The 144,179-nt window shown below is 38.2% G+C and overlaps 2 protein-coding genes across 4 annotated transcripts in view; one reads left to right on the top strand and one right to left on the bottom strand.

Moving 5' to 3' along the window:
• Positions 1-22,115: 22,115 nt before the first annotated feature.
• On the bottom strand, positions 22,116-111,612 carry zbtb40 (zinc finger and BTB domain containing 40). 2 transcript variants are annotated; one of them, XM_028807717.2, is made up of 18 exons: positions 111,439-111,596; positions 99,428-100,222; positions 92,712-92,904; positions 92,371-92,472; positions 89,450-89,601; positions 78,752-78,944; positions 74,805-74,941; positions 74,120-74,312; positions 73,609-73,745; positions 73,004-73,172; positions 71,698-71,733; positions 54,647-55,069; positions 52,615-52,821; positions 45,623-45,787; positions 42,034-42,248; positions 41,727-41,889; positions 26,626-26,846; positions 22,116-22,974 (listed from the first exon to the last, which is right to left on the bottom strand). In XM_028807717.2, exons 2-18 carry the CDS (start codon positions 100,211-100,213, stop codon positions 22,792-22,794), a joined length of 3,675 nt encoding a protein of 1,224 aa, XP_028663550.1. In that variant the 5' UTR covers positions 100,214-100,222; positions 111,439-111,596; the 3' UTR covers positions 22,116-22,791. The 2 variants fall into 2 exon arrangements, 1 of the variants encoding a protein (XP_028663550.1); XR_007935489.1 differs by lacking the exons at positions 22,116-22,974; positions 42,034-42,248 and having other exon boundaries at positions 26,705-26,846; positions 111,439-111,612.
• A 22,598-nt stretch (positions 111,613-134,210) lies between these two features.
• b3galt6 (UDP-Gal:betaGal beta 1,3-galactosyltransferase polypeptide 6) overlaps positions 134,211-144,179 on the top strand; it is a 10,861-nt gene continuing 892 nt past the window's right edge. Inside the window, exons 1-3 of one of the 2 annotated variants that reach the window (XM_051930385.1) lie at positions 134,211-134,481; positions 137,281-137,515; positions 142,523-144,179. The exon at positions 142,523-144,179 is cut by the window's right edge and continues 892 nt beyond it. In XM_051930385.1, the coding sequence (XP_051786345.1) occupies positions 142,532-143,551 (1,020 nt within the window). In that variant the 5' untranslated portion in view covers positions 134,211-134,481; positions 137,281-137,515; positions 142,523-142,531 and the 3' untranslated portion in view covers positions 143,552-144,179. The remainder of the gene's footprint in view (positions 134,482-137,280; positions 137,516-142,522) is intronic. The other variant, XM_028807718.2, reaches the window with a different exon arrangement.

Raw genomic sequence — 144,179 nt, forward strand, 5'->3', positions numbered from 1 at the left:
ATGCTGCTCTCCTTTAACTTTACTGTCTCCTTTGATGCAGATGCAGTTTTCTACCTTACACCATAATTTGCTTTGTTAAGTGATGATGTTTACCATTAAACATGCTGTATAATTTTTTTATCTCATTGTACATGTGTATAGTGACAATAAAAGGCATTCTATTCTAATTTCAAACCAGATTCATTGAAATGGTGACTGGTGCTGCCTCTGATTACTCCAGTTACACAAAATCACTTTCTTGGGACCCATGAGGTCCCAGTCCTGAAGACAACAACGAAAAACCACACAGTAGCTGTCCGCAGGCCCCCGGAAAGAAGTGCTTCAAAGCTCCATCTGCTTCGTTGCGTTCAAAAGACATCCCCTGGCATCAGTTCCTCGGAAAAAGAATCAGTTAAAAGGAACGGCACAGGGGACGGCTGTAAAAAGAAGAGATACTAAAGAGAGATATCTTTAATTACAGATGTGATTCGAATTCAGCTGCCATATGGGCACCGTCTCCAGCTGCCCACCTTCTGCATAAATGCATGGATTTCTATTTTTTCAATAATTCATAATCAGCAAGTCAAAAGTTCAGCTGCACTCACTTGACAATTCCTGGAGTGAAATCAAGGCGAAAAGCCTTCTCATGGGTTTTATTTTTTTTTCTACGTCACACCAGGAAGAGTTGAAAATGTCGACAGCATCCCACATATTTATCAAATTTAGAGAAGTTATTTGTACTTGAAGGCTCACATCACAGAGGGTGGCCACACCCTGTCACATCTGGTCATTCTGCTGCTTATTCCATGCTCTCGTAACCCAAAAAGAGGTGAATATTGGCACCACCAAAGCCACATGTTAATCAGTAAGGGCACAGAGCACTGCATTAACAGATGAAAAATGTTGTAGCAGATCAGACAAAGATTATTTTCAGAATAAAATTTTCACACACTTTCGTATTTCTAAAATGGCAGATTATTTATCTGGCCACATGGTGGCACAGAGTTCAACGCTGTTGCCTCTCAGTTCCAAGGTCCTTGATTGGACTCATAACTTCTGAGTGGAGTTTGTTTGAGAATCCGTGCGTCAAAATGTCAGTACTCTGAGTGAGTGTACCATAGGAGTCAGCAGGGAATGGAGCCTCACTTCTAATAGACAAAGCACAATTACAGAAAAGCCTACTTTGAATTTTGACAAGTTAAAATATAAGTGTCTGAAATGCAATGGCAGAGGACATTAAGTGTTAAAACTGCCTATGGCCGGTCTGCAAAAATCTTCAGAGTGAGGATTTGATGGAGACTTCATCCTCATGTCTGCAATTTACCCTTGGGACCCCCAATCAGCATCTGCTGCAGTGCAACATTAACCAGGTGTATGTGATATACAGAATAATTTAAAATGCACTTTGACCTAGGGTCACATGACCTAGACATACTTTATTACCCTACTGAAAAGCTGGCATCAAGGGACTGTGCCCTACCCAATCCCACCTCTGTGAGCGCATCTAGTTATTGAGTGCCTAACACATAGTTTCCTCCAGTTTTTTTTTATTATTTTTCTCACAAATGTCACTTTAACATTATTTCAAGACTTCTAACTAACCCTATTAGAGTGGAGTCCCTAGAGATGTTCCAGCCAAATGGCCCTAAGCTGGATTAACCCGGGTAAATCTCCGATGGAGAAATCTATGGAAGCATTTTAATTCATCAAGTTCCTCTTCCTTTAATGAATATGCTCATTGAAGGTCTGGGCTGTTGGAAGGCTTGCACCTATTCTGTGTTGAGAACTGGAGTTTCAAACATGGCAAAAGAAGGTGTGAGGCCTCCAAAATACTTCACAAAGCATGCCAGTAGCTTTGCTGGCCTGTCTTGACATGGCTTCACCTCTAGGCAGCCAGTTCGCAACTACTACCCACAGGCTTTGGCCTATACAAGCCTAAAAATAGGCAGTTGGTTTTAAAATTTCAAAGACCCTAAATAAATCAAAATGTCTTGCAAGGGTTTTCCTTATCAGCACTCTGTCAGTGATACATAGTTGTATCTATCATTCCTTTCAGAGGACCACAAAGGTCTCAGCTGGAATCTCTGCATGTCAAACTGACCGGCTGAAGGAACATCATCTCCAGCTCAACCTTGTTAGCCCATGTTGCCCGTCTATTCAACACCTCATCTTTGTTCAGCTTGGCTCGCTCTTATTAACACCCACCAAGTCAGTATGCAACCATGGGGTGGTGATCGATAACCAGCTGTCCTTCAGGGACCATATCACTATGGTCTTTCAGTCTTGCAGATTTACTCTTTACAACATCCACAAGATCGGAGCTTATCTGACAGAGTATGCAGCACAACGCCTGGTCCAGACTTTGGGCTTGTCACGTCTTGACTACTGCAACTCTTTGCTGGCCAGAGTATAGGCATGTGTCACTAAGACGCTGCAGAATGATTCAAAATGCAGTGGCACGTTTAGTGTTTAATCCATTGTGGTGGAAACTTGTCACTCCTCTATTCAGATCACTAAACCGGCTTCCTGTAGCAGCACATTTAAGTTCAAATCCTTGCCTACAGAGTAGTCAATGGATCAGCACCAACATATATGGAGACACTTGTGTGGTCCTCTGCTCCTTCTCAACCACTCAGGTCTGCTGTTGAATGACATCTGAATTTCCCCTTGGGATTAATAAAGTATCTATCTATCTATCTATCTATCTAGCGATGGCATTTCTGTTATCAAATCTCTGTCCAGACTCTTTTCTTATGTAAGTTCTGGCTGGTGAAATGTGCTGCCCTCCACCATTTGAAATGCTGAATCCCACAGTATGTTTAAGAAGCATTTGGAGAGTCTCTTGTTTGGTGAATTTCTTTCTAATTGATGTATCGGGTTTTGTAATCAAGGGATTGTAATTTGCTTGCATTTTTTTCTCAGCTCTTCATTTGTGATGAACAATTTTGTCACCTTGTACTGTCATGTTTGTTCTCAAACAGTCCCCCAGCCTGATGTTTATCACATTAAATTAGGACGCGAGATGCTATTGTTAAAGATAACGCATTTACCCTGAATTGTCACTGTTTGATTTACTGTCCTTAAAGTTTAAGAGGACGATAAAATGCTGGAAGCACAATGGAGTATGTAGTCAGCCGATGACAATAGCATTAACGTTCTATCCTACCACTCCATAAGTTGATTGTTCCAGAACAACTATAAAAAAGGTCATCTTCAAAGACGTGTCTCAGTTGGAAACCTTCCAGCAGGTGGCTCCTGTAGTGGATTTTCGGCACTAACACACTGTTGCTCCTTGCTTCACCTCTCGATGTCTCTCTCTCTTCCTTCCATTCTAGGTTAAATCCTCTTTAGATCATCGTCCTGTGTCTTCCCCTTACAATACAATACAATACAGTTTATTTTTGTATAGCCCAAAATCACACAGGAAGTGCCGCAATGGGCTTTAACAGGCCCTGCCTCTTGACAGCCCCCCAGCCTTGACTCTCTAAGAAGACAAGGAAAAACTCCCAAAAAAACCTTGTAGGGAAAAAATGGAAGAAACCTTAAAGGTGTAGTTCCCCATTTTGGGCTGAACCCACAGCAACCCGTTTCCACAGTTACACACTCCACAAATGCCTGCGGAGAGTGGTAAAGACTGCTGAGAAGATCACCAATACCCCACTGCCCTCTCTGCAGAACATCTACAACTGCAGAGTCCACAGGAGAACTGCCTCGAGCCTCAGGGACAGGGACCCCAAACACCCCCCACACAAACTGTTCACACTGCTACCCTCAGGCAGGAGGTATAGAAGTATGAATAGCAGGACTTCCAGGCTAAAGAACTCTTTCTTTCCCAAGGCCATTAGACTCCTAAATAACTGACTGGAGTTTATAACCATGGTTCACCTCATTCTATCTACCTCACACAACTGTAACTGTATTTGACTTGTCATCACACACCTACCTGCATATTACACTTTATATTTCTATTCTGTTTTTATACTTTATGCTGCCTCTGTTACTTATTATGTATCTGCTACTTATTATTTATATTTATCTTTATACGTTGGTTTTGTCATTTGGTATGGACAGTGAAGAAAGAATTTCATTGTACAGGGAAACATGTTTCCTTACTGTGTACATGTCAATAAACTTTGAACTTGAACACACTAAGGAGACTCAAACCAACAAATGGCCAATAGTACATGTGGCACCCGCTTCTTTCTTTCTTTCATTCTTTCTTTCTTACTAATGTATAAATAAGTTAGAAAGGTATATATGGAGTAACACTTAGGTGCTTTCATGGAATTGATTAAGTACTTTTAAAGTTTTCTTAATTGTGTTTAGTTATCAAAGGGTTAACACCATACACCCTTCTGGTCCCCTAAATTTCTCAGAAAAGGGACTAGATGAAAATAAACAGGCTGTTGCTGTCTCCCCTTATTTTTGTCTATTCATAAATTTGTGATGATTGCCCGAAGTGCAGATTTCTGCACCCTTAAGGGAGGAGATGAACTTTGGAGTGGCCAACTGCAAGGGCAGAAAGAAATTTAAAAGGGACAGGAAGTCCCGAGCAGAGGAGAGATTTTCAAACTCAGACGACTTCAGCAACTGCAGGGAGAGATAAACTTTTTCTGGCCAGAAGAAATACAACCAACCAGAAGGCAGGCCTATTCTGCACCATCCAGAGGTGGGTTGTTTGTGTGTCGTGGTGAGACAAGTTAGGAAGGTTTATCCTGGTGGAGTCGTCAGTTTGCAGGTTGTGGAAGGGTCAGTAGGAATAAACTGTGTTTTTATCTGGGAACCTTCTCTGTCTTCCTTATGGCATTTAATGGAGTGTTTTCTGATTAGGGATGGGACTTTCCTATTGTTGGAGTTAATATGTGTTGAACTGTTAACTGTCATTTGCATTGTTTACATTGTTTCTTGCTCGTTTTGTGCTTGTGAATTGTGCACGCACATATCGATCTTGAATTTTGTGTCTTGGTTTGATTTCAATAAAATCACAGCATTTACCAGGCATATTATAAGAGTGGGTGTGACAAGTATGGAGTAGATTAGAAACGAGTACATTAGAGGATCAGCTCAGGTTGGATAGTTGGGAGACAAAGTCAGAGAGGCAAGATTGCGCTGGTTTGGACATGTGCAGAGGAGAGGTGCTGGGTATTTTGGGAAAAGGATGCTAAGGATAGAGCTGCCAGGGAAGAGAAAAAAAGAGGAAGGCATAAGAAGGTTCTTCATGGATGTGGTGATAGAGGACATGCAAGTGATGGGTGTAACAGAGCAAAATGCAGAGGACAGAAAGATATGGAAGAAGATGATCCGCTGTGACAACCCCTAATGGGAGCAGCCGAAAGAAGAAGAAGAAAAAGATTATAAGAGTGGTATCTTGTTAATGTCGAGGAAATAGAAGCCAGGGTAGTGGTTAAGATTCTATTATCTTAAGAAATAGCAGTGAGTAGCTGCCAACCTAATCTGACTGATCTCAAAGCATTGTGGGGGGGATCGGTATGAGGCAAAACTGTCTTTTACAAATTCAACATTGCTAAACACTTCCCACCATGAGACATAATGACATAATTTTAGAACAAAGACTGTAATCCATGGCAAAAAAATAAACTTAATTTTATATTAAGCCATTAAAACTTGCTTTTCTTATTGTAAGATTTATTGACTTATCGAGAAACTTGCATGTCAGATTATTTAACTTATTTTAAGGAATCTTGTCGTGTAAATTTATCATACCCCATTGGCATATTTTTGGATAAATAAAAGCAAAACAACTCCAGTTTCAATTTTTTTTTTGGTTTTTGCATATGTATTTTTTGCAATTCAGTGAGACAATTAAATAGTAGATAAGATAAGATAATAGATAAGATCTCGTACTGGTGGGTACAAAACTTTGTACATGCTCACTCTCCTGCTGCCTGATGGGTATTGCAGTCCTATAGTTCAATGCTGGTTTTTGGGTCCCATCTTCCATTGCAAATCCTCTCCCACATCCATTCAGTCTATATATAAGTCAGACAAATTAAACAACAATTTTTTTTTTGTAAAGCCCAAAAATCACACAATGACTGCTTCAATAGGTTTTAACAGGCCCTGTTTTTTTTGACATCCTTCCAGCCTTGACTCCCTAAGAAGACAAAAAAAAAAAAAAAACTTCCAAAAAACATTTTAGGGAAAAAATGGAAGAAATCTTAGGACAGGTAGTTCAGAGAGAAACCCCCTTCCAGGTAGGCTGGGCATTAATGGGTGTCAAAAATACAACACACAACACAGAACACAGGTAATCCTCTTCACAGAACTAGATGGCCAATCTATCATTGCCACCTCAGAAATACAATACAACAGTAGAAATTTGTTTGATCATGTTGGGTCTTACGGTGACTCTATTTTCTCTATATTGTGTAGACCTTAATAAAATGTCTAAAATCCCATACACTTACCACTCTGTGATCAGGTAGTTTAGCACTTCCATTCCTTTTCCCTTTTACATCTGTAACATCAGGCAATTAGACAAAGTAAAGAAACAGGCAGGAGTTAAGCTACAGATGTAATTATGTATTATTGATAGAAATGCCCAAAATACTAAGGAAGCAGAATACTGTATGAATATTGGCAAACATTATCCTTACAGCTTACATCGGCTTATCTTCAGTCTGGCTTGCTTTACTACCACAAGGCCTTTGAATGGAGTATTTAAACAAGCCACACGTCTGTCTCGCTATGGCTACCAAGATACAGTTGTCCTCATCATGGTCTCCTCTTCATGGCCAGATAGTGAGAGAAAGGTAAAGTCAAGGTGATCAACTTCTAACCACAAAACACAAACCAAAGGGGCATCGTAGTACAGAATGGCTTAAGATTCAAAAGCAATCATAAACAGCCATACTTTAGCCCAACAGAATTAGTTTATCTGTGCCTTTCTAGGCCAGTTACCAGTGAAAGTGCTCGTGTACAACTCATCCCCTTGTTTAGTCAGTTTATGGCCTTCCTGCGGTGAATGGCTTATTGGCTCATGTACTGTAAGTCCAAACACAGCAGCCTTTGCCAAGCTGATCTGATGCTCCATCCCCTCACCATAAATTTCTCATCCTAAGTGTTGTGATGTGAAATTTTGCATACAAGTTGATAAATATTTTGTATGTCTTTATTTGTAATTTAGACAAAGCAATGTAATATTAGTGTTACATTAGTGAGAAGCATTCATGTTTACTCCCCGCTTTTAGGAATGAGTGTCTTTGAATTTTACGACAGAGTTGGGGAGTGCCTCAAACCAGTTTGGCAAGTGTTTCTCTGCTAAAGTCTCTTTCTCATCCTCCACACAAAGCCATGCTGCCTAACTGCCAAGCTTTACCTTAACATATGGTTTGGGGGATGGCAGGTGTGAAGGTGTTCTATCCCCCCATTGGTCTGAAGTATGGCTGTTTGAAACTGGCTTGTATCAGAAGCCTTTAAGTACCATGATGCCCTATTGGCTCTAGGGGTTGGACAGAAAATCTATAAATCTGCTCACTCTCTCACTCTCTCTCTCTTACCAAACTGATGCATGAACTGAAAAGGACAACACAATGAAGAGCACAGCTCGGCAGCCATATTGAGACAGGCATGGGGCCTGTTCGGAAGAAAGCTGACCACAAATGAACTAAGTAACTAACAAGTCTGTGTGCTGCCTGAAGCTACACAACACCATTTATCAGGTTGTATGGTTGCCAATATTCAAATGTACTTTGCATACCAATAATACATTGTTTAAATTGTAACTTAACTCCTGCTTGTCTTTTACTAAACCTAATTGCCTGAGGTTATAAATGTAGAAGGGAAGGTGGGGAGAAGTTATATACTATAATACCTTATAAACAGTGGTAAGTCTGAGAGATTTGAGGCATTCTGACAAAGGCTACATATTAATAATACAAAAGTGGAAAGTAGAGTAAAATATTACTCTATCAAGACAAAACACTGAGTAAATCCTAAAGACTCAGGGTGTGTTGGTTAGATAAACATCAAAGCACCGCTGTTCTTGTCAAGGAAATAAAACATGCCTCCTGAAACACTGGGTGGTGCAGGGAAATGGGAAATTTTCAATTGACGTTCGATGCATGAATAAACATATTACAAAATACAATTAATGATGGTAATCAATATTTATTCAATATTCATTTTTTATTTTTAAGAAAACATCATGAAGGTGTGGTCCATTTCTCCTTACACATTCTGACAGACTGTTGTGGAAATTCTGCATTGCTCGATGTAACACGTCAAGAGGAATGCTAGCAATTTCCTCTTCAGTCCTCCTTTTTAGTTCAGCAATGGTTGCAGGATGTGTGCGGTACACTTGGCTTTTAAGATGTCCCCACAGAAAAAAAATCACAAACAGTGAGATCTGGGGATCTCGGAGGCCATGGAATGTCACATTGCATGAAATGACGCGCCTTCCAAGCAATCAGCGAATAGCTGCCACCGATTGTTGGGCATTATGTGAAGTGGCTCCACTTGGGGACTTCTTTTTTAAGGTTGAACCCGTTTCTTCAAAATTTGCACCCATGTTGTAATCGCATGAGCAGGCAGGACATGATCGTGACGTCCTCTGGTAATGACACTGAAATTCCCATTTGTGCAGCAGTCACACTATCATCATTGTTATAAAAGGCTTTCACAGTGAACACTCATTGCGCACCACTCCACTGCTCCATTGTAACTAATGGCAAGGTTCTAAACGAAGTTACACTGGGCCCAAATAACTGCCGATGCCACAGAGTCGCCAACACCTAGTTCAAAAATTTCCTGTTTCTCTGTGCCACCCTGTATTACATCTGCTTTGTCAAGACATACAAAATATTTATCAACTTATATGCTAGAAATCAGTCCATCTCAAAACTAATTTGCTCTTGCACAGTGCTCCACACCACTAGCAACTCACATGAAAACATTTCGTGAAAATTGGTAAAGTCATATTTGCGTATTGGCAAATGAACAAACAGACAAATAAGTTACTATTTTATATATGTACAGTTTATATACCCAACATCTGGCACCAGATCTCTTTGGAGCCTCCCAAACGGATTATTTAGGGTTTGTAGAGACAGCATCTGCTAGGTGTGTACCCTTTGCAGGACCCTCCTTCTTACCGGTGCAGTTTAATAGATGTTACCTTCTTCTTTTGCTGGTATTTGCAATATCTCCTTCACCTGGGTCAAATGACACACTCCATTTTGATGGGTAGCTTATCCACTTGGACTCACAATGGCATACAAAGTGGTAACCACCTCAGCTAATTTGGGTCAAATAAAATAATAAAGTACCTATCCGGCATGGTATTGGGTAGATACAGAGGATAAGCAAAAGCTTTATTTGCTCAAGCAGGCTCCGCTGTTGACTTACTGAATGAGAGAATTAATTCACAGTACGATGAAAGACACAATTAGCAAAGAGAGCTCCTGCAGAGTTGAGGGTGAGCTTCTCTCCTCTATTGGCTCTTAAGGGAAACTCAACCTCCCCTCCTCTTCCTCAAACACTCTCCTCAGGGCCTGATTAACCGCCTCATGGCACCGGCAGCAGACTCCGCGTCCTCGATTTCAACCCGTAAAACTCCACGACAGCATCTCCCATCTCCTCCTCCTTCTACACTTTTTTTTCCCTCTTTAGGCAAAGCTTGAACAACATGAAAGGCTCTCAAGTATAAGAGGAGTTTATCTGATGCCTGAAACTCGCCCACCCCCACTCTGCCAACAGTAGTGTGAATCCGAGGGCAGCGTTCTAATTTTGTGCACACTGAGACTTATTCAATGAACAGAAAGGGGAAAATGAGGCCATTTTGAAAAGGAAGTTTTATAAAGAAAAACAGTGGGGATGCACAGTAAGGAAGAATTGTGCTGTAAGCTACTATGAGTTATCTTGGGAAATGTCAGTACAAGCCGAGTGCCAGTACTGCTGAGCAGTCAAGTGGGCTGAAAGGACAAGGGGGTGGAACAGGAACTTAACTAAGGAAAATCAGGTCCAGTGCCAGGCCAGGCCAATGCCCCACAAACCTTGCTCACTGAACCACCCTGTTTTGTAGCGTAGATTTTTTTATTATTATTATTTACTTTCCTCTTTTTTTAAATAATAAATGAGGATTAGCCTGTATGTGGTGGCCGAACACATCTTTTGAACTGGGGGGAAGCACAAGAATTTAGCATTTGATCTATAAGAGCTGTTATGACATCGGGGTGAGTGTCTGATTTTAGAACCTGTACGGATCAATGGGGTGCTAAGCTGACATTGTCAGCATTGGTAAACTGTGATGGAACACAGGCACTGAGTAAGTTTACATGCTGTGAGCGCAATTGCAAGATAGCCAGCAAAATAGCTGGGGCACCAACCGGGCAACCCTTAGTATTTGAAAGAAAAAAATAAACAGAAAACATGTTTAAGCGCTTCTGTGCTCACAAGCCCTATCAAGTTCATGGCCAAATTAGCCAGAAAATACATAATATAGTGTGTTAAAGGGAGCTCCGTCTCTTTTGTCATGTGGTTCCAGAATGAGCCACCATTCTCTGGGGGTGGTTTGTTTTTACAGAGTCCAGACCAGAAGGGGGCGGGGCCATCTCTAGCAGAAGGCGGGCATTAGGCATTCGTCCTGGGGCTGCCTGTTGGAACTACGGAAGGGAAAGAAGACAGTGTTAGTGACAGCACCCCCTCGCTTTGAGAGGTGGATGACCCCTACCAGGTGCACATGTGTGACAACTGAGATAAGGTGAGTAACTTGGAGAAGGCAGAAAACTGGTTCCTTCTTCTTCTTCTTTCGACTGCTCCCATTAGGGGTTGCCATAGCAGATCATCTTCTTCCATATCTTTCTGTCCTCTGCATCTTGTTCTGTTACACACATCACCTGCATGTCCTCTCTCACCACATCCATAAACCTTCGCTTAGGCCTTCCTCTTTTTGTCTTGCCTGGCAGCTCTATCCTTAGCATCCTTCTCCCAATATACCCAGCATCTCTCCTCTGCACATGTCCAAACCAACACAATCTCACCTCTCTGACTTTGTCTCCCAAACCGTCCAACCTGAGCTGACCCTCTAATGTCCTCATTTCTAATCCTATCCATCCATGTCACACCCAATGCAAATCTTAGCATCTTTAACTCTGCTGCCTCCAGCTCTGTCTCCTGCTTTAAAGGTCAGTGCCACCGTCTCCAACCCATATAAAATAGCTTGTCTCACTACCGTCCTGTAGACCTTCCCTTTCACTCTTGCTGATACCCGTCTGTCACAAATTACTCCTGACACTCTTCTCCACCCATTCCACCCTGCCTGCACTCTCTTTTTCACTTCTCTTCCACAATCCCCATTACTCTGTACTGTTGATCCCAAGTATTTAAACGCATCCACCTTTGCCAACTCTACTCCCTGCATCCTCACCATTCCACTGACCTCCCTCTCATTCACACACATGTATTCTGTTTTGGTCCTACTGACCTTCATTCCTCTCCTCTCTAGAGCATATCTCCACCTCTCCAGGGTCTCCTCAACCTGCTCCCTACTATCGCTACAGATCACAATGTCATCAGCAAACATCATAGTCCACGGGGACTCCAGTCTAATCTCATTCCGTTATTTACATGCACAAATCTACTTATGGAGTTCTCCTTTGGCAAAGCCCTCCAATGTCACTAAATTATGCAAAAAAAAGAGTTAAAACGTCAGCATCAGCCACCATGAATCCAAAGATAAGCATGGAGCCTGTGATCATTTTCTTGTTTTGTAAATACATTTAGCTATTCAAATGCTATGAAGTAAAGAACATCCATCCCCTTTTCACTTCCATCATCGGAGCCTCCAAAGATTCACGGTATGAACAATGGCTGCTAGGCCACCAGATCGCACCGTTTCAACATTTCTATAGCAAATACAGTGGTGCCTTGGTTTGCGAGTACGGAAATGGCTTGTTATCCAAAGCACACATATATCAAAGCGAATTTCCCCATAGGAAATAATGGAAACTCATATGATTCGCTTTACAACCCAAAAATATTCACATAAAAATGATTAATATGAAATATAAAGTAAAAATACATCAAACAAATTAACCTGCACTTTACCTTTGAAAAGAATTGTGGCTGGTTTGAGGGAGACGAGAGAGAAGTGGAGGAGGAGGAGGACGGTTATTGTGTAGGACGACTTTCACTCTAACTAATGGAACCACTGCTATCTGTTGGCTCACTGGAATCTTTTTCTTTTTTTGCAACTTTAACAAGGAAACCTATCCAATGACAGTTGCTTTTGCCTGAAGAGTCACTTCACTTGGACACAAAATAAAAAATGCTTTACGCACTGTACGTTTTCTAAACTCTTATGGGATTCTCCCAAAACGGGACGACATGCGGAAGAGCATCCCGAAGCAACCACAGCCACCTAGCGCTGTAGTAGTTCGCCACAAAAGCGAATCCGAAAAGATCCCAGTCATGCTATAAGCGCCTACCGTCAATGGGTGATGCAAGGAACATTATAAATGCAAGGGCACAGTATTATTTGGCCATCAATCTGGCCATGAAAATGTCTGACTGCTGTGTCTGTGTATAGGAGAGTGGCAGATCCCGCTACAATAAATAACTGTGCTGTTCCTCTTTCACGCTGAATAAAGCTGGTTTTGCTAAAGTACTGAGACTCAGCTTCGTGTTTTGGGGTGCAAGACAGGGACTCACATGTTACAGCACACACACACACACACACACACACACACGTGGTCACAATGCTCTAGTAAACAGTATACACTTGTACGGATGTTGACTATATGAGTGAGGCACACCGACTGAGCCCGAGAATGGGAGGCAATTACCCACAATCCCGCAGTGAGAGAGAGAAGAACCATTGGCTCAGTTGTGATCACATCACGCTTGGCAGACAAAGCTTATGCGGACTACTCGTATTGCAAGACATCACTTGTTTATCAAGTTAAAATTTATTAAAACTTTTAGCTTGTCTTGTAAAACACTCACAGACTAAGTTATTCGCAATCCAAGGTTTTACTGTAGCTCCAATACAACTAGACACACACTTTATTTATTTATAGATTTCCTGATTGCACGCAGCACACTATTCTCTATTTGGTTGTGTGGTTGAGACTGGTATGTGTGCTTCTTGCCTTACACTCAGTGTTGCTGGCATAATAAATAAAGCAGGTCTTTTTACTTCGTTAGGTTACTTGTTATTTTAAAAAGTAAGCGGACTACTTAACGCACCTTACTTTTAACATGTTAACCCCAACACAGTTTCTGAGATTGTGCTGCTGTGCTTAGAACTCTACATTCAGAGCATCAACATAAATGTATCAATTTCTGGAATATCGAGACAGATTATTTCAGGCAGTAAAGGGAATAATGGCATCACCAAAGCATTTGCCTCACTGTTACCATTTTCTACCTGCACAAGCAAAGACAGGTGGCCACGGAAAACAGCAGACTTCAAAATCCTTAACTGTAACACAGTCAAAAGTTTAAATGGCCACATAACTGGCTTCCTCATGAGGAAATCTATGTGTGTTAACCCAGTTTCTCAGAGACTAATGTCCCAGTTTCTCTAACCAGAATACGGGTTTAAATGGCATTTTAGAAAGTGGGTTTCTGCAAATAACCGGGTTAATAAGGCCCAGGTAAACAGGTCACGGACGTTTTCATCACTCGCTGCATAATCGTCTCTCTCACTATTACAGATTTCATCCGACTCTGTGTTATTTGCGTGTTCACTTTCTTCACTTGATAACCCTTTTCTTCGCTCTTCATGGCTCACTTTGTCATTAAGGACTTGAGCAGGAGTAGTTGTTGGTTGGCTTGAAGCAAAGTGTGTGTGTGTGTGTATGGAATTAAACATAGTGCTTATGCTCAGCTGTGTTGACGTCCTTCTGTTTTTGTGGTAAACATACATCTGCCCGGTAACTACTAAAGGAGATTCGTAATAAAGCCAGGGGTCACACCATGGTTGCTAACCAATCATACTGTTTAATATTATAATGCTACCTTATATCCATTAAGTATGAAGTGCTTCCCTTCAGCAGAGTTAAAGAACTGACTGACCTGACATGAGCTCCTGTCTCATTCTTTACTCACACCTCCACAACGGGATGCTAACATCACCTAATGAACAGAAGGCTGACATGACATGACGGAGGTGAAGTGTCACAGTGCCAGGCTCGTCTACTAGCAGGAGCCAGCCAAACTATACTGTAGATGATATGAATGTTTATTGAATGTTGATGTTTCCTGGTCTAACATAGTAAGCGTGTTCAGTCACTGAAGGCGCTTCTGTGACAACTTGCCTGCAAACTTTCGCACCAGTGACATTTGGGAATTCCATCTTCTCCTCAGATCTCCTCTGAAACAGGCCTTGAGCTCTTTCATAATAAACAAAACTGATGAGTTGTGGAGAAATGAGATACATCCCTACCCCTCTGCTGCACAGTTTAAAATGACATATTAAACAATTCAGATGCCATTAAAGTGCACATTGAAGATTTCCATTTAAGGGTATTTGAATACATATTTGTCCCACCATTTAGAAATGACAAACACTTTTTATATATGGTCCCCTATTTCTGGGCACAGTAATGTTTGGGACAATTGGCTTCTCAGGAGTTTGTTATTCCTCAGGTGGGTTTCATTGCTTCATAAGATACCCTTTGAAGTCTGTAGTTGCCATTGTTGAACATGAGGACAAGAGCTTGTGGCAGACGGCCACGGTCCAACCCGGCCAGGATTCTCCTCTGATGGAAGGACCAGTGGAGACAGCATTTGAAAGGCACTACCTCCCCTGGGACGTTAGAGGGCAGCCCTCCTGGGTGGCTGTGGCACCACAGATTCCCACAGCGCATGCTGGCAGTTGGAGTTTGTTGCAGCCCTGTTGGGTTCCATGGGGGCCACCAGAGGGAGCTGCAGAGCCCTTTTTTGAACTTCCATCACACTTGGGAGTGATTCCTGGTAACTCTAATAATCCACCTGGAGCACTCCAAGGAGCAACATAAAAGGGGACGCCTCGCTCCATTTGGGGAGTCAGAGTCGGGAGGAGGAACACGAAGCTTGCTGGGAGTGGAGGAGGAAGAGGAAGGGGGGGAGAGAGAGAGAGAGAGAAGAAAGGACTGTAACTGTGCTTTGTGGTACAGAGCCAAAGTAAAGCGCTGCCCCACTTAAAAATAAAGGTTAGTACTGGACTTGAAATGTGTCTGCCCGTCTGTGTCGGTTAGGATGGCTGGTACGCTCCCTGGTGTTCTGCAAGTTGTACCAATTAAAGTCAAAGAAGCCATTATGAACCTGAAAAACAGTAAAACCTTAGGATTACCTAAGTCAACTGCTCGGAAAATCATTAAGAAGAAAGAACGCACCGGTGAGCTCAGTAATCCCAAAGGTACTGGTAGGCCAAGGAAGACCTCCACTGCTGATTATTGAAGAATCCACACTATGGTAAAGAAAAAGCCCCAACACCTGAACATCAGATCATGCTCAGGCTTCAGGGTACAGATGTGAATGTGTGTCAGAGACGACTATTAGCAGAAGACTTCATGAACAGAAACAGAGGCCACTCTGCAAGATGCAGACCACTAGTTAGCCACAAAAACAGGATGGTCAGATTACAGTTTGTGAAAAAGAACTTAAGAGTCTTCAGAATTCTGGGAACAGGTCTTGTGTGCAAATGAAACAAAGATGAACCTGATCAGAGTGATGGCAAGAGCAAAGTGTGGAGACGAAAAGGAACTGCCCAAGATCCAAAGCAGACCTCATCTGTTAAACACGGTGCTATGGGGTGTTATGACTTGGGCACGTATGGTTGCCACAGGTGCTGGCACACTTCTCTTCACTGATGATGGAACTGCTGACGGCAGTGGCACAGTGAATTCTGAAGAGTATAGAAACATCTGATCTGCTCAAGTTCCATTAGATACTTCCAAACTCATTGGACGACACTTCATCCTTCAACAAGTTAATGACGTAACACATTGCTAAGGCAACAAAGGGGTTTTTCAAAGCTAAAAAATGGAAAATTCATAAATGGCTAAGCAAGACACCCGATTTAAATCCAATTGAGCATGTCTTCTATATGTTAACGAGAAAACTGAAGGGAACAAGCTCCCAAAACAAGCAGGAGCTGAAGCTGGCTGCATTAGAGGCTTAGCAGAGCACCAGCAGAGAAGATCCTCAGTACCTGGTGATGTCAGTGAATTGCAAACTTCAGACCGTAATTGCATACAAAGGGATATGCGACAAAGTCCTGACTAGGACGGCTTTCATAGACCTGCCATTGTTGTGTCCCAAACATTATGGTGCCCTGAAATGGGAGGTCCAGGCAGAAAAACGGTTGTGACTTCTTACATCGTGTGACCAAAACATACGCCAATACCATTAAATGAAAGTCTGTAATGTGCTCTCTGAATTGCCCGATTTGCAATTTTAAACTGTGGAGCAGAGGGGTAAATCAAGAGAAAATGTGTCTATGTCCCAAACATTATAGAGGGCACTGTATTTAGTCGTTTTAGGGGACTGTAACATCGATGACAGATTGTGACAGACTTTACGAGTCCAATCTGTATTTTTTTCAGACACCAATGCCTGCCCTGCGATTGAAAGGACAACACAAACACAACACTTTAAATGAGTCTTCTATTACTTAACTAGTGATGAGTGAATCCTGTTCAATTTTTAAAAAGCGCTAATGTTTGGGAATTTTAACAAACTCAGAGAAATGCAATCAAGTTAACTAGGAAAGAGAAACTGCGCTAGTTTGGAATGGATTATAATAATGCAAAGGCCTATAAAGTGGGGGATAGGGAAAAAACTGTGACTTGAGCTGTGCGGCCGCAATGCCAACCACTGAACCACCATGCTTCCCTGAGATGAAATTCTACTTTAAATCCTTTATTTCTCCGCATCTCATGAGCTCCTATTACCCCAACTGAAGGATATGTCACATTACATGACTTTTCCAGTGATTTCAGTGGTAGCCTTCATTTTCTTAATCTTAGCAACAAAGCCCCTTCTCCCCCCAGCCCCTGGCTTTTCAAAAACTATCTCTATACCAGAAGGCAAGATAACAAGAGAGGGCAACTGCAGGAAAAGGTTCAAGTCTGCTGGGTATAGTCCAGGACTAGAAGATGAAGGTCGATCTGGACCAGAAGCTCACCATCCCACAGGAGATCATTATAACCAGGATTAGGCCGGATCTGATCCTGTGGTCAGCCTTCATTATAGCACTAACGGTGCCATGGGAGGATGCTGTTGGTGAAGTGCACTGGGACCGTGGCCCAGCTTCAGGCACCTCAGTTCCAGTGCTAAAGAAACAAACCCTCAAGACTGCCAAACTCTAAATTTAGACATTAGTCCAATGCTAAAGAAGCACTCTCTCAGGATGGCACTTGTCAGTTCTGCAGCTGCTTTACTGCTTAAAGCACTCATGATGTGTTCTTTGAAGCCTTGAATGACAAAATACTGATAACATCAATTAACTAGTAGTAGTGTATATAACAAACATCCGGATGCTGGCTGCAATCAAAAATTCTGTTCATTTTAAAGACAATTTAATTGATGTAGTAGATCAGCCATTGGAAAATAATCACCAGGTTGGACCCTACATAAACAGTCGAGGAGCCAGCTGGACACCCGTTTATTGTAGCAGCAGCTGGTTGATTCAGAAAAGGCGGGCGAGTACTCATGAGTTTCCTTCTCTCACTCCTAGGTTAGTCTGCTCTTAAAACATCATGGCTCACCAAACTGAGACTGGGGCTTCACAAACAGCTGAGTCCCAGGTAGAGGAGTGCCAGCTTCTCTTTTTCAGACACATTCGATTTATACAGTTAGGTCCATAAATATTTGGACAGAGACAACTTTTTTTCTAATTTTGGTTCTGTACATTACCACAATGAATTTTAAATGAAACAACTCAGATGCAGTTGAAGTGCAGACTTTCAGCTTTAATTCAGTGGGGTGAACAAAACGATTGCATAAAAATGTGAGGCAACTCAAGCATTTTTTTAACACAATCCCTTCATTTCAGGGGCTCAAAAGTAATTGGACAAATTAAATAACTGGAAATCAAATGTTTACTTTTAATACTTGGTTGAAAACCCTTTGCTGGCAATGACAGCTTGAAGTCTTGAAGTCATGGACATCACCAGATGCTGGGTTTCCTTCTTTTAAATGCTCTGCCAGGCCTTTACTGCAGCGGCTTTCAGTTGCTGTTTGTTTGTGGGCCTTTCTGTCTGAAGTTTAGTCTTCAACAAGTGAAATGCATGCTCAGTTGGGTTAAGATCAGGTGACTGAATTGGCCATTCAAGAATTTTCCACTTCTCAGCTTTAATAAACTCCTGGGTTGCTTTGGCTGTATGTTTTGGGTCATTGTCCATCTGTATCATGAAATGCCACCCAATCAATTTGACTGCATTTAGCTGGATTTGAGCAGACAGTATGTCTCTGAACACCTCAGAATTCATTCGGCTGCTTCTGTCCTGTGTCACATCATCAATAAACACTAGTGTCCTAGTGCCACTGGCAGCCATGCACGCCCAAGCCATCACACTGCCTCCACCGTAGTTTACAGATGATAACCCTTCTCCAAACTTTTTTCTTGCCATCATTCTGGTAGAGGTTGATCTTGGTTTCATCTGTCCAAAGAATGTTTTTCCAAAACTGTGCTGGCTTTTTCAGATGTTCTTTAGCAAAGTCCGATCTGGCCTTTCTATTCTTGAGGTTTATGAGTGGCTTGCACCTTGCAGTGCACCCTCTGTATTTACTTTCATGCAGTCTTCTCTTTATGGTAGACTTGGATATCGATACGCCTACCCCCCGGAGAGTGTTGTTCACTTGGCTGGCTGTTGTGAAGGGGTTTCTCTTCACCATGGAGATGATTCTGCAATCATCCACCACTGTTGTCTTCCGTGGACGTCAAGGTCTCTTTGCGTTGCTGAGTTCACCAGTGCTTGCTTTCTTTCTCAGGATGTACCAAACTGTAGATTTTGCCACTCATAATATTGTAGCAATTTCTCGGATGGGTTTTTTCTGTTTTCACAGCTTAAGGATGGCTTCTTTCACCTGCATGGAGAGCTCCTTTGAACGCATGTTGTCTGTTCACAGCAAAATCTTCCACATGCAAGCCCCACACCTCAAATCAACTCCAGTCCTTTTATCTGCCTAATTGATAATGACATAACGACGGACCTGCCCACACCTGCCCATGAAATAGCCTTTGAGTCAACTGTCCAATTACTTCTGAGCCCATGAAATGAAGGGATTGTGTTCAAAAAATGCTTTAGTTGCCTCACAGTTTTATTCAATCGTTTTGTTCACTCCACTAAATTAAAGCTGAAAGTCTGCATTTCAACTGCATCTGAGTTGTTTCATTTAAAATTCATTGTGGTAATGTACAGAACCAAAATTAGAAAAAAGTTGTCTCTGTCCAAATATTTATGGACCTAACTATATGTGCCCTTTTATTTCGATCCTTGGAAACCTTCCCCATAACAGAAAATTTAAGGTCTTACCCTGATACTATTCAGATTTTCAGAAGTGCCAATGGAAGAAGATTAGAAGATTCTCTTTTGGAACTGCCACATCAGACACCCACAAAGAAGGTCTCAGGTGGTATCTAATGCTTTGCCAGTTTCAGAGTTAGATGGGTGCAGACTTCTCGTTAAATTCTTTCTAACATTCGAGGACCAAAAAAAAAAAATCATTGGCTAAAACATACCGAATAATTCACTGGCCTTCAAAATTCAAATCAATTGTCTTCAATATTTCAATTGTTCCTTATGTTTTCTAGGGAGCTGAATATAAAAATAACCTTCATTTTTTTCCCCAGCATGTAATGTCTTCCCACAAAACGCAAGGAAAAAAATCTAGAAAAAAAAATACTCAATACAAAAAGACTCCTTGAGACCGCAGTCCCTGCCGCTTGGATTGAATAGCAGACTTCACATTGGTCTCCAGCAAGTCACAGTAACTTGCACTAGTGACTGTAGTACCCCTCAGCATGTAGTGTTCAACAGTAACTCGGGTGCATGAGTGGTGGCGAGGACAAGACAAAACTTTTTATTCTGCTGGAATCCAGGCACTTCCAGGCATTGAGAACGGTGGAGACTACATTGAGAAATGACATGATCAGTTTTGTTAAGGTTCGTTCCATTTTCTAATATTAGCTTGACTCCCCCTCGTACATATTAGAATTACTGGTAAATTTATATCTTAAACAATAGATGAAGTTATTCCCAAGAGTACTGGTTACTGTAGATAAACAACGCTGACAAGATAAAGTGTTTTACACATAATTTCTTGATCAAAATTTTTGGAACAGACTGTCCATCACCAGCATCGTCAACCAATTATCCGTGTGTAACATCACAGGGTCCGTCCAGAACCCCACATGGGCCATTTAGCATAAAGGATTGTCTGTCTGAGAGTGAGAAACAGAGACTACATCCATGCATCACCTCAACTTGCAAATCAAGATAAGCCACCATCAAGACAAGTCTTCTCCCTCACTTCTCTTCTGACACTGTTGCTTTGGTGCTACGCTTCACCTTTCATCTCCTAACATAAAGTGCTGTTTAAGCTTTGTGACTTTGAAAGAAGATTGTTTTTGGAATAGAATTTCAAATACGGACATTAATACATTCTGTCATTTATTTTCACTTACATTTTTTTCTGCTACTGTTATTCTATTTTAATAAATATTTCTTTGCTTTAAATTTTGATACCTTGTACATCTCTAGTGATTGAAATAATGAAGTAGATACAGGGTACCTGGTGTGGGGAGATCGCCACTTCTTTCTCACACGGTTACCAGGTCTCAGGAGGATGCATCTAATAGCAAGCACTACACCATTTGGGTAAATGGTCTAACCCAAAGGTGTTACACCCTCCAGTGTCTAGGGGACCAAGGTGTGCCAGCCTTTAGTGTCTAGGTTATATTGAGGGCCACCTGTCTGATCTCCTCAAGCCAAAGCTAATGAGTCCCTTTGTAGTGTACTGAGGAGTGATAGGCTGTGAAGGCATCACTCATCATCAGTGCTTAAGTGCACAGGGTCAGTGAGTGAGACTAGGCATATCCATAACAAACTTGGCAAGTCCAACTTGCCACAAGACAATACACCATAATTGACTGCTGCCAGTGCCAAAGCAAATATTGACTGGTTATGTGCACCAGACTACAACCTCAACATCATTAAAAAAACTGCACTGAAGATCTCATCAGCACTAGCTTGGACCTTGAACTGCTTTAGTGTTGAAGAATAACCATGCTTCCATTGTTTTGATTCTTGTTCGGAGTATATTCACAGTGATGTATCCAAATTTCATCCCCAGCTACGAAACACTTCTTAAATTTCTTCCACTTCAAGTAAAATAGCTTGTGATTCTACTTTACAGCAATGAATTCTGTGCTACTTTCAGGAGTCAGTGTTTTGGGCACTCAATGTCCACAGAGCTTGTTCATTCTAAATTAGGACTGCATTTATCTGACCCTTGGCTAATCCCTGTACTGTATGGTTTTTATGCAATATCCTTTTTAATTTTCCCATACAATTCATTCCATAGTAGCAACACTTTTCTTCTGTTGCAGATGTTAAGGCAAATCTTGGGCATTCTTTGAAATACATCCTGCCATGATAGAACTCTGTAGTCCATTTCTTGACTGTGGTACATTAGAAAACGTTTGCCAAGAATGGGCCATCGAGTCCAACAAAGCTCACCAATCCTAGCCACCTAATTTCTCCAAAAGACCATCAAGCTGAGTTTTAAAGGTCCCTAAAGTATGACTCTCCACTACATTACTAGTTCTGTGGTTCTCTGTGTGACATTAAAATACTGTAACACTTCCTGAAACATTTTGACTTTAGGTGTATTGATAAACAAATCTGTATTGTTCTCTAGTGTCACAAATCCAATAACATGATACTCGATTTTGTAGTTTTCGGCATTCATGTTTACTTGGCTGTGACACAAGAACCATACAAGTCTCTAGCATTTTTGGTTTACATTATAATTCATATATTTGTATACAGAGTAGCCAATTACAGAACCAACATAGTAAAATGCTCTTCCCAGAAACTTTTAATCACCTCCATATCTACATGACCGGAAAACAGATAAAGGTATTATGCTGAAAAATGAAAAAGACAGAGCCATAATGTTTCAGCTGTTTAAAAAGAACGAGGTGATATGCATTTCTGTTTAATTCTGTTGAACCTTCATCTGCAATACTGCAGCGTGGAAATAACCTTTACATATTTTAACTAAATTTACAAGCAACATGTACACAGATGAGGGAAAGAAGATATTTACACGTATCCGCACAACCAATCTCTTTTTGAGCTAGTCGCTCTGTCAGCTTCATCATTGTGTTTGACAATGTGACATGTCTAGAAAGAATATTTTTTTCTAGAATTATGTCTGCAGAAAGCTGTGAATGCCTCCATTCTGCACTTGCAAGCTCCATCAATGAAGTGACATTTCTGACGGTTGTGAAGATTCAATATCAGTAGTTCATGAAGCAGCTCTCTGAAGCTACAGGGTTGTTCACAGGGCTAGCAGGCAGATTGTCCAACAGTCTGAAAAGCAGCAGTCAGTCAAAAATAGCTACAAACTCCATTAAAAAAGGAGCACCCATGTTTCTCATGTATATCATTTTTCACCCCCACGTAAGGAACAAGACTCTCAGATAATATTTCACAATTGATTGGAGTCATTTATTTATACATTACTTGAATTTATTGGAGTGAATTTTCCCTAAAATCTAAACGACTATTGGCGGTGAAGATGCATGGCTGCAGGTCTATTTTACACTTGCCAGAGTCCACTTGCCTTTAACTGGTATCATTGAGTGTCACTGCATATTAGGGTGACTGTTCCTTCCAGAAGATCCTCCATCGCCACGGCCACAATCTCAGATCTGGGCGAATGGCCCTGTGTGTCTGCCAGTGCAACGTAGACTTGTGAGGCCGCCACCTGAGACTTATCAACTGCGATGACCTGCTCCGATGATTCAGTTTGAATCACCTTAAAGAAAGTACAAAAATATTTGAAAGCAGATAATTGTGCTGACACTGTCTGCATACATTAAAGCAATATCCAGCTGCATTGGCAGCAACAGCAAATTTATTTAAATGATAAATAAAAAATAGACGCTACTTGGGCTTACACATTAGGATCATTAAATTCATCAGTGCAGATCTCTGTGCTGTTTTGGCAAGAATGGGCCAGATGTATCTGACAGAAATTGCATCAAGTGAGAATCCTAGGTATGGAGCAGGGACCATCACAGATTTACAATTAGCACACTGGGATTAACAGTGCCTATAAAAATTATTCACCCCTTTGGAAATTTTCACATTTTATTCTTATGCAACACTCAATCACAGTAGATTTAAATGGTCTTTTTTGATATTAATCAACAGAAAAGACTCTTTCCGAATGTCAAAGTGAAAACAGGTCTCTGCAAAGAACACTAAACTATTAAAATACAAAACAAAAAATAATTGATGGCATAAGTATTACCCCCCCCCCTTAAAGTCAGTATTTAGTAAATTCACCTTTTGCAGCCATGACAGCCTTGAGTCTGTGTGTACAGGTCTCTCTCAGCTTTGCACATATTGTCACTGCAATACCCCCCCACCTCCCATTCTTCTTTGCAAAACTGCTCAGACTCTGTCAGATTACATGGATATCGTGAGTGAACAGCATTTTCCAAGTCCAGACACACATTCTGAAATGAACTGAGATCTGGCGTTGACTTGACAACTCCAGGACACTAACATTGTTGTTTTTAAGCTATTCCTGTGTAGTTTTGGCTTTATGCTTAAGGTCGTTGTCTTGTTAAAAAATAAACCTTCTCCTAAGCTCCGTGTTTGTTGCAGACTGCATCAGGTTTTTCTCCAGGATTTCCCTTGTTTTGCTGCATTCATTTTCTCCCCTACACTCATAAGCCTCATAAGCCTTCTAGGGCCTAGTGCAAAAAAACAACCCCAAGAGCTTAATGCTGCCACAACCACGTTTCACGGTGGGGATGATGTGTTTTTGATAATGTGCAGTGTACAGTAATATCTCATTTAGTCTGATAACCAAAAAGCAGTTTTTTTGGTCTCAACAGACCACACAACCTTCTTTCATCTGACTTCAGTCTCCCATAAGCCTTCTGGCAAACCTGTGTGTGTGTTGTTTTTTTCAACAGTGGCTTTCTCTTTGTCACTGTCCCATAAAGCTGTGACTCATGAAGCATCCAGGCAACAGTTGTTGCCTGCTCAATCTCTCTTAACTCACCCACTGTAGTTTGTAACTCCTTCCAAGTTCGCACAAGTCTCCTGAAGGTCTCCCTCAATAGTCTTCCTCTTCTTGCACAATAACTGGACGGCATTGTCTAGGCAGATTTCCGATGTGTCATGCTCTTTCTATGTCTTAATGACTGATTTAATTGGACTCCAAATCATATTTAGTAACTGGGATATCTAATTGTCCCCATTTCTTGACTTGTGTTTTTCAATCACCTTTTCACAGAGTTGTTTGGTGTGTTCTTTTGTCTTCCTTGTGTAGATTAGACCACCATACTGTCTCACCACAAGTTGGACCTTCAAGATACAGAAGTATTCATACTGCAAGCAACTGAAACTTCCATTTAACAGATTATGTGACTTCTAAAACCAACTGGCCGCAGTAATGATGATTTAGGTGTGTCAAATTGTTTTGTGTTTTGTATTTGTAATTTATTTAGACCATTTAGCAGAGATCTGTTTTCACTTTGACATTAAAGAGTGTTTTTCTGTTATCAGTAACAAAAAATCCAAATAAAATCCACTGAGATTGAGTGTTGTATAATAATAAAGTGTTAAACCTTCCAAGTGCAGAACATTTTTATAGGAACTGTAGAATTGGAAGTGAGCTTTATAAATATAAACTCAAATTTGATCAGTTTAAATTAGCATTCACAAACACAATTAGACCATTTCATGTTTGCAGAGAGTCAGAGCCTGTCACAACAGAATTGGGCACAAGGTAGGAAGCAACTATGGACAAGGTGCCGCATCATTGCAGGGCCTACTCACCGACACTCATACTAGTAAAGTTTAGAATTACCAGTTAACCTAACAAGCACATCCTGGGCATGCTGGATGGAAAACCAAAGTACCTAGAAGAATATCTACCCAGACATACAGAAAATGTCCAAACTCCACACTGACAGCTACTAGGTGCAGAATTCAAACTCAATGAATATAGATTAATGAGGCAATAGGCCAACCTCTGCACCACCATGCCTTACTCTTACAAGAATATAATAATTTTGTCCATAACTTGCCATACAGCCTAATATAGCTCATTAGTCTGTGTTACAAAACTTTAAATCTCAGTTTGACGTTATCATGCTAAAGATCCAACAAGTACCACCATCTGTGTGAAGAAAAACTTTATAATGACTGTATAAAATTTTCTTTAAATAAGCTTCTATCTGTGCCACTGGATTCTAGTAACAGCTGGCATCCATCCTACTAACTAACTTCTCAGGTTTAAACACTTCACTCATGTCACCTCTTGATTTCTGTTTGCATAAACTAAATCTTTAATGACGCAAAGTAAAAAGTTAGAAGAAGGAGGGAAATAGCAAAATAATACTTGAGAAGAACATCACAGCAGTGAAGTGCACTGGAATGATTTGTTCATCCTGTTCAGGTGTTTATATGGACACTTCCCACATGCCATGCCAAAATCCCATTTAAGAGTTGGTCTGAATTATTATGTAGATAGAATGACGAGGGGTTAGTGGAGGCCAGAAAGGGCATTGAAGGCTGTCTGAGGAAGTCACAAAGCCAAGGGTTAGTCCACTGGAAGCAACAGAAAGATACAGCTGTGCTCCAGACACATTTATGGTCACCTAGCATTTAACTGGACAGCTACAGGCCTCCCATAACAATGCAGAAGTACTACAAGGGGCAGTCAAATAGTTCCCGGGATTGTGATATAGTAGAGGAGAGTGAGAGATCAGATTACGCACACATTGTTGTGGAGGGAAGCGCAGCACGTCTGGAAACCAGTTACAACAGGTCTGGATTGGTTTTGGCATGTGCTATTGTTTTGATTACTGTTTGAGTTAGATGTGTGAATAGTCACTCGGCGCAATGTCGCAGTTCAAACAATGCGCAAACATGAAGTTCATGTGCAAACTGGGAAAATCAGCTTCAGATATGCTAGTGAAAACCAATCCAGACCTGTTGTAACTGGTCTACAGATATGCATTGTGTGCGAAATCAGATCTCTCTCTCTCCTGCTTTATCACAATTCCAGGATCTTTTTGACTTCAAAGGGTGAAAATTTAAAAGGATCTCTGATTCCTCAGTCTGGGTGAGAGATGAGCAGACAAGAGCTCACCTGCCAGAGAGGAGAAAGGACAGGCCAGACGTCTGGAATGAGGCAGAGGAAGGAAAGCAACTCTCTGTATAGGTAGGCTCAAGAGGGGTATGGTTTTTGCTGTTTTTGGTTGTGTATTACTCTGTACCCTATCTTTCTGTTAAATAACATCTCTTTGGAACCCTCATCTCATGTCAATAAGCCCCTATTCTGGTTGAAAGCCGACATATATGGACATCATTCTGAGTTTTCACAACTATTACCATAAAAATGTACTCTAATTAAACATATGCCTGATCATGAAAGCAGACTTACCATTTCTGGAGTATGTGCTGAAGTTTCAGGCTGTGCTGCCCCCACGTGTTGACTTTGGTAGTGTTCCTCCAGTGCTTGCTGGGTAGGGTACAGCATATCACAGTGACAACAAGCAAAGGCTGTCCCATCTTGGCTGCAGTGCTGCGTGCTGACATGCTGCTGCAGGGCAACAGGGTATAAGAATGTGTCTCCACAGTAAAGGCATTTAATTGGTTTTAAACCTGCAAAAAAGAGAAAAAAACCTCAGCATAAACCTGGAAAAGACTCGCTCAACACCTTTGTCTTCCCACTGTCATCAGAAACTATGCTACCTGATTTTTTTTTCCTTTATTCAAGATACTGAGCTGCTTATGTGTGACATTGTGTGAGAGCTACTTTTTTGAACCTACAGAGAACAGTGACTACAAATACTACTTACTTTATCAGTTAATATTTGCAACATAACTAAGAATGATATCCGGATGAAAAATTAAACCTTCAGATTTAGCAAAAGGAGTTCAGTCTCCCCCAAAAAACAAAAAAACATGCACCCTCAGGCTGCAAGATGTCTGCTCTATTAAAAACTCACATGTGGCAAACATGCCCAGTAGGTTACATTTGTTTCACAAGAGGCAGGTTTTCTCTTTACTATATAATGCAATGGGAGTGCAATGGATTTTTTGGACTGTATGTCTGACCTTGTGTTGCTGCTCAGACAGGCTTTGGGTCCCTATATGCTCCCTCAGGAAATGGTGTTAAGAAAAAAAAAAATTAAAAATGGATGAATAGTGAAATGGTTGTGAAAGTTTGGTATCCATCCATCCATCCATTTCCCAACCCGCTGAATCCGAACACAGGGTCACGGGGGTCTGCTGGAGCCAATCCCAGCCAACACAGGGCACAAGGGAGGAACCAATCCCGGGCAGGGTGCCAACCCACCGCAGGTGAAAGTTTGGTATCCCAGTTTTAAAGATTTTACTTAATTTGAATTGAAACCCTTAATCTGGGCCTGTAACAATAGGGCTCAAGTCAAAAGGGCTCCTTAATATTATCAACTGGCAAGCAGTTACTATTGGATTTGTTTTTATTGTAAAAGACTCTGTAACCTTTTTTCCAGTTAACATTTTACTTCATTAAGGTCTAAAGGGGCCATAAACATATAAATGATTTTCTTTTTAACTTATGTACAGTTTAAGCCTGTAAGTGTAACATGTATTTGATATCACTTGTACTACCAGTTCGTTTGAAAATTTATCCTTGTAAAGTGCCCTCTGATCATGAATTCTATGGATAGGGTTATATAAAATAAAGATTGATTGGCTGAATTAAATTTGATATTATATTGTTCTTTGACATCACTGTAGGCTACCAGGGGTCTCATTTATAAAGCATTGCATGGATTTGAGCGTGAAAATAAGCATACAACAGAAAACATGAAATTGAATAAACCCAAAAATAATCTGATTTATAAAACCTGGCATACACACATTTCTAGGCAATTTACCTTTAAAAATAACAATTGTCTTGTAAATGTGCGTACATGAATATGTCTTGAACCCTGACCAATGGCCACTATGAAACAACCATATATGGACTATGCTAATCAGTCACATAAATATGCAATGATGATGCAGTAGACTTTTATTGGCTGTTTGAGCAGCCTTCCATTAGATGCATCCAACCATCACCAATTGTGTTTGAAGAGTCCTATGGTGCCCTTCACGTGGAATTGAAGCGCCTGTCCTGTGTCCTCTGGAGTCAGAGAAAGGAGTGAGGTGACAGAGTCTGAGCAGGCAGCCACCATCACCTGGCTCATGTAATGACATGACTGCTGTTATAATGAATAGTATATGCTATAAGATAAACTATGAACTAAGCCAGTTACTTTACCAACAAGCCAGCCATCATATACAGCACCTTCAGCATGTCGCCTAATCAATGCTACTTTGCCTCAAAATAAATGGATCATGGGTTGACCCAAGCCACCATGCCACAAAGTTACAAATTACTAAGTTTATATCTAAGTTGGATCATAAGACAGTCATCATCATATGCAAAAAATCCAAACAGTCCCTAAAAACTTGTTCTCTTCATTTATGACCATTTACATAATCTTCAGGCAGTGTCAAACAAGACATGTTGCGCCAAGCATTAGACCAGGGGTCCTCAATCACGGTCCTGGAGAGTCACAATGGCTACAGGTTTTAATTCCAGCCAGTTTCCTAACTAGAAATCAACCCTTGCTGATAATGAAACACATTATTAAAGACACGTTTTAGTTACATTGTAGACCAGAGGTCCTCAATTACAGTCCCAGAGGTCCACACTGGCTGCAGGTTTTTATTTCAGCCAATTTCTTAATTAGAACCCATTTATTTATTACTAAAGCAATATGTTTTTTGGGCTTAATTTTAGTTATCTTCCCTGTTACAATTCAGAATCTTTAATTGCCTGTTTTACTTTTTTTGCAGCTGCATTTAAGCTTTAATTTTTGCCTGTTTTCTTAACCAGACATTAAATAATAATGAAATGCAGATAACCAGTTAACCAACAGCTCTCCAGCTAATGTGCTTCCTTTTAATCCTGGGGAATGTTGATGGACCGTTAAGTTTAAATATGTTCTGGTTCACAATACGCATGGATAATGTTTTCAGAGAAGAAGCTCTACAGTACAATTAAAATTCCTCTTGGATAAACAAAAGCACTAACAAGACAAATAATTAAATACCAAGTTTCATTATCAGCAAGGACTGTCTTCAAATTAGGAAACTAGATGGAAGGAAAATCTGTAGCTGCTGTGGCCCTCCAGGACCGTGATTGAGGACCCCTACTTTAAACTATAAATAGGCTAAACAGCATGAGATTAAGAGCTTTCTGTATACAGGTAGTACATCACATTTGTGTTTTTACTGCACATTGTTTATAATCCTTAGAAGTGACAACAGGTAGCTGATATAAACTGGTAAAAATGTGTAAATATGCAATAGGGAACTCAAATAGTCACTTTTAAGTTTAACAAGTTTTTTTATGTCAATGCACATTTCTAATAACAACTCAGTGATATGAATTATTATACTGTATGTGTGAGGCATAATTTAGTTGGTTTGGCTGCCATCCATTTCCCAGTTACCCCAAAATACTGCATACAGATGGGTCACTTTGCCATACATATATGAAAATTCTCCCACCAGGTTTTCTTTTATAAATCTTGACTTTTGCATGGATAGCTGCGTACACACATTTCAAGACTCTTTTTGTGTATGCACAAGTTTTACAAATCCGACCCCAAGTGATTATGCATGCTATTAATAGTGCTATAGAAACTAATAATTGACTGGCTGACTGATTGAAATGCTGCTCATTTGTATTATCTGTCAAGCAGAATATCATATTTCAGTCCATTATGCCTCAGCCTTTATACTGCTTAACACAGACTTGATAAGAATACTCTCTCCTCTATTGCTGATAATTCTGACAAACCTAACATGTCAAGTTTTGCTTCTGCTCACTTTTCAAATTACAGTCTCCCCAGAGATAGCGATGTATAATTAAGTAAAACTATGAAAAAGCTAACAGAAAAGCATACAGGGAAAACATTAGTTCAATAAATAATCTACTTATCCAGTTCAACTTCTTCCTATAGATGCAAACGAGACAACCATATATCTGCCTTAATTTATATCACTAGAGAGTGAAGCAAAAGTGTTCCTGTGCACAATTCCTACTGAATATAGCAATGAAATATGAGTCAAGTGTCCATCGGAGAAGGGAGATGACTATTACAAAGACTAAAATGTTTGTAAGCCACAACATATAAACCTAAACTGCATTTTCATGGAAAGTTAAACCCAAATTCTACAAAAATGCCATACTGGATTCTCTTCTTGTATATTCAGTAGCATGACATTTAGTGTTTCTACCTCAGGCTTCTGCTACCTAGGTTGTAGGACGGCAATGATTCAAAGTGAAATTTTGCCAGGTTTCCAACAATTTCCAAAGATGATGACTAGCATCCCTCAATCACACAGGATAACCAACTACACCACATTGCTTGCCTGTGCTTTCAGCTTTAATAGTTTTGCGATGGTGAGATATTTGCATTTCAGCAACTACAAAAGGCAGCATGCACAACATTTATAAAATGTGACATTACATTTAGATGTGTATCTTGTAAAGATAATGTAACCAATTTGTTAGAGAGACAGCCTCTGCAAATAAGAACAATACCTACAGAAATCTCAGTAAGTTGTAAATTAAATGTATACTTATCTGCAAATTGAAGTCTTAGGTTTAACATTTATTTATTTAGCCAATGCAGGGGGCACAGTCCTGCAATGCCTTATGTACCTTGTATCTTTGTAGGTTCTCCTCCCATATCTCAAAGATATGCATATAAATGCATTGCTAACTCTAAATTGGAGTGTGTAAGAGTAGGTGTGTGTCTGGGTAGACCCTGCTGCACACTGGCAATGCATTCAAGGTTGGTTCCTGCCTTGTGCCCAGTTCTGCCAGGATTGTCTTCAATGCCTTGAAACCCTGAATTGTATTAAAGGAATATGACACTTTTGTAATATGTCACTTGCTCTATGTAGCTTGTACTGATGGCTAAGAAAAACATTGAATCTCATGTTTTCATTTATGGTGACCAGCGCTTGACAACAGAAAACAATATCCAAACATCCATGAGAAATCTCTCATTACTCATGTTGCATAATGCACATGTTAAGCTATCAACTCATATGCTCACAAAGTGCACATTTCACACGCTTTTAGGAACATACTTTTGAATTGAATGTCCACCTCTCCCCTTATTCATTGGTCAAGAGTTCTGTCACACTACTGATCACAGATAGAAAAATGTTAACATTGAACATTTAAAGTCATTAACTACAGAAGAAATGTAACTAAACCAGTAAGATGACAATAGAATTAACTTTGTACAACAAAAGCACAGGTTCATGCGCCTTTACTTTCTTGACTTTGTTATGCTCAATTTATAACACCCTCACATTCCCCGCTTCTTGTCCATTTTGTACTTTTATAAATTGCTTTACTGGAGTGCTTCACTTGGGATGGGGTCAAGGAATTGACAGGTCTGAAATTGCTTCAAAGCACTGCACTGCTTACAGCTTTATGACAATGTGTTAAAGCTGACAAGTCCAGATTAATAACAGAGCAAATTTAGCCTGCATGGATACACACATATAACCAGAGGACAGAAGACCAGGAACACCACCGCATGTAACAAAGTTAGCTCAGAAAATGTAATAAGAAATATTTTGATATTGTATTTCAGCATCTCTAATTTTCCTTTTAAAAATGACTCATCAATTGTTTATTATAGTAGCAGGAAACACACTTGGGGCATCATGAAAAAGCTAAATATTTTTGCTGTCTTTTCTTTTCTTTGCTGTTTTCGCATTTCCTGTCTATAGTGATATAAATGTACAATATATCTAAATATTTCCCTTTTTCAGTGGCAATCTGAACAATTCAATTGGTTCTAGGAGAAACTCTTACTTGCACTTGAGGAATAGTCCTGGTTATGTGTGTCCAAATCCAGGAAATAAGACAATATAGTATACCTCTTTATAACAGGTTATTTGAATTTGTGAGGATGCAGAGGTCTTCTGAATGCAGTCTTTTCATAACTATAAAGCTGGCCATGCTCCACTCACTGCATGCATTTAGCTTTGTTGCACTTAAAGTATTTTAACTCCACACAGTATGCCTATTCATCAGCCTCCCGTTTTAAATTCAAGCTGTAGAACCTCCTGTTACATTGATATGCAGCTTTATTATGCTTTATTATTCAGCTCTTGGTTTTGTGTTACTTCTTTCTATTATCTTCCAATTCCACCTCAAAAAGATGTTGTATTACATTTATTGCAATTTATTTTTTCATTCTATATTGCAGTAAATTGTGTAAATAATTTTTTTTTTTTTACCAAAAACTGTTGCTATTTTCATAGATGATCAGTCTAACATTATCTTATGCAGAATTGTAACATTCACTGAGCACATCATTACAAAGCAATTCACAAAACACACAAGAATATTTTACATAGCATATTAAACACATACTTGTAATAATTATTCAAGTAAGAATATGACAAGAACAAGTTTGTAATTTTCAACCCCCATAGGTCAAATACATAGAAATATGACAAGAACAGTCTAAAATAAGGTCTTCAACAATTACCAAAGTAAAAACTGCAAACTTATAAATAAGTGACAACAGAATTGGAAAGGTTATGTGTTGTGAACTGTACAATCTTATCAATACAACGATCGCACAATAAGATATTTGGTGAATGGCAGAGAAAGAAAAGCATGTGGCCCAAGTTCAGAGTCACACATAAAGGCACAGTTAGTACATGGATATTTTCAATCAGAAATGTTTTAACTTCTAAAGCTATGCAAGCATGTAATTACTATCAGACACAGGAGCTTCTCTTTAAGATTTAATTGATCACATTTTTTTCCCTCCAAATGAGTTTATTGGGAACAAAGTGCTCACTCTTAAATAATCATGATGTCATACATTGACACACTCACCTGGAGACAACATACCATAAGAACTGTTCATGTCATCGCCACACAACCATCAAAAAATAAGACGGCGATAAAAACACATTTCTTAATGACACTCTGTATTCATAACAGATCTTCTGAAATAAATTATAATGTAAAGACTACCTAAATATTGTCTAGATTCTGAATAGAAAGGCCTATCACCATAGATATGTAAAAAATAATAATTATAAAATAAATGCCGACTATAGGCATGCATATGAGTATGCCTTGAGATGTGTTGTTTTCTGCCTTGGTCTTTATACTGATGGAACAGACTCCAGGATCTCTGCAATTTGGCAGCATTATACAATTGTTGTAGTAGGTATCCTCTAAGAAAGGAAATTGCGATATTTTCATATTTTGGGTTTAAAAAAAACAGAAGAAAAACTACATTTCTCAAAATTTCCAAAATGCCTGGACAGATTTGATTAAAGTTTGGTGACATTATAGAAAAAAGAAAATTATTAGATACATATAGGCTCTGTGCAGAGAATGGGCTTAATGCAAACACAATGACATACAATCATGATGTAAAATGGAAAGAGAAAGTTCAGCGAAGCTCAAGGGAAAAATGCTGTACTTGAGTGACTGCCGTAAACAAATGAAAATTGTAAACATCAAATAATAATAATAATAGTTAAATCTGCACTGGAGGAGAGGCAATGTTGATAGAGATGATCTGGTAGACATGAAATATGCAAATATTGGCATCCAGAAACTTCCTGGGGTGGAAACCTTCAGGGAAGACCGCACAGAAAAGGGGTAAGTAGCACAGAGCAGGCAGTCACTGGGAAGAAAGATGTGAAGCTTTGTTGAATGCACCGTTAGAGGAGGATCGTTGTGCAGTAGGATTCTCAGGCAGAACTTTCTCTGGTAAGCAGGCACGCTCCAAGACCAGAACATTGAAACAGACTTAAGGGATTAATGATATTGTGCCTAAAGGTTGGAAACAGCAGAGTGAGGTGCACAGACATTTATGGCGTGCTCTAAGCCTGAAACATCGGAGCTTCTAAGTGGTAACCTTCTTCTCCCTAAGGGAAGGTAACAATTTGATGTAAATAGTTCTCACCTTATTACAGTTTTTTCCATTGTTTTGATTTATAATGAATGGGCTATTGACTCAAACTCCAATAAATCTTTAAGCTTTGTTCATTTCCTTCACCCAAATACAGTGATTCATTACATTATACACACAAATTTCACATTATCACTAATGATTACCTGTGTCAACTGAAAAGAATATACTTTCCTCTAAAACTGCAATAATCAACAACAAACACCAAGTCACTAAGAAAAGCAGAAAAAAGCAGGAATTTGTCTAATGCAGGTCATTTTTCCTCATGAACAGCTGTTTATAGCATGTTCAAGACTAAGCAACTGCAGTGACCTAATAATATTATTATTACTTATTATCTGCTTGACACCTTTATCCAAGGTGACTTACAACATTTCAGATACAACTGGTAAGATTTCTTTTGTTTTTGCATTTGGAGCAGAGGCAGATGAAATGACTTGCTTATGGTCAAACAGTGCTAGTAGCAGTAGTGACAGTGGGACAATAGTAATGAGAGATCTTATGGCATACACTGTTATCACACACAGCAGTATGTGCCATCCTCTATGACAGTGGTTCTCAAATATGGGCTGCCACAACTGAGTCGCAAGTTTCTATTCTTTATAAAGTCAGATGGTCGCGAAGTGAGTCGCCACTCCAAAGAACTTGCTCGTTAAACCTCTCTGATGATCCTTCTCAACTATAACATCCCCTCCCACCGCTCTGACAATCAAACTCAGGTCTTCAGTGGGGAACACCCCCAGCTCTGACAATTGTGTTAAATTCATTAAGAGGGCCCAAAGACACTTACCTGGGATAAAGCGAGTCACATCATCAAAAAGGTTCAGAAACACTGCTCTAGGACGCACCATTATGAGCGCTGTGTGGAGCTGCCAATAGTGTGGAAAGCTAGCAAAACAATTAAAGGTTCACGACTTAAGTCTATACTCTATAGCCAACTACTCACTAATTCATGCTTAAATCCTCCTTTTGATTATTTGTCTCACTTATTGTAATCTGCCATTCTTTAAGTTTTATAAAAGATACTGAAATGCACTCATAAAACTTTTAAGATATTCATTATTAAAAATGTAATATAAAACAAAGTTTAACTGAAAATTGCTGCAATGGAAGAAGGTACAGCTGGGAATGAAGAAGACAGCTACACAGTTGGAAGTTGTCAAGTATGGGCACGGCATGTAATCATATTAAAGACTCAGTAATGACAACACTGAAGTAGAAATGAACACCTATATTTCATGGATCATTTATTTTGAAAAGGAGAACTTTTTTGTTTAATAAGAAAAGTATTGTGTGTACTCTTTTGTGTGACTTCTGTAGTTTTGACTTTTTTTCCCCATTTAGAATTCTTCATTTTCCAAAAACATACTGTTTTGCTTTGAATTGCCAAATATAGTTTTAATAATGTGTGACAGCAATGGACTGACAACCCTTCTAAAGTTGGTTCCTGACTTGCACCCATTGCTGCGGGGATAGGCTCCAACCCCCATGAACCTAAAGCTAGACTAAATAGGTTTGAGAATGTTAAGCTGTCTTTGATAATGCGTCTTGACAGTTGTCTGATATTCCAGTATCAATTAATGGATTATATCACAGGTAATGACAGCCTAAAAAATATAATTACAAAATCTTTTCAAACCTAACATCTCATTTAAAGCCTCATCCACTACTATTGTACCTGCTTACAGGATAGCTTTCTGCACCACAAGCTAGTTTAGTGTAAGTTAAGACAATGGAATAATGACTATCAGTGCTAATTTCTGTTACCAATATCTGAAATTAGTTTGATAAATGAGGAGGGTAATTTTGAAAATAAAAAAAAAATGCTGCAAACACAAATTGTTTTAAATAAAGTTACTTTTCAGAATAGACTGTAAATTATAAAGTTTCACACTGTAATTTTATTTATCCATTTTCTATTAATTTTTAGGAAAGGATTGTGGGAAACTGGAGCCCCATCCAGCATTCATTCCTGCATTGTTCCTCATACAGTTAGGATAAGATCTGGTTCTCTCAACCCTGAAATAGATTAGGCAGTTAACAAATACATTGCAGAGTTGTGTGGAGGCAGAGCCTATAATAATACAAATGGGTAAATGAGCAAAAACCTAACCTGGATATGGCTCATTTCTATCACAGGCCTTACTCAAGCATACAGCAAAATCTAATCACACCAGGACTATTTACCATTATTAAGCACTTTAACAGCATGTCCCTTGGCTGAGAGAAGAGACTGGAGTCACATCAACACTGGGAAAACAAACAAAGCAAACTAGACTGAATCAAACCAGGTTCTAAGTACAGCAAGATGATGGTGTTGCTCACTGCCATCTGCCAAGCTCCCTGCTACAAGCACACGCATTTTAGAGTTTAATATTAAACCTCCCACACCTTATCACAAAAGCCATTAAGTAAGACAATAATTTTCCTAAAATAATTGACAACACCTGCGGTGGGTTGGCACCCTGCCCGGGATTGGTTCCTGCCTTGTGCCCTGTGTTGGCTGGGATTGGCTCCAGCAGACCCCCGTGACCCTGTGTTCGGATTCAGCGGGTTGGAAAATGGATGGATGGAATTGACAACACAACATCTAAAAACTAAATATTGAGAAATTTTAACACAAGGGAAGGACATTCAACTTTTGTAAGCTAGCCAACATTTGTTGTAAGGAAATCCTCATTATTACACACAGCTCTAATGCTCAACCATTACACCATGCAATCAGTGGGAGCCACCTGGACCAATAGTCGGCCTATTTTTAGCCTATACTGATGTTCGGCCAATTCCAGTGAAAATGATTGACTGACTGTGAGAAAACATACTATTTTGCTTTACAAAAGAAATCTGTTAACTATGCCATTTCTTGACCAATAAAATTCATGTGGCTGATCCAGCAACATATGTATTTCATCTGTATAACCCCTCCCTGGCCCCCATATATCCATCACTTTTCCAACCTTGTGGCAATCCTGATGGTAACACTACAATACACGTCATGCTCTGCAGCGGATGATTTCATCAACACACACACAGTTTCAATACAAGCACTGACAAAATCATCAGGTGTTCAGAGACAGCAGCTTCTACAATTTTTCATTTGTCACCCACCTTGTAATAACAATTTCATTCCCTGGCTGAATTAAAGCTTTTATCTTACGCAAAGTCTTTTGCTCTAAATGATGGTTGTGTTTAGCCAATAGACACTTGCCCCCACATTTTTCCCCATCTACACCATTTTCGGAGAAATACAGGAGTCTAAAACAGGCTTGTGCAGTGTTGCCAATCACTACCTATTATGATATTATATTTGCCATCATCTATGCAGTGACATGTCCCACTGTCACACATTTGCTCAAGCATGCATTTCATTTTACTTTGCACTCAGGATCGGATTAATGATGGTGGGAAACCCGGGGCTAGAGGCATTTTTGGGGCACTACCTACACAAAATACTATTTTACATGTGTTTTGCACATCACTTCCATAACCAGCATTTTTATCATTTTTAATTGTCAGTTTGTATCGTCATTTATAAAACAAATTTTTCTACAACACTGCTCTGCTTTTTGGTTAACTGGTGTACTATCAATAGATTTTAAACATGTCTCCAGCACCCAAAAAATAGATTTTGCACCAATCCAGTTCTGTTTCACTCTTGAACCAATATCTCAGATTTGCTGCTGTTTTATATTAAAAAACTGTTAAGAATTCATTGTAGCAAACAAAAACTGGTTTCCTTTCTCATTCAACATAATTGGACTTAACTACCATATTTCTAATTTTCCTTTTATTATCATTCATTCATTCATTTTCCACTGCTTATCCAAAGCTGGGTCATGGGCTGAAAAGTCTCAGCAGTGAGGCCCATACATCCTTTTCCCATCCACACCTGCCTATTCATACTGTGGGATCCCAAGGCATTCCCAGGCCATCTAGGAGATATAATCCTGGCGAGCCCAGTGGCTCTACTCCAAGCCTCTTGTCTGTGTTTCTCACCCTGTCTCTAAGGAAGAGCCCAGCCACCCTGCGGAGAAAGCTCATTTCAGCTGCATGCACCCACAATCTCATTTTTTAGGTCATTAACTTAACCTAATGACCAAAGGTGAAGATTTTTATCATAACAGCTTTAAAATCGACACTTAACAAGCATTTTCAGTGTCAAAACAGCTACCTCAACCAATACCGCACTCATATTGCAATAAGAGCACCAAGTGAGAATTAACCTGCTTTTGTTAACTGTGAGCAGTGACATTCTATTAATCCATCCATCCATTTTCCAACCCGCTGAATCCGAACACAGGGTCATGGCGGTCTGCTGGAGCCAATCCCAGCCAACACAGGGCACAAGGCAGGAACCAATCCTGGGCAGGGTGGCAGCCCACCGCAGCATTCTATTAATGGACAAGTCATCTGTGATGCCATGACGAGAGTGACAAATGTCTCATTTATTTTGAGGCAAAGTAGCTTTGACAGATGTGACGGTAGTTAACATGGTGGCTGGCTTTTTGGTAAGGTACCCTGTGAACCCTGTTTTTCATATAGCCTGTACTATTCATTGTAACAGCAACCATGTTATTATATGTGCCAGGTAATAACAGCAACCGGCTCAGACGTTGGCACCTACTCTTTTCCCTGATTCCCCCTAAATGCAAAGGAGAGGTACTTTAATACCACACGTGATTGGGGAACATAGCCAGATGTGCGTGAATACAGGTGATGCTGTCTCGATGCGTCAAATGTGAGGCTGCTCTACCAGCAAATGAAGTTCTGCAGCATAGTGATTGCATATGTACGAGGGTGATTAGCATGCTCCATTATATGGATGTTTCAGGGTGTTGTTCAAGGAGGTTCACATGCGCACATTTACAAGGTGATTGTGATTTACAAAGGCTAAATTGCATAGCAATGTGTGCACTCCAGGTTTTATAAACCTGTTTTCTTTTTGGAAAATATGGTTTCCTGTTTTTTTTGGCATGTGATTAATTTTCATGCTCAAATCCACAACAAGTTTTATAAATAAGGTCCCTGGTCTGAAAGGTGACCCTGCCTGCAGACGTAATGCACTTGCAGCTGGAACTGTGGATCAGCTTCGCCCAGGATTGACTGCTACTGTGCTACACTTCACCTATTAAAGAACATCTCCTCTTTCTCTATACCCCTGGTAGCAAGACAGTGACACACTCATATTTTTGGCATTTGTGTTTCTTAAGGTCAAATTTCTGCATGGTTGTGTTCTTTCTGCTTCTCCTCATTCCTGGTTCTTCTTTTTAATTCAATAGACATTAAAAAGATAGAAACTTTCACTTTAAGCTGTGAGGGGCCAAGGTAAAACACAATCCTGTTTTGAGAGATTATATCAGCACATGTTCACAAGGTGTACATGCATGAAGATAACCACTGGTATGAGACCTTTACTTTTATGCATATGGGAAGTACAGAAAACTAGCAGTTTACCACAGCAAGTTCATCTTGCTAGACTGCCCTTTTAACACTAGTGAGCTTAATTTTTGCTAGTTTAGCCTTCTGTCTGCTGTCTCAGCTAGCAATTCTGCTTTCAAGTCAATGAAAACACAGAGTTAAAGAATGCAGTTATAATTGTCCTTTAAACAAATTAAAGAATGTGAAATATTAAAATCATCTTCCTATACATATACACATATTGTAGGTGCATCTTTTTCAGGTTTCCAAAATCGAGCAAGTACTGACTTGGCAAGGTAGCATCCAGCATGAGTCAAACAGGTGGCACAGTGGTAGTGCTGCTGCTTTGCAGTAAGGAGACTGTGGAAGATTGTGGGTTCACTTCCCGGTTCCTCCCTGTGTGGATAGCGCTTTGAGTACTGAGAAAAGCGCTATATAAATGTAATGAATTATTATTATTATTAATTATTAAACGTGTAACAAATAAAGTTTGTCTTAAAAGTGTTTAATGAAATCTCTCTATATATAAAAGAAAATCCTGGAATGGAAAGCAAATGCAAGGCTACGATACGTGATCATCTCAAAAGACATTTTAAAGACCTGCGAGACCAAGGAGACTTGCCACTGTGCATCTCGCGGGGACCGTAAACATGAGACTTGGTGCCAAGAGATTGTCCCAGGGCCGTAGCAAAAAGGACAGTGGCTGTACAGGCTTTAAAAAGATCGAAGGGCAGCGCGACAGCAGCTAAACAACAACAACCCCCCCACCCCGAACGCGAGCAGCGTTCTTCATCCTGCAAGAAAGAATTCAACCACGCCTGGGCCCAGAAATAAAAGACAGATATTGCTTTTACAACGTCATGCGAGACCAGGCAGTTAGCCATCATTTCAAACAAGTCAACAGACCTCTAAGCTAGCAGTTGTTGGATTGCTTTTGGCAGGCAAGCATCATGTGCTCCGAGCTCTTAAAACAACGACATGCGACAGGCAAGAAGAGGCAGCTAGCAAGCAGCAAAAAGACAGCAAATGATCCAAAGACATATCCTTAGCATACGTTCAGCCGCAACACCCTTCACAACACGAGCAGCATTATACATCTGGGAAGAAAGAGATGTAACCACGCGCGGGGCAGGAAATAAAGAAACAAGGATTGTTTTTACAAAAGTTTTTAAAGTAAAAGTGAAAATAATGCATATGTAACAATTCACAAGAAAATAACAATCTCTTTAAATTGTAGATTGCCTGCTTAAGGTAAAGTCATCCCTGATGAATGGAGACGTGGGAATGAGGGGTCCTTTCATCGGATTAACGCTATTTCAGATGTGGAATGGCAAAATGGGGGAGGCAGCTTGATGAATGAGGTCTCCAGGACTTAAAACAAATCCAAATCATATTATGTGATATCATCTAATGTGAAATTCTACTCCGTACTTCTAGAATTTTTATTTTTATACTGTATTGAGGATTTATTCTGTTCTAAGTATTGTACTGTATTGTATTGACCCCCTTCTTTTTGACACCCACTGCACGCCCAACCTACCTGGAAAGGGTTCTCTCTTTGAACTGCCTCTCCCAAGGTTTCTTCCATTTTTTCTCTACAAGGGTTTTTTTTGGGAGTTTTTTCTGGTCTTCTTAGAGGGTCAAGGCTGGGGGGCTGTCAAGAGGCAGGGCCTGTTAAAGCCCATTGCGGCACTTCTTGTGTGATTTTGGGCTATACAAAAAATAAATTGTATTGTATATCCGGTAAACCAAACACGGGGGTTGGCAAGTGAAGCGAGCAGGGGGCGAAGCCCCCTAGTTTTAAAAAAAGAATAAACTGTAAATTTTGAGAAAAAAAAGTTATCACACATGCAGAATAAAAGGCAAAAAAGAAAAAAAAGGTTTCTTCTCCATTTCATAAAAGGCAAAAATAGTTAAACTTTAGATACTTTCTATACTTAAAAGTTGTGATACTTTTTCTAAAGAATTTCACTGTACTTGATAAACATAATACTAACAACCACTACCAGTAGTATTACTACTTAAAATAGAAAGGTAAGGATTATGGACTAACCTGTGTGACTTGTCTTCATGTGCTTATTGAGAACAGTTATGCTGGGAAATGATTTGTCACAGGAGTTACACTGAACAGACGGGAACTTCAAAGAGCGATGGTTTTGAGCTGCAAATATGGCAGGGTGATGGGTGCGGTTGTGGTACCAGAGTCCTGACAGTTGCTGTTAAAAAAAAAAAAAAATCAAAAATTTCACTGTTTCAAAATGTGAAAACAACAAATAAGACATAAAAGACACATACAGATTTATACTGATTCTTTTTACTTTATACATAATTGTAGCTGAAAAGCAATCAGCATTTGGTACCTGGTAAGCTTTGTTGCAGATCTCACAGTTGTATGGTTTCCCTCCAACATGAATGACCATGTGCCTTTCTAACAAAAAAGCAGCACTGAAGATCTTGCCACACAGTTCACATGGATGATACTCCCGAGGATGGACCTCCTGAATGTGTATTTTGTGCTCTTCCAAGGTTGGGAAACTCATGCGGCATTTCTGGCAGTCATAAGGATCCTCGATATCTAGCCGAAGAAATATAAGCATTGCATAATTAAAATGTTATACGCAGAAGACTAGGAATCACAAAATTGCATACAAGTGCATTTTACTGTAGCGCACAAAGATCCAACTCCATCAGTCCATGATATTCTCAATAAGACTGCATTGATGCAAATACTTTACAGTGAAGAAAACCGACACCTTTGAATTATTGCGTTGGCAAATAATTTTGTGTAAAACTGTGGGTTACCTGAAAAAGAAATGCATTAGTATAAGAGGAGATCAAACTCAAGCTATGGGGGAGGTCAATGAACAAGGTTTCAGCTTTCATACTTCAAACATATCTTGAGAGAAGAAAGAGGAAGACATCAGGCTTGACAAAGTCTAAGGTCAAAGCAAGAGAGGAAGATCTGCAATGCGATGAACTGATACAATAACTGCAGCTATGGATGCCTCTCTATCCAAGATTAGCTAGTTGGGTTAAGTTTGAATAAAATCCATGGCAAGCAGCAGGCTATATTGACTAGATGGCACTTAATTAACTATACCTGACTTTGGTTGTGAACAAAGTCATGGATATGATTAGTTTATGTAACTATTTTGTGTATGGCAGGCACACATTTTAAACTAAATTGTGCATTTTTCAAAAATGAGAATGGTGCAGGGGTTAGCACCTCTGTTTCACAGTTCCAGAAGACTGGGTTGGAATTCTAGACCGGTCACTGTCTATGTAGAGGTTGTATGTACCACCCTAATTATTATGTGTGTTTGTGTGTGTATTGAGGGTTTCCTTAAGATACTGTGGTCTTCCACTGTAGAGTACAGCAAATATAATCAATAACGTGTATGCCATCATAATTTATACTTGAAATATTCACACAGGTATGAATGTCATTTTTGCTATATGTAAATATTGATAAATAGACTTAGCCTCATATGCAAAAGTATTTTAATGTGTATCAGGCATAAAACACAGTGTATGTTAGACAAGGCTCTTAAGAAACAATCTACAAAACGAGACACAGCTGGAGGTCAAGCATAAAATCTTTCATAAACCTAAAAAACTGTACATATACACTGGCTATAGAGTAAAAGAGAAAGCAGGAGAGTCATATACAGAACTGTATCACTGCCTGGAACAAGGTGTATAAATACTATTTGAATATGGGTTCCTGTATAGATGGCAACATCAAAAGTAGTGGAGGGGAATGAGAAAGAAGGAGCACAGGTTTATCATCCATCAACTCCATTACATGAACACATCCAAATGACATTCATCAGCCAGTTCTGCCAGGGCAATATCACAATTACAGCTAAAAGCATCTAATTATGCCTGTGATGAAATTGATATGCAGAGAATCTGCAGGAAGTATGTTCTTAAAATACTTTGCTTTTCAAATTTAGAATGTTTTAATTACTGTTTGAGCGCTACACCCTGTGGCTACATTCTTGCCTGTTTTATTTTGTAATACGTATAATTAATAATCTACAGTGGAAATCAAAATTCTACACACCCTTATTGAGGCTTCAGGTTTTTTTTTTCTTAAGAGAACAAATCACAAACTCTTCTCAAAGATACAATCAATGAGTATTACAGACATTATGTTCCAAAGTTAATTCCATCAAAGTGAACACTCCACGCTCCATTCTCAAAGAGCTGCTTGAAAAGACAGTCCAGCATAGGTGCCACCAATGGGGAGGCATACAGGCAACTGCCCCTGTTCTTAAAGCTGGGGGATGCCAGAACAAAGCTAGAGAAAAGTCACAAATGGTAATAATTGATTTGAAATATTTTACATCAACTACATTTGAGTCTATATGTTATGACTGGCTACTAAGGCTACAGTCAGACTCCAGTTAAAAGTGAAATTATATCTAATTTTGATTTAGTAAACAAACTGCTTAAGTAGAAGGTGTAGTTTTGAGTCCCATGAGAAAATGACCTTGAGCTGGTGATAATGATTTACTAACATTTTTGTGTGTTTTGAGAAACTGTAAAGTGTCACAGCACACTCTACCAATGGAGATGAAAGCCATGTGTTTTGTGTGTGTGTGTATGTGTGTTGATTTTTTGGCAAGAAGAAAGGGAGGGAGGCTGCCTTTTGTTAGACTTTTTATTCAAAAAGAGCTTTCTTTCTCAGTTGCTGCTTGTTGCAAAATTGGGAGTTTTCTCTCATTTTAGTTGCTGCCTTTCTGAGACTTCTATAAAGAGTTCAAACCCGAAGTTGTCTGATAAAAAAATGGGAATTTACAAAGAGCATTTCTCTAACGGAAACGGACACTTAAAAGGAGTTTTCTATCCACTGCTGCTTAGCTAGACATTTTCATGGAGCTCTTTCTGTGGCAAGCAATCTTTTTCTTTTCATTTTCACTTAAGAGTATATAATTTGCAACTAAAGTAAAGAAGGCCATCTGTGAATTGTCATACGAATGAATGAAGAGTGAAATGACCCCACAAGGGTTATACAATTCTTTGTATTGCTTATTATTATTATTATTATTATGGAAAAAGATGATCCATTGTGGCAACCCCTAACGGGAGCAGCCGAAAGAAGGAGTATTGCATATATTTGCTACTATTGGTTTTGATGCAAAAACATACAATATAATTTTTAAATGAAGGCTTAAATCAATATCTTTTACTGATTCTTATGCCTATTCCTTGTCTAGCTGCAGTCCCTTAAGGGCAAAAGAGGATGTTCCTGTGAAGTCCTCTACTGATGGTAAACTGGGCTAACGCAAAAGTTTGGAAGTAAAGACAGTCCCAGTCAGTTAGCAGACTGCTATTAAGAGATCCCTTGGGTTGAATACATAGAGTACATAATCTATGTTACCTTACTCAAAAGGCATACATAACTGTTCAATGTTATACTGATTTGCTTTACATAATCAATATGGGAAAAATGGCAAGGAAAGCTGTCAACCCTTTACAGCAATGCTCCCGCTCACATTGCGCAGGTTGGAATGCTGCTCTGCAAAAATCTGGATTCAAAGAAGTGTAACACTCCAGATCTTGCATTGCACAATTGCCACTTTCCCAATCTGAAGGGCTACCTACACTGAGAGTTGTGCCAATGATGAAGACATCAAATCAGCCACAAAAAAGAGCGGTTGTACAAACCACTAAATGCTCTTTTGAGTGGTCTAGAAAAGTTTAATGAACATTCATAATACAAAATGAAATTTAGCATCAATAGGGATTAATTTGAAAAATAACTTTTTGTTGGTTTTTTGGATGTTTCTCTTAATAGGTTGTGATCAAAACATTTTGACTATACCTTGCCAGTATCTGCTTATATAAAGATGAGTAAGTTGATACAACAAAACAGCATTTGGTAATAATTTGTTTTAGGTGAAATGAATTATAAAAGACTCATAGCTCCTTTAAATTACTCACTGTGGAATGTGCGTAGATGGACAGAGAGGCCATTTGCTTGGCTGAATCCTTTGCCACACTCCCTGCAAACATAAGGCTTGTCTCCAGTGTGCGTCCTGACATGGCGAGTAAGTTCGATAGACTGGGCAAACACAGCATCACAGTACTGGCATGCATACATTTTGCCTAAGGAATGAAAACAGAGGAGTTAAAACTTGTACTCCTCACTTCTTTGCTTTGCCCCCAAAACCAAATCATGTATTGTCATGGAGAAAACTTCTTCAAAAAAAAAAAACAAACACGCAGAGTTTTTGAATAGGCAGTCAGAATAGACTTTATTGCAAAGTATATGAAACCGTTGTAGAGCATACTGTATAAAGCCGTCTCAGTTCAGTGAAGTGAGCCCCTTGCTCTGGGTGAGCCTCATATTTATTACAATTCTTATCTCAAAACATCCCTGCTGCACATATTTTACCATCACCTGCTTTACACATTTTGTCATGACAATGAACTCACTCAATGCCTTTTCTCATAACAATCAGCTGGTCTTGTAGACTTTCTCAAAACAATCTCCTTCCCAGTAGACCTTCTCATAACAATCTCCTTCCCAATAGATCTTCTCATAACAATCACTTTGGCTCAAATGACGTACTTGCCACCTGGAGGTGACCATCACCCAATCACCTCTCCATTAATTCTCACGTTCCTAATCTTGAGCTGTTAAAGAAGTGGTGGCTTTCAGTTAATCAGTTCTCACCATTAAGTTGGAATCAGGAGGACCCACATGTGAAAACTGCACTACTCAATTAATAATTATTTGTTGTGCACCAGCATCCTTAACGCTAAAGTCATAGGCAGCTGCAAGGTTAGGCAATAGCATGCAGACTCACACTATCTCTGACTTGCCAGCACAGAAACTGAGCTGCTAGGAATGGAAGCAAGTGGACATGTGCTAACAGGCATCTGCTCAAAAGATGGAAAAAGACAAGCCTTTAATAACCAACTCTTAAACTCTTATATAACTCAATCTAGCTAGTATAATGCATGTTGCTTTAACTTGATTGCCTAAGGTATTGGTAAGCCTTGATATATAAATTTAAATGCATTCTAAAATGTTTATATGTATAAGTGCTAACATGAAAGCTTGCTTAGTTTTCTTAAAATTAAATGCCTGTGAAAGCTTTTTTAGTCTTCTTTCAGTAAGAAGCCTTAGCATCTGTGTTTCCTACAGAGAGCACAACGTCCTTGACTGACTAAAGTATAAAACATAACAATTGAAGGGACAGGTAGGCCGCAAATAGTGGCCCTTATGCTGATAAATAGTGACCTACAAGCATAAGCTTTTAATAGGTAATAGTTCTAAAACTAACTACAAAGCACATTGATCCTTAATCTAAATTCTCAATAGTATCTCCAACTTAAACAATCAGGGCAAAAGCACTTCAGAGAAAAAAGCATATCAAAGTGTGTTTTAGTGCAATATCACTAAAAATACACAAATACAAATAAAAAACACTCCACAATTCTAGATTCAAAGGTGATCCAGTTCAGTTTCCAGACTGAAGTTTACCATTAAAGTCGCAAACAGCATTTAGTAAAATAAGCAGCTTATTATGTGGCATACTCTATGTTGTGTCAGCATGAAGCAGTGGCTAGTGCTGCTGCCTCACAGTTCCAGTATCCTTGGTGCAGATCTCACACCTAGTCATTGTCCATGTAGAACTTGTCAATTGAATGGAAAAACACATTAAGTTGGTTTATACTGTGAAAGTAACAATAAAAAACATTAGGGTGGCATGATGGCAGAGTGATTTGTACTGTGGCTTCAGCGTTCACGGTTGCAATCGTATACCTTTATCTGTGTGGACAATGCATGTTTCCCCCCTTGTCCACATGAAGTTTTCACTAGGTACATCATTTATTTCCACACATCTCAGACAACAGGCTTGCTAGGGTAACTGGTGGTTCTAAATTAACCCACTATTGGGCTGCACAAGTTCATGACTAGGTCCTGCGTTAGACTGGCCTCCTTTTCCCAACTGGTTTCTGCCTTGTGCTAAATGCTATTAGGATAGACAGTAACTCCATATCACTAAACCAAGAATGGTTTTGTTATTACATTTAATCAAAAACAGCTTCCATAACACAACCTCACATTAAACACCTTTATTGTTTGGGAAACAGCTTAACAAGAATTAAATGGTTAAGCACAAACAAAAAGTGCAAAATTAAATCATAAACTAAATGAATCACTTAAAAATGTTTTTTCAAATGTACTTATCTTTTTTTCTAATTTCCTGCTCTTCATGCAATTCTCAACAGTTACAATAAGATTTAAAGTGTCCTGAGCACAATTATAATTGCTATAATTGCAACCTACTTTATTTACTGTATTTCATGGTGGGCAGTGCAGTGACACAGTGGTTAGCATTGCTGTATCACAGCTCCATGAATATTTCTGTGTGAAGTTTCAATATTCTCATCATGTCTGATTGGAATTTTCTCCAGGTATACCGTTTTTTTCTCCTATAACTCACAGATCTATGATATTTATTTTATTGGTGACTTTAAACTGTCCCAGTGTCGGTATGCAAAGGTGCATAGTGTGACTGTACCCTGTAATGGACTGGTACCTCACACCCAGTGTTGATTCCTGTTATGGACCCAGTGCTCATATTTCTTGAGGACACCAAGCTGGTAATCCAAATCCAAACATACTATAGGTGAATGGATATTTATTACTTCTCATACTTATATATATACTAAAAAAAAAACATTAAATTTGACAATTATGGAGCAGAATACAAGCATAAACTTAACATTTTTATTTTATCTCTTATTTCTGCCTTTATTAATATGAGGCTTTGCAAGTCAATATTAAATGCCACTAAATTTCAGTTCTTCTATAGTGCCTAAGGAATTGAAAGCATTAGTGCAAATGGTAGCAGCACTAACTTACACAAGAAGAAGCTAAACCAAAACTGGATTTAACTTTCTTAGAAATCTGAAAATACGTATAAGTGTAAAGAAAATAAAAAATAAAAATAAAAAAAAAGATACAAAATAAATATATCTGGTAACGTAATTATTTATTAAATGCTATCTGCAAACTTTAAGCTACTGTCCGGCAGTTCTTTGGAGTTTGATTAATATTATATGTCTGATGGCATAAACTTTTTATTAATTTAGGAGACTGATAACAGCAATGAGATCTGATTCTGGGGTAAACATATTAAAATATCTTTTGTTTTTTGTTCAGCCATGCAACTTTTTATATTCCTGAAGCAAGAGCTCGAAGACTCACTATGCAGTTGACTAAGTCCTTAAATGTCACATTCAATTTTGCTTTTGAGCTGGGCTGCCAAACAGATAATTATTTTGTTTTGGCTTTTTTTTTCCCATTTCATGTCATTTTTCAAGCTTTCCATTTTTGTAAACTTTGATACAGAAAGATACAGAGATTCAGAGTTAATTTATACAATTGACTCTGTATTATCCAAGAGCTTAAAAATCAGATGAAAATTTATTGTGAGAGACATTATTCATAATTTTAAAAATACAGGCATACTTGATAGGATTTAAACCCAAGAATCTGGATCTGCACTGTGTCTGGTCACTCTGACAAATAAGCACATTCATTTGATGATATAATCTTATTAAGTCAAGGCCTTTATTTCAAATTTGTATATTTTAGAAGAGATACATATGTCATTGAACCAGAAAAAAAATTAACTAAAGCATGGAACTGTGAAGCACTTTTAATGCCAACAGGCTCCACTCCATGTAATGTGGGCTTCGCTAACCTGATACATGATAGTCAGGCTGTCAAATTAATTATAACCCAAAGTGCCTTGAAAATCTGCACAATACCAGTATCACTAAAAAAATGACAGAGTGTCAAACAAAAACCCCATAGTCATTTAAAACTGTGAAAAGAAGTTAAAAAAACAACCCACACAGTGAAGTCATATTAGGACATCTTCAGTTTTTCTTTTTTTTTTTTACTTTGCATTGACTTGAGAAAAGTGTAGATACCCTTTTTTAATATACTTTTTCTATGAAAGATATGTTAGATTATACAAATGTAATCTAAATTGATTTATAAAATAAAGTGGTTCACCCATGTTCATTTTTTCCATAAAACACTCATACGTTTTCAAACCCATCAAACCACTTCAAGGCCATGGGGGACTGAAACCTATTCCAGCTGCACCAAAGAACAGCCCAAAAAACTTACAGTTCCATTTTCAACATTTTTTTGCGAAAAAGATATTATTTTGTGATGTTATGGAGAAGCCTTCCCAAAATATTAACAACCAAGAATTCTTTTAAGAAAATTGACTTATTTTAAATAAGTCAGACATAATGTTAAACAAATAACACAATTGCACACTGAAAAACAACTGGAAAAACAAATTCTCTTGAAGCAGGCATAAACAGTAAACCAAACATACTCTTCCACACAGAATGTGTTCAGAACTATCATAATTCGGCAGGAGAAACATCTACAGCCAACAGATCCGTCTTGGATCTTAACAATAAGGGGGCAGTCTCTTACTCTCTCTCTTCCATCAGGCTGCCTGCCTGCACTCCTTAACTGGGTGATAGATCTTAAATATGGAAGGACCTACATGTTCAAGACAACAATGGGACAGCACCCCAGTCTGCAGCCACCAAAAAATTTCAATTTAGAGGAGGCGGTGTGGTTCGGCACCTGCTGTTCAGGGCTTAGAGCCAGTAGACAATGCCAAGGAACAAATTAGTTAATTAAAAAAAGTATACTTTAATTGCTAAACCTTTCTAAAGTAGGCCAACTACAAATACAGCATTAACATAAATATAAACAAGAAAAATTATCAAATGCATTATGCAAAAAAGAATAATTTCATCGAGATAACACAATAAAAATTTCTAGTTTTGGCAGTTAAGCAGTGTTCATCATGTGTCAGGTATTACTCGATTTAAACCTGAAAAAAATGTATTCTTTCATATTAAAATAAAAGAAAATGTGGGTGGGAAATAAAGTTTTAGATTATGTGAAAACTGTGTTTATGCGCGTTTCACAGAATACTCAGATTTTCCTGTTCATATCCCAGATTAGGTTAACTGGTTATTCTAATTTGACTTGGTGTGAGCGAGTGATTTAGTGTGCCGTGATAGACTTGTGTTTCCTGTTTAGCGACCACTGCTACCAGAATAAGCTGAAGTTTGGAAGACCCAAGATTGGATAAAGCAGATTAGTACATTAAGGTAAGGACTGATTAAAACAAAAAGGGTCATTATTTAACTTGATGACAACGGTGTAGTTATTTTTGTTATTCAATGCTGCTCATCCTCTCTCTACAACACTATCATTTAGTACTGTTACGCAATGAATTCTTCAGCCTTTACAAAGTCTCACCTTGACAGTGACCGACCTTTAGACAAGTCAGACATTTTCTTCCCTTTTTAATTCTTTTGTGAATTTGAGGGAGTTGTTCTTGTTATTGTTGTTTTTTTTGGACACACACACACTAATTTTACACATGAATGCAAACTTGTAATGCAGCACCACAATTTAGCAGAGTGACCACAGCACAAAAATCACCCAAATATGGCAAGTTAAAATCTGAACGTGTATTAGCTAGTCACTAATGGTACATATTTTTTTACTCGCTTATCATAAAACTCTGTTACATGTGCGAGTTTTTTAATTGCTAGTGCATTGTAGAGGTTTGGAACTATGACTCTAATTATTCCTCATTTCAAACAGAAAGACATATCATTATGCCTAGCCTAGCGAACATTGCGTTCACATACCTGTATCACATAACGCTGATGTGACATTCATATTACTGGGATGACAGCAAGACTTACTCCTTCACAGAGCCTGTAACAGTAGGTTTCCTGTTCAAATGTTTATGCATCTCTGATGTCCTGTCATGCCATACGAAATCAGACCTACACATTTTGCAGCTCAACCTTTTTTTTTTTCCTGCATTCAGAGTAAAGTGTTCCCAATCCTTGAAAGTCTTAGGTCGCACAGTCTTTTCTGCCACTTGCTTACCGTTTCCCTTTCACAAATGGGTTTACAGTTGAGAGAAGTAGTGACGCAATCACGTGCCACAATTTATTAAGCCTAATGATGTAATCAACTAATTGATAAAAGTGAACCTTGCCAACATTTTTAATAATCGATTATTATCAATAATGTCGATTAGTTGGTGAAGCTCTACTGTGTACATAATGATACAGTTTATTGTTGTAGATACCAGACTTGACAAATAATCCCTGTTGGGGTATATCATCTGCAAACTCTGAGCATGTAATGGAGGAACACTATGTTGACCCAGTGATTTAAACGCATCTTACTTACACACAAGCACTCAGTTAAAGAATGACAGTAAAAATGGCATTTGTTGTCATAACACCCAAAGAAGAAGGCATTTTGTGCAACCATTTCCTTTTTCATAAACTACTAATTTCTGCTGTATAAAGCACATTTCAAAGTTGAATTTTGAAACTGCAGTGTCAGCATCTGATATGACATTTTCTTATGACATTTTATCCTTGACCTTCTAATGTACTTACTCAACTCAGTTTACTGTTCCATCTATAATTACTGTTATACATGTGCAGTGAATTATTATTTATTACTGAAAGCATATTTTTTCATTTGCAAAGCATCTTTTGATATTATTCACTAAAACAAGCACTGTACAATATAAATGTCTACTCATTGATTTTTTTAATGAAATAGCTTTTAACTCTGCATATCAAGAGTAACAGCTGAGTTATTTCAACAATAAACCACCAGACTCAGATCCCCACTTTAAAAAATGTAAAAATAGGCACAAACCTTGGTACAATAGACAGACTAACATTGGTGTTCATTCCTTCCATTATGCTATGCTCAGTTGAATTTTTATAGATAGCAGCACACATTACATCAGGTTAACCTTTAGTGTAATTTACAGCCATATCATGGATCTTTTTTAATTAACATATCTTTCCATAATTTCCTGTCTGCATACCTTCAGAATGTTTCTTCTTAGTGTGATACGCCAAGGCAGCAGCCTGTGTGAATGACATATCACAGTGTTTGCACAGGAACGGCCTTTCCCCAGTATGAAGCCTCTTATGGTTCTTAAGTGTGGAGTTGGCAGCAAACTTTGCTCCACATTCTTCACAGGAGAAAGGCTTTTCGTCATAGTGGTCAGAACGTTTGTGGTATAGCATACCTGCCAAAAGAAATAAACAAAACAAAATTTAGGCAACAGAAATTTAGCTCATTTCTACCAGTAAACATTTCTAGCCCTGCCCTTGCTGCCATTAAAAAAACAAAGCATGAAAGCTAGGATTTATGCTCTAATAATGAAAATATTTATATCTGCATTAATGTACAACAAGCCTAAAGCTTAAAATAAATTAAAACATGCCACGGTTCATTACTTCAGTTTTTAAGTATGCCATCTTTAATAACTAGACAATGCCAAACTAAGGGAAATGCAGTGGGAAGTGACCCCCATTCCTTAAAATATAGTTTAGGATCATTATACAAACAATTAAACAACACACATTTAAAACATACACTTGGAAAAAAAAATCAGTAAAGAAGAGTAAGATTTATCTTGAATCATAGAAGCAGGGAAATGAGTTCTACAAGTGTCCTTTAAGGCAGCGTTTCTTAAAACTGTACTCTGTGAAACTTTACACATATAGTGTGACGGACAGCCGGGGGCTCTTACCCGGCTGGGATGCCCTTGTGATGGAAAGACCGGAGGAGAGAGCTTGCACAACAGAGTCACAGGCTTACAGCTTGGAAGCTCAGCTCTGTTGGGGTCCGTGGTCACCGCCAGGGGGCCCAAGGAGTGCAGAGCTCTACTTTGTGGGGCTTTCATCACACCTGGGAGTGTTTCCAAACCTCGATAACAAGGCACGAAGTACACCTAGGTGCAGCATAAAATGAGACGCCCGACTTCATTCAGGGAGCCAGAGCTGTAAGGAGGAGGACGAAGCTAGCCGAAGGCGGAGTGGAGACGAATGAAGACAGAGAGAGGGAGAGAAAGAAGACAAAGTGCTATTTTATTTGACTGTGATTGCTGTACTCTGCTTTGGTGTTGTGCGTGGAACAAAGAGAAAAAAGTTTCCCCAGTAGAAGAATAAAGCCTTATGTGTTGCTGAACTTGTGCCTGTATCTGTTGTGTTGGGTGTTTGGGGAGCTGGAGCACCCCCTTGTGGCCACAATATATATGGATGATAATGCCTTATATCAGCTATAGCTACTGGAACAAAATCAATGGCGATAAACAAATATCCTGAATTTGACACAACACAGATTGCATCTGTTGCTGCACTGATCTGAGCTCACCCAAACCAGAAAGCAGAGGTTCCTTTCTATGTCATTATGTCTGTGTTGTTCGATGCATGAAGTGTTGCATTTGTCACTGTGCATCTGGCTGTGCACGTTAACGAAGCTGTACATATTAATATTACTGTGTTTATCATATTTATTATTTAACTTACTGAATTGTATTATCAACTGAATATTATTTTCAAAATCTGGTCTGAGCATCCTCACACAGGGCTAAGAATCAGAAAATTTTATGAATAAAGATCCACATAAAAAGGAGGAATAAATTGTAGTTCAAGGATTGAATTTCATGTTTACATAAAAATGAATAAAAAACTGTTTTATGTCAAAAATGGCATATGAATTGGGTCAGATTCAATTTTAGGTTAGGTATATTAAGCAAGCATTGTTACATTGTACTTGCAATAGTATAGGTTTTGTACGTACAGAACTTATTATATACTTTTTATTACCAATATTCACAGCACAGACACATTTAGAAAATCTCGGAGGACACTTTGAAGCATATACTTCATATATGATTCTATCACATTTTCCTGCAATTAAACTGAAATAAAGAAGAAACTTTAAAGAGCAGGCAAATCATAACTAAAAAAACAATATGTAGTGCAACCTTGGCTTTTAAGAATCATCAAGCATTTAAAACAAAATGGTAATAACATTTGATAATCATTTTAATGCACTTTTTTTACCTGACTGATGTGCAAAGGTCTTTCCACAGATATCACAGGCCACTGAAGAATGCTTCTTCTTTTTAGGCATATCTGTGTGGAATTTTGTAGTGTGCACCTGGAGGGCTTTGGCAGAGGCCACTACTTCCCCACACTCTGGGCACTCTGCTGGCGTTAAATTAGCCAAGCGGCAGCGTTTCTGATGTACCTCCATACGACATTTGAACTCAAAGTTTTTTTTACACCATTTGCAGGAAAAATTTGCTTTGACAGATGTATCTCCATGCTTCACAATGACATTCTTCTCAGTCTCACTGCTGACCCTTTCTGCTTCTTCATTTACAACAGAGGTGCTGCTATCATCATCCATTACTATCATATTTACTGTCGATTTGGCCCTCCAATTTGAAACCTCCTCATTCGTACTTTCTTTGGCTTCACATTCTAAAAAAAATGAAATAGAACATTTTTAAAAAATGACTCTGCAAACTCAGAATAGTTCTATAGTGCTGTTATAATTAAGAAAACATTCCAACTATAGATTTGAGGGTGTCATAGCCTCTCACAAGCATTGGGCCAAAGTCAAGAACCACTGAAGGAACAACTCACACATACACAGACCCATAAAGGAACTACAGTGGAACCTCGGTTTGCGAGAAAAATTCACTCCGGAAACGTGCTTGTAATCCAAAGGACTAATATATCAAAAGTGAATTTCCCCATGAGAAATAATGGAAACTCAGATAATTCATTTCACCACCCACAAACATTTATATAAAAATGATTAATACAAAATCTAAAGTAAAATTGCGTAAAACAAATTAACCTGCACTTAAATTTTGAAAACAATCGTGGCTGGTGTGAGGGAGACGAGAGAGAGGAGAGGAGGAGGAGGAGGAGAGTTATTGTGCAGGATGACTTTCACTCTAACTAACAGAATCACTGCTATCTGTTGGCTCACTGGAATCTTTTTTCTTTTTTTGCGACTTTAACAAGGAAACCTATTAAATGACCATGGACAAAAAATTAAAAAAATGCTTTATGCACTGTAAGGTTTCTAAACTCTTTTGGGATTCCCCTCCAATGTGACAACATGCTGAAGAGCGTCCTGAAGCAGACTCCCAACACTGTAGCAGCTCACCATAAAAGTGAATCAGAAAAGATCGCGGTCAAGCTATAAGCGCCTGCCGTCAATGGGTGATGCAAGGAACATTGTAAATGCAAGAGCAGAGTATTACTTAGCCACTAACCTGGTCACGACCCTGACTGATTGCTGTGTCTCTGTATAGGAGTGCGGTAGATCCTACTACAATAAATAACCATGCTATTCCTGTTTCATGCTTAATAATTCTGGTTTTGCTAAAGTACTGAGACTCAGCCTTGTTTTGGGGTGCATGACAGGGACTCACACATTACAGCACACACACACACACACGTGGTCTCCATGCTATAGTCAACAGTATACGCTCATACGGATGTTGACTATATGAGTGAGGCACGCCGACTGAGAACAAGTATGGGAGACGATTACCCACAATCCCCACAAGACAAAGAGTATACGTAGTACTCGTATTGCAAGACCTCGTTTATCAGGTTAAAATTTATTAAAAATTTTAGCTCGTCTTGCAAAACACTCGCAGACCAAGATACTCGCAATCCAATGTTTTACTGTATTACTATCACAAGTTATCATGTGTTTTTAGGCTGTGGGAGAAGAAAAATGCATGCAGACCAGGCAAAATCTATACAAAAAGTGACCAACTGCCCATATATCAACTGTAGCCTGGGTGTTTCAACAGTCACAGTTTTATGGAAGCATTACAAAGAGAAAGCCACCCTAAAATAAAAGAAAGAGAGAGAGAGAGAGAGGCCAGCTGGAGGTAGGATCTGTTATCTGATGAGACCGATATTCAGTTTCCTGACTTTCACTTAAACCAAATACGTTTAGTTTGAAGCACTGCACATTATCCAAAACACACCATCCCAAACACAAAGCATGATGGTGGAAATATCATGCTGTGCAAGGCTTGTGAGGTTTGAGGATAAAATGAATGCTGCAAAATACAGGGGAATCCTGGAGAAAAATCTGATGAATTCTGCAAGAAACCTGAAACTTGGGAGGAGATTTGTTTTCCAGCAAGACAAAATTCCTAAGCATGAAGCCAAAAGTACACTGGAATGTCTTCAAAACACCAATGTTAATGTCCTGGAGATGTCTAGACAGAGTCTAGATCTCAATCAGATTGAAAAAGGCTGTTCACTCACCATCCAATGCGACCCGACAGAAAGTGAGTAATTTTGCAAAGAAGAATAGAGAAAAATTGTAGACTTCAAATGTGAAAATATGATAGAGACTTGAGGACACAGGCGCAAAGCTGCCAAAGGTACATTTAATTAATACAGACATGAAGGGGCTGAATAATTTTGGCATCAATTATTTTGTGCTTTATAGTTGTAAATAATTTAATCCACTTTGCCAAGATCTGTTTTCACTCTGCGGGTATTTTTCTGTTGGTAAGTGTCAAAAAAGTCAAATTAAACCCACTGTGATTAAATGTTGTATGATAATAAAATATGGAAAACGTTTAATAGGCAATGTATATTGTAAACATGACAGAAGAAGGAATTATAGCCTCAAATACAGTAATCTCTGGCTACAGTTATTTTTACAGAAGAAAATAACATTTAAAAAGTAACAATTCGATACACTGTAATTTAAAAAAAAAAAAAAGAATAACTCAATTCTAAATCTCAAAAATTTCTAATACAACTGGTATTGCATATATACCACCCACAAACACCAAAATGTCACCCTTTAATTTACTCCTTGAAAAAGTGTTCAGTTGACCTCTTCACACAATAAAATAAGAAATACCAGTTCGCTCCTTGTGCTGCATTTTATTTTTATTTTTTTAAGCAGGTTATACTACTGTCTGCTTTTTGTTTTGTTTTAGTTTATGACAGTGTATATAATTATATATAAATGCAAATACTAAACTACTAGAAAATAACCAGGAATTTGCAACATTCACCTCCATCAGTGCAAATACTACTAACAAATTAAACATGAACATTTTGCACCACTGTGCCGCTTCACAGGTTGAAATGACACACCAAATCCAAAACGTTTAGTAACAAGAGAAGTGAAAAGGGGATTCTCCTGGATAGAAATATGCAATATTTTCCAAGGAGACTAGAGGGCAGGCATTGCAGTAAATGCTGGGTTGTTTGACCCTCAGTGCACATAGGCTGGCAAGAACTTGCAAAACTACCTGGCCATTTGCAGGCAGTGATGAGTTTACCTTGTAAAGTGAGATATTAAATTGCCTCCATAATGGAGAGGAAGGAAACTTGGAGATCTGGAAATCCTCAAGACACAGAGGATGGATGGATCACAATGTCTCTTTAAAGGAGAGCAAATCCCAGTCTGCCTCAAAGACTCAAACCTCTGATAGCTACCAAGTGTTCTAGAGGGATCTCTAGACTGGTGTTTATTTAGCCATGTTAAGGCCACCCAGAACCTGGGAAGTGATTTCACAGTCAAAGTGATACAAGGAGGGGATTTAAAGTAGTAACCTCAAATCAGGGATGACTGGAGTCTGTGGCTGAGAAGAGTGGAGTTTAAAATTGTACACTGCATTGCAACTAAAATTAGTTCAAATCTATCACAGACAATAAGCTAACTTTTTCCACAAGCTCCACATTCAAGATTATTTTGGTGAAAAAATGTCTTTATTGGTCTGATGGTATGAATTTTAAGATTACTGGTAATCATTTAATACCACTATTTGGAGTATCTACATATGAGACAAGATATGCAACAAAAATTATTATATGTTGACTTGTTTTACTCATCTGTAAGAATCCTAACGCAAATCCACAACTTAATGTGAAAGCAATGTCTTACATTATGTAATACTAAAAATTCCAACAAAATCATTTTTTTCTTAAAAGGAATAGTTCCAAGTTTGCTTAGAATTTGGCATGTGTTCATCAATGCTGTTTTAAAATAAACCAGTTATGCCTCTAGCTCTGCTCTGCATTTCTTTAAATGCTTTAATATAAATGAGGAACTCTCTCATAATGGGCTCCTTCTTCACATAGCTATCTGAATAAGACAGGGTTGGGGTCTTGATATAATATTAATTTTTAACATTCAGTTTGAACTATAATATTGATGATATTCTTTGACTGAACTGTGTTTGGCTTGTTGTGAAAAAAGAATAAAACAGGAGAGAGTTTAGGGTCACGGGGGTCTGCTGGAGCCAATCCCAGCAACGCGGGTTAGAAAATGGATGGATGGATGGAGTTTAGGGTGATGGATATGGGGCAGATGGAAAAAATCAATGTGGCTTAAGGATGAAAGGAGGATGAGAAGGGAATGGGAGGAAGACCACCATAATATTTGGTGCTAGAAGAGACATGGGCAAGAGGGTAAGCCAGAACACCTGGTACACATTTGTTCAAACAGTTAAGCATGAAGGCTCGGATATATAACAGGGTTTATTTTATCATTGACTCTTTACTTCATATTTTCCCTTGACTGCATTATATCAATAAATGCATTTCTTATTCCAGGGATGTACAGACCCTCAAGGAGGCCTTGTCTTATTATCCCATTTGAAAGCACAGATGTTGGATGACATTTCAGACCAGAATTCAACCAGAGATGTTTTTTTCTTTCTATCTCTCGATTTGTGGACCAACCTAATCCAGATTCACATACACAACACAAAAAAGGCAGGCTTTACACAGATAATCCAGGCTTGGATTTGAATCTCATCTACATTAACAAAGGCCACCAAAAGCAATAAAAGTTAACTTTTGCATAAATTGGCATATAGACTTTAGAATCTCATCACTTTGTCTGAAAGTACAGTTTTCAAAAGTATTACATGTACCTACGTTATATAAACAATGCAATGTGCATGTTTGTTTGTTCATAATAACTTAGCTGCAATAGGAAATGTTTAAATATAAATAATAAAAGTTTCAAATTTACAAAAGGTAAACAGTTTCTATATGCTATAAAATTACCAGAAATCACTAAAATGTAAATTATTGACTGTGGGATAATTACAGTATGGATTCTTTAAAGAAGCCAAACTATACTGAGAAAGAATCTAAGGTTCAATCAGAATGCAAAATGGATTTCAGATTCATTGTTGAGCTGGAAGGAGAGCCAGAAAACACTTTATTTGAATAATTGAGATTGTTACATTAACAGAAATATCTTGTACGATAAATTTGTTAATCTGATATCAAAGGTAAAATTCGCAAGGCAGAATTCCATTATCAAAAATGTAAATATCTACACAAAAGCAGGCACAGGAGAAGTCACAGAAGTCACATGTAAAATAAAACGGGGCTTCTGAAATTACAACTTTCATTAAAGTTGAAAGTTTCATTATGTTTTGTCTTTCAAAGTAAATAAACAAAATCTTAGGTTTTCATTGTGCCAAATATTTCATGAAGCAACACACTCAAAATAAACAATAAAAGTACAGAAAATGATATGGTGGACAGCAACATACTGCATGTACTTTACTGTTTCTCATTATTTTTTCATGTTATTTATTCATTTTCACAATTTCTATGACATTTCTGGGCCTGGAATTAATTCTGCAATTTCAAACATTTTCAAGAAAGCGTAGGAGTCATGAAATAAAAATGGAATCTCTTGGGGCAGGTTATTTAGATCTTATCTACTTGAAGAAACAGCAAGTGTAATATTGCATAAAACACTGATGAAAACTGCTTTCAGTTTCCGACAGACTGAACTCTGCATTCTCAGTATCTTTCCTTTGTTAAATAAAGTGATCAGCAATGATCAAATTATGGTATGCATAGGGATGTAATTTTGTAACTTCAGAGAAATCATTTTCACTTTAACAAGGTGATCTTAGCCAAGCAGGAAATGTCAGTGGCCACAAATCACACAATGATTTTCAGCTTTAAGTGCTATTTTGTGGCTGAACAAGTCATATTTCATATAGCAGCTTTCATGGGAAATTCAATCACAAATCAGTTACACTATGTGCACGCACACAAAATTGGGCACCTTTCCTATTAGAACTAGCTGAAAAGTCCTATCAGTGGTGTGGAAATTTAATTTGTATTACAATTTCAATTTAAAAAAAAGCAATGTGCAAAATGTAAACATACAGTCATTTTTAACCCTCTGATGAGCTTTGCTAGAGAAGGAACGTTAAAGAAAAATCAGTGGTGGAAAAAATACAGACAGCTGATATATTAAAAGCATTCAAGGTTCTACAGATTTAAGTACTTATTAAAGCTCTCTGCATGAAAGCTTTAACTGAATCAAAGATGTTCAGGTTGGGCTCTACCATGAAATCGAAGATTTTTGGCCAAGATGAACTATTAGATAACAAGTTTGGTTCAGATGTCACTCCAGTATTGCAATGAATGACTCTAATGAGATAACAAATATGTTCAAAGTTATTTAGTAGTTGTCTGATAGCATTACAGGTGCTCAAGGCATGTGAAGACCACAAAAATAACAATGATAGGAAGTGTTAAATGCGTCAACTTAAATGTAATCCACTGCCGATAAACACCTACAGTTTTTAATAATACATAGATAAAGTTTAATTAGGTCCTCCCTGTGTGGAGTTTGCATGTTCTCCCCGTGTCTGCGTGGGTTTTCTCCGGGGGCTCCGGTTTCCTCCCATAGTCCAAAGACATGCAGGTTAGGTGGATTGGCGAATCTAAATTGTCCCTAGTGTGTACTTGGGGTGTGTGTGTGTGTGTGTGTGTCCTGCGGTGGGCTGGTGCCCTGCCCAGGGTTTGTTTCCTGCCTTGTGCCATGTGTTGGCTGGGATTGGTTCCAGCAGACTCCCGTGACCCTGTAGTTAGGATATAGCGGGTTGGATAATGGATGGATGGAAACATAACACTCAAATAGCAGTTTATTTTATATTACATTTATTTTAATAAAAAAGAGGGTCACTCAGTTTCACCTTATCAAATTGTAAAAATAAAGCCAATACAAAGTCTTAACTAATGTAGGTCTTCTTAGACGCTTGGTTCCATGAAACCTACATCTGTTGAGGATTCTAGCTCATGAAGGATCTCAAGTTTATGAATTGCTGGGTTAGCTAATGTGCATTGCAATAAAGAAAAGAACTACCACAATTGGCCTTTAGAGATGCACCCGTAAGCTATGAGTAAGAGGTGAACACTGTCTAAGGGCATCAAACCCACATTTAGAAGTGTCTAATCAGTTTCAAAGTGTTGTAAATCTGGATGGTAACTCTGATAACACTAATGTTTTAGACAGGAATGAGGAGCCACAGCAGATAAACAATCTACAAAAACAGTTGAAGTAGTGTTATTAGGGGACTTGGTCATCTGGAGGATTGACAACAGGTTTGCTCCAGTAACAGTTAGTCCTAAACGATGTGCTGCCTTCAAGGTAGTCAAGTGTGCAAGATCACTGTGTATATGGATAAGCTCCTATCCAGAGTTTGTGAGTGCGGTGTATCTACTCATCATTGTCCACATCAGCACAAATGACATAGGTAAGGGTAGAAATACTGTTTTTCAAGACACTGCATGTCCTGTGTGCTTTTTATTTAAGAATGTGGAGATTAGAAATTTTGACTTTTAGTTCAAATCAGGATAAAGGGGTAAAAGTTTATGGGAGACACTAGGACATCTTTGTGAACAGATGTCAGAATGTGTTACATTAAAAAACAAATAAAGGGCACCAACGTAATAAGAAATTGAATGAGTGAGTTAGTCAAGAACTGTTAAAATTAAAGGGATGGGAGAGTTTAGAAAAGGTAAAAATGTAAAGATTCAGAGAATAATATTGATAGAAATATAAAATATAATTCAAACTACCAGCCAGCAGCAAAACAACAAATGTAAATCATCCATCCATCCATCCATTTACTAACCCGCTGAATCCGAACACAGGGTCACGGGGGTCTGCTGTAGCCAATCCCAGCCAACACAGGGCACAAGGCAGGAAACAATCCTGGGCAGGGTGCTAACCCATCGCAGATGTAAATAAGTAAAAGTCTAAAAATTGCTAATCATAATGCTATTATACTTAGCCACACAAAAATATGATGTTATACACAAGTCTGTGATGGCCAGTGTGATTTTCAACATTGTGATGTGCAGGGCTGGTAACATCACCAAGAGAGGCCCACCAAATCAACAAGCTAATTAAAATGTCAGACACAGTTATATAGTCTATACTATAGAACTCATTACACCAATGCAGCTAATAATGTGAAGCATACAAAAGTCTCTAACAATCACAAAAATCAAGTTTGCCCAAATGTAAACAGGGGAAAACCAAATTCAAAAGCACTGGGATGGGAATATGATGATGTAATTAATGATTATAAAAATGACTAAACAATTAACACTAGAATCCCTGAAGCCTACGAAAAGAGTCGTAATGCCATGCCACCTTAAATTCCTTCACACCTCTTCATCTGTGTCTTTGTTTTGCAAATGTGTCAATGAGCAAATTAGGACAAAATTCTACATATGGTGATGTTAACAGGGCAGCAAGGTTATTTTAAATCTACATATATACAATGCTGAATAAGCTCTGTCCAAAATTTGATTGAGTATGGAATTCAGAAAGAAATTACAGATGAAAAAATTGATTTATAATGAATACAAGTAAAGCAACACTAGTGTTACCAGTATGCTTTATGAGCACATGAAAGCAAAAGTGAGAAGGGAAATTAAAAATGCAAAAAGGCAGTTCCACAAAAATATTACTGAAAATGCAAAGGTCAGGCGGCACGGTGGCGCAGTGGGTAGCGCTGCTGCCTGGCAGTTAGGAGACCCGGGTTTCGCTTCCTCCCTGCGTGGAGTTTGCACGTTCTCCCCGTGTCTGTGTGGATTTCCTCCGGGTACTCCGGTTTCCTCCCACAGTCCAAAGACATGCAGGTTAGGTGTATTGGCGATTCTAAATTGTCCTTGGTGTGTGCTTGGTGTGTGTGTGCGCCCTGCAGTGGCTTGGATTGGCTCCAGCTGACCCCCGTGACCCTGTAGTTAGGATATAGTGGGTTGGATAATGGATGGATGGATGCAAAGGTCAATCCCCAGAGCTTATTTCAATATCTAAGCAGCAAGGGAACAGTCAAAGAGAAAATATATAAAAAAACAGTAAGAGGAATAAAATATGCAGTAAATGAAGCAGAAGCTCTCAATTCATAGTCTTCTGATATCTTCACCTGTGAAGAAGCTGGCAGTCTAGTAACTATAGGGAATATTAATGAAATAAGCAGCTGTACAAAAAAAAAAGCTTCACTAAATAAATTACAAGTATCAGATAACATTTAGTCAAGAGTACTGAAGAAAGTTTTAGATTACAGAAACTCTTACTTATTTTTCAGAAATCATCACATTCTGGGAAACTTTCCAAAGACCAGAATCTAGCAAATATTATCCCACTATACACAAAGTGATCTGGTTAATCCCTCAAATTCTAGGCTAACATCTTAAAACTCATAGTGGGGATGTTAATCAAAGCAATCATTAAATGTAAAATTGAAAATTATCTACTTAAAAAAAAAAGTATTATCAAGCAGTTACCATGGGTTTAGTCAAGAAGATTATGTTCCATCAAATGCATTTGTTTAGAGGGGCACATATAATTTTGTTTATCTTGATTTTCAAAAAGCTTTTAAAGGTTACAAGACTTTGAACTTGCAGTGCTAGCCAATTGTGGAAATGGGAGCGAAATGCTTCATCTTCAGCACTCGAAGCAACAAGTGACGTTGTGGCAAAGGTTTTCTGAATAAGGTTTTCTGTTAAAGCGGCATCCTTCTGTTTTCTGAAGGTTTTCTGTTAAAGCGGCATCCTACAGGGAATAGTGCTCAGACCGCTGCCCTTTTTAAATTACAGTATGTAAATGATCTACATAAAAAAAGAAACTAAGACACTCATTAAGCTTACAGATGACACTAAACTAGGCAAAACATTCTTATCCTAATATTCGTACAGGAAGACCTGGGCAGAATTCTCAGTTGGGCAAATACTGTATGAGCCAGATGAAGTATAATTTAAATGTAAGCCTTTACACAAATGAAGTATATTAGGTTTACCTACACAATAGGGGAGTCTGAAACTTGAAGTTATACCATATTAAGACAACCTGGGAGCTTCAGTGGAATTACTACTGTCAGCCAAACAGTGTACAGAGAGAACACACAAAGCTAATACAATGTTAGGTTACATGGCATGGAGCATCAACTAGAAATCAAGATGAGTTAAACGTAAATTGTTCTGCACATTTGTAGAACCTTATTAGAAATAGTGCATGCATGGATAGATAGATAGATAGATAGATAGATAGATAGATAGATAGATAGATAGATAGATAGATAGATAGATAGATAGATAGATAGATAGATAGATAGATAGATAGATAGATAGATAGATAGATAGATAGATAGATAGATAGATACTTTATTAATCCCAATGTTTAATCTCTATTGTACAAACATATATTCCAGTACTAGGGAAAATAAGGATAATAAAAACTAGACTGATTCTAGGAGTGAGGGTATGAACAATGAAGATAAAGTGAAGGAGTTGAGTAATTTTACTAACTTATTTTTGAGCAAAAAAGTACATATATACATACACATACATTTTTTAGGCAATCTTACATGTTAAAGTGACAGAGCAACCTAATGTATGCATTGTATACTACACAAATGGAAATTCAAATTCATGAAATGTGAAGCATACGGTATGAGTGTGTACTGTGAACAATTCACTCCTGGAGTACAAAGCTTTGCTGTTTAGGTGATTACACAATGCCTTCAGAAACAACAACATTTTATTTTATGTACAGCCAAAAAAAAAAAAAAAAATCACACAAGGATTGTCTCATTGGGCTTTAATGGGTTTGTTTCTGACAGCACCCTCCAGCATTGGCTCCCTAAGAAGACAAGAGAAAATGCAATATCCCCCCAAACAAAAAACCCTTGTAGGGAAAAACAAACTGAAAGAAATCTTGGGAAAGGCAATTCAAGCAGGTTGGGCATGCAATGAGCATGAAGAAATGGAGTAAATACAATAAACAAAACAGAACACAGTAAAGTAATCATCTTCACAGAGTTAGATTGCTACCTCAGAAATATAATACAAAAGTACAAACTACATTGTACAAGGTAAAATATAAGAATGGATTACACCACTCACTGTACACATTTTGCAGTGTCAGCCTTATGCTAAAATTGTTTAAATTCATTTTGTACCTTATCAAGCAATACTTCATACCACAGAGTGACAAAGTGAAAACAAGGTCTTAGAAATGTCTGCAAATTTATTAACACAATTTATGTTGACAGAAGTATTCAGAACCTTCCCTTGGTAGTTTGTTGAAGCACCTTTGGCACGATTACGGCCAGGAGTCTTGTTAGGTATCCATCCATCCATCCATTTTCCAACCCGCTGAATCCAAACACAGGGTCACGGGGGTCTGCTGGAGCCAATCCCAGCCAACACAGGGCACAAGGCAGGAACCAATCCCGGGCAGGGTGCCAACCCACCGCAGGACACACACAAACACACCCACACACCAAGCACACACTAGGGCCAATTTAGAATCGCCAATCCACCTAACCAGCATGTCTTTGGACTGTGGGAGGAAACCGGAGCGCCCGGAGGAAACTCACGCAGACACGGGGAGAACATGCAAACTCCACGCAGGGAGGGCCCGGGAAGCGAACCCGGGTCCCCAGGTCTCCCAACTGCGAGGCAGCAGCGCTACCCACTGCGCCACCGTGCCGCCCTCTTGTTAGGTATGATGCAACAAATGACACCTGAATCTGGAAATGTTCTTCTATTCCTCTCTGCATATCCTCTCAAGGTCCGTTAGGTTGGATGGAGACGAACAGTGGACAGCTATTTTAAGGTCTCTCCACAGATGTTCAATTGGATTCAAATCGGGGTTCTGGCTGGGTCATTCAAAGAGTTGTCCCTAAGTCACTCCTGTGTTGTCTTTGTTTTGATCTTACAGTCATTGTTCTATTGGAAGGTGAACCTTCAGCACTCTGAGGTCCATAGTGCTCTTGAGCAGGTTTTCATTAAGGATATCTCTTTTCTTTACTCCATTTAGCTTCTCAACCCTGACTAGTCTCTGTGCTCCCGACACTGAAAAATAACCCCATAGAATGATGTTGCCACCACCATGCTTTACTGTTAGAACAGTATTGCACAGGAGATGAGTGGTGCCTGGTTTCCTCCAGATGTGACACTTGGAAGTGATGCCAAACAGTTAAATTTGGGTTTCGTCAGACCAGAGAATCTTATTACTCAATGTCCAAGAGTCCTTTGGGTGACTTTTTGCAAGCTCCAGCTGGGCCTTCATGTATAATCTGTCCACTTTGCCATAAAGCCCAGATTATCAGACTGTTGCAATGGTGGCTGTCCTTCTGGTAGTTCTCTCATCTCCACACAAGTTCTGTGATGCTCAGCCAGAGTGGCCATTGGGTTCTTGGTCACCTCTCCCACAAACACCCTTCTGCCTTGATTGCTCTGTTTGGCTCAGTGGTCAGCTCTAAAAAGGGTTGTGGTTATTCCAAGCTTTTGCCATTTAAGAATTATGGAGCTCACTGTGTTCCTGTGAACTTTAAATGCTGAAGAATTTTTTTTAGCATTCCCCAGATTTGCGCCTCAACACAATCCTGTCTCTAAACTCTACAGGCAATGCCTTCAACCTCATAGCTTGGGTTTTGCTCTAACAATCATTGTCAGCTATGGAACCTTCAACAGACAGGTGTGTACATTTCCAAATCATATCTAATCAACTGAACACCTGTGGACTCCAAATAAGGTGTAGAAACATCTCAACAATGAATATAGAAAGGGATGCAAGTAAGCTAACTTTCAAGTATCACAGCATAGAGTCTGAATACTTGTGTCAATAGGACATTTCAGTTTTTCGTTCTCAATAAATTTGCAAAAATTCCAAAAATCCTGCTTTTGCTTTGTCATTCTGGGGTATTTACTGCTGTTTGTTAACTAAAAATATTAATTTAAATGATTTCAGCATAAGTCTGCAACATAACAATATGTGAAAAAATTGAAAGGATCCGAGTACTTTCTGAAGGCATTATACAACAATTAGCAACAACATTAAAGTCACTGAGAGATGAAGTGAATAACATTTAATATATTGTTATAATGGCAGCTGGATTGACTTATAAGCTTAGACATACAATTTTCATTTTGTTGACTGAACATTGAGAATGAGGCAACTGATGAAGGAACCAAGGCAATGACTAACAATCAGTCACTCTCCAGACTGATAGGAGAAGCCAATTGCTGTTAAATATTTGCAATTTTGGAGTTGAAGAATTCCAAAAAATAAGAACAGCACTTGCCAGAAGTTGAGATTAAGTGGTGGTTTCTGGAGTCTTAATGAACCTATTCACTGTAGAAAAAAGTGCTCTACTATTTTTTCCTGCACTAATGATATTTGAATAATATGCACATTTAGAAGCAGAGGGGGCATTTTTGTAATGCAGTTAGGTGTTCAGAGTACATGTTACTCTACAATGAGCTCTATTCTTTTGAATAAATGCTCAAACCACAGGCCCATGGCAGTGTGTTGACAGAGTTCAGATGTAAACCAGGGAGCAGTATGAATAAATGAGGCAGTCCATGTTTTTAACGGAGTTAAACTATTAAAATCTTAAGATAAACAAGCATTATACTTATTCACTAATTGTGCAGATGAGGCATTTGAAATTGAACTTGTATAAGATTTAATTAATCTAGTAAAGTTCTCGGATGAACCTTCTGAACGCTACAAAATGACATGACTTGCTGACACTTTGATTTCTTGAGTGGCAGTTAACTGTCAAATACCATAATTTTATGATCTGAAATGGGCAGCTCTGCTGAGGTATGATTTCATAGTGTGATACCACAGCAACAGACCATTGGCCTCATGTGTAACGCCGTGCATAGAATTCACACTATAACATGGCGTACTGACAAAAGCGTAAATGTTCGTACGCACAAAAAAATCCAGATGCATAAATCTGTGCATTCGCCAACTTCCACATTCTTCCGCTACATAAATCCTGGTCAGCATGAAAAGTGACACACGTGTATGCGCCTGCTGTCCCGCCCCAGCTCCTCCCAGAATTATGCCTCTTTAAATATGCAAATCAATATAAATAGCCCTTAAGCTCAGACTTCTGTGAAAATACAATGGCAAAAGCATGGGGGGAAAATAGAAGAATTTCAGCGAATACCAAGTGGAGGCAAGGAAAAACTTACTATTTGTTGGTTTAAATAGTGGTATAATCAACAAAAGGAAGTTGATCAAGTGACAGAGTATCGGAGAAACTTGAAAGTTCAAGTTCACAAAGTTGCACAGTGCCCAAAATAAAAAAGAAGTTGTCAGATATCAAAGTCGCCGTGAAGACGTAGCCCACCGTCTGAGTGTCATATGAAAGCTTATTAGGGTACAGAGGAAAAAAATAGGCACACAGTAGGAAAAAAGCTCGAAATGTCAACTTTATTCTTGTAATTTCCATTTTAATCACGTAGTTTATTTTGTCATTAAGTAGAACATCATAAACTTCATCTTAAAATCGTTTAATTTACTAGTTTCTCAAATCCCATCGTAACTAAAGTAGCACGTTAAATGTTTTGTTTTGTATTTGATCTTCTATGTGCTCTGTGTGTGTGAATCATTACGTGCTTCTTAAACGGGCTTTCTCTTCCTCCGACAGGACACAGAATCCATTACATTCGTGATATTACAGCTCTCTGAATAATTAAAATACTGAGATATATACTTGATATCATTTTCATGATGATAGGAGCTAAAGCATGTTATTAAACATGGGAACACGGTGGCGCAGTGATTGTTCATGCCTCACACAAGATGCTTGTTGCACCGTGCGCGTCCTTCAATGAAATAATTTATTGTAGCAGTACTGTCTCTTTCAAACGTACTAACCCCCAATTCCTGTCCTTACTTTTCTTTGTCCAAATACTTGCCACACAATCAGCTCTGTAATAGACGTTAAGCCATCTGTAAGCTTAGAATGCTGATTCTTCAGAACTTTTAAGGAACATTGAAATATCTTCGTAGTACATGTTAAATTATTCTATTCATCTATCCTTCCAGTGTCATGCCTGGCCCAGCAAGAATACATCGCATGGCAGGAACAATCTGTGAACGGAGCGCCAGCTCCTCACTAGTGCTGCGGCACCATGTCCTCACATGTTTAATTGTTAACAATATAGATTATTTAAATGATGTTAACATTTTATCTGTATAATAATAAACATATTTTGCTGCATTTCATCTTAAAAATGATATCGTCATCATATGTAAATACGCACTTTATAAAGTGGCTCAGGTTGTTCAATATTATAACTGTATCGCAAGTTTACAGTGAGGTAATTGTACTTATAAGTACAAACAGTTCTATAACGAGCACTTGATGGACTGATTGAGTGTGTTTATAGTTCTTGGGATGAAACTGTTTCTGAACCACGAGGTCCGTACAGGAAAGGCTCTGAAGCGTTTGTCGGATGAGAGCAGTTCAAATAGCGAATGGCTAAGGCAGCGTGTGCTTGATGCTGTATACTGATAATTCTCTTTCCGATCAGCTGCTACGAGTGGTGCAGTGAGAGTAATATGGAAAAAGATGCTTCAATGTGGCAATCCCTAACGGGAGCAGCTGAAAGTAGAAGAAGGTGCAGTGAGAGTAACAACTCTAAAGCAGCTATGGTATTTGGAATAGTGTAGCCATTCCGTGGACCATTATATTGTTACAGGTTAATTACAATCAGATGCCTTAAACTAATGAACAATATGCGGTTAATTTCAGTGCATTTGATAAAGCTGGCATTGTGGATGTAAAAAAGAAAGGGAAACCACCCGGGAACAGCAGCACTGCTTGAACGCTGGGTGCCGCCAGTTTGCAAAACCGAGCAGAGAACTTGCATATGCCAGGGTTGGAGCTACCGTGAAAATGTGCATGGCTTTACATCAAGTTTATAGGTTTTATATATCGTGATTTGAGCATGGAAACGGGCTTATGCAATATTTTTACATGTACGCACCGTTTATACATGAGACCGCAGGTCTAGAATATGCCCACGTTATGAGAGTTAAACCAAAACAATCCAGTATTAAATTAGAATCTTTAATAAAAATATTGAAAGGAATATCAAAATGAAAATTAAAATCACCCTCTAGAATATTAGGAGTCATTATACTCCAGAGTAGTTAAAACAGCTGAGAGCTCTGTAATACAAACAAACAAACAAACATTTGATGGCTTGGGGAGTCTGTACAAAACAGCAATAATTAAATTGATGAAGGTCCACAGAGTTTGACAGCTAGCAATGGAAGAAAAGACTGATCAGCGAGAGAAAGAAACAGATAGCTTTATATTATCGCGATACACCAAACCCTGAGGTATGGGGTTTACAGATGTAAACAAACCCCAACGGAACTGCTTGATTAAGATAAATAAAGTCATTAAGGTGCAGTCAACTCTCCGTGAGGCATAAAAAGTCTACTTTGTAGTCCATAATAAATTATTGACAAGTGGAGCTTTGTTAGTGAAAGACCGAATGTTGATTATAAAGCATGTATACTCCAGTGACATTTTCATTGTTGGTCAGAAGGTTTTTAATGGTTATTAGGAGACCAGAAAGAGTGAACAGTCTTTCTGTTTTCCTCATCGAAAAGGAAATTATGACAAGATACACGGTGTATGTATCTTGGATGCCTGAGTATGTCAACTTGATGCAGAAGATCAGCAGGCAGCTCATAAATTGTCCAAAAATCGATAAAGTCCACCAAGGTGAGTATTTCAGTAAAATAGGAGAGATGGTAGTGAACAGTAAGGTGGGGAAAGATATTCCATAATGGCAGTTTAATTAGAATTTAAATAATTAGAAATCCAACAAGCAAAATTAACAGTGTGGCTCTGCCAGGTTGCCTTTTATGGACTTGGACTATAACTATTGCTTTTGTAATTATTAGTGAAAACATCTTAATTTATAGAAAAAAACAAATGAAGAAAACTTACCATCTTCGGCTGAATTAGGTTGTTCTACAGCACAGCCTACAAAAACGAAATAGGAAAACATCATAAGAAATGTTTACACAAAATATTACTAGTTAGTCAGCTGCCCATCAGGTGTGCTAATACTCTGGATGACTGCTAAACCTCAATAAAAGACACTTACCAGAAGCTCTGGCTCCAGACCAAAATATCAAAGGCAGTGCCTGAAATAATTCGGTAGGTAAGGGAGGCCTGCATGTTGTGATAAAGTCTCAGAAATCCAAAAGTAACATTATACCTGCTATCATAGGTGGGGGAGCTCAGCACAGCTAAATGGTCCCCCAGACCAGCTTGCCACCCTCTATTACACTCCTATCATGAACAGTCTGATCAACTGTCAGTACTCCTGCTGCCAATTTACAAGCAAAGACTGAAATGGGAATTGCTGACAAGTAAAACGGTACAAAGCTGAACTACAAAAAAATCCCAGGATAAAGATAAGTTTTTACAGTTTTGCCTTTTTGTTGATTAAAGATGTATAAAGACAGTTAAAACCTAAATAAATGAAAAGGGTAATACAATTTAAACTTTAGGTGAAAATTAGTTGTGGAGAACTAAATGGCCTGTTCTCATTAAAATATTTCTTACATTCTCCATCATTGGCCATATCACCATTTTAACAGTGATATGTTGGGATACATCAGATAATCAAGTGGCTTCTCAGCTCCTTCCAAGAGGATGATCTGCTCAGTAGCCTATATATTATCCCTAGTAATGGCATATTCATTATATGTATGCACTATACAAAAGAGTAAAAATCCAAACCAGAACATAGCACAACAAAAATATTCTCAAATCCACTTAATACTATTTTGGATCAGAGGAGCCAAGTCCATTTCAGTAGTATTACGCTCAAGGCAGGAAACAGCCTTGGATAACACACAATAGTCTATTACAGAGGCAACTGCCACACACATTCATACTTACCAAGAGCAAATTTAGAATCATTAACTAGAAGAGAACATGATCAATAATAAAAAAGCACAGATACCATGATAAAATGTATTTTTTGACTGCAAGTACCACACCATGATTATAGCGTTCTTCTCAAGTATAATTTGTGGATGCTACCAGCTGTTTGTTTTCAATCTCACAGATTCTTTTCACACTACCATTGTTTCCTTGTAAGTGGTCTTCTTTCTACTGCACACAGACATATGTGCAACTTTGATGACACTCACACTAAACACATAGACAGCCAGTATAAAAACTTTACATTTAGGATATGAACCACTTTCCTTGTTTCCTTCATTGTTTTCTAGTCATTTACCTGTTTGCTCCAGCTCATCAATCACAGGCACAAGCTGTGGATAAAATTCCCTAAGGACACATGCAATTCTATAGAAAGACAGGGCAGACATCGACCTTTCCTCGAGTATTTTGCAAACAAGAGTTTTGAGAGATTCTTTGGGATCTTCTTTCTTTAAACATTTTATTGCCTAAAAAAGAGAAGAAACTATTTTAAGTCATGTAATTTAACTTGCTTAAGTCAAAAATGTTTATATTTGAACAATCAACAATTCAGTTAAACTTGCAACAATTAATTTTGGAATGTGTTAAAAAATACAGTACAGGTCACTTTGAGTAAGAAGACAAAAAAATGTAAAATGCTGCATTTTACATTCAGACACCGGCAGGAACTTTAAAGAGTACACTGGACATGTAATATACAGTATAGTCACACTAGGCTACTGGTTTACTGACTTCATTATTTCATTCAGAATTGTAATAGCAAAGAATTTTAAAAATTCTCATCTAAATGCAGACAAACACAAACCTATGGTATCTACTAGATTAGATACTATGAACAATGATTATCAGATTTGTGCTGATAAGCCCCTCCATTTTCCTTTGTATTTAATAACTCTACTGTACCTCAATAACTTCATTTGAAAGACTCTCTGATCCTTCTCCTTTAGAATCTAGTTGAGTACAAATATCATTGACAGTCTCTGTGATCAACTCCTTGTACTTCAACAAGACTTCCAGTGCTTTGTTCTCCTTGCATAAAACTTTTTAAAAACAAAACAACAACTGTGTTAGCAAAATCAGCAGCCACTTTAAATCCCTGTTTTCTATTACAAAGGTACAAGCAGTTGTGATGTACAGCCTGCAACCCAATAAACATGTTTGTTATGACATTGTGGAAATAAAAAGTATATATTACGTGCACAAATACAAATTTTCCTAAAGTACATTCCAGAAATCAATACAAAAAATACTGCATTTTAACCCAAGGAAGATTAAGCAACCCTAAGTGAACTGTTTACAGGAAGCTAGCTTTTTTCCCCCCACATCATCAGTGACACAGATTCTGATTTTCCTCAGTCCTATCACATATTTAAAACACTATGAAGCTTATGTGAAATAAAAAATGTAGATTTACCTGCACTGATGAGCTTTTCGGCCTCTGGTTCCTTTTTCATTTCTTCTATTAGCAAATCTAGTGCTGGAATTTGGCTTCTTATTCTTAGAAGTATTTTCCACAATGACAGCGTTTGAATTCTGCTCTCCTGTACCACTATGGGTATCACCTTTCCAAAATCACCCGGATCTTTCTCCAATGCTCTCTTCATTAACTGCAAACAGATGACAGGAAATATTTGGTATATGATTAAATCTGGATATTTTCACCAAACAAGGTGAAAGTTAGTAGTCCAACTAGAAGGACAATTGTTTTACAAATGAAACACCAGTTTCCTTTTCTGTGGAATAATAGGGTTTACTCAAACAAAGAATTTTAATTATTTATGTGGTCATCCAAAGTGACTTCTATAGCCTGTAGTGTTCTCAAATGACCATAGTGCTGTACATAGCAAGTTTTTACATTTTATTAAAGTATATTTTTATCTCAGAAAGGACAAGGAGTAATATATTAGTTTCTTTCCATAACATTTGTCACAGTCATCCATTAGCAAAGCAGTAAGTCACCACAAATGGACATCTATAACATATGGCCTGAATTATAACCATATTCCTCTGAGTGCGCCACATCCATTAAAATTCTGCATATATCAGGTTTCAATCATGTCAAAAAACTGCAGATATTGTAACAGCAAAAAAGAATTCACCTCTTTGTCCTTTGCAGGAATATCTTCTGCTGCTTGGAAGCATTCAAAGAAGGTATGGGGATCTGTGAGCATTTCTGAGATGTTCTCATGGAACTTCCACCAAAGGTCTGAACCCAGTGCTTCCAGGGAGTTCTCTTCTGAAACAGGATCATCACAGTACTTCTTAAGAATGAATTTTTAAATTCCTGAAAACTGCCAGTAACATTTAAATATGCTGCTCTGCATGCAGAGTAAACTCCTTATATACAGTGCCTACATGAATGTGGCTTTTGTGAGGAATTGATAATGTTTGTTTTCATGAAACATCAAAGCACACAAGAGGACTTTGAAGTAACATCTCTTTAAGACTAAACCAATACAATGCTGGCTAAAGGAAACTAGAGACAGATATGTAGTCATTAAAAGAGGAACTTAATTTTTCATTTAGAGTTTTTAAAAATTGTACTAGTACATAGGCCTCTGATGCACTTAAGTTAAATCACAAGAAAAATGATTTGTTTCTTTTTGTACCCTTTATAATTCTGGAATTTCCGTTATTACTGATAAGATCACTATGCTACACTTGTGTAAAACAAGCTATAAATATATTTACAATATTACACTTTCAAAAGCACAAAAACAGCACTCGTTAGGGACTACCTGGGTACCCAGCAATATTATGCAGTTTGTTAGTATAAAGTGAGCTTCATGATAGAGAAGACTGTGTTTTATCATTATACTCTCTAGTACTGCTGCAAATGCTTCTAAGTTATTAGCATGGCCATACTGGTGTCCATTGCCTGTGCACAGGTATTACTGTCTTCTTATGTCCACACTGGCTACATTATGATCTTAATCTGTAGTTCTACTATAACAGAATTGAGAATTCTGCAGGTTAACTTATTTTTTTGTTAAATAAAAAAATACAAAGTAAAATCTGTTATGGCCTATTTGTCATCTGTGGTTAAATTTATCTAATTTTAGCATTTGTTAAGGACTGGATGATCATTAATTAAGTGCTCATATTTAAATTCAGAGAATTGAAAGAGTTGAGAAACCTTTTGAAATTGACCATGCAATATAATTTGTATATTTTTCTTTGTTACTTTAAACTTCATTTATTTGTGTTATTTTAAAAATATCTTTGCACAACATGTTACATAAAATAAAAATTAATTGATCAACAAAGGCTGACAACATAAATGGAAAAAACAGATATGCCTTATGGGGAACAAATGTTATTTTGGTACGTTCTGAACATAATCCCCAAAACAAGTGAGGGAAGGAGGAGCAGCTGCATACTGAGACTGCTTCACAAAAGTATGACGAAAATAATTAGTATCATTGGTAATTAAAATGAAAAGCCCTAAAGGCTAAGTTTTCGGAATATACATAACTCAACATATTTTTGATTTTAAGGTTCTGTTTGCAAGATTAAAATATATAAAGAAACAGAGTTCCCTTCACTTGTGGCATTAAAAAAGTCCAGCAGACTCATAAGTGTATATGTTCATATGCATTTCCATTTATCAATTTACAGCCAGCAGCAACAGGAATAAGGCTTGGTCTGGACCTGAATGTTGAGCTATTTGATTGCAAAGCAATTAAAGTTTCTCTCACAAACATATTTTCACATCATGTCACTTTTGAGTTGCCTATTAACCTAAAAGCCAGTTATTTTAATCTAGAAGGAGGTAGAGGTCCATAGAAAAAAATTCCTGCAAAAACACAAGAGTATGCGCAGACTTCACGCAGAAGATAAATGAGCTTGTATTGTAATTGGAGTAGGAGTCCACTGAAGTCCAAGCCATCTGAAAATTTTGGAATATGCACTTTCACTACATATGTGCTACTAAAATATAGCATGGCAATGCTAAGACACTTTATTCGCAAATTGTATATGATTATTGCATTTTTTCAATGTCTGTGACGAAGAACTGAACACTTGTGTATCATCATAACAAATACAAATATCTTAAATAAATACAATAGACCTAAGAATTGATGGAGAAATATGTTATATTTTAATGAGTAAACAATATGCCTGACAATTAGTCTGTGATAACTTTATTGCAATTTTAACCTACATTTGTTCATTTTTGAGAAAAATATATCTACTTTTATTCTGTGCTGCCACAGTGGCCTTGAACATCAAGAGTCGCTTTCTTTGGTATTATCTCTATATCTCTTTTATAAAGCATCCCTCCAAATGTCCAAAGACTGTGTTCGCATGTTTTGCAGTTCTCTTCTGAGATGCCACCATTTTTAACTGATAAATGGACGAAGTTAAACTTCCAGTAGGTAAAGCTGATAGTAATATTAGCAAGTGGATTGTATAACCTTTTTTATGAACATAAAAATACTGTATCTGAAAGACAAAATATTTTCTCATTTATCAGATAGCATTTGATTTTCAATTATACCTATTCCTTTAATGGCATTGTTTGGAGTAACAACAGAAGGGATAAGATTATGTAAAGATAAATCTATGGTCCATGTACTACACTGCCCATGCATCTATTTATATGGCCCAATTGGAAAATTCTTAATTAATCCTCTCCAACTCAATGGGAAAGCAATTGCAAACAAAAACTAGAAAAAAATCCCTTTATCTTTGCAAAGAATGGTAGAAAGACTTTCCAGAATTTAGCAACAGTTTTCTACTTCTGCTCTTGAATAAGCCTGCAAGGCCACTGACTCTGTTCTGTTTCCCTTTAGATTTCTTACTCTTTGTAATCTATATTACTAACCGAGAATGGTAAACCGGATGGCATGGACGCAGGTACACGGCGATGGGACCATGAGACATACTGCGCAGGGGTGTACAGCGCGCGTCTCATAGACCGCACGTGAAGTCGTATCCACCGCGAATGAAGGAGTCACAGCCCAGAAACGAAACAGCTCAACTGACGTGAATGAGAAATGAAGCAACAACGCGCCCATAGCTAACGACTAATGACACAGCCATACAAAAAAGAGGATTCTGCGCTGCAACCCAGAGTCAAACTGAAGAGGCTACGGCGGCCCCACAGGTCCACAATGATACTACGGAAGGCGCGGGTGTCACCGCCATATTGTGAGTGGCACTACTACGGAAGGCGCAGGCGTCACCGCCATATTGTGAGTGGCACTACTGCGGGGTGAAGTTAGGAGTAATGTGCTGCTTGGGATTGTACAAACCGCTGAACGCTTTACACCGAATTCAAACACAATACAGCTCAACGATACAAACACGAGCCCACGTGGATAAGATCAATGAACGCAGGCGCCTACAACGCGCATTCGAAACTGCGGAAGCAAAGCAGGCACGGGTTCAAAACGAACGAGCTCTACTGACGGATATACAAACACGAGCCCGGCTGGATAAAATCAATGAACGCAGGCGGCTACAACGCGCGTCTGAAATGCCGCAAGCAGAGCGGGCACGGCTCCAAGACGAACGAGCTCGACTAATGTATTTCAGGATACCCAACGCCAGGGGTAGGCGAGCGAAGTGAGCAGGGGGCGGAGCCCCCCTTGTGTACTACTAAGGGATAATTTTGTTCACAATGGCACAGTCGATATTTAATTGTTGATTACATTTAATAAACTTTAATTAGTAATAGTGACTGCATGTTTTTGATTAATTTCTTTACATACTTTATGTGATCTTTTATCTCAATAAAACCTATTAAACATTAAGCATGGTAGCTGCATTAAATTGGACTTTTTTAATCATTCATAAAGACAATTTTTGTAATTTTCAAGTGGTATTCATATAAACCAGTTGTATTCATATATTCAGTTCAGTGTAGATTTATTTAGAGTTTCAGTGACCAAATACAGTATCTTTCAATAGCACAAACAATAATTTAACATGGTTGATTAAACTGGCATTTATTAAAAATACAAAATAAAACTTTGAATAAGGCATATTAATCATAAAAATGGAATGACAGTATGTCAAGTTTACACAATGTAACACCAACCTGCCTTTCTTTGTTGCATCCACTCTTCTTTCAGTTGCTTCAGCTGCTCCTGCAGGCCAGGACACTCCTTTGTCACCATACATAGCAGCTTCAAAAGGCCTTTCTTGTCCAAAGCGTTCTCCACATTCACTTTATTTAAAAGGCTGCTAATGGCCTGTTCATAGGACACATCTTTGCAGCATTCTAGAACCACCTATATTATAAATTGTAATAAAAAAATAAATAAATAAATACATAAGCAACTAAAAAATGAATTCACAACATTAAATGAGTCATCAAAGCTGAAATGTTTCAGAATGTATTATTAGTACCATTTGATTATACTTTATTCATCTATTTTCAACCATCACTTTAAGCTTTTTCTAAATTAAGTAGAATTCTTTGGTCCAAGCACTTTAAAACTATTTTAAACCTTCAGCATTAAAAAAAAAAATCAGAAACACTAAAAAGGCCATACAAGCAAGGTGGCAATGGCTATTCTTTATTTAGTTTCAGAAGAGTTAACATTTCCACCTTCTAAAGCTGGGATCTTTCTCTGCATCATCAGGCACAAGGAATGAAGCAAATCTGCATACAATAGGATGTCAGTCCATTACAAGTCATGTTTACACATTTTATATATATATATATATATAACATTATATATATATATATATATATAACATTATATATATATATATATATATATATATATATAACATTATATATATATATATATATATATATAACATTATATATATATATATATATATATATATATATATATATATATATATATATATATATATATATATATATATATATATATATATATATATATATATATATAACATTATATATATATATATATATATATATATATATATAACATTATATATATATATATATATATATATATATAATATATATATATATATATATATATATATATATATATATATATATATTTATATATATAACATTATATATATATATATATATATATATATATATATATACAGTGGTGTGAAAAACTATTTGCCCCCTTCCTGATTTCTTATTCTTTTGCATGTTTGTCACACAAAATGTTTCTGATCATCAAACACATTTAACCATTAGTCAAATATAACACAAGTAAACACAAAATGCAGTTTTTAAATGATGGTGTTTATTATTTAGGGAGAAAAAAAATCCAAACCTACATGGCCCTGTGTGAAAAAGTAATTGCCCCCTTGTTAAAAAATAACCTAACTGTGGTGTATCACACCTGAGTTCAATTTCCGTAGCCACCCCCAGGCCTGATTACTGCCACACCTGTTTCAATCAAGAAATCACTTAAATAGGAGCTGCCTGACACAGAGAAGTAGGCCAAAAGCACCTCAAAAGCTAGACATCATGCCAAGATCCAAAGAAATTCAGGAACAAATGAGAACAGAAGTAATTGAGATCTATCAGTCTGGTAAAGGTTATAAAGCCATTTCTAAAGCTTTGGGACTCCAGCGAACCACAGTGAGAGCCATTATCCACAAATGGCAAAAACATGGAACAGTGGTGAACCTTCCCAGGAGTGGCCGGCCGACCAAAATTACCCCAAGAGCGCAGAGACGACTCATCCGAGAGGTCACAAAAGACCCCAGGACAACGTCTAAAGAACTGCAGGCCTCACTTGCCTCAATTAAGGTCAGTGTTCACGACTCCACCATAAGAAAGAGACTGGGCAAAAACGGCCTGCATGGCAGATTTCCAAGACGCAAACCACTGTTAAGCAAAAAGAACATTAGGGCTCGTCTCAATTTTGCTAAGAAACATCTCAATGATTGCCAAGACTTTTGGGAAAATACCTTGTGGACTGATGAGTCAAAAGTTGAACTTTTTGGAAGGCAAATGTCCCGTTACATCTGGCGTAAAAGGAACACAGCATTTCAGAAAAAGAACATCATACCAACAGTAAAATATGGTGGTGGTAGTGTGATGGTCTGGGGTTGTTTTGCTGCTTCAGGACCTGGAAGGCTTGCTGTGATAGATGGAACCATGAATTCTACTGTCTACCAAAAAATCCTGAAGGAGAATGTCCGGCCATCTGTTCGTCAACTCAAGCTGAAGCGATCTTGGGTGCTGCAACAGGACAATGACCCAAAACACACCAGCAAATCCACCTCTGAATGGCCGAAGAAAAACAAAATGAAGACTTTGGAGTGGCCTAGTCAAAGTCCTGACCTGAATCCAATTGAGATGCTATGGCATGACCTTAAAAAGGCGGTTCATGCTAGAAAACCCTCAAATAAAGCTGAATTACAACAATTTTGCAAAGATGAGTGGGCCAAAATTCCTCCAGAGCGCTGTAAAAGACTCATTGCAAGTTATCGCAAACGCTTGATTGCAGTTATTGCTGCTAAGGGTGGCCCAACCAGTTATTAGGTTCAGGGGGCAATTACTTTTTCACACAGGGCCATGTAGGTTTGGATTTTTTTTTCTCCCTAAATAATAAAAACCACCATTTACAAACTGCATTTTGTGTTTACTTGTGTTATATTTGACTAATGGTTAAATGTGTTTGATGATCAGAAACATTTTGTGTGACAAACATGCAAAAGAATAAGAAATCAGGAAGGGGGCAAATAGTTTTTCACACCACTGTATATATATATAACATTATATATATATATATATATATACAGTAATCCCTCCTTCATCGCGGGGGTTGCATTCCAGAGCCACCCGCGAAATAAGAAAATCCGCGAAGTAGAAACCATATGTTTATATGGTTATTTTTATATTGTCATGCTTGGGTCACAGATTTGCCCAGAAACACAGGAGGTTGTAGAGAGACAGGAACGTTATTCAAACACTGCAAACAAACATTTGTCTCTTTTTCAAAAGTTTAAACTGTGCTCCATGACAAGACAGAGATGACAGTTCTGTCTCACAATTAAAAGAATGCAAACATATCTTCCTCTTCAAAGGAGTGCGCGTCAGGAGCACAGACTGTCAGAAACAGAGAGGAAAGCAAACAAATCAATAGGGCTGTTTGGCTTTTAAGTATGCGAAGCACCGCCGGTACAAAGCTGTTGAAGGCAGCAGCTCACACCCCCTCCGTCAGGAGCAGGGAGAGAGAGAGAGACAGAGAAAAACAAACAGTCAAAAATCAATACGTGCCCTTTGAGCTTTTAAGTATGCGAAGCACCGTGCAGCATGTCGCTTCACGAAGCAGCTGCACACAGAAGGTAGCAACGTGAAGATAATCTTTCAGCATTTTTAGATGAGCGTCCGTATCGTCTAGGTGTGCGAACAGCCCCCCTGCTCAATCCCCCTACGTCAGGATCAGAGAAAGTCAGCGCAAGAGAGAGAGAGAGAGAAAAGTAAGTTGGGTAGCTTCTCAGCCATCTGCCAATAGCGTCCCTTGTATGAAATCAACTGGGCAAACCAACTGAGGAAGCATGTACCAGAAATTAAAAGACCCATTGTCCTCAGAAATCCGCGAACCAGCAAAAAATCCGCGATATATATTTAAATATGCTTACATATAAAATCTGCGATAGAGTGAAGCCGCAAAAGGCGAAGCGCGATATAGCAAGGGATCACTATATTATATATATATATATATATATATATATATATATATATATATATATATACAGTAATCCCTCCTCCATCGTGGGGGTTGCGTTCCAGAGCCACCCGCGAAATAAGAAAATCCGCGAAGTAGAAACCATATGTTTATATGGTTATTTTTATATTGTCATGCTTGGGTCACAGATTTGCGCAGAAACACAGGAGGTTGTAGAGAGACAGGAACGTTATTCAAACACTGCAAACAAACATTTGTCTCTTTTTCAAAAGTTTAAACTGTGCTCCATGACAAGACAGAGATAACAGTTCAGTCTCACAATTAAAAGAATGCAAACATATCTTCCTCTTCAAAGGAGCAAACAATTCAATAGGGCTGTTTGTCTTGTAAGTATGCGAAGCACCGCAGCACAAAGCTGTTGAAGGCGGCAGCTCACACCCCCTCTGTCAGGAGCAGAGAGAGTTAGAGAGAGATAGAGAGAGACAGATAAAAAAATCAATACGTGCCCTTTGAGCTTTTAAGTATGCGAAGCACCGTGCAGCATACTTAAAAGCTGCACACAGAAGGTAGCAACGTGAAGATAATCTTTCAGCATTTTTAGACGAGCGTCCGTATCGTCTAGGTGTGCGAACAGCCCCCCTGCTCACACCCCCTACGTCAGGATCACAGATAGTCAGCGCAAGAGAGAGAGAAAGAAAAGTAAGTTGGGTAGCTTCTCAGCCATCTGCCAATAGCGTCCCTTGTATGAAATCAACTGGGCAAACCAACTGAGGAAGCATGTACCAGAAATTAAAAGACCCATTGTCCTCAGAAACCCGCGAAGCAGCGAAAAATCCGCGATATATATTTAAATATGCTTACATATAAAATCCGCGATGGAGTGAAGCCGCGAAAGGCGAAGCGCGATATAGCGAGGGATTACTGTATATATATATATATATATATATATATATATATATATATGGAAGAGAAAATCGACAGGACACACACTCAACTGGGACAATGTAAAAGTAAAATTTAAGGCCAGTACTAAAAGTGCCAGAGAGTTGGCCGAGTCTTGGCTATCAGATGAAAACACCATCAACAGACACTTGGACATAAATCCAGCATATGCTAACTTAAGAAGAACATGTACATAATAAATAAACTATACAAACCCTCCTCCCCCAGCACCACTTAATGTGTTGCTATATACTGCCTTTGATTCTTGTAAGTCTAAGCATTATTCTCTGATGAAGACCCCTGAAAAATAGCAAAAAATTACGTAGTGGAGGGGGGGAGGGGGCAGCAAGGTGGGGGGGCTAAGTCAGTGTGAAAGGGGGGGTTATTTGTTGTAAAGATTTTATTTTATTTATTATGAACATGTTCTTCTTAAGTTTGCATATGCTGGATTTATGTCCAAATGTCTGTTGATGGTGTTCTCATTTAGCCAAGATTCGGCAAGCTCTCTGGCACTTTTGGTACTGGCCTTAAATCTTACTTGTACATTGTCCCAGTTAAATGTATGACCTGTTGATTTAGTATGCGTCTAGATCAGTGATCGTGAGTCTTTTCTTCTGAAGGCGTTGCGATGTTCATGTATTTGTGTTGCGATTCTTTTTGAAGTTTGTCCTATGTATACCGCTGGGCAAGAACTGCATGGAATGCTATAAACTGCGTTTTGTGTTTCTGCTGTTGATTTCTTGTTTTTAGCATTAAAGAGGACTGTGCACAGATTTACAAATCACAGGTCATTTTGTTAAAAAGCCAGCAGTTCAACCTTTGATTTTTATTTTTTTCCATAAACACTGTGGAAAATTGATGTACTTATAAAAACAATGGACATACAGCAGCAATTTGTATCTCTTCTAAGTATATCAGAACTTGCCTAGTCCAGTTTGTTGATTATAAAATACAGGGAGAGGGAATATATGAAAGGCAGGATTACAGCAGCAATGCAAAGGAAGTACAAGTTAAAATGTACAGCTATGTGTACACAGTACAATGAAATTCAATGAACGCTGACTAGTGACATTATTACAATACCAGCAAAAGACAATGAATAAGTTGCACATTAAAAGTAACATCAGTATACCAGAGAGTACTTTCTAATTAGAAAATTGTATGTAACAAAGGGGCCCCTTCAAATAAATTACCAATAATATCCATTACAAAAGGTACAAATCCGATCTACTGTTCATATGTTTAAATAATAAGCCCAAGAAGATTGACATGGATGGCAGGCTTTCAGCATTCCATAGTATTAAAAAAAAACAAAAAAAAACAGGTAGGCCACATGGTTTCTGAAAGTGAAAATCCTGTTTTACTAATGTGATGTATTTTATAAGGTACTGATGAAGTAAGTTGATAGCAGTAGAACAAATTAAATTATATGACTTCAAAATCAATTGTGATGGGGTGATCTATCTAAGGAGCAAATACTCAGGTTGTGGTATGTAAATCAGTGCAGAATTGACTTAAAATAAAGAAAGCACCAGTTTACTTTATGAGATCTTTTCCCAAAATAGAAGGTGTCAAAAAGAAGAGCCTGCAGATATCAGCGCTGATGCTACTGGTATTTTTAAATCATGTTTGTTAAGTTTGAAGATGATGAATAATTTGGCATGTTACCATATCTCCTACAGTCAGTTAACTTTCAACAGATGGAACAGGACTGAATTCACAACTGTGAAAATAAGTGGCAAATTAAGTTTAATGTAAGTAAACATAAGATTTACATAACCAGAAGCAAAAAATACATTAGATTGAAATACAAAGTGAGAGCTTTAGAGTTTAAAAGCACAGGAATGTAAAGCAGGTGCTGAGGGGTCATAGCACCCCCTACTGGTGGCCACAGCAACTAAAACTTAACAGTATGATTAATAGTGTCACAAAAGTGATTATTAACATCTCAAATATCTCACAAAAATATGGCTAATTCAAATAGGTGAGTGGCTGACAGTTTTTTGTTTTTTTTTAATACAGGTAACTGATACAATATACATATCTGAATAATAGTCAATCATTACCCTCTGCTGGCATCAAAATCCAAATGCAGACTGGACATGCCAATACTGGCTAAAAACATTTTGCAAGCAATTCTAGAATTTTACAAATTATATATGATAAAATGTATGTTTAATCCACTTACAATTCATAGGGACCAGTGTTCTAGGAGTACAGGGTGCAAAGCAGAAGTCTAACCTTGACTCAAATAATATTACATTCAGGGCCGGATTAATATGAAAAGAGGCCCTAGGCTATTCCACTTATGAGGCCCTTTCACCTTCCATTTTTAAGTTTGTAAATTACATGAGAGATAATAAAAAACGTAATACGCGTTGATCTTAACCAATACATTTTTATGTTTGTTTATTAGTCATATGCGTAGAATTTCTCCTTATTTTCGGTTCAGTGTTTTAGTGTTCACTGTTTTTAGAATAGTGTAATTTTAATTTTGCTAACAATTTGAATGTAGGCCCCTCTTGATCTTGAGGCCCTAGGCTGAAGCCTAGTTAGCCTATAGGAAAATCCGGCCCTGATTACATTTTAAAAGAAGACAAAAATAATAGAAAAGTAAAACCTTAGCATTACTGATTAAAAATCAGTTAGACATCCTGACAAAAGTGAATGAAAGACCTAGCATCAGTACAATGGCACATTTGAGCCTACACTTACTGCTATTTGGACTTTGGTTTAATTATATTTTCTGCTGTCATACAAAACAGTTTTACATAAAATTTTCAGTGTAACGTTTTCAAACGCTTACTACTTTGTGATTTTGCTAGAAGTAAGCAGTTAGCACCTGAGATTATGTTAAAATACATAAAGTGAGCTGATGAACTGTGAGGAGACAATTGCCGTGCTCCTGTTAAAACTTCTGATGAAGTTCCTACATTCTCATCTTTTAGTTATTATAAAATAAACAGATCAACTCACTGTTGTCCTTATGTTGTATCCTTATACTGATATTTTATTTACATTAGTTTCACCAAATCAAACTATATGCAACTGACTAATTCTATTTAAAAAACAGATTTAGTATAATATACTTTTATATATGCCTTTTTGTACCCTCTTTTCATCTGAACAGCTCCTGTCTGAATGGAATGGAAGGAAACTCCATAGGTGGGCACCTGGCAAGCCAAACATGTAAAAGTAGCACAACTCTGTAGACTTTTTCTTGATTATGCAAAGAGCCCATTTTAAACAGTTAATTGAATGCTATGTTTCTCAAACACCTAATTCTAAAACCACAAAAAAAAGAAAAAGGCGAGCAGTTCCACAAAACATCTATGCAGTGAGACAAGACAAGTACAAATAAACATCCTCTGCTCTGCAAGGCTTTACAAATCACATCTGAAAGGACACATTGTGAAAAAAGCTGCTGACAATAAAAGGCAGTGTTCTAAGCTTCTGCTTTGACAAACAACATTCAACACTTGCTAGTGAAACAATATGTCAGTTAAAATTGCTTCCAACAGCTTTCACCCTATGGGGTCTCCTGTTATTTTTAAGGTGTCTCATGATTTGCTATTGTCTCAAGTTGTCTTGCCAGGTCCTATTTGGCAATGTGTTCAACTGCAGTTATGATTTTTTGCTCAATAAAAAGGATTAAATATAATACTATAGTTAAACACTAAAAGCATGTATACTCTTGTCTCGTCTATGTTTGAATAAACAGACGTCTAAAGTAAAAGTATAGGGGTAGTTATAAAGGTCTTGTAATTACAGTACAGAGCATATCACTTTTAGATTTTTTTGGACAATAGTATTTTCCATAATATGGCTTTTAAGTTTCTTGTGCAAAGCTTTTATAATTTAACTGTGCAACAAACACTGAGGTCTGAACTACTTTCATTTATTAAGAATATAATTTTCTCAAAAAATAATGTTCTTACGTTAATATGCACTAAATATTCCATTAATAAGGAAACATTGTGATCTAAGAGAAATTCAGGTTAATGATAAAAAGGACAGCATTTTTCAGAATAATTTCAATGTTGTTAATTTCTGGTATTTTACAAATAAAAACAGTAAATATAAATACATTTCTTTAAATGACAAGAATGCAAATGCTTGACAGTTATTTTCATTAAAGATACTTTTTTTTATTTAATAGTAAAAAAATAATTTATAAGGCATATATATTGATCTGGATATTGCATGTATCATTATGATTTGACTTGGGAAAAGTCCTGACAGTTTACAAATTTAAACTATAAGCTAGCAGTGACCCCTTCTGGCAATCTGAGACAAATTCCACAGCATTTTAAATAGTGCAATATAACAACCATGGAACCTTACTCTTTCACCAAAGCATGTTTGCTGATCTATTCAGATGCTTTTGGTTCTAAGCGGTGTTACAGAAAATACCAAACAGACACACCTGAGTAAAAGAAGAATAATTACCTTTCTGGAAAGTGAACACAGTAAAAGTAAAATTTCACTAGTATGAGAAAACTATTTTAGTAGAAGGTTTAAAGTATCTGTTAATTAGTGTACTTACAGTAAGAATCAAAAGTAAAAGTAAATGTAGGATTTTTCCATCATATAAAAATAGGCATTTAAAAAGGATCTTATGGTGGCTGATCTTGCACTCTGACCCTCAAAGGTCATGCAATAGGACACTTTCTCCTCTGGGATTAATACAGTGTACTAAATAACAAAAAAATACAAACCAAAAATAATTTAGGCCACCTTCTTTTTGAGTGCGAGTTGTGTTACAGTCAGTAAAGAAGGAGTCATGTAACTGCATCTTGGGGCAGCGACATTCAGCACAAGCAGACATCTTAATGACTGTATCCTAATTTACTAGGCAGGATTCTAATAGGAAAGGCATACAGGCTTCCTTTGCTTTACGAATGAGCAAATCTATATTTGTCCTCCCAGGTGGCACAGTGGTAGTGCTGCTGCTTTGCAGTAAGGAGACAGTGGAAGGTTGTGGGTTCGCTTCCCGGTTCCTCCCTGTGTGGATAGCGCTTTGAGTACTGAGAAAAGCGCTATATAAATGTAAGGAATTATTATTATTATTATTATTATCCCTGAACATTACTTCATAAAGCGAATTTTCATAATCTAGTTGAAATTTATTTAAATGGAAAACATTTTAAGTGTTCCACTGTCCCCATAATTGCCCCATTTTTGTTCAAATAATACCAAACTAAATGAAATTTTCTAATAAGATATTGCCCTTCATTTCATGTCTAATAAAGTTCTTTACTTAGACCTTTTATCTTCCAGCTTCACTTTAAAAGGAACAGCTTTTTGTTTTTTCTTGAGATTTCCAACTGTTATATAATCTGTTTTGGACCGGTGATGCCCAGCATAATGCAGGAAGAAATGAGAAACACACGACAAGGTGAGAAAATCACAGCATGTGAACATACAACTCACGTCACTGAAGCCTGCTTATCAAACCCCATCCCAATTTTCAGGCTGCTGCAAGGACAGTGTCTTGAACTCAGCATCAGACACAGAAATAACAGAGACTGGCATTCAGCCCCATCCTCAAAAAACCAGCCCTGCCAGTTGCAGAGGCTGGAACGAGGTGTAGTTGAATCATTGTGTGGATGAAGGGGTGCTCGTGTTGGTACCAGAGGTGCATATTTGATACTTCATATTAGAGAAATTCATGAAGCAGTTGTTCTTAAAGCAAAAGAAGCTAATATTTTAGATAATGGACTTGGTAAAGCATTGTGGATATTTGTGTAGACTGTTTGTTTTCTGGTTTAATATTGCAGTAACAAATGTGTTTAGCAAAATGTATCAGAGAAAAATTAGCCATTTGCCTGAAGTAGAAATATTCTGAAAATATTCTCACATATACAACACTGGCCCTGAATGACCAACAATCCAAATCATACAAGCCATTGTCAACTATTTTCTTTTTTCAATAGTTTTATCTATAAAGAGCATGCAAGGAAAATGTAATGAAATTCAGTGAGGTAGTAAATATTTCACAAAGCTGAAACAGACAAAAAAGGGGGCATAATTACTACCCAAAACGATTGTGTGCATATAGTACTCCAGTTGAATACTTTTTTGTAGAGAACTTAACAAGCACAATATTCCTACTATAGTATATTTGTTTTCTCATGTAAACAACTCTATTCAAATATTTATCCATATACATAAATGACTATAAATCACCAAAGAGAAGGGTACAATACCTCTTTCTCATCCTTAGACAGAAACTCCTCAGTAGCAGTGTTCAAGCATTCAATGACTGGGCCCATGTCTGTTAAAGATGGTATAAGCTGATCCAAGTGTTTAATGAGAAAGTCAGATAAGTTCTTCTCTTCAGGCTCAGAATCTCCAACCTCTAATAATAGCATTAAAAAAAAAAAGAACTTTGAATGATCAAACTGTACCTTACATATCTAAGAAGAACTGTTGAACAAAGATTGTTGATAATGTTATTCAATACTGCATTAGGCAGAAAGTTGGAGAAGCCTGTTGTTGTAGTAATAAAATGCGGTACAAAATCAGACCAACATTTATAAAAAATTACTTTTATGGGTAGCTCTCTCGGTGTTCTATTGAGTAAACAGTGTCGCTACCTGGAAGCCTTTTGTTTCTAGAGTTGTATTTATATTATTCACTAACAGCCTTGTAAGTCTCAAATGCATTACATATGAGCTGTAAGTAGTATTTCTTCCATTTGTACAAAGAAGGAAAGGATTCAGAAAGTGCCTGGGCAAAGTTGCATGAAATATATGAAATGTTAGAGTACAATACTGTTGATCTTCTTTAAAGAACTCAAAGCTCGATACATAGGTATTGTATTAGAATATAGACCATTCACATCCGTTTACAATCATGTGTATCACAGCAAGATCACCTGCTGACTGCCTTGCAAAGTGACAGCAAAGGTAAAGCTTTTGTATTTCTCAGAGATGGAAGACTCCCACAGAAGGCACATCACTGTTTCAGCCCTGCATCTGTCAGAATGCCTCCGGCTACAGAATTCTTTCTGATATTTAAATTATTCTTTAATACAATGCAACTTGAATCCTAACACCCTTAATGTGGTACTAATATGGTTACAAAGAGACCTAAATCATGGTAGTAAAAAGACTTCAGACGCCACAAACATGGACATTTGTGCAATCTGTGGCATAAACAGAGTTCTGGTCTGTTCTTGCAGTCTAGCATGACAGTACTTCATGTAAATGTGAAGCATGCTAGTTTAGCTAGTTTAACTGAAGATAAGTGTGCTCTACCAGGGGCCAATTCCTGTTCCAAGTCCATTGCTGCTGGGATCGGATCCAGTCCACATATGCCTGAAGCAGATTTGATAATGGATGAATGGACTTTTTTGAATTTTCTACCATTCATTGCAAATAACAATTGTCAAACAAGCAAGCCAAGGGAGTGCTTTGGGGGCTTGGTCCAAGCAAAAAATAGAGAGAATGATACATGGGCGCCACCGTTGTAAACTTACTTTCCCTGTTTAACTTCAGAGGAGAGGATGGCCTGAAGGACCTATATCATCAGTTCTGCCCATTCAGTACTTAAGAAGCATCCAGACTGGGATCTATCAGCCACATTCATGGACCTGCTACCCAAGAGGATGGATTCTCCTTATGGGAAGCAAACCCTTTCAGCTGAGGAAACCATATTCTGAACCAGACAGTCCCTGTTTAATTAAAATGGGGCATCCTTTCTCAGACTCCACCTCTTTAATTGCTCAAGGCTCTATTTGTTATACTTTGATTACAAATGTATTATATATAATATATCTATATCTATATCTATCTATACAGTATATTATATATATATATATATATATATATATATATATATATATATATATATATATATATATATATTATTATATATATATTATATTATATTATATTATATTATATATAAAAAACCTTAAGCATGTGAACATTAAAAGAGTAAAATATCATGTATTGTAGAGTGACATTGGATGCATGGCTTTACATATAATACACAAATCAATAATTGAAGATGTGAGTTCCAAAATCTGCTAATTACACCTTTTGGTAAAATTCAGTGAAAACGTGATTGTTACTTTTCATGCAGTTGGTCATGCGCCGAAAATATGTTTGAGCTTCAAAACCTGCTAATTGCAACAGTGTAGCGCTATAGTTTTAGGGATTTAGTTTCAAAATCTGCTAATGGACCCAGATTTTTGTACTTAGCTGATTTTGGAACTGAGCTCTTCAATTATCCATTATTTCTTCTGAATTAAAAGTAGAAGCAAAGTGGAGCTAATCCTGGCTGCAAAAGGCACAATATAGGAAGCATACACACTTGCAGTTCAGAAATGTCATGAGTCAGTATGCTTGGAGGCTAAAACTAAGTAAGCTCAAAAAAAGAAGAAGCCCTGAAAGAAAATAGGGCATAAATGTGAAATGTGATGAGCAATGCTCTTTTTGCCTTTTACTAGCAGTTTCCTCTAATATCAGGTTATGGTAATATCAGGTTATGGTAAAAAAAAATATTACTACTACTACTACTACTACTACTACTTGTGATGGCCTGATAGCCAGGTTTAGTTGCTGCCTTGTGGCCACTACTACCAGGATATAGGGGGTCAGGCCAGGGGATGGCGGGGTGCTCTAACCCTATTTCTGTTATCTCTACAGACCAAATACAGGAAAATTTACCTGATGTAACATCACTTCCAAGTTTCCAGCACCCAGATTGGTGTCACTTCCAGGTACGGCTCCCAGAACTGTGTCACTTCCCGTTCATGGCATATAATGACACCATTTTCCAAAACCTAATCAGTTCAGCCTTGGAACTCAAATAAACCACATCATTCTTGTTTTTCAATACCCTTTTGCAGCTAGGGACAATATACAGGTGGCTGCCCCAAACCTTTTTTCGTGTGTTGAAACTACTTCTTTTACACTGTGTAGAGGCTAACTGAAGAATCTAATGTGGGTGAATGGAGGTAAGTGGAGCTTAGTAAGTATACTGCGTAAAACATTGGGTATCTGGCATGAAGCTGTCTCAAGACATATGCTAGATGTTGTCACAATAGACTATTGCTGCCTGTTATCCAGACTAAAAATAAAAGGAAGGATAAAAACATAAAAATCATGTGAATATTTACCATTTAGAGATGACTGTTCTGTTGCTTCAGGTGCCAAAGTCTTCATAGATATTTCTTCTCCATCTTCCTCATGCTGGTCTTCAACATTAAGACATTCCTGATCTATACAGTATTAAAAGTCTTTACTAAAAATTTCTCAGTCATACTTAACATAACTAGATCTAATTTAAAACTGCTGATTATTATCATTATCACTTTTGAACTGGACGGGGTGGGTTGAAAGCCTATTGTATACATTAATAAACAAATAAAAAACAGATATTTAAAAATGGGTAAGAATATTATGACAAGTCAAAGATTTATAGCTAAGCATTTGACACAAAAAAAGAAACTTTCCCCACCTGGTTGGAAACCTTTGCTTTGTGTTACTTTCCCTTGAAGGATGTCACTGAGCTGAGGGCAGGTCTTTTGTACAAGATTTAGAACAACAAACAGAATGTCAATATCAACAGTTTTTTCTTCTATTACTTTGTGCAAGAGATTGGAAAAAACACGACTGCCTTCATTTTCATTCTGACAGCAATCTTGAATAATCTAAAAGAAAATTACATCACAATTAGATACATAAATTATTAATACTAGTATTGTACTCTATACAACTTCTATTATTCATTTTAACTAGGCTGCTAATCACTGAATTGTAGCTGTAAATAAAAAATAGAAAAAATCAATAAGATAGTGGTCTACTTAGACTAAATAAAGATACAGTATAAATAGTATGTAAATAAACAGAAAAAAATAAATATTAAATTATTCATTCAGGATATCCTGCATAGCATCACAAGTGCTATACCCAGCATAAAGGAGCTGGTGTCCAGTCTAAAAACAGAAGTGGACTCGATGAATGTGGAAGTTCTTGGGCTACACAATGGTAGCACATGCTATATGGCCTTAATTTGGTGTTGCTAAGGGAATTAACTTGTCAATGTGTAACAGGCACTGAAAAAAGACAGAGGACCGGGATCCCATAATTTTGGATGTGTAGCAGTGCCAGGGGCCTCCAGGAAGCTGTGTTTCTGAATGAAAACTGGTACTTTGAGATGACACCTGATTGTAGAAGTACTGACAGCACGGATGTTCTTGTATCATAAAGGCTAGTAATGATTTTCCAGCACTGACCATTTGCTTTAAGGGTACTCCACCTAAAAATTATATATTTTTTTATTTGTTATTTACCCTATGTAGATTACACCGATCAGCCAGCAACATTAAAACCACTGACAGGTGAAGTGAATAACACAGATGATCTTGTTACAAAGGCACCTTTCAAGTGGTACGATATATTAGGCAGTAAGTGAACAGTCAGTTCTTGAACATGATGCATTTAAAACAGGAAAAACAGACAAGCATAAGGATCTGAGCGACTTTGACAAGATCCGAATTATGATGGCTAGACAACTGGATTAGAGCATCTCCAAAATGGCAGGTCTTGTAGGGTGTTCCTGATGTGCAGTGGTTAGCACCTTCTAAAAGTGGTCCAATTTAAGGTCAACGTGAAGGCTAGTCTGTCTGGACTGATCCCATAGAACAGCCACTATAGCACAACACACTGTAATGCTGGCCATGACAGAAAGGTGTCAGAACACACAGTGTACTGAAGCTTGTTGCGTAGCTGCAGATCTGTCAAAGTGCCCGTGTTGACCCCTCTTGGAGCCAGATGCACCAACAGTGAGCATGAGAGCTGGACCATGAAAGAGGGTGGCCTGATCTGATAAATCACTTTTTTTAGATAACGGAGATCATCAGGTGTGTGCAAGTCATTTATCTGGAGAAGAGATGGAAGCAGGATAATGCACCCTGCTACACTGAAAGAAAAAGTTCAGGAATGGTTTGAGGAACAAAACAAAATGTTCAAAGTGTTGACTTGGCCACCAAATTCCTCAGATCTCAATCCGATTGAGCATTGCAAAATGTGCTGGAAAAACAAGTCTGATCCATGGAAACCCCAACTCGCAACTTACAGGACTGGAAATGATCTGCTGCCAATGGCTTGGTGCCAGATACTACAAGACACTTTAAGAGGTCTTGTGGAGTCCTTGTTTCAATAGGTCTGAGCTGTCTTGGAGGCACGAAGGAGACCTACACAATATTAGGTAAGTGGTTTTAATGTTGTGGTTGATCGGCGTATAGTGATGGTTAAGAAACATTTTTAATCTCATGTTTTCATGCAGAAATGAGATGACAAAGTTTCTAAAACAAATGTCATTTATAGTCACCAGCGCCAAACAACAGCAAACACTAGCAAAATATCCATGAAAAAATCTCATGTTACTCAAATCACGTAATCCACATGTCAAGTCATTCGGTCATATGCTGAAAACATACCAAAAAAGAACACGTTACTAAAATTTTGTTAAATAAACCAGTTCTGGAAAAAGCTCATGAACAAAATGGAGTAAGTTTAGATGTGAACAAGCAATTTAATTGTAGACCCACCTCCCATCAATACATTTATATTCATATCTACAACTAAAGTACCTCTGGATTATTTAGGAGCAATCTGTGAACCTGCATGGGTGGAATGATCATCTATTTATTGAAGCATCACGAAAGTGTATGGGTGTGGCACATGGTCTTCCTGATAAAAAAAACAAGTGACTGAAAATATTAACTTTTGGGAAAACAAGATGGGCACACGTAAAGAAGGGTTATGGTAGCCCCTGTTAAACCTTTTTAATTAGTGTCATTCAACTCAAAACAAAAGGACAGCAAAATAATGACAGAAAACTAGGACCATCAGTCCAAGGCATACAATACAGCCTAATATGAGCTTAAGTCTCCTTTGAAGCTAACATTTGTCTTCACAGGAGGTCCGCCCTTTCAAGGAGCTGGGTCAAGAATTAATACTTACTTTCGGCTGTTAGTGCTCTTAACTGGGGAATGGCCAGAAAGGGACAGGGTTTTCAGCGATTGGTTAGAAATGACATTACATGCCCAGGGCTTTATCCTCCTCCACCAAAAGCAAATAAAAACAGATGCACTTACTGGCTGTGTTACATTCAAAGCCTTCCCCATCACATTTACCTGATCAATGCCACTGGCGTATATCTCCCAAGGCTTGTGTGGGTAACGGTTCAGTTCCTTTAAACATTTCCCAAAACCCATTTCTTATAATCCTGGAATCAGCCTAGCTGCTTTTCTCTGTACTTTTTCAAACGCTGCTTTGTCTTATTTGTAGACAAGAGACCAAAACTTCACGCAGGTTATGCCTCACCAAATTGTTATACAACTTGAGCATAACCTCCTTTGACTTGAACTTTACAAATCGTACTATAGAAGCTAATATTTTGTTAGTCTTCATAATGGCTTCTGTACACTGTCTAGATGTTGGTAGCTAACAAGACCACTGTGACTCCTAAGGGCCTTCCTATAAAGGGTACTTTTTCAGACCTCCCATTTTGTATTCAAATCTAACATTTCTACTTCCTACATTTCCTTACATTAATATAAGCCAAGTACACACATTTTTTTTCTCACAGTTTTGAAGTATAACAGCTAAGTACACAGCCTTTCTGGATTAAAACATAAAACCATCTTATTTCAGGAATATTACAGTTATTCACGACTGGCTTATTTTTGAGTACTAAGTATATCATCATATATTGTTTTTCACAGCAAGGTAGAATAAAATATCATTCATTTTTCACAGCAGTCCAATATATAAGGTTTAATTTCAGTGTACAAGTAGATAACATGTAAACCTCTGTCTTAAGACATTCAGCAATATCAGGTTCATCCATTAACTCAACCAGTTACTGAATTCATGCTAGTAATGCATTTGTGAACAGTTCAAAATAATCCTAATTCCTCAATTTAGCAACAATATTATAATTAGCCGACCACGGCGTAGTATACGCCGCATAATTATTTATTGATGGGTGAATACTTCCTGAAAGACACAGTTGTCCAAATGGGGTGGATTTGAGGATACGACTGTGAGTGAATGAAAAGATGGAACTCTGGAGAGAGCAACATACAATTGTCCGTGACTGAAAACTGGTTTTGGCAGATACAGGCATATTTTTTTGAAAGTTTGGCCCTGTGCCTTATTAATTGTCATTGCAAAGGCCAATCTAACAGGAAATTGTCTGCATGTAAAAGTAAAAGGCAAATTTGAATCTGATGGGGTCAGGGAAATCCAGGGAATAAGCACAGTTTGTGAGGTCAGTGGCGTAGCTAGGGGCGGTCCGCCCCAGGCAGCACATTTTTGGGGGCGGCATTATTGGCCAAAAGGCTCAGAACACTTCACATGTAGGCAGCAGGGTTCGGAAAAATATCACTCATGAATGAAAAAAAGTAAAATTCTCTGATTTTCATCCACAAATGCTTCAAATATCATTTTCAGATGGTCCTTCTGTGACGGCATCAGACACGGCAGTTAAAATTTATGAGGCAATAACAAAAATAAACAGAAACATTACACCGATAATAATTTCTAGGAAGATAAACAACTAATTCACAATGTATAATTTCATTTCATTATCAATCTGAATGCGTTCTTGCTCATCCCCACCTATCACTTGTACACCACACCGGTTCTGATTTTCGAAGCGTAATTATATTAAACTAATAATCAGAACACGGTTTATCAGTGCGTCTGTACTATATTCTTGTCTAGTTGATGCTTATAAATAATTATATGTGAAAAAATATTGCTGTTTCTCTATACAGTGATCCCTCGCTATATCGCGCTTCGCCTTTCGCGGCTTCACTCTATCGCGGATTTTATATGTAAGCATATTTAAATATATATCGCGAATTTTTTGCTGGTTCACTTATTTCTAAGGACAATGGGTCTTTTAATTTCTGGTACATGCTTCCTCAGTTGGTTTGCCCAGTTGATTTCATACAAGGGACGCTATTGGCAGATGGCTGAGAAGCTACCCAACTTACTTTTCTTTCTCTCTCTCTTGCGCTGACTATCTGTGATCCTGACGTAGGGGGTGTGAGCAGGGGGGCTGTTCGCACACGTGGACGATACGGACGCTCGTCAAAAAATGCTGAAAGATTATCTTCACGTTGCTACCTTCTGTGTGCAGCTTTTAAGTATGCTGCACGGTGCTTCGCATACTTAAAAGCTCAAAGGGCACGTATTGATTTTTGACTTTGTTTCTCTCTCTCTCTCCCTGCTCCTGACGGAGGGGGTGTGAGCTGCCGCCTTCAACAGCTTTGTACCGGCGGTGCTTTGCATACTTAAAAGCCAAACAGCCCTATTGATTTGTTTGCTTTACTCTCTGTTTCCTTTGAAGAGGAAGATATGTTTGCATTCTTTTAATTGTGAGACTGAACTGTCATCTCTGTCTTGTCATGGAGCACAGTTTAAACTTTTGAAAAAGAGACAAATGTTTGTTTGCAGTGTTTGAATAACGTTCCTGTCTCTCTACAACCTCCTGTGTTTCTGCGCAAATCTGTGACCCAAGCATGACAATATAAAAATAACCATATAAACATATGGTTTCTACTTCGCGGATTTTCTTATTTCGCGGGTGGCTCTGGAACGCAACCCCCGCGATGGAGGAGGGATTACTGTATATAAATAAATCTATGCAAAATGTATCTTAATTTTTCTCAATACGTCATTTTAATTTTCTATTTAAATAAGTTAACATATTCAGATACGTTGGAGAGCGGTAAATTGAAGTCCCGCCCCGCCCCAAGTGGCGCGAACTCGAGCTACGCCACTGTGTGAGGTAGCAGCTGCGATAGTTTTACACTCCAGTACATTGCAGTGAATGCTGGTAACAGTCAGTCTAGTGCCATTACAGAGACTTCTTGCTGGCATGAGGTTTCTGAGAAGCATGACGACTGAACCAATTTTAATTTTGAGTTTATGCGGAGGCATGCCAGTGGGAGTAAGACTGCTAAGAAATTCTTTGGGGAATGAAAGACGTTCTCGGAAGTGAATGGTGATAGTAGCTGGAAGTATTTGGGACATTGCCACAATTTCTGCTTCGCCATCATAAACTGTGGAAGTATTTATGTAGTCAGCGTATTGTTGAGCAGACTGTATGACTATGCTTCCGTGACTACAACAGACAGCACGTCACCGAAGTTATCACAATGTTGGCAAACAAAGGTTACAGCCATGTTGCGAAGTTCGAGAGCAACATTTTCATCAATGACATTTTTCCAGAAATATCTGACTGATAGAAAGAACCTGATGCAGGAATTTGTATAATCTTGAAAGAAGAGTTGTTTCCATGAAATACATGTGAAGCGGTGGCCATGTTAGGAAAATGAACAATCAACGTGGCTCAGAGGTGCATGTGGACTGTAGCACAGACCACGATCCCATGACGCGGGAGGAGGGTTATAGTTGGCAGGCGGGGCTCTGTCATGCGTGCGTGCATACCCCATGGTCGGGCGACTTGGTCTTTTATATATATATATATATATATAGATGAATAATGGTTAACTCTCAACTATATTCAGCTTGAAGTCTTCAAATCACATCTAATACTTGGAACCTAAATTTCAAATTTATTTGAATCCAGAATACACATAATGATCCATTACTTGACATAGCCAACTGGGTAAAGGTCCGGGCACAGACCCAGAACATACTGGAGGGAGTTCACCTCTTAACTGACCTGGGAGAATGTGGAAATTTCCAAGGAGGAACTGGGAAAGGTTCCAGAGGAAGGGATAGCACCTTGACATTCATCAGGATAAGTTGAAGAAAAGTGAAAGGACTGCATCTCATTCATTCATTCATTCATTTTCAAAATCCAGTCAAAGCAAAATCTGTTGCTATCATTGACTCTATCCCAAATGTCCTTGAATTAATACAATAATTTTTTTTTCATAATTCTAATTTTAAGTCGAAATTCTTATGTTTAAAATGTATTCCATATTAAAATGGCATACACTAACTGTACAAAACACAATGCAGACAAATTGAGATTTCCTTTAAAATCTATTATATTTTTTCCAATATTCTGCATCCTACAGAATTATTTTGCATCCTTCTAGAATGCATTATATTAAGTGGAACCAGTAAACATATTACATATACATAAAAAAAATTACACATGGCATTCAAATCCGTTGCTCTTACCGTTTTCTCCACAGCAGAAAATTCTTTGCATGATTCAACCAATTGGACAAAATTCTCTATGTCACAAAAGGCTTTGCCAATTTCAGTTTTGTGTTTTACCAGCATGTCCAAGTCGCATTCTAACTTAACTGGAGAAGGATGACTTTTGCTTCTTGGAGAAGAATCTTCAGTAGCCCTTTCTGTAAGTTGCTCAGAGGGTTGGTCACCAGTTGCATTTTCAACAACAATTGCTACTGCTTGTTCACTAGCTCCATCTTGGACATGCACTTCTGTATCTGAGGGTATATGTTCTTGAGGAGAAATGGAATCTTCTGCCACACTATTGCTCAAAAATGATATCACGGCAGGATTCTGTGGGACAGACTGGCTTTGCTCCTGAACTTCTCTGTTGCGGGGCTCTACAGTGGTCTCCACAGGGTATGATACCGATTTCTGTATTAGATCATTAATAATATTCTTGCAGCTTACTGCTACATCAAACATCTGCAGGCTGTCAGCAACAGAAATGATTTTAGTAAAGTTGTGCTTCCCCGGGCGCAGTTTGCCTGTGTAGACCATCTCCAGCAGGTTTACAAACTCCTCTGAAGTGACAACGCCAGAATCGATTGAAATTGTGTCCGAGCTCTCAAGTAATGACTTGAACAGTAAGCTGGAGGCAGCTAAGACAAGTTTGTGGGCTCTATAAGGAGTGTTGCCAATTAAAATTGTGCAGTCACAGAATTGTCCTTCTTTCCTCAAAGCGTGCAGCTGTTGCATAAGCTGTCGGCTATAATTTGGAAGCTCCATGATGTATTCCTGTACAAAAATACACATACAGTTAAAAAAAAAATAGCGGAATAACACAAAAGGAATTAAAACAGATTAGCAGTCCAATAAACAGTTCTTAATATTTTGTATGGCTTTAAATGATTCACATACAAATGACTGTGGAGAATGTGTGTCCAATATTTCTAAAAGTACCTTGGAAATCCACCTTGCAATTTTACAATATAAATGGGTTCAAATTTATTTTTTTACCCATGTTCATTCCTAGACAACTGGACGCAGAGCAGAAAGTTAACCCACCAAACATTGTGAATAAATGCGAACATCATTTTGTGGCACTTCACGGTTTTAATTTGTTTCATTTTATTTGGAAATTTTGGGAAATAAATGATACTATTTTAGAAAGACATATAAACAGATACATATAAGGTTTGGGGACAACCCAGGTGCAAAATCAACTTACTTTTCCAGTAGACAAGAACAGTGGTAGGGTTGCCAAAGTAGATGTCAACAATGCATTAAATAATCTGGTGCTGTTGTTGAGTTTCGGTCACTGCCCGTGTAGTATTTAAGAATTCAACTAACCATCTGTCCATGCATTTAACACATCCACTTCAGAATCAGAACAAGCTGGTTACCAGTCCTAGGTAAGACACCATTTCACCACAGTGCACAAGATCACATACACACCTACGCTCACAGGTACTGGGCTAATTGAGTCACCATTTAACTTAACATGCACATGTTTGGGTTGTGGAAGCATAACTGTAGTGTCTGAAAAAAATACCTACAAAGACATCATGGAAACACCATATGGAAGGGGTCTAAGATTCAAAGCTGGTCTTGTGGCACTGTGAGACAGCAGCACTGAACACTGCAATGGTCTGTAGTAAACAAATTATTATTCAAAAAAATATGTCATCATTACCCCAAAAATAAAACATTTGATTTTGTTTTTGAAATGATGATATAACTTAAAAAAAAAAAAAAAAAAACTGGGATGATAGACAAAAATGTAAATATTTTCCATTTTTACCTGCTTTTCTTGTACCTTGGCTACAGCTTTACTAAATGCTAACTTTGCCATGCAGGGCAGAAAACTGTTTAGAGTCTCAGTAGACGTGAAATTGCCATTCAGTCAACAAGACCACTGTCACAAAGAGCTTCACAAAAGATTCAATATTTTATAATGTGGTATAACATTCTCCATTAACTTAACTCAATTTAAGGTGGGCAAGGAAAAAGCAGACAACTCCCTGTTATTTACATAAGAGCCTTGTCAATGTAATGTGAGTTTTTTTTTAAAACTCTCAGAATATGACAATGTGAGAATTACTTTTCCTCTTCATGAAATGTGTAGACATACCAACATGAAAAAACACAAGTTAAAAAAATACTGTGAAGCTTTTCAAGGTTCTTAGAGCTAAACAATGTCCCCTTTCAATATACTCCAGAGTAGCCATTCAAAATGTCTTTGTCATTTATTAACATATTAATACTTTTATCTCTCTTTTTCTTGTAATACACGAACACCTGGGGATCACCTTAATTAAATAAGGTAAGTGATACCAGCTCGGACCAAGAGGAGGCACTGTCACCAACTGTCCTTTCTCTGCAGTAAAAGGAAGATCTCACCCCTTCTGGTCGGAACTGAATAAAAAAGGGGTGTGCCTGGAGTGTCACATCTCAGTCTGACCCAAGACCTGGACATGTAAGGAGTTCCCAAGCTGCGTGAAGCTAAATTTGTACTAAGCTTAAATTCTGTTAAATGATTTAGAAGCTGGAGTGGCCAAATTTTCCTTTTGGCATTTAACAATACTTTTCCTTTCTTGACACAAGTGTTCCTGGGCATGACACTGCATATAGATCGATGAGAAGCAGATACAGCTGGTGGAGGTCAATCATACCTGATGTAACATGATGCCACAGCTGGTAATCTATATAAGTAAAATAATAATACCCTCTGTCTGTCTTTCAAATTTTTAATCTTTGGTTGATGTGATTTAGCTTTTCTGCACACTAAGGGCCTCCTTTTAATCTTCAAATCACATCTTGTCTGTTTGTCTGTTCACCAATCATGCAAAAACAGCTGAACTGATTTGCACAAGTTTTTGCATGTAGGATGCTGATGGTCCAACTTGAAATACAGGCTATATGGCATTTCAAAAATTTCATTGGAGAGGTGGGTCACATGATTCCAAATGTTGAATGTATAATAAAGCTGATTGAACTTAAAATACAGGCTGGTTGAAGGGTGATTGTAATTGAAGGGCAAAAAATGCATCACTGCAAAACATATGAGTCAAAGATCTTGAGATTTTGCATGCATATTACTGTTGATACAACTTTAAATCTAACGTTTAAGACCTTTCAAAAGTTCCATTGAGAAATAGGATTTTAATGTCAGTGGTAGGAGTGAGGTTTGGGTCAAAACCAAAACTGTGTTATCCTACCAAATTGGTTCGGCCAGCAGCAAATGAATATGGCATGCTGTTTAGGTAGGACCCCACTTAAAGTAAAGGCTACATTCCACTTCAGTGATTCAGTGGAAACAAAAGCAGGGAGGTGGGTGTGGTGCAACCAACACACAAATTGTGCATCACTTAAAAGCAGCATAAAATGTATATTTACAGAAATGTTTAAATATAGGCATTATGGAATTTTAAGAATTTCATTGTGGAGTCATAAGGGGGGGGGGGCAGCATCACTAGAAACCACACATTACTACAGCTGAATGGATGTTGATGAAATTTTGTTTGTATATTACAGTTGAACCAACCTAACGTACAGAGTTTATGGAGTTTAAAAGTTTCATTAATTGGGATTCAATAGAGGGAGCAACACGGAAAAATGGTAGTTCTGTCAGCTTACATGCCATATTAATTACTACATTTTCAGCAAGACATCCAGTTTATTAATGTGGGATTAAAGCAGAAAATACAAAAAAATGTCATTCATTGTTCCATCCCACCAAGGAGTTACTGCAATTATAGAATTAAATCACACACAACAAGAGCAAATTCTCCACTCATGAGAGAGAAGATAATGAAAGAGACGTAGTGTAGCCGAGGGATGCGACACTTGCATTTCAAGCAACAATGGCAAAAGGGTTGACATATAAAAAACAAACACATTTCCTTTCTTACTTTAACTCATTATACAAATACTGAGTATCTGGACAACACTGGGTACTTCAGCTAGTCTACTATACATTTATATTCTCTGCTAAAGCCCTGTACTGCATGCTTACCTACAAATGTCTTGACAGAGGAGATGCCAATTTTATGTAGTCTAATATAAGGAATGATTCCTGGCTCTTGGAAGAGAGAGTTCATTGCCACATCCATCACTTATTTTGAACCCTGGTTTCAGATTCTTATAGGTGCTTTAAATAATCGACAACAGAGTAAGTGTATGAAAAAGTTTAACATCTCACCCTAGAGGGAGGAGGAAAAGGGACAGCAATAATGGAAGAAAGGTTAAGTGTGATCCATTTCACTGTGGAAGAAGAAATAAAACTGTAATGAAAGGATTTCACAACAAAAATCCAGGTGGAGACCCTTGGTTCCCAAACAAGGCACACTGAGTTTACCTTTGAAGTAGGTTGATTTTATCAATATCTTCTAATGGAAAAATGTATAGACTTCTTACAGGAAATGAACAGAGAGGATTCTACTTTGGAAGGAATATCAATACATGTCAAAGGCATTAAGAATTAAAGGTGGTTAATATTGCAATATTCTCAGTAAACACAACACACATTAAATTGTGGTTGGAGAAGTATTCTGAGGTAAAGTGAGAAACTGATGAAAATTGAATAAAAATGGTTGTTACAATTTCCAGGATAAGTTAAGTAGTACTAGGGTGTTGTACCATGTTAGCTATTATGAATGTGGTGAGAAATCAAGCAAAATGACAGCTTTTATTGGCTAACTAAAAAGATTACAATATGCAGTGCAGGATTTACGTATAAGCTACACAAGCTATAGCTTAGGGCCCCCGCCTTCTTGGGGGCCCCCAAAACAAATTGTCAGAGTGAGCAATTGTTATATATACTTAAATATACTACAGCATTATTTGTCCCAATCAGGCCCGGCCTTAGGCATAGGTGAAGTAGGCGACCGCCTAGGGCCCTGGCGTCCGGGGGGCCCCGGATCGACTCCTTGGTCTAATTTTCACGCATTTCACAGAGCTTCCAGGGGGGCCCCTGGCCCCCCTTTCGCCTAGGGCCCCATAATACCTAAGACCGGGCCTGACAATATGCAGGGTTTCAAGGCAATGTGTCTAAAGAAGGGACCCAAGTTGCCTCGAAAGCTTGCATATTGTAATCTTTTTAGTTAGCCAATAAAAGGTGTTATTTTGCTTGAATTCTCACTACAGGATAAGTTAAGGAAAGACTTAGCTAAAAATTGAAAACATCTTCCTCCAAACCGGCAAACAAGGGGAGTTAAAGGGGTTATTTTCTATCCTGGACAACTAAAAATAAGTAGATGTGAGCGCATAGGATATGTGATGTGAAAGTCAACGTTTAGAAATATAATAAGTTACTTAGCCCTGATCGGATGAAAAAAAAAAAAAACACACACAAAACCAAAAACCTGATATTCAATATCTCTGGGAAGGTCACACATCTTTAAAGATTGTCCCAAATTCAACAAACATATTAGTATTTTTTAAAATGTAATTATTTTTAGGACAGAAATTACCAAAAGTGAAGAAGAGGAAAATGAGCAAAACAGCATGACCCTCTTCAAAACCCCCAGAAGCTAGGAAGAAGAGTAAAAATAAGAACCTTTAAAAGTGCAAAAGAATGTGGAAAACATATCCTTAACTGAACCCACCAATCTCTTTTGTAGGTTAAGACAGCAGGAAATCTTTACAAAAATAACACAAATTAAAAGACATAAATGTATATTTACTTTTATTTTCTTGTGATATTAAAAAAAGATTTTGTTCATCATATGTGACTAAAAATAAAATCGTGGAGCACCCATAAAAGAATGAATTTAATTCAATTAAAATGCATAGATTAATTAATGTGAAATTTCTACCCAGCTTAACTATGCAAAGAAAAGGACACATCATATAAAACTTGATTAAAATATATAGCGTAAATGTTATACTTTTTGGTTATAAATTTTCAAATTGTAAGAGTAATATTTTTTTATATAATTCAAGGAATCTATTAAAAGTAAAAAAATATATTTACTTTTTAGTCCATTTTTGTATAAAATTGTGTCACCTATAAATCTTTTTTTCATATAATTTTTTAGCTACCCTAATGTCACACAGTCCTCGGCACATTACAAAAACCTTGACTTGGGTGGGAAGGTGATTTGACAGAAATGACATTAACGACAGAGTGGAATTGAACCTACGATCTTAAAGTGAAATGTAACATTCATTTATGTTTAATTGTAATTTCAGAAAATCCTTAACATGGTGAAACCTTACACATGTGACATACTGGAAATGTGCATTTGTCTATAAGAGAATCGTACTTTCAGTCTTTCTTAAAAGAGCCCAAAACTTTATCCACTGAGCCAATATCACCAAATCATTGAAATGAGCATTTCACCAAATTTCTATATAAATGATGAAAAAATGGTAAAATTAAAAAAGAATTAGTTTGTGTACATTGGTCTCAAACCTCCAACCATTTGATTAAATATCCAACACAATAACAACTTGACCAATGCTGCTTACCTGTCATATTAAAGTAATTTTACAAAACTTTAATATCAATTAATCAAAATAATTTTTTTTATAAAATTGTCTACATTGGTCTTGAACCGTCTACTGTTTGATTGAAAGTCTAACATGCTAACCATTTCACCAACACCTCTAATTTTTCATATATATGTGTGTTGGCTAAAAGCATTTTATATGTGTGTATAATCACTAAAAGTATAAAATAAGGAAATGGGAAATTTAAATCTGACGCAATTAACTTACAGATCCTGGGTCAAAACTGATGAAATATTGCATTGTCACCGGAGATCAGCATGCATGCAATCCTTGAAGGAAATTGGCTTGGTAAAAGTGGGTCAAAAATTGACTGCAAAATTTGACTCAGCCAAACAGAGAGGGCAAGTTGAAGAAGAAAAAGAAGAAGAAGAACAAGAACAAAAACAAGAAAAAGAAGAAGAAGAAGAAACATGGATGGTAATGGGTCAAGCACAAAAAGAATATTAGAATAGCTTGTAAGGAGAATTTTAATTAACAGTAAAAGAGATATAATTTACAGATACTGCGGCACTTTGAGAATGTGCTCAATCCTATGTTAGAGGAAGTAGAAGGGATTTTTTTTTCCCTGTAACAAATTTTAATATAAATAAAAGTGTACACTTTATAAAAAAGTAACAGCCTCAAAGAAACAGACTTTGAAGAAATAAAAGTCTAATAATAAAATCTGATTTGTCATTATCTGTCAATGTAATCTCCCTTGACTTCAACACACGTAGTCCACTTTGCCTCCAGTAATATAATAGCTATGGAAATAGAAAGACTCATTTTGGTCCTCCAGCCAACCTGTATGGTGGATGGTTAAGCTCTATGAAGCCACATTCCCTGATACCAGCATTTGACTTTCTGGCTTTGTGGGGCCGCGTGTTGTTGTGAGCCACCAGTACTCCTGCTCACAGTTTGGCCTAATATAAAGACTTAATTAAGGAAGCATAGCTTTTACCAGTGTGTAACTTGTGTGGCATGAACTCCAACAGAAGGACACTCTTTTCTATCCCAGAAAAAAATGGCAAATGTGAGCTTTGAGAAAATTAAATACTATATTTGTATTCAAATAAAATAATAGAAGACTTGTAACTATGTCATTGATGACTTTAAAAGTAAACGAATTGACAAAACCTGACAATTATTAAAAAAAAAAAAAAAAAAAACACGCCATTCACAGTCATTATTTAAAAAAGAAATTAAGAGAAACAGAAAAAGGGAAGGCATTGAAACATCTGGAATATTTACATCAAATCTATATAAAAGTAAACGGTTTTAAATAAAGCCCACTTTTATATAGCAGAGAGAGATTTTAATAGCAGAGTTGAAAAACACAGAAAGGAGCAAAGGAATTTGGAATAAAATGCTAACTTGACTGAATATATAGACATAAAATACAAAGAACTGTTACCAAAATAGCAGGACACAGAGGGACAGTTATAGTACTATAAGCAAGTGATGAAAGAAAAGATAAACATATTCTTCCAAAGAAAGAATAACAAAAAAAGGAAAAAGAACAGAAAATGTTAAAAGGTTTATAACATAAACACATGAATTAGAACAATTAAATGAGGAAGGAAAAGTGCAAGGAAAAAAAATAAGCATAATCTGAACAAAAAGGGGAAAAGCAGAGTACAAGGTATGGAAGCAAATTAACAACATGTTTTTCATTTTTCAAAAATCAAAAGACCAAAGGTCTAAATAATATGTTAAAAAAATCATTATCAAGGAACAGTACAAGTACATAAGAAAGCAAGACAAAACTGAAGTGTTTAATAGAATCTCTCAAAGTAAAGGAATAGAAACACAGGCAAAAGATCAATTTTTAAAAAGAATAAAGAAAATAATCAGGTGAAGCAGAGAAGGAAAAAATATTCAAGTTTAAAACATGTTCAAAAAAATAAAACCCCAGAGGTAAGTGGCCTCACAGAAGAGTGCTACCAGGCCATTTGAGAAGACATAAAAATGTATACAAGATGTTTATAGAAAGCTAAATAAAGGAAGACACCTTGCTCCAAAAGATGTGAAAAAATTAATTATCATTTTAATTCTAATATAAGGTAATACCAACAGAACAAAAAAAATGGGAGTACAACTGCCCTCCAGCGTCAGGAGTCAAGATCACAAAATTTGAAGCAGGATTATAGCTTTTAAGAATTCAGAAGTAATTCAAAGAAGTTACAGAAGATCAGGTATGTGCAGTTCCAGGGATGAAAATAATGGATAATTTAATATTGCTACAAGAATGAGGATTTGAAGCAGAAATGAATATTCTTATACCAGTGTTTAATCTTAATATGGAAATTTGAGATGGGAAAAAGTGAAACAAATAATGAGCCTCCTGGAGAAACTGATTGTGCGGATTGTCAAGTACTGCTATGAAAGAGTAGCATGTGAGATATAAACTAATAGTGTCTTGACAGAAGAAATACAAATTGGAGCAAGAGTAAGACAAGAGTGTCTCTAAATTTGTTTTTATGTTGTATGGAATAGAAAGTGAAGAGAAATAAAAAATACCAGTGAGTGTTGGAAAAGCAGCAAAAGTGCTTGTATACAGTATAGGAATGAAACAAGAGTGCTGTGCACAGATCAGGTCTCTGTAAATACAACCATGACAACCATGGCAAGGGCTACAAACTTTTGCAAAACTTCAGGACCAAACCTAAATTAAACGAAAAAAGATTGTTTTCTTCAAAGGCAATTTGGTTCAGGGTACAAAGTAAAAATATAAAATCCTAGGAATTAAATCTGGAGAAAGAAAAAAAACACAAAAAAAGACGACTGGAAAGGATAACATAAAGCAATTAACCATATTACAAAAATATTTTTGACACAAGAAGGAAGGCCATCTTGATTAAAGCAGTAAGTTTACATGGATTAAAGTTTTAGCCAATTCTTGCTCTCAGACAATACAACAAAGATACAGTGTTCAACTTTCTGGAGGATTACTTTTGAGGAGACTTGAGAAAAGTGATAAAACCCCAAGACAAAGCTGCTTCTTCCAGTAAAATGCACAACAGGAGCTCTGCCAATAGCAATAAATGTAAATGGGATGTCAGCTGACCAAATATGACTGATGATAGGAAATGATTTGAGAATAATGGGTTAGTTCAAACTCATCAATCAAAGACCATTAGCTTTTCACATTGAAAAGCACCGGCAAAAAAAATAAAAAAATAAATGTTCTGTGGCCTCCAGTACTTTACAGTTAAAATCACAGCTGCAAGAAGAGAAAGTCACATGCTGAACATTTGTTTACCTTTCATTTTTATTCAATTTACATAACCAGTACATACTTTAGTGTTGGAATGATCTTTAAGCAAATTTGAAGAATTCCCAGTCACTCTCAGCATTTGAAAGCAAGGCTGCAAATGATCATTTTTAGCACTGCCTACCACTGTTACAGGAGATAGTGTGGTAGAATATATGACATTCTGTCCGTCCCCTTTTTTTATCAAGATCATTACAGTCATCCAGAGGGTGCATGTTTTGCTACTTCAAACAAACCTATCAGTAATAAAGCACACCAGATGGGAGTTAATAGGATCACAGATCAGCTGAAGGCTAAATGCCACCCTTTGACAGTGATTCTACAGGGACAACTGACTGAGCTTGCAACTGCAGATTGTCTATAAAACTGCTGGAAAATCAGATGGTTTAGGCTTACCATGTTAGGTTTTGATGCCTTCTACAAAAAACACCGACAGCTTATTTTCTCCAAATTGTCACCACTCTCTAGTTTGCTTTAAAAACAACATACATGCAGGTTAATAGTCTGAATTGGCTCAGTATGATTGATTGTGGGCATGTGTATAAGTGTACCCTACAATGGACTGGCACCCTGTCCCAGGGTTTGTTCCCACCTTAAACCTAAAACTGCTGAGAAAAAAAAAAAAACACTGGCTTCCAGCAACCCTGGACTCAATAAAGAAATTACAAAATTGGTAGTAAATGAAAATAATCTAAATATTCAAATAATAATGTTCAGAGGCTTTCCATCATTTAACAAGATCTAAGAAGGATAAACTGATAGGAAACAAGTTTAAAATATACATACTCGGTAATACTAATTCCACAGAGGAGGTGGTTTTCAAAATTATAAGAATTAAAAAAAAATGGTTATAAAAATATACAACTGTGAAGACGTGGCAGATGTTTGACGACTGGCCAACCAACCACAAGCATTACCTGGTAGGTAATCACTCAAATAATCAGACTGTGACTCAGACCTAAGAATACATATTTTGATATACTTTAATACTGTAAAATTGTCTTTGCATGACTTTATATTGAATATATATATTCATTATCTTCCCACTTTCATGTCAATGTTTTATAGGTTTTGGCGTGATTTTTACGGCCAGATGCCTTTCCTGATGCCAACCCTTCCCACTTACATTAATTTGGGTAAATGTTTTTATTCAGAGTAACCTATGCATGCCAAACGCCATGAATAATGATATAATTGCACCTTTCTTACTATATTGCCACCTTAATACTGTTACTGTCTCTTGTATTTAAAGTCATCAGCTCCATCCCTCTACTTTATATCAACATAATGGGTCCTCTCAGAGTTACTGATATGTTTTCAGTTTCTAGTATTTTCTATACCTAACCATCGTGCATAGAGGAAGAATAAGCAACTTCCACATTTTGATCAAGTGGTACATTAGAGTAGTCCTCTTGCTTTTTGAGTTAAGACACTGATATCATTACAGGTTTTTATATATCAATTACATCCTTCCATTCATCTTCCTAACACCGAAGTTCAAATGCAGTTCGTGTCGAGTTTGGTCATGGGGTCAAGCTGCTGCCCTCTATAAAAACAGGACATGCTTCATTTAAACGTACATACGTATTCACACAGGTCAATCAGTTCTTGCATAATTTAATCCGAGTATAAATTTATCGAATATATAACACAATATGCATTGTAAGGAATCACGATTTGAAATCGATTGATCAGTTTTTATTTTAGAAGAAGTTCAGTTAAAAACAAGATCTTTAACTTAAATTAAATCTAGCACCTTTATCTGCGATTGCAGGAGGATCGATCTTGTGAATATCTATGTACGTTTAAATGATGTATATCCTGATTTTTTTAACTTAATAATACAGCAATAGCTTGACCCCATGAACAAACTGGACACGTACAGCATTTGAACTTTGGTGTCCATATCTATGAGCTTATTGGCATAGTCCACTTATTTGTCTTGGAAGGAACACAAGCTACAGCCGCGACTTTAAACACCGAAAAGAAGGAGGAAAAAAATGCCTCGACTGTGCCAACGATATCGCGACATTATATAACTGCTAATGCGAATCGTCTTTAGTAGCTCTGTATTGTCCTAATGGACGAGAGCTTCCTTTTTAATTTCACCTAACCATACAGTGCAACATTTTTTTAAACATATTTATTTACAACTAAGGCCAGAAGCATTTTGATTTTAACAGCAACACAGGTACACATTCAACAGATCCCAGAGTCTCGCAGCGCCCTCATTTCAGCTCTTTACCTTTTTTCTGATTCAAATCAGTCAGCTCTTTATTGATACCCTCTCCGTGGACAAATTTCTCAGAACAATAAAGATATTTTCAAAATGCAGCCTCAGCATGCGATCGCCGCCATCTTGATAAAGGCGGCGATCACTCTCGTCATGTGACGAGGGCAACACGAATGGATATGCGCAGACGCATTTGGTGTAAGTAGCTGGCAAGCCACTGTTGTTCTTATGTAAAGCAGTGTAAAAGAGACCGTGTTCAGTAGATTAAAAACTCTGGAGAACATCAGTACCCCTCTCTTTTTGTTATAGAATTTTAAATGTTGTCCATACTGCCCTGTTTTCTTAATTTATACACAGTATAACGAATCTTATGTAGTGGTGTGCTGTTTGACCGTAATGCTAGGAGTAAACAGACGTTATTTTTCACTTTCTACTGAAAGAAGGTCATAAAATAATATAATTGAAGTGAACGCTAGATATTTCTGGGAGACGCTTATACTGTATCAGATTAGATATACAGTACAGAGTTCACACTGAAGCTGCAGCATAACTTACATATTATATATATATACGCACGCACACACACACATATATACAGTATATATATATATATATATATATATATATATATATATATATATATATATATATATATATATATATATATATATCAATATCATACCATTTTTAAGTTTGCTTACTCCTGAACATGATCATGATGCTGGTGCATATCCCAGCAAGAATGGTGTGCATGGCCGCAATGATTCTCGAACAGGTCATCGAAGGGTGAACACACAGTCACACATAACCACACAGTGGGGCAAATTTAGCCAATTCATCTAAACTATGTGTATTTGGACTGTATTTTGGATTTGTCACAGCTAAATGTATGTCCGGTTGAATGTGTGCGCGTATAAATCAGTGATCGTGAGTCCTTCTTTCCGACGGCGTTTTGATGCTCCTGTATAGCCTACGTGTTGCGATTCTTTTTAACGTTTATCCTATGTATACTGCATGGAATGCTATAAACTGCGTTTCGTGTCTCTGATGCCGATTTTTTTGTTTTTGACATTAAAAGGACAGTGCGCAGATTGTTCGTAGGTTTGTGTGCTATTATGATGCCTGATTTGGACAGGATACGTGCTGCACCTTCTGACACTCCGTGATGATAAGGAAGTGTGTGCCAGGTGGGATGTGTGTAAGATTGGAGTTGACTGTTTGCTTTGTTCTCTGGCGTCTCCTGTGTAGGCATTGTTTAATGATTGTCTTTGGGTAGCCTTTTGAAGTGAAAAGATGGAAAAGATAGCGTATTTCGTTCGTTTTTCCTATTACAATGGGCATGAATTCTTCTGAATACTGTAAAGTCTTAATACAGCTCCGTTTATGAGATGCTGGGTGATTGCTGGCGAAGTGTAATATCTTGTCTGAATTGCATTCCTTACGGTAGACACTTGTAATCAGGGTGGAGTCGTTACGTCTTTCAATGGAGATGCCCAGGAAATTGATGCGTCGGTTTGTTTCTTTTTCCATGGTGAATTGGATTGCAGGGAATATTGTGTTGATGTGGTTGTAGAAATCGTTCAACTGGTCGTTTTTTAATATGACGAATGTGTCGTCTACGTAACGTATCCAGATTTTGGGTGTGAACTGAGATAGAGCTTTCGAATCGCTGCATTGCCAGTTCTGCCAGAAGTCCTAATAACGGCGATCCCATTGGCGTGTCTTCATTTTGAATGTAGTATTTTCTGTTGGAATGAAATTGAGTTTTCTGGCAAAGTGATATTAGATGCTTTATGTGTTTAGTGTACAGCTTCGTTCTTGTCTTTATGGTGGGGTCATTATTCAGTCTCATTAGTAACAGGACCGATCTTAGGACATTGGGGGCCCTGGGCATAATTAGACTGTGGGGGCCCTAATGCGTGTAGTATTAGCTACAGTTCAGCCAGATTTGACCTGTTTCCACTGGGCACCGCGTGGAGGTACTGTATGTAGCTAAGCCCAGCGTGTGCAAATGCAGTGCAGTGGTGCATATTTTTTATAAATTTTAGAGCATTTTATTTTTTTATTTTTTGTCGCAATTAAAAAGTGTGTTTTTAAACCTTTTTCCATTTTTTTCTACCAAATTAAAACTTGGGCTAAAGAACATTCCAGAATAGAGCTCAAGAAACGAAATCAATTTTTCGCACTTTAACACTTGCGAAATCTTTACTTAATGCCGAGTAATCAAGTGATTGGACAACGTCTCGCTCAATGGACATTAATGCTTACGCATTCAATCGTTCCTGTAACATGGTTGTCCTGAGGTAATTCTTGATTATCTTTAGCTTAGAAAAGTTGCGTTCCCCAGCAGTGACAGTAACTGATATGGTCAAGGCGATACGTAGCGCAGTTGCGACGTTTGGAACAGAATCTTGCAAGCTGTTCTGGTATATAAATTGCAATGTTTCAAGAGCAGAAGCATTAGGAGGCACCAGATTTGCCAAAAATACGCAATTCAGAGAACAAGCCCTGATCATCAATATCGGGCAGTAAGCTTAGCATTAAACTTCGTAGTACAGATACGCAGCTTGCGTTGATCTTAAAAAAAAAAAAAAAAAAGAAAAGAAAAGAAAAAACCCTCGAATGATGGGGGCCCCTTTTGTCTCCGGGCCCCGGGCGACTGCCCTGCTCGCCCATGCCTAAGAATGGCCCTGCTAATGTTTCTGTGGCCAGATGGATCGGAATCATAGTACTGTATAGCGATATGACATCAAATGAGACCATGACCTCGTCCTCAGCGATTGATACGTCTTTCAGGCGTTGCAATGCCAACTCGGCGCTGTTCACAGAATATCCCGAGTCTTAAGTTAAATGTTTGAGCACCTGAAAAAATCTTTTTGATAAGTTGTAAGTTGGTCCTCCTATTAGGGTGACCCCTGATTTATACGCACACAAATTCAACCGGACATATATTTAACTGGGACAATGTACAAATAAGATTTAAGGCCAGTACTAAAAGTGCCAGAGAGCAGCCTGAGTCTTGTTTATCAAACAAAAACTTCATTAACAGACATTTGGACATGAATCCAGCATATGCAAACTTAAGAAGAAGAACATCCTCATAATAAATAAAACTTTACGACCAACACCCTCCTAACCCCACCTCATTACCCCATGCACACACTTTCAAATTGAAATAAGCTGATCCAGCCCCACGGTTACAGCTATTAATGGTTGTAAAGGGATATAAGTTTACACTACAAGAGATGTAGTCATAGGTGACAATTCATAAGTTGCTAAAATCAATGCTTAATTAGAAGTTATTTTCTATTTGTGTTCTCCCAGTATGGGCTTGGCTATTCTACAAAATTATCAATGCTAAGCGGACACCACTTGTTTTTTGTTGGAATTCTCTATATTTTAGTACTACTACACAAATAATGTTGTTTATCTGGAACTTCTCTGACTAATTGAAACAAACCCATGACACGCAATAGAACAGGGGGGTATTTTTCGTACGTCGCTTAAACCATCCGAGATCAGGTGCCTCATCTTGAATGAGTTAATGCCAGTGAAACTCATCCAGATAAGTCGGTTTTTCAAACGCAGCTGTGTATTAGATTAGTCTAGCTGGATCTAATCATACGAGATGAATGCGCGCGCCCGCGCTGAGTGAAAAGCCCATATATATTGAGTCTAGAGAACATAATCAGCAAGTCTTTGATAGGCTGTAACAAAAAGACGAAAGAACGGGCGCATTTTTTTTCACACACGCGGCGCAAGACCTTTTATTCGAAGGACACGAAGAATTTCAAGATTTAATATACACAAGGGGTAACACTGCAAAAGCAGCCCAGACCAGAAAAGACGGCTGGCAAAAAGTGGCCGAAAAAATTAAACGCTAAGTAGTGTACATTGTACTTAGTGAATGCAGCGTTTCATTTCCTATGTGTCAGATTAATTATTATTTAATATGTCATAATTCCAGATCAAACGTGAGCACAAGGAGAACATGGGAACAGGTTAAAGTGAAGTACAAGAATATACTTCAAACTGGTAAATATTGGTATATAACTATTTAAAGAATTGTTGACATAAAGAATCATATATAATATAAAAAACATTAATTTTAAAGCTAATAAGGAGGCAGACAAGCAAAAAACAGGTGGAGGTCCACGTGGTCCAGACCTAACCCCTGCAGAAGAGTTGGCTCTCCAGCAAAATGCCCATCGCCCTGTTTCTGAGGGCATTCCAGGGGGAAGCTCCTCCTCAGAACCAGTGGCAGGATGCAGTGGTCACTTCATTTCAGGTAAAGGATGGTCATTGCATATTTGTCCTCCATGTGTGCTATAGGTATGTTCCATATAGCCCTCTTTTTTGTTGGGTCAGTTGCAGGGAATATCATATCCCTTGAACCTGTGTCTGACCAACGAGATATTAACGAAGGTCAAATATTTGATGAAGACACTGTGTCTGATTATTCATCAGGCGGAGAGGTACATTTTCCAAATAATGTTTGATCAAACTCCACTCTGATCAGTTCCATGTGCCCCAATCACATTTGGAAATCCTGGTAATGAGAATGTTAGGCTGATTGTGGGATTCTTTATGGAACTGTGGGTGTTTTAGCCTGTGTATTACCTACCTGCAATGGCATGAAACACCTCTTTTATTGTCTGCACACGCAGGTGTCCAGGAAACACAATGAAAACCTGAAGGAAATGTTTCAGAGCCAAACAGACTTTACGAATTGCCTGGCAAACTGCACTTTTCGATAGCTGTTACGCATCGCCTACAGTATATAAAAAAGTGCCGCTTGCAAGAAACCTCAAAGCAATGCCTACTGTCTGTGTGGTTGTGAGAGCCTGACTTCGCCGAGTTTGACTTCGAATATACGGAGCTAATAAATCTTTGAGGTACAATATTCCCCCTCGGCTAAAGCGGTATCTTTCGTACAGAATTTCCTCCGGGGGCAATAAAGGATCTTGCCGATCGCGCAAAACCCTCTTTATATGAAATTCTCTTCGTATAATTTGCGCACCAATATCAATTGGTCGCTCATTCATGAACGGCGAAGGCCTGACTGGATGACTTCCACACCGTCACTGATCACGTGTGTAAACTAATCCTTGTTTACGCAGAACAAACCTGCTCCGAGCAGGTTTGCGGATTTGGATGTGTTGCTATGACAACACTTCCAGCAAGAGTTTCAAAAAACCGACAGATCCAGGATCAGGCCAAATCGTCAACAATTACATCCGGCTAAGCGAGTAATCCACGTATGAAAAATACCCCCCAGGTTAAGAGCAAAAGTCAAACAATGAGATACAAAAGTAAACAACAAATGTCCACCAAAACACTGTTGGTGTCCACTTTTTGAACAAGACCCTAAATTTACACCCATAAATTTTACTTTCAAGAAGTGAATTATGATTTATTAAGAGCTCTCAGACTAAACTACTCTAGATAATCTGTCCATTTCTGAGGAAGGCAAGCATCCTTCTAAGGACCAACATATTTAGTGCCATTGACACGTAAACATGTTTACATCAAATCAGATGCTTATCACTGTTTTTTAAATTATAAGTTATTAACATACAGATTGTAATATGTTCATTGCCATCTATCTTTAAACCAATTCATTACAAGTCTTATGGTAAAATACACAAATCAGAGAAGCTAGTTTTATAATATGAGTATGTGACCCCGAAAAACCTGTAATATTTGCCTTGCTGGCAACAAGAAGGAGAGAGCTTATTGAATTATCTGCAACTGCTGACTTTTTTTTTATATACTTTATTAATTCCCAAGGGGAAATTGCCTTTTCAAATGACCTTTTTCGGGGTCAGAATGCAGGTCTTGTGGTGCACATTAAGAATGAGCAAAAGCCTAGGAAAGAAGTGGGAAATTCCCCAGGGCACCACAATTGCTAAGAGTGGTTTATGGTTGATCTTCAGTCCTGGGCACCCCTTCATTGGAGAAAGGGTGTGAAGAATCCTACAGCATGTAAGTAAAGAATAAAGCATAGGTACTGTGGGTAGGGAAAAATCACGAAGTTAGTGTAGTAAAGAAAATGCTGAGACTACAAATAGACATATTGCACTGTAATGATGTGAACAGACTAAACATGGAATAATATGTAGTTGATGGCCATTCTGTCTGAAGAAAGAAAGAAAGAAAGAAAGAAAGAAAGAAAGAAAGAAAGAAAGAAAGAAAGAAAGAAAGAAAGAAAGAAAGAAAGAAAGAAAGAAAGAAAGAAAGAAAGAAAGAATGGACAAACAGACGGACAGACAGACGAACAAACTAACTTTGTTTTTCCCAAGAAGTAAATTTAGCATTTTACAGAAGCTAACAATATTAACAAATATTAAAACAAATATTAAAACAAACACCAACCCCCTAAAACAACAATAAATTGTAATGGCACAGCTGTTATAGTCAGTTGGGAGCGGTAAATGGATTTACAGACTTATCGTGCTTCAATTTGATGAGAGACATTGTAAATTAAACATAGTCCAAACATACAGTATGTGCCAAAATCAAGTTGTGATTATGAACAAATTACAGTATTTTACGGAAATTAGATAGGCACTTAAAAATATAAGGAAGGAGTTTTTGAACAATATTTCAATGAGAAGATTGGTAATTGACTGGATGAATTTATAGTAGGTAGGCATGGAATGTGTATTCATAATTAAAGAGGAGAAAGGTTTGTGGAGTTTTGTAAAGAAAACCAGTTTGCCTTAATGCAGTGGTTCTCAAACTGTGGCGTAATTTCACTATGTGTAGGGAAATTTTAAACTTGTAGCGGTGTATCGCCAGCAAAACATATAGGAATAAATTTTAATAGGGTTTCAAAAAAACGTTAGAGGGGCATGATTAAAACTGTTATGAAAACTCAGGTCGCAAATACTTAAAGGTTGAGAAACGCTGCCTTAATGAATGCATATTCCAAGCTACCACCAAGAAGGCTGTATATGGAAACCCCAAGCTAATAATGAAGATAATACAGCAAGGAACCAGAAAGATTATATAGTCATCATTAAGAGTCCAAAATGCTACTGAGTTAGTAAATACTTACCTTATTGCTGACATCAAAACAGATCACCAAGCACTTCTGGCTGTAATAAGAGTGTGGGTAAGAAAGCCTAAAAAGGTACACAAACAAAGTAGAGAAACCTTATACAAGAAAGTTGAAACAAACTGGAGTTCAGCATCCAGTAGAGCAGCTGTAGCATGTCCAATCTGAGAGCATTAAGCAGGATAATGTGTCCAAGGTAGAAGAGAAGTGGTAGATCATGTGGAGCAGATTCCAAGGTAATATTGATTAAACATTAAATGTAAAGTTAAAAGTGAAGAAAAGTTAAAGGAAGACTGAGGAAATTTTGGATTCAATGGAAGATAAGATAGATCATAAACAGAAAAGAGTGTAAATACAGAACAATTACAAGAATGATAAAATAAGCAAACAAAAGAGGGATGCTTGTCATCTTAGTGTAATGTTAAAATCAGTTTATTTATAGAGGTCATTTAACACAAGGTCAGTAATAATGTAGCCAAATTGCTTTAAATTAAAACATACAATGAACATAAATAAAATCAACAGAAATAAAGTACAATGAAACGAAATACAGCCAGCAGTGAATTAAAGAAAAGAAAGAAGATGACTGAGAGCAGGGCAACACTCAGTATCAGTGAAGGTCACTGAAACACACAGAATAGAAATGGGTCTTCAATCAAGTTTTAAACGGTTCAATTGAAGGAGACTCCTTAATGTAATGAGGTAAGGAGTTCCACAGACAAGGTGCAGCAGCTGCAAAATGCCTGTTCCCCCTTAGTTTTACACTTAGTGTGAGGGACCATAAGAGACAACTGACTGGTAGATCTAAGTTGTTTGGATGATGGGTGTAAACCACACAATTCACATAAATAGGCAGAAGCATACCTGTGTAATGATTTTAAAACTAGCAACAAAATTTTAAAGTCAATTCTGAAACTAACAGGCAACAACTTTAAAGAAGCTAATATTGGAGAAGCAGAATCACACTTTCTTGCTCCGACCACAAAATGGGCAGCAGTATTCTGAACCAACTGCAACCTGTGTATCAAGGATTTGCTGATCCCAGAATACAATGAGTTACAGTAATCAAGCTGAGAAAAGATAAAAGCATGAGTAGCTTTCTCAAGATCCCTAGAAGATAAATAAGGTTTGACCATAGCTAAAAGTTGAAGCTAGGAAAAGCAACTCTTTACTACAGAGTTAATCTGTTTTTCTAAAGAGAGGTTACTGTTAAAAATGACACCAAGATTACGAACTTGAGATTTTCAAAAGAGCCAAGAAGTTCAAAAGCAATTTGAGCTTTGGCAGATGGTCCAGCTATCAGCACTTCCATTTTATTTTGATTGAGATCAAGAAAATTATCAGTTCAAAAAGATAGTTGTGCAGCTGATTAATTGCAGAGTTACAAACAGGAATATAAACCTGTGTATCATCAGCATAACAGTGAAAAGAAATGTTAAAGTTGGAAATTTTATGTGATTGCCCTATAAAGCCATTGCTCTGAGTCAGACAATTTGGAGAAAACAAAGCTGGAATTCTTTGAGTTGTGACCTAATGCTGACCTTTCACTCAGTCAGTTCTAAAAAACAGAATATATAACTTTGTAAAATGGCATTTTTGTGTTTAAATTGCATTTCAAGTGACACAATACACCTCTAACATGTTTAGTTTGCTCTTTTCATGAAAAAATAGTTTGTCTTCAATGTTTTTACAAAATAAATAACAAATCAAGAGTGGCTTTGTGTTTCTCCTAAAATCCAATCAGGTATTTAGGTGAATGCATTGAAGTGGGAAGTTGAAACGTTTGTAAGGGTGAACTCCAGAAGCTCCAATAGCACATGAACACAACAAGAGAGTCAGTATAATACCTTTCTGCTGTATAAACAGATAAAAGAGGAGGCAAGAAAAGTGAAACATTGGAGTTTAGGAATTATTACTGACGAAGGTGGCAATACCCTAACTCAGGGGTGCCCACACTTTTTTGGCTTGCGAGCTACTCTTAAAATGACCAGGTCAAAATGATCTACCTACATTAAAAATGCTATATACTGTATATATATATATATATATATATATATATATATATATATATATATATATATATATATATATATATATATATATAAGTATACTTTATACATAAAATATATATTGTCGTACCTTGCATAACTGAATAACCCTTATGGCATAATAACAATTCAATACATTTATGATCACTACAGTATTTGAATTTAATAATCTTCATGTGGGAAAAGGCTGACTCCACTGTAGAGGAGTTTTAGGTGAAACAGTGTTGCAATTTTTGATGCGGGTGAATCACCCTCAACATCTTCCCTAAATGGATAGCACTTAAATGTAGTGATTGGCTCAGGTAAAGCTGAGTCTTGAAACCGTCTGTCAAAGTTTGACAGACGATTTTCAATCTGCTCTGTGTAGCGTATGCTGTCAAGTTGCACACACACCTTCCATTGCGTCTCCAGCTCTGACGTGAGGTTTTGGATGTTCCCCAAATCAAGGCACTGCAGCTTTGGGGACAGATGTTGCATTTTTCATTTGAAAGCATTAACTGAGATAATCATATTGACCATGGTTTTGTCTTTTCCTTGCAGCTGTAAATTAAGCTCATTCAACATGTTGGTCAGATCGGAAAAAAAATGTCAAGTCTATAGCCATTGATCGTTATTAAGTTGCTTGTATTCTTCATGTTTAATGACAAGGAGAAACTCCTTTTTCTCCGGCCAGGGGTCTCGAAATCTCAGCAGGAATTTCTCCCTAGCCATCTGCCTCAACGAATTCAGCTAGTTGAAAAATGACGGCTGTCCGATTAACTTTGATTTTAGTTCCCTCTTCTTTTACGTTTTCAGATCACTTTTCGGAAAGAAGTCAGTTTCGTAGTTTTTATGAACAGTTCGAAAGTGCCTTTCCACATTTTCCTTCTTTGGAATAGCAATGGTAGATTGACAGATCAGACAAACGCTCTTTGATTGTGACATTGTCAGAGAAAAAAATCCTCTTCCAATTCCACATCCAGCCCATATCCTCCCCCCACACCCCCGCCCCCCAACAAATATTTTTTTTTAAATCCCTTCTTTAGTCGATATAAATTGGAAGGCTAACTAGGTCACTTAGATAACCGGAGTTCTGCAGTAGCTCACGCGTTTGATCGTGCATGCGGGATGACCAGTGTGTTAGAAGAAAAGAGATCTCAGACTGGCCGCCCTGTATGTCAATCAAGTGGCAGATGCCATTGGGAGGATATATGATAGACTATTTTTTTGAATGCAACGTGATCTACCTGCACTACCTTTCTGATCTACCTGTCGATCGCGATCGACGTATTGGGCACCCATGCCCTGACTTATGTGCAAGAAAGTTTAAAGATGTGGAAGGTGTAGATTGGTATGAAAATGATGGAAGAGAAGATTTAATAAACAATGAAGGAACGGAGGGCCAAGCAATTATTGAAGAGGAAGTGATAGATAGATAGATAGATAGATAGATAGATAGATAGATAGATAGATAGATAGATAGATAGATAGATAGATAGATAGATAGATAGATAGATAGATAGATAGATAGATAGATAGATAGATAGATAGATAGATAGATAGATAGATATGAAGGCTGTATACCAGCAGAAATAAATAAATCAGTTAGACTGAATGGCATACTGGGTGAATAACAGGAGCTTTTGGCTGACAAGTATCTTAAAAAAATAATAGTTACATTCTTCAATGATATGCTGTATTTAACAGCAGGAAATTACTGGGGGAAGGTGCTGGTTTTAAGTTTGTTCCAAAAAAGAGTACTGACAAAATATATAAAGACCATATAATTATCAGCATTATGTGTCAATACTTAGAAATATACTGTACAGTATATTACTAGCCGTCCCCCACGGCTTTGCCCGCGTAGTAGTGAAACAGGACAGTGAGGAGGGCCCTGCCCAGCTCCCCACTCCTGACGTCATGCTTTCCCCTCCCCTCGGCCCGCAGCCTCTGTCTCGGATTTGCACGAATATATCGCTCCTTCAAGCGAACTATGATTCTTAGCAAGATGACAGAAGTCGCAAAGTCAATCGGAATGTTCAAACAAATTATAGAAAAAAACCTGATGTAAATCTGTTAAGTAGTTCTCTCGTTCACTAGCTAAGAGGAGGTAAAGTACGCCCCGAAGCTGCCGTGTGAATGAGGAGGGCCCCGCCCCGTCCCTTCGACCCACTGCGTCTCTCTCGGATTCGCATATATAAATCGGTACCGCAAGCGAACGATGATAAATAGCACAATTAGAGAAGTCACAAACTCAACAGAATGTCCAAACAAATTATAGAAAAAAACCCGATCTAAATCCATTAAGTACTGTAGTTCTCTCGTGAAAAGCGGATAGACAGATGTTGTATTTTATATATAGAGAGAGATGGCATAGTCAAATTTAAGGAATGGATGTGTGAAAATCCGATTGGTTTTAGAAGAAGTGCTGAATCAAGAAAGGTGTTGCTTTCATTGTGAGTTCTACTACAAGTGTGTTGAAATATTGGATGTACACATACTGAGTTGATTATGAGAAAGCAATTGATGAGATAATCTTCAACCTCCTGCCTTATTATAATCATCAGAATTTTATACTGATTTTAAAAAGCATTAATTAGAGGGGAGGGTTCAATATCTCCAAAAGTCCTTTTCAAGAAAGGGGTGCTGCAGGGATGTACCTTATATACAGTATTATCCCCAGTCCTCTTCAATGCTTATTCTGAAGAAGTGTCTAAGAAGGCAGTAGATGGGGTTGATGATGGAATAATAATTAATACTATTCAATAAGCGGATAACATTGTGTTACCTGCAGATAGTGCTGACAGACTTCAAAGGAGCATCATTGATAACATAACTATGATGTGTTTTAAATGAAAGATGGTACCATACACAGCACAGCCTACTTCTAAATAGTTAAAAAGGGTTTTATGTAACTTGAAATTAAATATTGAAATTAAAAGTTGTCTGTTTTTAGGCTTGAAATTGTCCAAGGTTGCCACTAAGAGGCTGCAGGACTTTAAATTATGGTGCTACTTAAGGATGCTCAGGATTTCATGGGTGTATCATACAACTAATATATAAATTACACAGAGAAAAAGTAAAGATAAAAAAATTATAAAATGTGTATTTTGGCCAGCACTAAGCACCGGTTTCTACACCTGATGACAAAGATAAAGGTGGAAGATAGAAAGAAGGAAAAAATGGCTGTCATCATCAGTCAGTTCTCTATAACAGCTACCAGACAGTCTGCTCTCCCCTGAATACAAAACAACATTCCTCTCCTCCTCCTCCCTTCTCTCCATCCCTGATGTTTCCAACCTTCTCTCTAATCACCCCCACTACCTGTCCACTTGACTCAATCCCCTCACATCTCCTCCAGGCTATTTGTCCTTCACTCATTCCTGTAGTTACACATGTCATCATAACCTCACTCAGCCAGGCACTTTTCCTACATTGTTGAAACAGACCCTAATAACTCCAATTCCCAATAATCTGTCACTCCACCTGTCTTATATGGTTAATTATAGACCAGTCTCATTGCCCTCCTTTCTGTCCAAAACACTGGAACATGCAGCCTCTAATCAAGTCTCTTCCTTTCTTACGCAGAACAGACTGCTTGATCGTAATCAGTCAGGCTTCAATTGAGGCCATTCCACCGAGGGGGCTCTACTGACTATTGTCGACATGTTATAGCAGGCTAAAGCTACCAACATGTCATTTGTCCTCATCCTACTAGATCTCTACTCTACCTTTGACACAGCCAACCATCAGATCCTCCTTGTCACCCTCTCTGACCTTGGCATAACTGGGACTGCCCTCAGGTGGTGTAAGTCTTACTTCTTGTGCAAATCCTACCCTATATCCTGTTGAGGAACAATATCAAGGATGCACAAGGCAAGCACAGGAGTGCCCAAAGGATCATGCTGAGCCATCTCCTTCTTTCTCTATATACACCTCCTATCTAGCCCATACCATCCTGTCCCATGTTTTTGCTTTTCAATGATATGCTAATGATATGCAGTTGTACCAGTTGTTCCCAACAGTGGACAACATGGTATCAGGTAGAATCGCTGTATGTCTCACTGATATTGCAACCTGAATGAAGAAACACCATCTCCAGTTCAATCTGGCAAAGACGGAACTCCTTTTTATTCCAGTTTGTCTGTCTATTTAGCATTCCATCACTGTTCATCTTGCTTCATTATCACTAACACCTGCCAAGTATTTATGCAGCCTTGGAGTGGTGCTTGATGGCCAGCTGTCCTTTTTTGACCATGTCACAATAATCTCTTGGTCTTGCAGATTCACTGTATTCAACATTTGCAAGATCAGACCGTATCAGACAGAGTATGCAATGCAGTTCCTTGTGCAGGCATTGGTCTTATCATGTCTGGACTACTGCAACTTTCTGCAGAAAGAGGTACCATCATGTGTCATCAAGCCACTGCAAATGATTCAAAATGCATTGACATGTCTGGTGTTCAACCAGGTGAGGCAAGCACAGGTCATTCATCTTTACAGATGACTACATTGGACCCTGTAGCGGCACATAAGTTCAAATCCTCAGTAAATGCCTACAGAGTTGCTGGTGGGTCAGAACTTACATGCATGGAGATATTTGTGAGGTCCTGTGCTCCTTCTCAGCCACACAGGCCTTCTGATGAACAGTGTCTAGTGATGCAAACCTCCACATGTCATCAAATCTCAAACCAGATTTTTTTCATGTGAAGTACTTAGCTAATGGAATAAGCTGTCCACCTCCATTCGAAATTCTGACTTCCTCAGTGTGTTTAAGAAATATGTGAAGACTCTCTTGTTCAGTCAATTTCTGTCTAATTGACTTTGACTGTTAGTCTTGTTAAGGATTTGTTAACTCACTTGTATTTTATTCTGAGCTCTTCACTTGCAGTTATTCATTTTGTAATCTCCTCCTGTAACACTTGTTCTCAAACAGTCCCCCAGATAGATGTTTACTCAGTTATTTTGACCTCTTTTGTAAGTACCTTTGGATAAAAAGTGTCTGCTAAGTAACCAAATGTAAAAAGCTGCTATGACCATTTCAGTATTTTCAGTGTTAATAATAAATCTACACATATTATTAAAAGTGAAATCTTAAAGAAGTACTCTGGTGGAACTCTAGCATATTGTAGGGAAGACTGCAGAGGCCTACACAATTCCAAGTTGGAAAAGCAGGTAGAGAAAACAAAACTACATTTCTACCCCTTGTTGGGTGACATCATTGTTAGCACTGATGTTTCATAGCTACAGTGTCATGATTGACCACCCCAGTCTGGGCATCGTCTTTTTAGAGTTTCTGTCCTGGGTATGATGTTAAACAGCATCTGGCCCTGCAAGCAGTCCTCCAACTTGCTGGAAAACAGTTGTTTAAAGCTGATCATCCGGCTAGGATGTTGGATATCTCTGGGTCCACTGTTCTTGAGGCTGATCCTCCAATTAACTGTGAACCACACAGTCTCACTGAGATTGCACAGGTGGTAAACCAGCTGAGGGCAGGGAAGGCTGCAGGGATCTGTAGTATCTGGGGTGAAGTTCTCCAGGCTGGTGGTAAGGCTGTCCTCTTGGCATTGCAAGCAATCTTTGCTTCCATCTGGGAGACAAGCGTCAGCCCAACTGACTGGAAAATGGGACTTGCCATCCCTGTCTGGAAAGGGAAGGGTGATCTTCTGGATTGCGGCAACTACAGGGGGATAACACTGCTGTCTGTTCCAGGTAAGGTCCTTGTTAGGGTCACCCTCAATAGGATCCACAATCACTTGCTCACCTACCAGTGACCGGCAGTCTGGTTTTTACGCCTAATACCTTATGCTTCAACGGCATCCTGGCACTGAGGGTTCTCATCAGCAGAGTTTCTTTGCAGCCTTTGTTGATTTTCATAAAGCGTTGGACTCAGTTGATTGAGCTGTCCTGTGGGACATCCTTGAGGGATCCCCTCAAGGTTGTTGGATATCATGGCCGGCCTGTACACTGGTAATGTGAATACTGTGCAGAGTGGAAGCAGAAACTCTACGTTTTTCCCAGTTGATTGTGGGGTTCATCGGGGTGTGTTCTTGCTCCTACTCTGTTCAATGCTTGCATGGACTAGGTGTTGGGCAAGGTTGTGGGGTCCAGCAGCTGAGGGGCATCTGTTGGCGAAGAGAGATTCACTGATCTTGACTTTGCCAATGATGCTGTGATCTTCGCAAAGTCAATGGAGGCTCTGATTGGGGCTCTTGAGAGACTGAGTGAGGAGTGTAAGTGTCTGGGCTTGCGAGTGTATGGATAAAAACCAAGATCCAGGCCTTTGGTACTGTGTCTCTTCGGAGAATCCTTGAGTACCGCTGGTTTGACTTTGTGTTGAGTGAGCGGTTGCCCATGGAGTCCAGAATGAGGCACATTACCTGCATTGTGAGGGAGCGTCAATTATGGCACTATGGCCATGTGGCGCAATTCCCCAAAGATGATCTGGCTTGCAGGATCCTCATTGTTGAGGATCCAAGTGGCTGGGCAAGGCCAAGGGGATGCCCATGTAACACCTAGCTGTGGCAAATAGATGGTAATTTCTTGAGGGTGGGACTGGACCGTGTGTCTGCCTGGGGGGTTGCCAACCAGGATCCTGAGCTGTTTGTCATATAGTGGGTGCAGCAACACGCTGTTCAAGTGCATGCTCCCCAACCTGACCTGACCTGATTCTCTGTCTATGTAAAGGTGGGTTTTGTTTTAAAACAAAGGATTCCTGTTACATTCCAATATGTGTAGGATGGGCTGATTACAATTCTAAACTGGTCAGTGAACTGTTGATATGAGTGTGCAAATGAGTGGTGCATCAAGGTCTGCGTTCTGCCTTTGAATCCAGTGCTTATGGAATCTCCATAAGAACAGAAGAAATTTGACAAACAAGAGGAGACCATTCAGTCTGTCAGGCTCATTTGTTTAGCTAATAGCTAAGCTGTTCCAATATATCATCCAGGTTGTCAAGGTTTCTGCATCAACTACAGTCTCTGTACACAACTCTTTTGGTAAAGAAAGAAATAATCATGCATGTATTGTATTAAGCAGTTATGAAAAAATCAGTCTTCATCTTTTTCTTCTTCTTTCTGCTGCTCCCATTATGGGTTGCCACTGTGAATCATCTGTTTCCATATCTTCCTGTCCTCTGCATCTTGCTCTGTCACACCCACCACCTGCATGTCTTCTCTCACCACATCCATAGACCTCTTCTTAGGCCTTCCTCTTTTCCTCTTGCCTGGCAGCTCCATCTGTAAATGAAAAATACAGTGTATAATATTTATTTTAACTCTTTTCCAATAGCTTTGAAAAACCTCCTGCAAAATGAAACAAAGGCAAAATCTCTGATGTCTTTCCATACCTGGAATAATGCCAAGGAATCCACATTCCCTGAGAAAGTTATTTAAAATACACAAGGGAGGAATAGTGACCAGGAATACATAACAAAATTGAAATATGTTTTCCTAAAGAGTTGTCCAGCTAATAAGGGTTTCCCACCTCCAAGTGTCAACAAAGCACTCTCCAGCCTCATCCCAGGCCTGTCTCAAGTTCACGCCATATCTTCCTCCTAGCAAACAGTCTTTGCCCCAGCTGTCTTGCCTACTGCAGTCTGTGTTCTTTTAGCATCAGTGTCATTTAAACCTTGTCATGGGAAAACACTCTAGAATAATTTCCCACATCAGAGAAGGCGATCTTTTCCTACCACAATGGCAAGATATACAGTTAGGTCCATAAATATTTGGACAGAGACAACTTTTTTCTAATTTTGGTTCTGTACATTACCACAATGAATTTTAAATGAAACAACTCAGATGCAGTTGAAGTGCAGACTTTCAGCTTTAATTCAGTGGGGTGAACAAAACGATTGCATAAAAATGTGAGAAAACTAAAGCATTTTTTTAACACAATCCCTTCATTTCAGATGCTCAAAAGTAATTGGACAAATTAAATAACTGGAAATAAATGTTCATTTATAATACTTTTTTGAAAACCCTTTGCTGGCAATGACAGCCTGAAGTCTTGAACTCATGGACATCACCAGATGCTGTGTTTCCTCCTTTTTAATGCTCTGCCAGGCCTTTACTGCAGCAGCTTTCAGTTGCTGTTTGTTTGTGGGCCTTTCTGTCTGAAGTTTAGTCTTCAACAAGTGAAATGCATGCTCAATTGGGTTAAGATCAGGTGACTGACTTGGACATTCGAGAATTTTCCACTTCTTTGCTTTAATAAACTCCTGGGTTGCTTTGGCTATATGTTTTGGGTCATTGTCCATCTGTATCATGAAACGCCGCCCAATAAATTTGACTGCATTTAGCTGGATTTGAGCAGACAGTATGTCTCTGAACACCTCAGAATTCATTCGGCTGTTTCGGTCCTGTGTCACATCATCAATAAACACTAGTGTCCCAGTGCCACTGGCAGCCATGTATGCCCAAGCCATCACACTGCCTCCACCATGTTTTACAGATGATGTGGTATGCTTTGGATAATGAGCTGTTTCCATGCCTCCTCCATACTTTTTTCTTGCCATCATTCTGGTAGAGGTTGATCTTGGTTTCATCTGTCCAAAGAATGTTTTTCCAGAACTGTGCTGGCTTTTTTAGATGTTCTTTAGCAAAATCCGATCTAGCCTTTCTGTTCTTGAGGCTTATGAGTGGCTTGCACCTTGCAGTGCACCCTCTGTATTTACTTTCATACAGTCTTCTCTTTATGGTAGACTTGAATATCAATACGCCTACCCCCTGGAGAGTGTTGTTCACTTGGTTGGCTGTTGTGAAGGGGTTTCTCTTCACCATGGAAATGATTCTGTGATCATCCACCACTGTTGTCTTCCGTGGACGTCCAGGTCTTTTTGCGTTGCTGAGTTCACCAGTGCTTGCTTTCTTTCTCAGGATGTACCAAACTGTAGATTCTGCCACTGTAATTTGGAGCAGTTTCTCGGATGGGTTTTTTCTGTTTTCGCAGCTTAAGGATGGCTTCTTTCACCTGCATGGAGAGCTCCTTTGACCACATATTGTCTGTTCACAGCAAAATCTTCCACATGCAAGCACCACACCTCAAATCAACTCCAGGCCTTTTATCTGCTTAATTGATAATGACATAACGACGGACTTGCCCACACCTGCCCATGAAATTGCCTTTGAGTCAATTGTCCAATTACTTTTGAGCCCCTGAAATGAAGGGATTGTGTTAAAAAATGCTTTAGTTGCCTCACATTTTTATGCAATTGTTTTGTTCACCCAACTGAATTAAAGCTGAAAGTCTGCACGTCAACTGCATCTGAGTTGTTCCATTTAAAATTCATTGTGGTAATGTACAGAACCAAAATTAGAAAAAAGTTGTCTCTGTCCAAAAATTTATGGACCTAACTGTAGCTCATTCTAGTGGTCCTATTATCACTGAACCTTCAATAAAAATGTCATCAAGTCTATCTTAGTAAAGAATTTTCACCATTTCATTCAAACCTCTATACTGTCATTTAAGAGTGGAAGGAAAATACTGCTGCTTTCCAGTTAGGGACCATGTGCTGCAACTTACTGGTCTGAATGCATGGTGCTTCTTGTCAGTCCACCATGGTGTCTGTCTGGCTTTCAGGAATTGGTTGGTTAGATTCTACAACTCTAATTAACCCGATAGCACCCCTAACATCTCTACTGTTTCCTCCTAGGCTGCTGCATTTTGTTTCCTGTCATGGTGCCCTCAGTGGATTTAGTTTGTGGGATAGAATGACAGTCCCTTTCTAACCAAAAGGATATGGGACAGATTATTAGATTTTTGTCCCTTATTGGGTTGTTTTCTTTGGGGATGCACTGTGCCACCAAATGAGCATCATTGCCACTACCAAACCATTTGCCATCTACACAACACTTTACATATATAAATTGCTAATACATTTAAAGCAGGATGGATGTTCTCTGTATAAAAAGGTATATATGCTATGAACAACTGAATTATCATTATATCTTAAGGTATTCCTTCAAGTTCAATGTGCACAGCTGCCCAGTAATCAGCCATAATTAAAAACACAGATAAAACAACAGAATGTATAAGTAGTGTAAATCTCATATTATGAAGGCCAAGTTAGGAGACAACTGAGGAAGCTACACAAAGGAAATGCCGCAGGTTCACATGGAGTTAGTCCTCAAGTTCTGAAGGCCTGTGCTAAACCAACTTTGCAGTGTCCTCTGTCACCTGTTCAGTCTGTCCGTAAGGCTTCAGAAAGTGCCACTGCTGCGGAAAACATCCGGCATTGTTCCTGTTCTAAAGAAGGCAGGCACCTCCTCAACTATTGACTACAGATGAGTGGTACTTACATCTCACATCATGAAGACCTTTAAGGGGCTGGTCCTGGACTACATGAGTCCTCTTATGGTAGACCACATGGACCAACTGCAGTTTGTCTATCAGACAAAGATTGGAGTGGAGGAAGCAATTATCTCTCTGCTCCACAAGGCTTATTCTCACCTGGACAAAGCTGGCAGCACTGTGAGGATTATGTTTTGAGATTTCTCTAGTTCATTCAGGACTATCCATCCATCCCTGTTAAGGGGTCAGCTCAGAGATATGCCAGTAGATGTCCTCTCTTTTCTAATACAGATGCGAATAACATGGAAGTTCCACAAGAAACAGTCCTGTCACCTTTTCTCTTAACTCTGTACACTTCAGAATATAAATATAACACCTGGAAATGTCACTTGCAGAAATTCTCATATAAAAGAAGGACATTACAGCAGTCAGTACTGTGGTTATTATATCCGCCTTTAGTGCCTTTGCAGGGATGTTGACTGGTCCAGCTGCATTCCCATTGCTAAGGTGTTTGATTGCTTCCTAAATTTCTTCCCATGTTGGTTTGTTGCAGTTTATAGGCAGATCCATATAAGTTTCACCAACTTTGGGAGGATTTAGTGGCGCTGGTCTGTTCAGAAGTTCCTCAAAGTGCTCCATGTACCTCTTTTCTTTTTTCTCATTTCCGTTTATTGAGTTTCCCTCTTTGTCCTTGACTGGTCTTTTGGACTTGTTGTACCTTCCAGACAGTTTCTTAGGGATGTCATAGAGTTCTTTCATCTTGATTTTTCTTTTTTTTGCTGCTTTCTCTGCTTTTGTTGCCAGGCTCTCCACATAATTCCACTTATCTGCCCTGATGCTCTTCTTCACTGCTTTATTAGCTTCTGCATATTCAGCTTGAGCCTTTGCCTTCTCTGTTCTTATTCTCTTCTTGTTCACTACTGCTTCCTTTTCTTTCCTTCTCTGGACCTTGCGTATGGTGTCAACTGAGATCAATTCCTTGTGTTGCTGTTTCTTCAGACCCAGTATTTCCTGGCATGCTGATGTTACTGTCTCTTGTATTTTCTTCCACTTGGTTTCAAGATTCTCTTCTGCTCCGTCTTCTCCCAGTTCTTCCAGGACCTGGAGCTTGTTTCTGAATGTTATGCTGTATTTCTTCCTTATTTGTATGTCCTTAACACATCCTACATTGTACTTGTGCCGTGTTGTTAATGCCGACATCCAGTTCTTTTTCAGCTTCAGTTAAAATTTACCTAGAAGGAGGTGATGGTCTAATGCCACATCTGCTCCACTTCTCACTTCTCATCCAACAAGGATCTTCTAAATTTTTTATTTATGCAGATGTGGTCTATCTGATTTTCTGTTGTGTGATGTGGTGATACCCAGATTGCCTTGTGAATTTTCCTGTGAAGGAAAATGCTTCCACCGATAACCAGGCAATTTGAGGCACACCAATCAGCGAATCTCTCACCATTTTCATTCATGTCTCCTAGTCTGTGTTTCCCCATTATGTCTTCATGTCCTATATTACCACTTCCAATCTTAGTGCTGAAATCCCCTATAATAATATTGATGTCTCTCTCTGGATATTTTTTTCACCAATGATTGCAGTTCATTATAAACTCTTCCTTAGAAGTTTCCTCACTGTCATTAGTAGGAGCGCAGCACTGGGTTAAGTTCAAACATATTTTCTTGTGCTTGGTTTGAAAGGAGGCTGTAAGAATTCTCGGGCCATGTGCTTCCTATTCCTTGAGAGCTTTTTGTGCTGTTCTAGATAACATCAGTGCCACTCCTTGGCTGTGTGGAGCATTTTCCTATTTGTGTCCCGAGTATAACAACATTTCTTCTGTGTTGATTCTCCTCTGCCCAGATTGAGTCCATCTTGTCTCACTGGTGCCAAGCAAGTTAATTTTATAGTTTCTCATCTCTTTTCCTACTTGACAAGTTCTTTGCATTTCCAACATGGTTTTTACATTCCAGTTATGATATTAGTTCCTTTTGGTGAGAAAAAGGTACTCCAACCTGTAGCTTCCAGAGTCCTCTGACTTTAATCCACCTGGCTTCATAAATCCTCCCGAGGAGGGCCCGTCTATTACCAAAGCTAAAATGACTAGAGTTTCTGTAGGTGTTTCTGTAGCCACCTTCTTTTTTACATAGTGGGGTGGCAGAGCAGCCTTTTTCTTTTTTTTTTCTTAGTAGGCTGCATTTTCTACAACTCTGTGATGGTCACTGCAATTTTTATGCTATATGGTGCTGGGCTGGTAATATTAATTCAAGAGAAGCCAACCAAATCAACAGACTTATCAAAAGGATGGGCTCAGTTATAGAACACTCTCTGAAGGTTGTAGATAACTAAAGGAGAGTATTAAAACAAAACTGAGTGCCATTATGAGCACTTTCAACTAACAAATGATTCAGCAAAAGTGTGTCAGGAAATGTGAGTTGGGCTCCTTTATAAAAATAGCAATACGCTTGTATATTGCCTCATCAAGACTGAGACTGCCAAGTCAGAAGTTTTCTTTCTTTTTAATTTTCTTCTATTTGAGTCATTCTAGTGTGTGCTCAGACCACAGTGTGTGTATTTAGTTATCTAGATATTGTATAGTCCCTTACATGTCTATCTATCTATCTATCTATCTATCTATCTATCTATCTATCTATCTATCTATCTATCTATCTATCTATCTATCTATCAATAACAATCCAAACTATAAAGAAATTGTGAATACGTTATTAGTTAAGTTTAAGGAAATTGGTTTGCAGCGTGAGTCTCATACTTCACTTTTTGGATTTGCTTTTGCAATTGTTCTGCGAAAATCTTGGAGTCGTGAGTAATGAGCAATGTGAAAGATGCCATCAGGGTATCAGGTACATGGAGGAAGGTACCAGGGACGTTAGGATGTCAGTATGTTGTGGCAGTCTACTGCTTTTTGATTCATAGTGATGCACCAGGAAAAGTGTACAAACCACCAAAGAAGTGACAAAAACTATAGAAGATAGATATAAGTTGTATTGTTTTTTCTTTACATATATCTTTTTAAATATTAATTGACTAAATATTTTTGTTAAATTGATTTAGAAATATATTGTTTACATAAATAAATTGTGTACTGTAATTTGTTCAATTTTAATTACATTTCTTTTGAATTTTGTACTTGAATGTGACATGATGGAAACATTCAAATTATATTTTTGCGTTCAGAATTGGCAATGAAACTATTCACAATTTAAGTATATTTTTTCAGATATGTGTTATATATATATAAAAAAACTTTATTAAAAAAATTAACTTGTATCTACCTCCTCGCCCTCTGTCGATGCCTACTTACAAAGGCGGACTGCGACGAGCCCGCGCACACATTACCTAAAGGCGCAGTCTCTTGGCGCGTTCCCGTTCAATAATGACATCACTACCGGTTTAGGGCGGGCACTAGCTAGCCATGCGTCAACACCCACTGCCACTTCACTGTGTGGTCGGGCAGGAGGGGTATGCGCAGTGCGAGATTGACAGTGCTCTCCTTCGTGGTGGAGCTCCTGCTTCATCTAAATATTTCCTCGGGACAGATGAACTCGAAGAAGCAGACCGTAACATCTTCAGCAGTAATGCCGTTCTTGGACAGAGGGCTGCTTCCAGGGCCTGCCTGTCAAAACAGCGGGGGCTTTTCTGACGCACCACTCTTAAGCACTGCGTTGTGAAAGGTAAGCGGCTCATTGTTACCTCCTGCAGCGTGGGCGCCCGGTGTGAATCTCCTCGTATGCGGGAACTGACTTATGCGTCTCAACCTTCTGTTTGAATCATTTAAACAGATGCATCATTCAGCATTACCTCTGAACATTTTAGAGGTGCCAGGCTTCTTGTACAGATGTTGGAACGGTGGTCCTTTATTTCTATAGCGCCTTTCAGAATTTCCCATTTTGCTAAGGTGCTAGGCTAATACGTGAGGGTGAAACGGCACGTACAATCAAATCTCACACATCCTTTACTTGGTGCTAATTTTGCTTGTGTCCAATATTTTTACACAAGTGGAAGGAGAGCATTGTAGACATAGGATTTCACAGTCTAAGAGGGGTGGGGATGGGGGCCTGAATGCTGGGCCCCATCATCAGCCTATTACAGGTGTAGTCAGGTCTCTAACTGTGCTTTTATATAAAAATATAAAGTTACCTATGTCAGCATTATGATTCTTCATATAATTTGATTGGTATATGCATATGATTGATTGCAATCATTCTCCCAGGATCTTCAGTGTGTGTCCTTCACTTGCTTCTTTTTGCCTGGTCCATAGTAATGAGTTAATACATTACATAGGATATTTAGAGAGTGGGCACCCACTACACTACCCACACATGCAAACACACCATACTGTGCCGCTGGAGGGTCAAGCTGAGTCAGATACATTTTTTCTTGGCACATCATTTCTGCATGATTGTGAAGAAAATGTACTGGGAAAACTTTTATGTTAGCAATCCAGTAGCCTGCCAAGGTTGTAATAGTCACAGTTACTGTATATGGAAGTCGTAGGATTCAGGTGTGATTGTCTTCCACCGGAATTTAAAAAAAATCAAAATAAAATGTTGGAAATGAGGCACTTAAGTAAATGGTAAAGAAAATAAGATATACAGTGCATCTGGAAAGTATTCACAGCGCATCACTTTTTCCACATTTTGTTATGTTACAGCCTTATTCCAAAAATGGATTAAATTCATTTTTTTCCTCAGAATTCTATACACAACACCCCATAATGACAACATGAAAAAAGTTTTCTTGAGATTTTTGCAAATTTATTAAAAATAAAAAAATTGAGAAAGCACATGTACATAAGTATTCACAGCCTTTGCCATGAAGCTCAAAATTGAACTCAGGTGCATCCTGTTTCCCCTGATCATCCTTGAGATGTTTCTGCAGCTTAATTGGAGTCCACCTGTGGTAAATTCAGTTGACTGGACATGATTTGAAAAGGCACACATGTGTCTATATAAGGTCCCACAGTTGACAGTTCATTGCAGAGCACTAACCAAGTATGAAGTCAAAGGAATTGTCTGTAGACCTCCGACACAGGATTGTCTCGAGGCACAAATCTGGGGAAGGTTACAGAAAAATTTGTGCTGCTTTGAAGGTCCCAGTGAGCACGGTGGCCTCCATCATCCGTAAGTGGAAGAAGTTCGAAACCACCAGGACTCTTCCTAGAGCTGGCCGGCCATCTAAACTGAGCGATCAGGGGAGAAGGACCTCAGTCAGGGAGGTGACCAAGAACCCGATGGTCACTCTGTCAGAGCTCCAGAAGTCCTCTGTGGAGAGAGGAGAACCTTCCAGAAGGACAACCATCTCTGCAGCAATCCACCAATCAGGCCTGTATGGTAGAGTGGCCAGACGGAAGCCACTCCTTAGTAAAAGGCACATGGCAGCCCGCCTGGAGTTTGCCAAAAGGCACCTGAAGGACTCTCAGACCATGAGAAAGAAAATTCTCTGGTCTGATGAGACAAAGATGGAACTCTTTGGTGTGAATGCCAGGTGTCACGTTTGGAGGAAACCAGGCACTGCTCATCACCAGGCCAATACCATCCCTACAGTGAAGCATGGTGGTGGCAGCATCATGCTGTGGGGATGTTTTTCAGTGGCAGGGACTGGGAGACTAGTCAGGATAAAGGGAAAGATGACTGCAGCAATGTACAGAGACATCCTGGATGAAAACCTGCGCCAGAGCGCTCTTGACCTCAGACTGGGGCGACAGTTCATCTTTCAGCAGGCTACAACCCTAAGAATACAGCCAAGATATCAAAGGAGTGGCTTCAGGACAACTCTATGAATGTCCTTGAGTGTCCCAGCCAGAGCCCAGACTTGAATCCAATTGAACATCTCTGGAGAGATCTTAAAATGGCTGTGCACCGATGCTTCCCATCCAACCTGATGGAGCTTGAGAGGTGCTGCAAAGGGGAATGGGCGAAACTGGCCAAGGATAGGTGTGCCAAGCCTTGTCGGCTGTAATTGCTGCCAAAGGTGCATTGACGAAGTATTGAGCAAAGGCTGTGAATACTTATGTACATGTGATTTCTCAGTTTTTTTTTATTTTTAAGAAATTTGCAAAAATCTCAAGTAAACTTTTTTCACGTTGTCATTATGGGGTGTTGTGTGTAGAATTCTGAGGAAAAAAATGAATTTAATTCATTTTAGACTAAGGCTGTAACATAAGAAAATGTGGAAAAAGTGATGCGCTGTGAATACTTTCCGGATGCACTGTATTTGTTGAAATAATATGAATGCTGCTATATGCAAAGAGAAATGAAAAAAGCCAATGGTTTAGAACGTGTTGTTTCTTCAGGAAACATGAATTTGCTGTTTTCCATCACCATCTTTGCTTTATGTGGAAAATGGACTTTTTTGTGATTCCTCTTTGAAACAGTATTGCATGTTTATATTCAAATTAATTTTTTTATAAATCTTCTCTATAGCCATTTTTTGATCCGATTTTTTTTTTTTTTTTTTTCCCCCTAAACCAGGGTCATGAGAAAAGTCTGGTTTTGTATCAGTGGGCATAATATACTGTACAAATTAGCCAAAGAAGAGACTTGCGTTCTTTGCAGGATATCCTCAGCCATATTTGATTTGGCACCTTAATCAACAAAGAAGTTGTCTTTAAATTTGAAAGCATTTAAGAAGTTTAAAAAGAAATATTGAATGATAATGTTTCCACCTCCTTAAGCAAGTTCATTCGTAGTCTCACTTGCTCCACTGGTATGTGCTATGGCAGTGTGTACTCATAAGAGTCCTTTTCTCGATTTTCTATGTTTGTTTAACAAAACTTCACTTGCTTGATAAATGAATTGAATGACCAACCTGAATAAACCTCAAAAAACCTCAAAACAAAGGTGTTTCTATTTAACACAACTCTTTTGAAAACCTGAAATTGAAAGTACACATTGGAGTGACTGGGCATTAGTACTAAGCTTTTCCCAAGTACATCCATATACACTGTGTTTGTGCTTTACAACAGTTTCTTAATCATACACCCTAAGCACCAAACCGCAAGGCCTGTTTTAATAAGACATTTACTAGGCCTTGCCCAAACCCTGAAAAACAACCCCAAGTCATTATCCCTCCACCACCAAACTTTACATTAGGCATAATGTTGATTGTACTTCATTGCTGCCTACAATCAGTAAGACAGCCGAGTACTTACTTAGTCGACACAGTTGCCTGTATTCTTGTGAAAGGGAGATTGTTTGGTCTTACTGCATGACTTAGTAATCCCCCTGCTGCAACACTTGTTTATGCAGTCTGAAAGGTAGTTTTCTCCTGGCATCTGCCAAACCCAGATTAGCCCATTGGGCTGCTAGATAGTGAAGTGTGATTCATCATTTTAGAGAAAATGTTTCCACTACTACAGAGTCCAACGCATGACACCGCTACAGCTGACTCTTGGAATTGCACATACATGGTTATCTTATGCTTGTGTGCAGCTCATCAGCCGTGGAAACCCATTTCATGAAGCAGTTCATGTGCTGATGTTGCCTTTGGGGGCAGTTTGGATTTTTGTTGTGAGAGATGCAACAGAGAAGAGGCAATTTATACGCACTTAATTACTTCAAACCCTTTGAATTATTCAAAAAACCCTATTGGTTCAGGAGATATTCAACCCCTTGCAAAGGCTTCTGATCGCTAAAAATTGCGATAGCCATCATCTCTGAAGTTGTCTAACAAGGAGCTGGTGGAAACTAAAATGTTTTCGGCCATCACTCAACCCTACAAATGAATGAACAAAGTTTTACATTTTTTTTTAACTATGCAGCAACAACTTGTATCAAAATTAGATTAATCTTAGTTGAATGACTCTTTTCTGGTTTTATCTTTATGTAATGTTTATAAAACATATTTTCAAGGATATTTTGTGTTTGTTTAAAGGCATTAATCTTTAATGCACGTAAATTGTTGCTTTTTATAAACCTGCAAACAGTTAAAGTGTTTGAGGTCATTGTTTTATTAGTGCCTGCGGTTTCAGTGTCTTAATGTCAGAGTTCATACCTCAGTGTATTAATCAGCTGTACAGGGAACTAAACTACTTTGAAGAGAACGCTTAGCTGTATTAAATTTGACACCTTAATCTACAAATAATTTGGCTTCAAATGTTAGAGTTCTTAACAATAAGAAGCATTACATGAAGATGTTACCACTACCAGCTTCAAGTCTGTTATTTTTAATTTTTATCCACTTTAGATTATTCAATTAATTACCCATTTTGTCATTGACATTACTGGTAATTGAATAATCTGGCAAGGCTTCTGCTTTATTTTCCTTACCCGTTGCACACACTCAGATCCTAATTCGCGTGGTAGGTGCAACAGTGTGCTGTAATCAGCACATGCTCCCAACCTCCAACTCCTCCTCTCCTGTCATTAGACTTATATCAAGGTAACTGAAGTATGCTTTTTTTAAGACACAGAAAAATTTCAATATATTGATAAACGCAAGGATTATAGACATGATAACGAGAGTTTAGATGCTTAAGTTCTGTTCTTGTAGTAATGGTTGCTTCTCAGTCGTTTCCAACTGGACTTATTTACTGGCACAGAGCTTGGTTTGGCAAAATGTATCTGAGCTTTCAGGTTCTTAAAGAGAAGAGATTGTCAACTTTATGTTCCCCAAAGAGAGAGTGACTCATCTGCTTTTTAGGTTCAGAGAATGCAGCTAGTTTTTGAAGGAAGACCTCGGGTGATTGAATCAAAATCACTTCCAGACACACAACCAGTGCCTGCTCATAGTTGTATAATTTTGTCCATCACATGCATGCTGGTTCAGTTTTTGGTTAAAAGCCTAAGATTAACATCTGTTTGGCACCTTTTTGTCTTAAGGTGCCTCTGCAAAGATGTCAATACAACACTGATTTACACCTTTGTCATCAGAAGTTCAGGCTAAATTTTTGGTACGAGCTGCTCAACCATCCCTTCAGGAAAGTAGATTGGAGGGTTTGTAACTGCACCCCTTTTAATTCTGCTGTCTTTAACAGACCTATTGTGCCTCTGAATGCCTGACAGAATGGGCAGTGCCCACACTTTGTCCTACTTTGCGTACAAGGAAAAATCCAGATCCTTTGTTTTTGTGATTATTTTAAAGTTATTAAATAAAAAGCTGATCACTAGTGTGCGACCTGTTCTGCATTGATAGTTCCAACATTCAAAATACAACTTTCAAAAATTTTAATTTTAGAACGTATGATTAAACTCTGAATAACTAAAATCATTAGAGAAAAAAGTTGTGCTAACTGTTGATTTCAAGGGACATTTGCAACATCAAGGGAATAAAGGGTGTGTTTTATTAGTTAGGTGAGATTGTATCTGAGCTTCTGTGGGAAAGGGGTGGGAGTAGGTAGAGATAATTCACACAAATATTTTATAGAACCCACATACAGTGGAACCTCGGTTCACGACCATAATTTGTTCCAAAACTCTGGTCGTAAACCGATTTGGTCGTGAACTGAAGCAATTTCCCCCATAGGATTGTATGTAAATACAATTAATCCGTTCCAGACCATACGAACTGTGTGTAAATATATATATTTTTTAAGTTTTTAAGCACAAATATAGTTAATTAAACCATAGAATGAACAGCATAACAGTAAACTAAATGTAAAAACATTGAATAACACTGAGAAAATCTTGAACAACAGAGAAAACTAACATTGCAAGAGTTCGCGCTATACTGTAGCCTTATGACCTGATCGCTGTAAACACTTTTTTAAGTGTTTTAAGGTCAGGGAAAAAAAAAGGAACATTTGAACAAATCCGAACTTTATTTAAAAACCAACCATAAGCAACCAAGAAAGTAACATTGCAGGAGTTCACGCTAATAGCCTCACAACCCGATCGCTGTGTAAACTTTTTTTTAATGAGTTTTAAGCACAGGGAAAAAAATGAACATTTGAAAAATCTGTAATTTATTAAACCACCAAGAAAAGTAACATTGCAACAAATCATGCTACGAACCACTTGCTGTAAACACTTTTTTTTTTAATGAGTTTTAAGCACAGGGAAAAAAATGAACATTTGAAAAAAGAGAAAAGTAACATTGCAACAATTCACGCTACGAACCGAAAAATGAACATTTGAAAAATCAGTAATACAAAAACTAACCATAAACCACCAAGAAAACTAACCTTGCATGAGTCGAGTTCTGGCATGAAGTGAGAAGGAACTGGGTGGAGAACAATCCGGTCTCGTCGCAGTTGAAGACTTGTTGCGGGATGTAGCCTTCGTCCTCCACTAATTTTGTGAAATTTTTCACGAATTCTTTCGCAGCTTCAGCGTCGGAACTAGCAGCCTCTCCATGCCTTACCACACTATGAATGCCACTTCTCTTACGAAAGTTTTCAAACCATCCTCTACTAGCTTTAAATTCCTAACTTTCGCCACTCGTAGAAGGATAGTTTTGCAGCAAATCGCCATGAATCTTCCTGGCTTTCTCACATAACATCGCCTCGCTTACGCTATCCCCTGCAAGTTGCTTCTCGTTCAGCCACACTAACAACAGTTTTTTCACCTCTTCCAGTACTTGAGGCCTCTGCCTGGTTAACGCTGTAACTCCTTTTGCAACATCAGCTGCTTTAATAGATTCTTTCTGCTTTAGAATAGTCGAAATCATAGATTTTGACTTCTTGTACTCAGCGGCAAGATCAGTAACACGAACGCCACGCTCATACTTTTCAATAATTTCTTTCTTTACTTCGATTTCAATTTTCCGTAAAACTTTCTTCTCACCACTCTTCACTTGCTTAGAAGCCATGGTTAACTGCAGAAACACACGAAATACTGTAGAGCACAAAGAGTTCACAGGTAAAGCACACACGTCTGACTGAAAACAATGAACAGGGAGTGGCTGAACACATGCTTAAATACAGTAATCGGCGCGTACGAACCGGAAGGGAAATGAAATAGAGCACAAAGAGTTCACAGCGAAAGCACGCACGCATGTGCAAGCACGCACGTCTGACCGAGAACAATGCAACACGTGCGGAAATCATCGGCGCACACAAATCGAAAGGGAAACTGGCTTGTTCGTATACCGAGTGTGTGGTCGTGAACCGAGGCAAAAGCTTGGCGAACTTTTTGGTCGTAAACCGATTTGTACATGTACCGAGATGTTCGTGAACCGAGGTTCCACTGTATAAAAATAGCGGGTTGTTGTTGCATGTCCTCACATCTGTTATAATAAACCCAATATGTCTAAAGGGGACGGGGTGCATTTTCTCCTTCAGAACAATCACTGTAAAAGGTTTGTTCAATACTAGAATTGATTTCAGGTCCAGCATTTTGTAGTACAAATGATAGAAAGCAGTGATCTTATTAAGTTTCATGGCTTGGTTAATGAGTAAGTTGACAATTCCCTAGTCTTTAATTCAGTACAGTGGCCTGGCATGTATCAAAAGCTTTCTGTGAGCTCATGAAATTCTGCAGTAAATGAAACACAAACCATTTGTACATTTATTGGAAACAGTCTGACATGACTTGTCATTGTGCCATGTCCACAAAGCCTCCTCTTTGTCCTGCTAGATGACACAAGATTTAGAGCTGCAGCAAAACAAGAGTGATCTCTGTATAATATGTTGCTTTCAGCTTTCCTTTTATAGTTAGTGCTGCAGCTGCTGTTGAACTTGATGTTTTCAGTGAGGGAGATATATCTGTTTATAGCATACTGTGAATGGCTATAGTGATTTGGTTTGCCACTTCTGACTTTCTTTTTCTATTTCAGTGAAAGTATATGATCCAGCTCTGCAGAATGAATTTCATACGACTTGTGTGTCGACACAAAACTACTTTTTGGATTGCCAGCCTCTCACTTTTTGCTGTGGTTGTTTTATATTTAGCTAAATGTACCTCTGAAACCCTGAAACTCCCTGGTCCAGAATTCCCACACCATGCTGAGAAAAAAGAAAATGGCTTGCAACAGGTAGAACAGTTGAAGGAGCTGTCTGCCTTTCTGGTGGTGCTGATCACCACAGGGCCTAAATATACAGAGAGACGCAGCATCATCCGAAGTACATGGCTGTCCAGTCGGGACCCTGAGATCCTATGCCGATTTGTTGTGGGAACCAATGGCCTTGCTGCAGAGGATGTTCAGAACCTTAACTTGGAGAACGCTAGACATCACGACCTCCTATTTCTGCCAGACCTGAAGGATTCCTATGAAAATCTGACCATCAAGCTGATTCAGATGTACTCCTGGTTAGATCAGCATGTGGATTTCAGTTTTGTTCTAAAGGCTGATGATGACACTTTTGCTCGAGTTGATGTTATTAAAGAAGAACTTCGATCCAAAGAGCCCAAAAAGCTGTACTGGGGTTTCTTCTCAGGGCGGGGTCGCGTGAAGTCTGCTGGCAAGTGGAAGGAGAGTACTTGGCTCCTCTGTGATTATTATTTGCCCTATGCACTAGGTGGTGGTTACATTTTGTCTGCTGATCTTGTACATTATATCCGAATTGCAAAAGATTACCTCAAGACTTGGCAAAGTGAAGATGTCTCTTTAGGAGCCTGGTTGGCACCGGTGGATGTCCATCGTGTGCACGACACCAGGTTTGATACTGAATACAAATCCAGAGGCTGCAACAACAAGTATGTTGTGACTCACAAACAGAGCATTGAGGACATGTTAGAAAAGCACCAAACTCTAATCAAAGAAGGTCGATTGTGCAAGGAAGAAATCAAATTGCGACTTTCCTATGTGTATGATTGGAATGTGCCTCCATCTCAGTGCTGTCAGAGGAAAGATGGCATCCCCTGAAGTCACTGCGCTGCTCTTCAGACTCTGGCTTTTGAAACTGTACCTTAAAACACTGCAATTTCATAGCAAGTCTATAAGTCTCAACAGAAGCGTAATGAAATTTACTGTATATTTACAGACACAGGTGTTCTTGGACAGGCAGATGCTGAGCCCTTAAGAGGGTATTGGTTTGTTCAAAATGTGCAATTACTGTTGTGTGTCTGCGTTTTAATATTTATTTCTTTCCGACCAGGCTAGCTGCACTCTTTGTTTTGTATCTGTCTTATTAGACTACAACACAGACTTAATAATGGTTGACATCCTGAGCATGATATTTGCTCGTATTTGTATGTTATGTTTTGCTGTCTCCCTTGATCCCTAAGCCACTTGGTTCCCAACCATTGTGAATTTTCATTTACCACTCTTTGAAAATCCCTGCATTGCTACAGGAAACATGAAAATGGAGTAATCAAAACTGACCAGTGAGAGAAATCAGTTTTGCTGCCAGTCCTAATACTGGACTGTTCCACTTGGAAAAATGGAATATATGAACTCAATTGCATATGTTTAGCAATGTATACATACAATTTACTCTTTTAACATGTTGTGATATTAAATCACTATGGACCTCCTGAGTTTTTTTGCTCAG

The sequence above is a fragment of the Erpetoichthys calabaricus genome, chromosome 8 (assembly GCF_900747795.2).
Source record: "Erpetoichthys calabaricus chromosome 8, fErpCal1.3, whole genome shotgun sequence".
Taxonomy (NCBI): Eukaryota; Metazoa; Chordata; class Cladistia; order Polypteriformes; family Polypteridae; genus Erpetoichthys; species Erpetoichthys calabaricus.

Bases quoted from the DNA above. Each gene is read 5' to 3' on its own strand.
- zbtb40 (XM_028807717.2), bottom strand. From the start codon at position 100,213: ATGGAGCTTCCAAATTATAGCCGACAGCTTATGCAACAGCTGCACGCT. The intron at 74,942-78,751 runs GTTGGTGTTACA...ATCCTGTTTCAG, and splicing joins GATGCAACAAAGAAAGGCAG to AAGAGAACTCCCTGGAAGCA. The intron at 52,822-54,646 runs GTAAAAAAAGTG...TTCTTTTGGCAG, and splicing joins GACCTTTGCACATCAGTCAG to GTATGCTATACCACAAACGT.